The sequence below is a fragment of the Bos indicus genome, chromosome 2 (assembly GCF_029378745.1).
Source record: "Bos indicus isolate NIAB-ARS_2022 breed Sahiwal x Tharparkar chromosome 2, NIAB-ARS_B.indTharparkar_mat_pri_1.0, whole genome shotgun sequence".
Classification (NCBI taxonomy): Eukaryota; Metazoa; Chordata; class Mammalia; order Artiodactyla; family Bovidae; genus Bos; species Bos indicus.
This window is the reverse complement of record NC_091761.1, coordinates 127275179-127419002: the sequence shown is the minus strand read 5'-3', so window position 1 is coordinate 127419002 and position 143824 is coordinate 127275179. Positions and strand designations below refer to the sequence as shown.

Genomic DNA, 143824 nt, shown 5'->3' with positions numbered 1-143824 from the left:
TTCCATTATAGGTTATTACAAGATATTGAATGTAGTTCCCTGTGTCCTAGTAGGTCCTATTGTTTATCTATTTGTGTATAGTAGTTTGTATCTCTTAATCCCAAACTCCTAAATTATTCCTTCTCTCTTCCTTTCCCTTTTGCTAACCGTAAATTTGTTTTCTGTGAGCCTATTACTGTTTTGTGAAAGCGAAACTGAAAGAAAAAGTCACTCAGTGGTGTCCGATTCTTTGCAACCCCAAGGACCGTCCATGGAATTCTCCAGGCCAGAATACTGGAGTGGGTAGCCTGAACCTGGGTCTCCTGCATTGGAGGTGGATTCTTTACCAACTGAGCTATCAGGGAAGCCCATTTCTGTTTTGTAAATAAGTTCATTTGTATCATTTTTTTAAGGTTCCATATATAAGTGATATGATATGATATTTGTCTTTGCTTGACTTATTTCACTCAGTATGATAATCTCTAGGTCCATCCGTGTTTCTGCAAATGGCATGACTTCATTCTTTTTTACAGATGAGTAATATTCCATTGGGGCGGGTGTGTTTATGTGCTGTGCGCACACATACCACAACTTCTTATCCATTCAACTGTCGATGGACATTTAGGTTGCTCCCACATCTTGACTATTGTAAATAGTAAATAGCTGTATAAATAAATAGTGAATAGCTGTACCTAGGTAATTCACAGGGGTAGTATCATATAATAGTAAAATATCACTTTCAGAGAAAGAGCCAACAGTTATGGGTTCCAATAAAGGAATTCTTGGAACTTGACATTACTTCGAGGAAGTGCTTCATGTATCATGTGGCTTTATTTCTTTTTGTTTTAATATTTTTAAAATTTTTATTTGTGTATTAGCTGGGCTGGGTCTTCATTGCTGCATGGGCTTATCTCTAGTTGTGGCAAGTGGGGGCTACTCTGTAGTTGCAGTTTGTGGGCTTCTCATTGCGGTGCAGGCTTCAGTAGTTATGGTTCCCAGGCTCCAGAGCACAGGCTTAATAGTTGTGGCACATGGGCTTAGCTGCTCTGCAGCATGTGAGATCTTCCTCCCTGACCAGAGATCTAATCCATGTCTTCTGCATTGGCAGGTAGATTCTTTACTGCTGAGCCACCAGGGAAGCCACCTTGACAGTTTTAAAGTAAATAGAGTTGAGGGGTGGGGGTGTGGAAGGAGCTCCCTGGGGCCCTGGTGGTTAGGAGTCGAGACTTTCACTGCCATGGCCTGGGTTCATTTCCTCATGCGGAACTGAGATCCTGCCAGTCATGTGAAACAGCCAAAAAAAAAAAAAAGAAAGAAAAGAAATAAGTAAATAGAGCTGCTCTGGTATCTATCAATATGGTAGAAATTCTCTATTTAAGTTTACTTTAATTTTCATTCTTAAGTTAAAGGAATTATTGAAAGTAGCTTACTGGGCAACTTCTTGGAGCCTTATCATTGTTGACAGTCATCACAAGAATCTGGGAGTTGTGGGCTCTCTTACAGGGCAACTGGATTGTTAAAAGTGGGCCAATCTACCAATGTCCCTTATGATTACAAGTATCTCTACCAATAGGGTCAAAACATGGAGTAGGAATATACCTCTTGAAGTTGGGTCAGAATTGTTACCTTGAATTTATTTGCCTGATAGCCTTTTTCTATTCTACTGTTCTTTCAAAATGTTCAGCAAAATGTTGAAGCTCTGGGAGGGAAGTGACTTCCAATTCTAATTTATGTTCCTGTAACAAACCATGGAGCTCTGGGTGAAGCCTATTAACAAAATGGTCACACAAGGCAAAACTAGTCCCCAGATCTTTGAGACCAGAGTACTATCTGTGCGTGCTAAGTCACTTCAGTTGTGTCTGACTCTTTGTAACACTATGGACTGTGGCCCTCCAGGCTCCTCTGTCCAAGGGATTCTCCAGGCAAGAATACTAGAGCAGGTTACCATGCCCTCCTCCAGGGGATCTTCCCAACCCCAGGAACGAATTGAAATAGATAATCTTGTTTAGACTTCAGAGACAAAGCAGAGCAGGCCTCTGATCTTGTTTGTTAACCTTCCTGGACTGCCTGAAGTGGGTGCAACCCTTATAGCACCATAGATAAGACAGGGGATGAATCTTGAGATTATTGAGCCCCTAGAGGGGGTCTGGTAAACCAAGCCCCAGGCTTAACAACATTCCAAGTTTCACAGGACAAAACAAACAGCATTAACAAGAAACCAGAGCTGCAATTTGCTTACAAATTGATGATGATATCAGTTTATGTCCTGGGATTATAAGTGAGAACTCCAAACTGCAGTTTTTCAATCCTCACCCCAAGGAGTGCTGCCTAGCACCTTTTCCCAATTGGGATTCCAGATGTGCTGTCACGGGACTTCCCAGCACTGTTTAAGTCTGTATGTTGGTCAAAATCCTATTTGGCGATGTATCCTCTATTATTAGTTCTCTTTTCTTTTAATGTTAGTATATTGAAAGTAAACTAGATAATTCTCTAATAAGTATTAATGTTATCTATTTGTAGAGAAAGAGGGGCTTATTTTGTTAATAAATCCTTTGAACTTGACACGAAAGTGAAAACTTTCCGCAAAGCAGGGTCTTTTCAATATATTTCTTAATGCCAATTCTGAGCATTTCCGGGACTTAGTATCATGTTAACAAACTAGCTCAGCAGGTAAAGAATCCACCTGCAATGCAGGAGACCCTGGTTTGATTCCTTGGTCGGGAAGATACACTAGAGAAGGGATAGGCTGCCCACTTCGGTATTCTTGGACTTCCTTGGTGGCTCAGCTGGTAAAGAATCCACTTGCAATGCAGGAGACCTGGGTTCAATCCCTGGGTTGGGAAGATCTCCTGGAGATGGATCGGCTACCAAAAACGAGGATCATGGGATCCAGTCCCATCACTTTGAGAGAGTCAGTTCCTAGGCAGGTTGATAAGGAGTCTAGGGGTCCCCAAGGAGAGAGGGGTCTGGAATTCTCAAGGAGGAAGAAAGGACAAACTTTTTTTTCTTTCTCTACATTCCTTAGGATTATATAACAATAATGTATCCTGCCTAAGGATAGTCTTTGGATTAAACCTTCTATTATCTTAAAATTTAAATTATGGTAGTAGACCTGGTCTTTACAAGGATGTATCCTGCCTGAGAACAGTGTTATCTTGAAATGTAAATTATGGGAGTCGGTCTGATGAGGTCTTTACAACCTCCAGACATTCTTTGGATTATATAACTTCATTGTTAACACTAGCAAGCGGGTACTCTTTCTACCCCCATCTGATGCCTATGTCAGAAGCTTTTTCTATCTCCTTTATACTTTTATAAAACTTTATTACACAAAAGCTCTGAGCGATCAAGCCTCGTCTCTGGCCCCGATTGAATTCTTCTCCTCCGGGGGCCAAGAATCCCGGTGTCTTCGCGTGATTCAACAACAACCTTTCAACTTCATGACAAATAGATGTGGAAACAGTGAAAGACTATTTCCTTGGGCTCCAAAATCACTGCAGAAGGTGACCGCAGCCATGAAATTAAAAAATGCTTGCTCCTTGGAAGACAAACCTAGACAGCATGTTAAAAAGCAGAGACATTACTTTGCCAGCAAATGTCTGTATAGTCAAAGCTATGGTTTTTCCAGTAATCATGTATGGATGTGAGAGTTGGAGTATAAAGAAAGCTGACTTTCCAAAAATTGATGCTTTCCAACTGTGGTGTTGGAGAAGATTCTTGAGAGTCCCTTGGACTGTAAGATCAATCCAGTCAATCCTAAAGGAAATCAGTCCTGAATATTCATTGGAAGGACTGATGCTTAAGCTCCAATACTTTGGCCACCTGATGGGAAGAACTGACTCATTTGAAAAGACCCTGATGCTGGGAAGATTGAAGGAGGGAGAAGGGGACGACAGAGGATGAGATGGTTGGATGGCATCACTGACTCAATGGACATGAGTTTGAGTGAACTCCGGGAGTTGGTGATGGACAGGGAGGCCTGACAGTCCATGGGGTCTCAAAGAGTTGGACGCGACTGAGCGTCTGATCTGAACTGAATTGACGTGAACAGCGAGCCGGCCCGGGGTGGGGCGGGGGGGGCGGTAAGCAGAGACTCCGCGCGGTGGGCGTGGCTCTCTCCGGCCCTCCTCCAGCCGGTCCTCCACTTTACCCAAGCCCGGTTCTCTCTGCCCCGTCTCCGCATGCGCGACCGAGCCCTGGGGGCGGGGCTGCTCCATCCGGGTATCCGGCGGCCTGTGGGTGTTTTGTTTTCTTGGCTGGAACTTGGAGGGGTAGCGGGCTCCGGACTTACTGCACCGGCCAGGCTGGATTTAAAACTGTAAGTACCAGGCCCGAGTCGGGGGAAGGGAAGGGGCCGGCCGATTGAGGCCGGAACCGTCTGCCCGGCTGATGCTGCCTGGGTCGTTGCGTCCATCCTCTTGGGGAAGCTGCAGGCTCAAGCCAGCGCCTTGCTGGACCCTTTTTTCCTGCCTACTTACTGCTGACCTGTTTTCGGCCGGGGGCGGGAGAGGGCGACCACCTTCGCGCTCCGGACTGTGCCCTCCCCTGGACGTCGCAGGATCCCTGAAAATCGAAAATCACCATGCTCCTCCCCCCCGCCTCCGCTACTTCAGATCTGCGGAAGCTGACACCCGGGAAGGAGTTTAAGCCGGCTGGTCCCCTCGGCGAGGGACATGGCCGAGCTAGAAGAGCTAGATCTAGTTCCCACGTCTTCCCAGTCGCTGGCCACCCTCTACACCTCACATCCCCGGAATCTGGAGGGGCGGAGTTTGGGGTTGAGTGTGCGGGTCGTAAACCAAAGAAAAACGGAGGATTCGGGGTGGCGTCATCGGGGTAGATCGAAAGCAAAAGATACTGGATCCTCCTAAGGATCCTGTTCCTCCTAAGGAAGATTTTTTTTTTTAAGTTAATTTTCAAAATTAGACTTGTCCTCAAGTCCTATTAGCACAGCTTTTAATTTAATTTTTAAAAGGGAGTTTCCAACTGGATTCATTACTTTTGTAACAACCCCGGTTGCCAACTACAGAGTAGCTTCATAGAGGTTAAGATTCACTGTAGGAATTTGGATGTTTGCTTGCTTATTAACAATTTACACTTAAGGCAGGCTTTTTCATATTCTGAGACAGAGATAATATGGATATGTCTCACACCGGGTCTGTATAGCCCAGCTCAAAGGAATGTTTTGTGTAATTGTCTATGGCAATTATCCGTTGTAATTTAGCAGTGGATTCCTTTTTCTTCCTTTCGTTTCATCCTTCCTTTCGTGTGTGTGTGTGTGTGTGTGCGCGCGCGCGCACCCGCGCGTGCTTAGTCGCTCAGTCGTGTCTGACTCTGCTACTTTTTGGACTGTATCCCACCAGGCTCTTCTGTCCATGGGATTCTCCAGGCAAGAATACTGCAGTGGGTTGCCATGCCCTCCTCCTCCAGGGTATCTTCCCGACCCAGGGCTCCAACCCGCCCTCCTGTGGTCTCCCGCATTGCAGGCGGATTCTTTACCCTCTGATTCCTCGTGGAAGCCCCTCCTTCCTTTCCTGTCCTTTCTTTATTCCCTTTTTCCTTTTTGAATGGTCTGCGTTAATACTGACTTCAATTTCGTGCCTTTTTTTTTTTTTTTTGGCTGGAAAACATGTTAGAATCAGAGGTAGAGATTATTAAAATGAAACGGCTGTTCTTTACATAGAGGGCTTCCCTTATGATTCAGCTGGTAAAGATTCTGCCTGCAATGCGGGAGACTTGGGTTTGATCCCCTGGGTTGGGAAGATCCCCTGAGGAAGGGAAAGACTACCTACTCCAGGATTCTGGCCTGGAGAATTCCATGGACTGTATAGTCCATGGGGTTTCCAGGAGTCGGACACGACAGAGCGACTTTCACTTTCACTTTTACATAGAAATGAAGCCAAAAGAAAGGCTTGGAAAAAAACAATGAAGTGAAAGGACTTGATGTGAAGAAACATGTTATAGATAAAATGTGTAAATTGCTAAGAGAAATATTTTTCATCTGAGTCCATACTTTAACTCAGAATCAAAATTTTATCATTTGTCTCTTCACTGTGTTAATGTTCCTGGACTCTAAATATCTAAAGCACATAATAACTTAGTTTGGAATTAAAGTTAATAATCATTATAATTTTTTTCCAATATTTAGATACCCACTTTTGCTTAAAATCATCCTTTAAATTGAAAAAACAAAACCACAACAACTAAATGAGTCCACACTTTGTTTTCCAGAGTTTTGTGGAAATTCATCAAAACTTGAATCTCAAATATTCTGAAGTATATGTAGCAAATAAAGTATTTGTAACTTCATTTTTATTAAATTATTCCTAAACTGTTATTTTCTAGAAACATAAGTCAGATTTGAAGCAATTCACTAGAAGTACTATATTAAGTTAGTTTTATTTGTTTGTTTAAGTGACCTGAAAAAATGTCTGGATTTCTGGAAGGCTTGAGGTGCTCAGAGTGCATCGATTGGGGTGAAAAGCGCAATACTATTGCTTCCATTGCTGCCGGTGTTCTAGTAAGTGTCCTTGATCATTTGGGCCTTCCTTAATTTGATGTGTTTGTTTTTATGTGTTTTGAATTCTGTGTGATTTCTTTAAGTATGTACTATTTATTTTATCTTTGACCACTGAATTTTTAAAAATAAATGTTGATATTTTTATTTATGAGAGGATTTAGGTATTTCATTTAAAGAGTTGACATTATGGCTTAAAATTTGATATTATTTTTCTTTTACTGCATAAAACATAATATAGTGAGACAGTGTATTTTATGTATTTATTCACAACATGGATTATGCCTCTTCTTAATGAGTACATGAAGTTACCAAGAAGTGTTCAAGAAACAATCAGGTCAAAACCATTCAAAAGATATGACTGCATTTCTCCATAACTTAACTTTTCAGTCTCATTAGATAAATAAAGAGCTCATTAAAATATATTGTTTAGAAGTAATTTATAGAATAAAATTCTTATTTACAAATCCTTCAAGGCATGTGATTTTTTTTGTGTGCTTTAATGTTGACATATACTCTAGAGAGTGAATTTTAAGTAAACAAACAAAAATCTAAGTTTAAATACGGCTCTTTGCCTAGCCTCTTGACAGTTATAATCTATGAAAAATAATTGTCCTAAATTTTTCCAGAGTAATGTCGAGATATAAAACTACTATAGAAATTCTGCTCTTATATAAAAAAAAAGCTTTGAATTTTAGTCTCTGAAGAAAATATCTTGAGTATGTTGGGCTCAAAGGGTTTTAAAAAAAAAGGCAAAAGAATACTTGTGCTACCCAGTAAAAATGTCATTAATATAGATCTGTCTGTAACCTGATAAAAATAATTTGATTAACCTAAAATAGTTATTTATAAATAATTGCCTAAAGATGGCAGTTCCCAGAGCTAACTAGGTCAAGGTTGGAAGTGGGGATAGAGAAGGGGATTACTTTCCAAATCTGCTAAATTACATGTCAGAATTTGGTTAATATCATCTTATTGTAAGTGTCTGCTCAAGTGATAAAAAATATTTATGCAGTTTTAATGTCTTTTTTCATTTTATGTTTGCCCTTGATGATGTCCAGAGCCAAATTCAATTAAGATAAATTATCATTTTGTGTTTTAATTGAATTTAGCATCAGCCCTGAAACCGTCTGTAGACTGCACTATAGTTCATCAAAAGAGAAAGCAGTACTGCACGGCACATTTTTATTTCACAGCACCGAGAGACTAGCTAAAATTCTATCAATAATAATTATTCCCCATATTATTTTGAGTACTGTTTTTTTCATTTTCAATAATATCTTTCTGGAGGCTTTTATCATCAGCAACAGGCCACTCTTGTCAGTTCAAGTCTAAATGACTTTTTTCCTTTCTCCTGCCATGAAATATAATTTACTTCTAGTTCACAAAAATTAGATCACAGACTTTTTAAATGACAATATATTCACAAAAATTAGATCACAGACTTTTTAAATGACAATATAAAAGAATGATTGTAATCATCTTAGAAAAGAAGTTTGTGTTAATAAATAATAGCTGTGGGACTTTAGCGTATCTAATCTTTCATTAGATACTAAGCCAAGTGCTAATTATATACAAGAAACTGCTGGAACATTTAAGAAAATTTTGGACTTTATTAGAAGGGATCTCTTCACTCAGATTCTTCGCTTTTTAGCCAGTAAGATATGAAGTGACTGTCATTTCTCCTCCTGTGGTTTGTCTTAGTTTTTTACAGGCTGGTGGATTATCATAGATGCAGCTGTCATTTATCCCCGCATGGACGAATTCAACCATTCCTACCACGCGTGTGGTGTTATAGCAACCGTAGCCTTCTTAATGTAAGTATCATCGCTAGTGACACGACTTGCACAGATTGTCACAAGAGAAATATGTTTTACATATAGTTGAGTAGAGTTAAGATTTTTAAATATTACTGAATTAACATATGGGTTGCGGTTGAAACGTCAGATCATAGAGAAGGACTCAGGAAGAAAAAACAGCGGTCCTCTTTTCTGTTCTTCTTGTTTTAATATTTGCTTATTTGGCTGAGCTGGCTCTTTAGTTGCAGCATGGGAACTCTAGTTGCAGCATGTGGGATCTAGTTCCCTGACCAGGCATTGAACCCAGCCCCCTACCCCACCCCCAAATACACTGGGAGTGTAGGGGCTTAGCCAGTGAATCAGCAGGAAAGTCCCCAGAGCAGACTTCTAAAGAAAGCAAGGCTGTCTCAATTTACAGTGGTATTCTGTGAAGCTCAGTGAAAGACTTTTTATGTTTGGAACATGTGTCAGGGATTGACAGAGCAAGATTTTACTGCTTGCATCTCTTCATGCTGAGTATGTCTGATGTGTACAAACAGAAAACTAGATAGGACCAAGCTAAAGATCATTCCAATCTTAGCAAGATATAATTCTAAGAATTTCATTCTCAAATTTTGACAAGAATCAGAGTCGTCTAAAGGATTTGTTCAAATTCAGATTGCTGGGCCCTACACCCAGAATTTCTGCTTCAATAAACTTGGGGTAGAAGCAGGGAATTCTCATTTTAAAGCATGTCTAGCTGATGCTGATTCTGCTGGTCTGGGGACTATATCCAGTGCTTTACAGGATACTGATTGAGGAGCCTTGCCTATTGTTGTATGAACCCATTATTCAAGACTCCTGAAGACTAAAATTTGCAGAACTCTATGGTTAGATAGCTGGAGAAGGCAATGGCACCCCACTCCAGTACTCTTGCTTGGAAAATCCCATGGACGGAGGAGCCTGGTGGGCTGCAGTCCATGGGGTTGCTAAGAGTCGGACACGACTGAGCGACTTCACTTTCGCTTTTCACTTTCATGCATTGGAGAAGGAAATGGCTACCCACTCCAGTGTTCTTGCCTGGAGAATCCCAGGGACGGGGGAGCCTGGTGGGCTGCCGTCTGTGGGGTCGCACAGAGTTGGACACGACTGAAGCGACTTAGCAGCAGCATGGTTAGATAGCATCACCAACTCAATGGACATGAGTTTGAGCAAACTCCAGGAAATAGTGAAGGACAGGGAAGCCTGGCATGCTGCAGTCCATTGGGGTGGCAGAGAATTGGACCTGACTCAGCAACTCAACAACAGCTTATTGTACCTGGCAGTTTGATGTCATGGATAATTTCCTCAGAGTCAGAGACCCTGACCTCTTGGTTCGTTTTGTTCATACAGGATTAATGCCGTATCAAATGGACAAGTCCGAGGTGACAGTTACAGTGAAGGTTGCCTGGGTCAAACAGGTAAACAGATGCAAACAACATCGTACTGTACACTCTTAAAATAAGAATTATACATGGAAGGGCCACTTGTCTGACTTCTTCAGATCGGGTATAAGATGGACATGTGTCTCAGGAGAGGTTGTAGGTTCCAAGGCCTAAGGTAAAAGTCACATTTGGTCAATGGTTGCCAAATAGTTCAGAATACAAAGTTTTGAGTATATAACCCTGTCCAATAATAGTACTGTATAGATATAAATGTATACAGTGTATAGTAAAAAACAGTGTATAATAAAGAATGCATTATGCAAAGTGCAAAATAGACTTTCTAGTACTTGAAGCTTTACTATATAAATTATTTTCTTCCCTTTTTTGCCAACCTTACTTGATTGAATTAGCATTTTGCTACAGCTTAGATTCATAGTTTTTGGCATGTTTCAAAATACACCACATAAAATTAACTATTTTTAACTGTACAGTTCAGTAGTAGGTACATCCATTTTTATTGTGCAGCCAGTCTCCAGAACTCTTTTAATCTTGCAAAACTGAATAGGATAATAGAGTTGTAGTGCTAAGATTCCCCCAGGCCTGCCTTTCTGCCCTAAGGAACTCATGTGCCCTGGCCCCCATGGCCATGTGCCCCAGGTAGGCACAGTACAGGAAGTGTGTAGCACAGCTTCCTGTAGAGTCCAATTTAGTCAAAGATTTGAGGACACAGATACTTATTGAGCATTTTAAATGGTAAATTTATATCCATACAAAAATAAACCTGAATATAGGCAAGTTTCAGGTGACTTTTTTTGCCCCCGCCCTAATGAAATTAAAAGAACCGCAGTGGTCAATTCTGGTCTGTGTTTTCAGACTCCCTCTGGTTCACTCTCTGTTATCAATAGATGAACTTAAGTAGAAGCAATACAGATATCCTGATATACTGTGACCTTGGAAAATCTAAATGAAGAGATAAATGTTAGCACAGCTCTGAGGGTCCAGAGCTGGTTGTATTTGTGTATCATATCACATCTATAAGTAAGAGCTTATTATTTCAGAACTATTGTTTTATATCTTGGGTATGAAATCAGAAATTTACATATAACATTATTTGCTGTGTTTTATTGAGCAAGGCAGGGTTTTTATTAAAATGCATTTGTTCTAATTAAATAAACTCATCTCAGAATTCACTTTAGGCGAGCTAATGACTCTGTTCAGTCAGTCAGTTCAGTTGCTCAGTTGTGTCTGACTCTTTGCAACCACATGGACTGCAGCACCCCAGGCTTCCCTGTCCATCACCAACTCCCAGAGCTTACTCAAACTCATGTCCATCAAGTCGGTGGTACCATCCAACCATCTCATCCTCTGTCATCCCCTTCTCCCACCTTCAATCTTTCCCAGAATCAGGGTCTTTTCCGTGACTCAGTTCTTCGCATCAGGTGGCCAAAGTATTGGAGTTTCAGCTTCAGTATCAGTCCTTCCAATGAATATTTAGGACTGATTTCCTTTAGGATTGACTGATTTGAGCTCCTTGCAGTCCAAGGAGCTCTCATAAATCTTCTCCAACACCACAGTTCAAAAGCATCAGTTCTTTGGCGCTCAGCTTGCTTTATAGTCCAACTCTCACATCCATGCATGATTTCTGGAAAAACCATGGCTTTGACTAGATGGACCTTTGTGGGTAAAGCAACGTCTCTGTTTTTAATATGCTGTCTAGGTTGGTCATAGCTTTTCTTCCAAGGAGCAAGCGTCTTTTAATTTCATGGGCTGCAGTCACCATCTGCAGTGATTTTGGAGCCCAGGATATAAGGTCTGTCACTGTTCCCATTGTTTCCTCATCTATTTGCCATGAAGTGATGGGACCGGATGCCATAACTCTGTTTATTTTATAGTAAATCTTCATAAATATTATATAAATGTGATTTGTAAGTTGATTGTCTTTACCTGTTGCTGCTATGGCACCCCACTCCAGTACTCTTGCCTGGAAAATCCCGTGGACGGAGGAGCCTGGTGGGCTACAGTCCATGGGGTTGCTAAGAGTCAGACACGACTGAGCGACTTCACTTTCACTTTTCACTTTCATGCATTGGAGAAGGAAATGGTAACCCACTCCAGTGTTCTTGCCTGGAGAATCCCAGGGACGGCAGAGCCTGGTGGGCTGCCGTCTATGGGGTCGCACAGAGTTGGACACGACTGAAGTGACTTAGCAGCAGCAGCAGGCACTTAGAATGTAAAGACAAAAGTCAACAGGGAAACGGCCAGCGTCCACACTGACTGTCCTTAGCACAGTTCCCACTGTTCTTGCTTTAGACTCTGATGGCAGCTGCACGTGTTTTTCTCTCTGGGTTTTTGTCTTCTTTTGAAAAGCTAATTGAACCGAGTGCTGCCATGTAAGAAACAATTCTGGTAAAATACTGTTTCTCTTAAGGTGCTCGCATTTGGCTGTTCATTGGTTTCATGTTGGCCTTTGGCTCTCTGATTGCGTCCATGTGGATTCTTTTTGGAGGGTATGTTGCTAAAGGTAAGAGAAAACTCGGTTTACCTTCTACTTCAATGGCATTTTGAAATTCTGCATTAAAGTTGTTTTATTTTAGAATAAAGTTTTATTTGTATAGTTCAGCCAACTACTAGCGATGCATTTGTGCCCAGGAACCCCGCTCCCTAATCTAAATTTGTATTTGTTTTGTTTGTTTGCTATGTTTTTAGTATTCCTTTCTCCTGTATTTTTTCTTCTCATCTAGAGCCTGGAAGGAATGGGACACAGCTCCATACCTTGTTTCTGTTTGACTTTCAAAAACCTCAAAAGCAGAACACATATCTTGTCCAGCTATTTGGCAAGTCTTAACTTGCTGAATAATATGCAGGCAAAGCCTTAACATCCTAGAATTGAAATTTATTGAGCTCAGCCTCCTTGATAATATATCATCATCTTCTTATTAGATAAAAAAACGAATTAACACTTAATGCATATCTGCTATATAAGGCCAGTTTGAGACTAGCTAGGAAGAGACCTACTCTTAGGCCCCTGGTTGAATTTTTGCCTTGAGGGACCCCAGAAAAATATGAAATTCATTGAGTATTCTAGGTAAAATCGACTATGCTTATCATAGTAAAAAATAAAATATTAATAATTTGCCAAACCAGACCAGCAGAAATCTAATCTAGCTCATATTTTAACACTTCACTTTGTTGGATAAGATGTAATTTCTTAGATTAAAATAATTGGTTTCCTGGTTTTTTTTTATTCAAATTGTTTAAATCTTGCAGGTAGGAATGATAGGCAGTTTTAAATATTTATAGTTCTTTTATTTATGTAATTTATTATAAAACCATGTTACTAAAAATATAGAAAAGAAAGAGAAGAGAAACTAATAATCTTACTGCTCTTAAATATTTTGGTATATTTTCTTTGGTTTCTTTTGTTTCTTAAATAGTTTGTAATATAATTTTGAACCTAGCCTTTTGCCTATCATATGAAATTCCCTTGCTGCTACAAAATTTATCATCATCATATTTTAAAAACAAAAATGTTACTTTTTTATCATGTGAATTGCATAATTCTTATTCATTGTAGAAAACTGAGAATATAAAAGAGCTCAAAGAAGAAAGTAAAATTACTGATAATTCTTCTTTCCTAAATAACAACTATTAATACAGAGCCCCTTTTTGTAGAAATGTGTTCATCTCATAGACTTTGAAGTTATTTTCCTAAAGGCTTCTGAAGCCAAGTTATGCTTTGAGAATTATTAGCAGCAAATCTGTAATTTTATGAAGTGCCTTTATATAGAATCTTTATGAGTCATTCTAGTGGTAATGGTTATTTAATGTGGCTTTCTAGTACAGAGGGCCTATACAAACCAGCTATTATGGTAATCAGATTAATTTAAAACTCTTAGGAGGAAACGTTGCTATTCATCAAGCCTCGGTTTGTCAGTGAGTGATCATTGACAGCTCCAATAGTAAAAACTTAGGAGAATTTCAACTTCAGTCCAGGATAAAATCGAGACAAAATGGTCCTTTGGCAGTCTTTCCTATCTTAGTGGCTACTTTCTTCATCCAGGTGTTTAGGCCCAAAACGTGGGTGGTTAAGTCCTGTCAAAGATGACACCTCTTTGTCTTACATCCCACAGCCTAATCCATCCACAAATTCTGTTGATTCTGCTATTCAAGTATATCCTGAATATGAACACTTTCTATCTCTTGTGTTGCTCCCGCCCTGGTTCCATCATGAGAGTCTGTGGCCTGATTCCCTACAAGAGCTTGTTTGTGTCCCCTCCCCACTCTCACCCCGCTTCAGTCTACTGTCAGCACCGCAGCCAGAAGATCCTGCTGAAGTGTGTCAGCTCAAGTCACTTTTCTGCTCAAAACCTTGCAGTGATTTTTTGTCCTCTCACCCAGATTGAAAACCAGAGTCCTCAGCACGACTGTGAAGCTGTGCAGGATCTGCACCGCACCCACCCCCTGCGCCTCGTCCTTCTTTGACCTGTCTCCTGCTTCCCTCTCTTTGGCCCGTTGACTACTCCTCTGATGTACTGGGCGTGCTCCCAGCCCAGGGCTTTTGCGCTGCTGTTCTGCTGCTTCCGCTCGGCTCCTGCCTCACTTTCTTTGTGTCCTTACACCTTTCCATGCGTCACCTTCCCATGAGGTCTTTCTGGCCACCTGTGTATCATCATTCAGTACACTTCCAATACCTTTCCTGCTTTACTTTTTCTTCTTACTTATTCTCAACAGTGTTTAGCTCCACGAAGGCAAACATTTTGCCTGTTTTATTTACTGCATTATCCTCAGCATTCAGCAGCACTAGTACACAATATGTGCTCGGTATTTCTTAAATAAATGAAGGAAGCTACCGTTTATTAAACCAGAACTACACTCTCATATGTACTGTGTCATTTAATACCCACACCAATCATAGTTGCCAGAAAAGTCGATTTATGTTAGGCAGGAAAACTGATATTCACAGTTTATCAGAAACTGAATGTTTTGAGATCATGCACCTCTAACTGTTACAATTACTTTTATAGAAAAAGCCATAGTATACCCTGGGATTGCTGTATTTTTCCAAAATGCCTTCATCTTTTTTGGGTAAGTTTGTTTTGCATTCTTCATCCTATCTTTTTTTTTTCTTTTTTTTAAATAATACTTAGTTTTATGTCATTTACTGTATTTAGTTGCTTAATTTCCCCCTGTCTAATGCCTCTCCCTCATGTTATTGTCATAAAATATGAAGAATGAGACTGAAACAGATTTTTAATACGTGGGTTGGTTTACTGCCAACCTTGGAAACATACATTGATTTTTTTTTTAAATGCCACCACCTCCTCTTTAATGAAGAATTGTGATTCATGTAGATTTAGTTATCTAGCACTGACACTGTTCATTTAAAATTTATATCTCTAACAGTTGCTTTTAATGAAAGCCTGCTTAAAACCATCTCTCCTTAAAATTTTGTTTCTGGATGCATTTTATGGTTCTTTCTATCCTTGGTGTCACTAGAATTTGTGTGTGATATTTGAGGTGTAAAGCCTTGACCTTTTTTTATCCTTCTGATGTAGAGACAAATTAAAAGATTACTTAGACCCTAAAAACCTTAATATTTTTATCACTAATCTTTTCTAATGTTCATTCTTTTCTGGACATATAGGGCATGCCCTTTCCCCTTTCCCTAGCCTCCCTCTTCACCCACCTCCCAAAAAAACAACAGAAACTTCTCTTTATCCTATGTATCAGGAGTTCTTAATTCCCATTCCATGGTTAGGCTTCTAAAGATTGGGAACCACCAGACATGTCTGCGTTGCAAGACATTGGTTTTTCTGTTTATTTCTGGGAAGAAAGCCTATGGCTTTCATCAAATTTTCAAAAGTGTCCTAAATCCAGAAAAGGTTTTTTTAAAAAAAACAAAACTGCTGTATATTCTAGGACAGTCTATTCTAGGACTGTCCCTTCCCTTCCTTGTTCCTTCCCACCCACCTCCTAAAAGGAAATAGATAACTCCTGTCTACTTGAACCACTCAATGGAATGCTAATAGTTACCCTTTAACGATAGCCAGCAGTTGGTATTCACACTTTTTCCATTCCACCACAATGCATTTTTGCAATTTTATAAAGTCAATTTAGAAATAAGAAAAATGTGAATTTACATGTGGCAAGATATACAGCCTCTTTGGGTCATACCTTGCATCTTGAAACCAGTGGAGAAAACCCAAGAGTTTTTTTTTTTTCTAATGTTAAGCCATTGATTTTTGTGCAGAAAATAATAATGCCCAAAGTTCCTTGAGCACTTTTTATGTGCAAGGCACCATTCTTAGTGTGTTACACGTGTGCTCCCAATTGATTCCCAAAACTCTGAAGGTGGCTCCACTGTTACCATCATTTTATATGTGAGAAATAGGCACAGAAATCATGTTCCAGACCATGTGGCTAAAATTCAGACTATCTGACTCTGAAGTTCAGGCTCCAGGAGGATGGAATTTCAAATGAGTTTAATTAACATTTTCTCCTTTGTTGAGTCTTCAACCAGTTGCTTAATATTAGTTCTGTTTCCTTCCTGCCCTCCCCCCTCTTTTTTTTTAACGAATGTAACACTGTACTTGAAAAATAGGAAGTGAACCAACCTCACTCCCCAAGTTATGTAAATTTGGTAAATATGGGTAGATTTGTTATTTTATAGGGTGATGTATTATAGCATGTGTTTATTAGAGGGACAGTGTTGATGTTTAGAATTTGTTTTCCTTTCAAGCTATAATGCTAAGGCTTGAACGTCTTTAAAGAAGGACCAGACATCTGAGCTCAGTACTCCAGAATCTCCACAGGGTTAGAGGTGCTCGTGGGAATTCAGTGTCCCACAACTTCAGCCAACGGAAGGTAGCGTAACAGGGTCAGAGGCAGGGGTCAGAAAAGCTTCAGATGGAGTGATGGGGAGGGGACTTACCAAGAACCAGCCAGGGAAGGGCAAACAGCAGCCTTCTGTCTTATAATCATTATTTACTCTAGCAGAGGTGGAGGATAAAGTAAGTTCCACTTTGAGATGCTATTTCCGGCAGAGAAGTTCCTCTGTCAGAGCAGGGAGGAGGAGCCAGAGGATTAAGAGATTTGTGGGAAAATGTTATCTTTTCCAATGAGGGAAGAAACACATAAATTCATACAGTAGTTATCACATTTCACAAAACCTTAAAAACCAGTTGCTGGCTTGTCTCAAATTAGTTATAAAACATTATTTTTCTATGCAACAAGTTTGGTTAATTTCTCATGTATTGCTATTGTACTCATTAAATCCAAAACTAATTTGGTTTTGTGAAAATACTGTAAGCAAATAGAAGTTAAATCCAGCTAATAGACACTGTCGTCAGAATAGTTGTAGCAGATTGCCTACCATTTTTGATTTATAACAGAACAGTTCTTAGCAACAAACTTAGAAACTGTTGTTTCAGAAATCAGAAACAGAAATCAGTACCGAAGGTAACCATCTGACAACGCAAGAGGGACTGACTCTTGCCTAAGAAACTCTTAAGGTTGCAGATTGCATCTGGTGACTAGGGTTTCAAGTTAAGCCATGCTTCTTTTAAGCTCTCTGTGAAGTAGGGGCCCCTCATACCCAACTCTAGTTTTTCTTTTTTTGTAGCAGTAGTTTTGAAATTACCTGGAAGAACACAGATCAATCGCTTTTTGGAGGTTTATGAAATCCTTTATAAAGGAGAATTCCATGAGAGGGTATAGACGACTTCCTGGTCGCATTTTTTTTTTTTTTATCAAAAAACACTCAAGTGCTTCCCTTTATAAAGGCCTGTGAAACCTACTTTGTTTTGGCTGTGCTGAGCGGCTCACAGGATGTTAGTTCCCCAACCAGGGAGCAAACCCAGGCCCCCTGGAAGTGCAGAGTCCTAACCACTGGACCGCTAGGGAATTTCCTATGAAACGTTTTAAAATTGACCATTTTGACTGAGTGTGTATCTTTAAGTATACACTGGAAATTGGAAAACAGATGAGAAAACAGATGAAAACCAGCAGATGCCATTGTAGTGTCTACTTTTCATTTCTCCCTTGTCTTAGCCCCCCAGCATCCAAGCCCTGATGAGTTTGCTTCTGAACTGTCGTAACCCTCCTCTCTTTGTGTCCATTTCCTTCGTTAGGTTCAGTCATTCTCATCCTTTCATGGGCACTTCACACTCTTGACTGATACCTCTCTTGGGTCCGGTTTCCCTGTATCAGTGTTCTAAAACACTAGGAAATGGCAGCCCACTCCATTCTTGCCTGGGAAATTCCACGGTCAGAGGAGCCTGATGGGCTGCAGTCCGTGGTGTCACAAACAAGCCTGACCCCACTGAGTGACTAACACTTTGATAGAAGAGATTGCCCCTAGGGGCCATCCAGCAAAATTCAAAACAGTATTGTTTTGTTTTTTTGAGCTGACATTTAAAAATGAAGGTATTTTACCTAAAAATCTGAATTCTTGAAAAACTAGAGAATCTGCCGACCCTGGGTCCTGGTTCAGCAACAATCATCTGGAGCCGAAGTTGTTTCTTTTACCCGGAGATGCGTCTCTGCGTAGTCCCAGCTCCTGCATTGCCTGTGCCCAAGCTGCCTTTAGTAGATCGCAGACTAGTGCCCGCCCGCTTGACTCATCTGAGGCTCCTGAAGGCCCCTGTGGGCAGTTTGCCACTCTGGTCAGTTGGCTTGCTAAATCCTGGCCACTGCCATTTCTCATTCTCCTTGTCTCTTAAACTGTACTCTAGCCATACTGGACTCTCCGCTGCTCTAATACACCAGAGGTATTTATATCAAGGTATATATGAATTAGCCAAAAACTTTGTTCAGGTTTTTCCGTAAGATCATACAGGAAAACCCAAACGAATGTGTGTGTGTGTGTTCTTAGGCATCTGCCCTCTTAAATTGAAGCCTTAAAAAATAGCTATAGACACTTCCCAAAATAAAACCCAGAGTGTAGGCTCTGTGAGGGCATTTCCTGACACGTCCACCTCTGGGGCTTTGCCTGAGGTGGTCTTTTATTCCTCTTTGCCTTTTTTATTTTTCCTCTCTTTGCCTTTTGATCTACTGTTTCCTCCCCTAAAACATCTTCACGATCCCACCAGCTCCTGCTTCTCCCACCCTGCCATTCAAACTCCTGCTTATCCTTCCATGTTCTTCTAATATCACCACCTCTGTAAGTCCTTTCCTGACACATTCAGGCAAAATAAATCCCCATGCAGGACTTCCCCGTGGTCCAGTGGCTAAGACTGCGCTTGCAATGCGGAGTTCGACCTGGGTTCAATCCCTGGTCGGAGAACCAGATCCTAGATCCCACATCACACTAAAGACCTGGCACAGCCAAATAAATAAATATATAAAAAAATAAAGACATCCCCGTACGTTCTCTGCTCCCTTAACATGTGGTATATATGCCTCTCCCCACCCCTGACCCCCCTTACTTACCACATTGTGTCATCGAGAGCATAAGCAACTTGAAGGCCGGGCCTGTATCTTTACCTTTATAACCCTAGCTTCTCGCACTGCCATCTTGACTCAGAAAAGGCTTGTTAAAGGAAATAGATAATATCAGACATATAATGGTTACACACTAAACACTGGTTAACTTCTTAAGAGGGGTAGGAGAAGTTCAGGTTGCAGGATAGTTTGTGGTAAACAGCACAGCTGAGTACATCGGCAGAGCTTAATACCATAGAGCGATCAGTTTCTGTTCTGATACATCCTAGGGGTTTTTTCCATACAGCTCATCAGTTATTTTGTCGCTAGTTTCCCACAATTCTAAATCTCTCGTCGTCGTCTTTCCCCAAACTCAGCCAGTCATGTGATATTTCTTGTTCTTTTCACAGAGGACTCGTTTTTAAGTTTGGCCGCACTGAAGACTTATGGCAGTGAAAGCTTCTGATTCGTCACTGCCCAGCAGCCCTGCGTGGGTTTTGTTTTTGTTTGTTTTTTTTTTTTTACTACTCACTCCCAGTCTTTTGTAATGCCATTTTCTAAACTTCTTTCTCTCAACTTAAATTTGTATAATACTAAAATCACGAAAACTCTCTCTTTAAACAACAACCACAGCAAAATCTATTGTGATATACATTTGATTACATTTGATTAACTTGTAAAATGTTGAAGAAAAGTGTTTCACGTGAGAAATTTTTATTACATTTTATCATGTTTATAAAAATAAATCACAAAAGAAATCATGGAAACATCTTACATGAGTATTTGTCATATCTAAGGTCCAAAACTTCAGTTAAAATGTTCTGAAGATTTAATGTGTTTATTTAAATGTGGCCTGTTCTGTGTCAAATATCAGATGAACTATAAACAATGATGAAATATAAACACGTTCTTGTTTTTAAAAACCATTCAGTGGTCAGAATTCTTTCTCACTCTCCTTTGTGTTTGGTTTATTAATGCATGGTTTTGCCAAAAATTCTGTAACTATTTCAGTGTAAATAGTTACTGAGGGTCTCCCAAAGGGTGAGTGAATATGTTGAAAGGGAGAAGTCCCATAATCTGGCCACCAGTTTCCTTAGAAGTGTCCCTTCGTGCCACTGATTGTGGGGAAGGGCAGTGGCAATGACTCAGCTGTGACCCTGGGCTGGTGGGACGCTGACAGTCCCTGCACAGCCACCACGGAAGGAAAGAGGAAGCGGATAGGGACTTGCTCTTTACTCCCGTGACTGACTGTCTTGTTGGTTTGGTAATAAATTGAATTCCATTTCGTTGTATCTCTGCTGAACCACTAAGCTCAAAATAGACCAAGTGAAGTCAACTATAATGACACGTGTTCAGCTACTGGGAGCTCTCAGTCTGCTCCTCTTTGGAATTCTTTTATCCCCCAGGCTCCCCACTTAGACATAATGGGAATTTTTTTTCTTTAATGAGCTAGCTAACTATGTGGGTACATGTTCTTCAGAACTAAAGCTTGAAGTGTTCTGTCATATTAATAAAGCTTGCAACAATTAGCAGCTGTTCATTAACCACCAAATACCTCTCAGATGATTTAGATTGTGGTGCCCTTTCTATGCCAGCCACAGTTTTCTCCCAGTCTGTATGTTATGTTTTGTTTGTTTTTAGTTTTTGGTTACATGTGTGGCATGTGGGATCTTAGTTCCCTGAACAGGGATCGAACCTGCACCCGCCTACATTCGAAGCACTGAGTCTTAACCACTGGACCACCAGGGAAGTCCCTACTGTGTGTGTTTTGAATGTTGCCTGGTCATCAGCTACTCAAGGAAATGACTGTATCGCTGTCATCTCACTGTCAAACCACTGTTTTTTAGATCCACAGGTGTGAGAATTGGAGGAGATCTTAGGGATTGAAGTTTACCTTCTCTTTTTACAGATAAGGGAACCCATTTAAATGGCGATTTAAATGATATCCTCAGGGTCATAGGACTAGTTTTTAAATCTTGAGGCAGTCTGTCTCCACGTTGGATCACAAATGTCTTCCCTACAGTTAAATTCAGGATGTGCTCAGGGAATAAGAACTCCTTGTAAAACCACTGGAATAAAAGCATAATGTCAGCAAGGATTAAATCTGAGTCTTCAGTTTTTCCTTGTTTTATATCAGCTGCTCTGCTGATACAGGTGAGTTAGCTGTGTAGCTAAATACTTTATTAAGCACAAGAAAAAATCTAGGAATTGTCAATAAAATTGAACCAAAATCTTAATGTCTTCCCTCATAGTTCAATCAGTAAAGAATCTGCCTGCCTGCAATGCAGGAGAACTGGGTTCGATTCCTGGGTCAGGAAGATCCTCTGGAGAAAGAAATGGCAACTCACTCCAGTACTGTCGCCTGGAGAATCCCATGGATAGACAAGCCTGGCAGGCTACAGTCCATGGGATCACGAGAGTCAGACATGGCTGAGCAACTAACCCACCACCATCACGTGTCTGTACCCAAGACTATTCATAGCATCATCTTTCATGAAACTAAACAATTATTTAAAATCATTATAAGATTATTAAGTTTTTAGTCTTTTATTCTTAGTATCAAATCTATCTCTGACCTGTCTCATTGTACATAAGGAGACTTTGCTATAACAAGTGGTTGCACACACACACACACACACACACACACACACACACACGGTGAAAAGTTGTCTTGTTTTCAAACAGGCCTTGTTTCTCTTGGATGCTTTCCCTTAATATCCAACAGCCAAATGTGGAAACTGTAAAAGGAAAGTGAACATTTTATTACAGATGCACCCTTACACACTCAATATTGTACACATACTGATCCTGATTTGATCTTTTGAAACTTATGTTGCCCAAAATGTTACTTTATCACAAAGGCCTTATAACAAATAACCTTTATCACAAAGTTCTTTCAAAAAGTCTGAATTGGAAGACTTCTTGGGTAAATCTCATTTCATACAGCTCTTTACATGGATCATTCATGGTCACCTACCTGGCTTTTGTTTGAACACCTCCGGTGAAAGACAAGTCACCATGTGAAGTAGTTCCATAACATCTTATGGAAAAACCTGAATGAACTTAATTGGCCAACCCGATAGTGTCATCTGTCATCCAAGGATGAGATGGGTATCCTTGGGGTTGGTGAGTGTCCCACCCTAGGAAGTGCTGAGCATGATCTGGGCAATCAGTGAAGGAATGTCCTTTCTAACCTCTAGTAGTCTGCTTCTATGACCTACAATAAGGGCATTTTATAATGTTTAAGATGTCTTTTTGGGTAGTTTACAAAAAAAATCATTCCTGGATTTATCAGCTTGGGAAGTTCATATTCTTGCATTTCAAATGCAAGCTATAAGTATTATCCTGCTGAAAAAATGGTTCTACTCAGCTGTAAAAAAAAATAAAAAATCAGGAGGAGAAATAGCCATTCTCTAGTAGCTGATCAAAACACATAACACACATACACACATGTGTCTCTGGAGCCAGACAGACACCGATTCAGCTTCCTCCTGTACCATCTACTAGCTCTGTCATTTTGGACAAGTGACTCATCTTTAGATGGGAAGACTTATTCTTACGCAGAGTTTTTGTGAGGATAAAAATCAGATAATGTTGAAAAGCTTCCAGCACAGACTCGGAAACAGTAGGCTTGCAGTAAGCGATGGCTGTGAGACTTAACACATTCCATTGTGGTTGTCTGATGCTGGGAGGGATGGGGGCAGGAGGAGAAGGGGACGACAGAGGATGAGATGGTTGGATGGCATCACTGACTCGATGGATATGAATCTGCGTGAACTCCGGCAGTTGGTGATGGACAGGGAGGCCTGGTGTGCTGCGATTCACGGGGTTGCAAAGAGTCAGACGACTGAGCGACTGAACTGAACTGAAACCCCTAGTCATAAACTTTCATGATCACGTGGTGGCTTGCATTAGACAGAATGTAGTCACAGATATCATGACCTCATTTGACTTTCAGAACAACCCCCTGAGGTAGAACAAAGGTTACTGTTCTTTTTTTAACCAGTGAGAGAAGTCAAAGGTCTTGCCTACATCAGACCTTGCAGAGAAGTGACTAGAATCCAGGACTTACTGTACCAGGGACACACTCTATTTCACCTGCTCCCGCTGGGGCTGGTGTTAGATGGGGTTCCCCAGTTTCCCTTCATTTGTTCAGCAAGTATTTACTGCAGCTCAAATAATTGAGGTGGATATTTGTCCTATTTGTGGTATCTTCATGAGCAGAGTGCTTCATATATAACAGTTGCTCAATAAATACTTGTGGAATGAATGGATGGATTAAACCAGTTTCCTGAGTCCTTTCACTGGATTACCCTGCTTCTGCTAAAGGGACAAGAGCACTCTCAGGGGCCTGGGAGAGACTGGCTGTTGGGAGAAGCCAGTGGCTATAGAGAGAAGCTGATTCAAGATGAGGCAGATTATACACGACCACGTGGGTGATCCCAGGATAATTACACTTGGTAAAAGAAGCCAGACAAGAATACATGCCATGTGGTTCCACTTACGTAAAGTTAGAGAAAAGGTAAGCTAATCCATTTCATGGCAAATAGATGGGGAAACAGTGGAAACAGTGGCTGCAGCCGTGAAATTAAAAGACTCTTACTCCTTGGAAGGAAAGTTATGACCAACCTAGACAGCATATTAAAAAGCAGAGACATTACTTTGCCAACAAAGGTCCATCTAGTCAAGGCTATGGTTTTTCCAGTGATCATGTATGGATGTAAGAGTTGGACTATAAAGAAAGCTGAGCACAGAAGAATTGATGCTTTTGAACTGTAGTGTTGGAGAAGACTCTTGAGAGTCCCTTGGACTGCAAGGAGATCCACCCAGTCCATCCTAAAGGAGATCAGTCCTGTGTTCATTGGAAGGACTGACGTTGAAGCTGAGACTCCAATACTTTGGCCAACTGATGTGAAGAGCTGACTCATTGGAAAAGACCCTGATGCTGGGAAAGAATGAGGGCAGGAGGAGAAGGGGACGACAGGATGAGATGGTTGGATGGCATCACTGACTCAATGGACATGGGTTTGGGTGGACTCCAGGAGTTGGTGATGGACAGGGAGGCCTGGCGTCCTGTGGTTCATGGGGTTGCAAAGAGTCGGACACGACACGACTGAGTGACTGAACGGAACGGAACTGAACTGAAGCTAATCCATGGGACAGAAAGCAGTTCAGTAGTTGCCTGGGGATGCAACAGGATGGAGTTGGGAGGGAGCAGTTTCTAAGAGGCAGGATGAAATCTTTGATGGTGAATATGTTCTTTTCCTTCAAAACATTATTTATGTATTTGGCTGCATCAAGTCTTAATTGCGGCATGCAAGATTTTCATTGTGTATATGAGATCCTTCATTGCGGCGCACAGCTCTTAATTGTGGCACACAGCCTCTCTAGTTGTGGCAGGAGGGCTCAGTAGTTACAGCACATGGACTTAGTTGCCCGGGGACATGTGGGATCTTAGTTCCCTGACCAACAATTGAACCGGCACCCGCTGCATTGGAAGGTAGATTCTTAACTACTGGATCACTAGGGAAGTCCTGACACATATGTTCTTACCTTGGTGTGGTCATGGTGTGGTTTCAGGGGTGTATAAATATGTTTAAAGATATCAAATTATATACTTAATATGTGCAGTTTGTTGTCAAGTATACCTCCAGAAAGCTGTTTCAAGAGGAAGAGGAGCACAGAGATAAAGGAGAAGAAGAGGTGGGTTTTCTCTGTAGGTTCTCAGTTTGGCCCCTACAGACCTGAATACCAAGGTCCGCAATAAGGCTGCTTCTGTGTCCCCCTAGTGTTCGGTATCTTGGCCTGCTGGGTGAGAAGGCCAACCTCAGCATCAGTTGTGAGATTACCTAAGGCAACACACATCAGAGTACATTGTGAACTGCGAGTGCAGGTCAAAGGGTGGAAGGCAGTGGGGTCTCAGGGAACGAGCCCTGACCTTCTTCCCAGCCCTACAATGTCACCTAGACTGTCAGCGATTAGTCGAGCTGCATGTCTCTTGACTCACTGACCCCAGATCCCTGTACTACAAGCTTTCTCGTGTCCACTGGCTGTAATTTATCCCTCTCTTCCTCTCAGAAGTTAGACAGTCATGGCTCCGCTCCGAAGTCCAGCAAATGAGGGGACTGGACTTCCTGGCCCCTGTGGCCTCTGCCGTTTGCAGTGCGGGATTCTATCACCTGCCTCTCGAACTATTAGCCCACTTCAGTGACTCCAGATGGGGAGGAGACGTGGCCAGGGTCAGTTCCCACATCCCTGACCCTCAGTGACTTTGAGGCATCAGGGAGATGGGAGCATCTACTACCTCCCCACCCCCCACCAACACACACACACACACACACACACACACGCACACGCACACTCACACGTATTGTGGATTTGCTTCTCCTCCAGTGCTCCTTACTTCATTTTCATTTGTTAACGTACATACCCCAGGTATCTTTAAGTCCATTGACTCCAAACCTATGACATTAATAGGTTAAAAATCTTACCTTCCAGAAAGATTGGTCGTCAAAATAGTGAATCTTGTGAGTTGATTTCCATATGTTGAGGTTTAAGAGCAAACCTGTTTAAGTTCATAAATAAATGTTACACATTTAGAGGATTGCATTGTCTCAAAGTTAATCAGACTATCGTATCTCACCTATGATAACTCAACAGAAATCCTTTTATCTTCCACAACCTAGAGATAGACACACTGAAGCACTGTCCTTCCTGGATCAGTTTAATTAGTTCTACAGAGATCTTTTAAAAGGAACTGGTAAGAACAAATATATCCAAAGTATTTAGATTATACTGAGAGGTATATGATAGTCATGGATCTAACACGCTTCCCAAGACAGAGAAGAAGGACTCTGTTGGACAAAGCCCCACTTGAAAGCTGATTCATTTAAACACAAGAGCTACCATGGAGAGCAACTCAAACAGCCACCCTCGCAGGTTCATCCTCCCTGGTTCCAAGAAAGTCACAGTGACCTCAGCTCCAGATTCCACTGGTTAGGAAAGCAGGTAATAACATGTGCTTCTGTGCTTGTTCTTGTCAGCCGTCCCACCTCTGCCCAGAGAGCTAGGGCCCTGTGTATTCCCCCAGCTGCTCAAAGTGGAATTTCCAGGACATAAAGTCATGCTTACCTTTCATGTGAAGCAGGGAAACGCCATTGATAGACTTATCTGTGCATTTTTAATGATGATCCATCCCAGTATATTAAACAGTAAGATTAACAAGAGTAGGCGTGTGCTCATTCACACTTGCCTCTCACAGTGTGTGCCTTTAACTGATATTGGCATGGAGAGTGTAATCGACACACCTCATTTAGCTAGAATTACTCATAAATGAACCTCTGTTGCCTACATATATTTTTCAGGTAGTTGAGGCTTACTCATCACTGATGAAAATCCATCTAAAATATATTTTCTTGTCTTGTGAGACAACACTGAACACATTTAGACTTTTAAAAAAAAATTAGAGCTGCTGATAGGAATATCCAATTATCAAAGGCGCTGTATAACGTGGAGAAGGGCCACAGCTGCTGAAAGTTACTGGCCTGTTCTCTGGCAGCCCAAGCTTCTCATGTTCTTGTGTCTGGTTTTAAGAATTTATTTTCTCCTGCTAGGCTCTTTGTTCTTACTGCTAACTTCTAGCAGTGTGTCTCACCTCTGGAAACCTAACTCTAATCTGCTATTTTTAATCTGCCTGAACTGGGAAAACCTTTAACCATGCTTGATAAGATTCTTTTTATTTTCCCTCTCTCTCTCTTTCGGCTGTACCACACAGCATGTGAGATCCTACTTCCCTGACCAGGGATGGAACCTGTGCCCCTGGAGTGGAGGCACAGAGTCTTAACCATTGTACCACCAGGGAAGTCGCCAAGATTGTTTCTTACCTAAGTGCCTATGGGAGGGCTTCACAGAAAGGGGTCTCTTCATGGGTAAAATGCTTGATTTTAGGGGGTCAATTTAGTGCCATCCTGGCTTCTTGGAGGCCTCTTTCCCCTTATACTGTCCACATAAATTTTTTTTTAACTTGGGGAAATATTAGGGAATGTCTTTGTGGTACACAACACATGGAAGGCTGTCTTTCTTTTTCTTTTCTTGGCCAAGTGGCATGCAGGATCTTAGTTCCCCGACCAGGGATTGAACCTGCGACGCTGAAGTGGAAGGGCAGAGTCCTAACCACTGGGCCACCAGGGAAATCCTGTCCAGGTACTTTTCAATCACCAGTTTCCTCAAGTAGAAAGCAACATATAAGGATGAAAGCTCATTGTTCTTAACTCTTAAAGGAATAATAGGAGTGTCTTTATTCTCTTTCTTGATCTCAGTGAAGCATGGGAAGCCCTCTGAGTTGCTTTACAAGACAGCACAATTCAGTGTCACTTGGTCTACGCTGGTTGCAGTGGTGAATGGCATGAGCGCCCAGGTGTAGGACTGCCAAATAAGATGCAGGATGCTCAGTTAATTCTGAATTCTGAGTTGGCAGAATTCAGAATTCTGGCAAAATTCAAAAATCTGGCAACTCTCTTTAGGGTTGGACTGCCACCACCAATAGAATGTAAACTTACGGCAGGAGGCCTTGTTCTCATCTGCATTTAATCAGTTGTCTCAGACTCTGTTGAAAGCTGAGGCCAATTGGTACCTTAAAGCAATTCTAGCCAATCTCATTCTCGAAAATTCCAGAAAGCACTTTCGGGACTTTCCTGGTAGCCCAATGGTTAAGACTCTGTGCTTCCAATGCAGGGGATATGGCTTCAATCCCTGGTCAGGGAACCAAGATTCCGCATGCTATTGTTGTTCAGTCACCAAGTGGTGTCTGACTCTGTCACCCCTTGGACTGCAGTATGCCAGGCTTTCCTGTCCTTCACCATTTCCCGACGTTTGCTCAAACTCATGTCCATCGAGTCACTGACGCCATCCAACCATGCTGTGTGGCCCAGAAAAAGTACTATCATACATGTTTTAGAGCTGAAAGGATGCCAAATGATTAGTTACTATAATCCATCCACTTTATAGAAAGCCAGCCAATGCCTGGCTTTGAAAGAGTAAAGTGACATGGTCACACCATTCACCCAAGGTCACACCATTCTTTAGTGTCTGCTTTGGCTATTTTGTCTCTTATTTGGCGTTCACTCCATGCTTAGAGACACAATATGTGAGAGTCTAACCAAGAAAAGGTATTTACCTGTAGAATAACAGTGAACAATTCTGGACAGAAAGCATGTTTTCATCTTGTGTATAAGTAAGAGGCAAATTGCTGTCTCCCCAAGATTCTTTTGGGACTTCCCTGGTGGTCCAATGGCTAGGACTCTGCACTTCCAGTTTGATCCCTGGTCAGGCAACTAGATCCCACATGCCATGTGTGTTTTGGGGGCTTCCCTGGTGGCTCAGATAATAAAGAATCTGCCTGCAATGTGGGAGACCTGGGTTCGATCCCTGGGTCAGGAAGATCCCCTGGTGAAGGGAATGGCTACCCACTCCAGTATTCTTGCCTGGAGAAGTCCATGGACAGAGAAGCCTGGTAGGCTACAGTCCAGAGGGTCGCAAAGATTTGGACATGACTGAGCGACTTTCACACTCACACTTGCAAGATTCTTTGCTCTTCTGTCACATTGCAGAAGTAAAAACATACTTCAGTCCTCTGCCTACAGACCTCTAATGGCCTCTCATCCCAGAATGATCTGGCTCCTTGCTACCACTCTGTCTCCAACCCCTTCCCCTCTCCCCATCTCTCCAGCTACATCAGCTACACTGACATCCTGGCTATTCCCCAAACAAGCAAAGGATGCTCCTGCCTCAGTGCCTCTGGCCTTGCTGTCCCTTTTCATGGAAAGTTCTTCTCCCAAATAAATACACAGTATGTCTCCCTCCTTCTTTGCAGTCAAGTCCTTGCTTAAAGGTCAACTTCTTAGATAGGCCTTCCTTACCACCCTTCCTAAAGAGCACCCCACTCTCACCATGACTCTGCATTTCCCTACCCTGATTTATTTCTCAGCATAGTGCTTATCACCATCTGATGTACCGTATTTTTTTCTGTTTATGGTGAAAGCTCCTTCTCCACCTAGAGTATCAACTCGGTATGACCAGGGAATTTGGTTTGTTCACTGCTGTGTCCCTAGTACCTCGTCTATTTGCTGAACAAAATAGCAGTATAAGTGTTATCAGGGAATAAAAGGTAAGCTCTGTAAGCATCAGGGTTTCCTTAGTCTTCTGTACAAAATTCAGTGAAATCACCAGTCCTGGGCTCAAGAGGCTATAGTGTTCAGGTGACCTCTGAGGGCCTTCCCAATTCTGAAATTTTGTGATTCTGTGTTCATTTGTTTTTTTAAATCAAGATATGAGCCCTTCGCCTTATTTGGCTGGAGCTGAAGGGGTGGGTTCATGGGGAAGGAGATGGACACATACATGCCCAACCATGGGGCAGTTGCAATCTCGGCCCAGACCCTGTGCCCTGGACGATGGTGGAAGAAGTGTGGTCTCACACTGACCTGTCAAGAGGCCAGAGGCCACACCCATGACGATGGTGAAGGCCAGCGCCCCGAGGTCGATGAGTACCTTGTAGCCGAGCCTAGAAATGACAAAGCAGAGGTGGTCACATTGGGGCATCAGGCCGCAAAGACCACTGGGGATCAAAAGGACTATGTGCATCAGTACTGACGCTGCCAGCAAGGCCGCCAGGAGAGCAAATGTCCCTCCCCAGGAAGCCCCTTCCCATCACTCTCCTGACGCTGCCAGCAAGGCTGCCAGGAGAGCAAATGTCCCTCCCCAGGAAGCCCCTTCCCATCACTCTCCTGACGCTGTCAGCAAGGCTGCCAGGAGAGCAAATGTCCCTCCCCAGGAAGCCCCTTCCCATCACTCTCCTGCAAAGCTGCTCAGACACGTAGGAGGGATTTCAAGATCCTCTTTGGCTTAGTTTAGTTCGTGGATAATGAACTAGGCCATAAGTCAGAAAACCCAGTTCAAGTCCCAGTTCTGTCACTAGCTGTGTGACCCTGGGCACTTAACCTTGGAGTCCTGAGTTTCCTCATTAGGCAATTAAAGATAAAGGTTTTATGTCTCTCAGGGCAAGAAAAAGAAAGGTTTTATGTCTATAAGGGCAAGATAGGGTACAACTTGGCCAACAGACCCATCTCCCCTGCCCACCCCCCCTTGAACATACTTCCCTGTCTTCTCTCCTTCAAAGCAACCCCAAGGCTTCACTGTAAACTATTAAACGGTGGGGTGGGGAGGTAGGTGGGAGTGGGATTTGGGATGGTGGGACACATGTACACCCAGGGCTGATTCATGTCGATGTATGGCAAAAACCACCGCAATGTTGTAAAGTAATTAGCCTCTAATTAAAAAAACTAAATTAATAATAAATAAATAAGCTATTAAGCGGCCCTTGGAGGACATCTATGTGACCCTGTAGTAGGCAAAAATGTCTTAAACAGGACACATAAAAACTCAACATAGAGGGAACAATGATACATTGAACTATAATAAAATTAAGAACTTCTGTTCATCAAAAGACATCATTAAGAAAGTGAAAAATAACCCACAAAACTGGGGAAGCTATTTACAGTACATATATCTGACAAAAGACCAATATCCAGAATTTTTAAAGAATTCCTAGAAATCAGTGCTCGCTTCAGCAGCACATATACTAAAATTGGAACGATACAGAGAAGATTAGCATGGCCCCTGCGCAAGGATGACACGCAAATTCGTGAAGTGTTCCATATTTTTGCTTCCTGGTTCAGTACCCCAGGAAAAAAAAAATTCCTAGAAATCAATAAGAAAAAGTCAGAACATACAACAGAAAAGTAGGCAAAAGAAATTGAACAGACATTTCCAAAGAGGAGGTATTCAAATGCCAAAAAAAGTACTACGCTTAAGTAGTCATCAAGCAAATGAATATTAAAACAGTAAGTTTGATGTCTAAATTATATATTAGGTAAAGGAAGCTCTCAGTTTCTACTGTATAAACCCCAATAGAAAACTGAAAGTATCCACTGAAGCAGATTGTATGAAAACTGTACGATCCAACTCAACTTCTAGGCATACACTCAACAGAAGCGCATTTGTAGGTTCAAAAAAAAAGTGCTAGCACATTCATAACAACAATACTAGCTCCACACTAGGAACTACCCATTGCTCATCGACAATGGGTAAATTGTGCTGTGTTCATATAATGGAACTCTGTTCTATGTTTTCTTAAATGTTGTATTTGCCACTCATTTATTGCAGGGCCAAACTAAGTGTCAACATTGTTTACCTCGATCTCTCATAAGTCAACTTTCATTGCAAGCCCCCAACTGCAAGCTCTAACATTTGTGTTTTCACTTTCGGCCTATAGGGGACATCCCTGTGTCCCTCCCCTGCCACTCTAGTCCTAAAGACATAGTCTCTGCTGCCGTCTCTCTCTACTGCCTGGTCCCTGCATGTGATAAGCTTTCACGTGTCCCTGCATGGTATGTCCTGCCTCTCATTTCCAGGGCAATTGGAACACTGAAGTTTCCGTTCAATGACATTGACCTCTCCATGTTGTCATTCAGTTGCCTTTATCAATTAAGCCCAAGCACAAATCAATGTTATTCGCCAATGAAAATGAACAATCTACAGAGATAACGACATGGATGGATCTCACAACTTCAAAGTTGAGTGAAAGAAGCCAAGAAGAACACAAGAGCAGACCTCCTGTATGATTTTATGCATTCAAAGGACAAAAACAGGCAAGACTGATTGCTGCTCTTAGAAGTCAGGTTGGTGGTTGCCCTGGGACAGGACACAGAGTTCTGTGTGCTGGTTATTGGCTGTGTCAGAAGTCACTAAGTGGTATTCTTATGATATATTAAAATTTTTTTTTTGTTTATTTTGGCTGTGCTGGGGCTTTGGTGCTATGGCATGGGTTTTTCTCTAGTTGCAGTGAGTGGAGGCTACTCTCTGGTTGCAGTATGTGGGCTTCTCATAGCAGTGGCTTCTCTTTTTGCAGAGCGCAGGTCCTAGGGCGCTGGCTTAATAGCTGTGGAGCACAGGCTTAGTTGTTCTGTGCCATGTGGGATCTTTGCGGACCAGGGATGGAGCCTGTATCTCCTGCATTGACAGGTGGATTCTTTACCACGGGACCATCAGGGAAGCCAACCCTTATGATACTTGACTATTCTGGAAGTAGATTGTATTACAAGAAAAAAGTTTCTTAAAAAAGTAGTAAGTGTAGAATAAAATTGAAAAGCGAAAGTCACTAAGTCGTGTTGACTCTTTGCGACCCCATGGAATAGTCCATGGAATTCTTCAGGCCAGAATACTGGAGTGAGTAGCCATTCCCTTCTCCGGATGATCTTCCTGACCCAAGAATCGAACCAGGGTCTCCTGCATTGTACGTAGATTAAAGGCTAAACCCAAATCTGCTACTTACAACCCAAATTCCCTCTATCCTACTGCCATCTGAGAGTGGAAATGGATGAGGCAGAAATGGCTGTGTTAACATTCCCCACACAGGGTGGGCTCCTTGCGCCAGGGCCTCAGCCTCTACAGTTCACCATCTGAAAGTCCCTCCTTCACAAATGGGAGGAGCAGGTTAGGAAAGTGAACCAAGGGTCCCATAGCTACATAGCTTGGAATGGGTGTTTCTAGGGATTCAAACCAGGCAGCTCTGCCTACCCACAAAAGTGGCCAAATCTCCACATCGGCGGGCTCCCTTCTCAGATTTGGCCAGGTCTGCATTCCAGGGATACTATTATTTATCTATTTGTTTATGGCTGCGCTGGGTCTTCATTGCTGAGTGTGGGCTTTATCTAGTTGTGGCGAGCGGGGGCTACTCTCTGGTTGTGGTGTTCAGGCTTCTCATTGCAGTGGCTTCTCTTGTGGCAGAGCACAGGCTGTAGAGTGCAAGGCTTCAGCAGTTGCAGTTCCTGGGCTTAGGGCACAGGCTCAGTAGTTGTGGTGCTCGGGCTTAGTGACCACCCAGCATGCGGATTTTATCTCCTGCCTTGGCAGGCGGATTCTTTACCCCTGAACCACCAGGGAAGTCCCAGAGATTTGTTTTTAATATTTTTCTTTAAAGTGAAGTTGTTCAGTCCTGTCCGACTCTTTGCAACCCTACGGACTGTAGCCTACCAGGCTCCTCCGTTCATAGGATTTTCCAGGCAAGGGTACTGGAGTAGGTTGGCATTTCCTTCTCCAGGGGATCTTCCCAACCCAGGGATCGAACCTAGGTCTTCCACGTTGCAGGCAGATGCTTTACCATCTGAGCCACCAGGGAAGCCCATATATTTTTCTTTAAGTAAACTTAAAAAAAAATTTTAATAAATCTATTTAAAAGGAACTTTGTGTCACTAGCTTAAATGGAAGAGAAGTAGGAGGTAACCAAGACACAGTGAAAAAAAATACTGCTTTAATCTCCTTTAGATGCAGCAGCCGGGGCAAATCTCAGACTGAGGTTTCCTCTGCTGTTGTTGAAGTTGGAGGTCAGCGAGGGTGGGAAGAGTGTGGAGACAGCCCTAAGGGAAGCCTTTTTCCCTGATGTAATCAACCAATTGCGTGAGAACTGCAAAAGGGCGCCTGCACTGCGTGATCCGGTGCTTTTCAAGTGTGTCTTCACACCACTTAAAATCCCACAATTTGTGAAAAATGCTCCATCCAGCCTCCAGGCACAGCATCTGACTCATTTACACTCACTCACCTGAATAGGGAAATGGGCAAATACTGTTCGTGGAAAGAATGAAAAGTCATTCTTTGGAATGACGTGTCCGATAACACAGAGCTACTAAAGCAGCTGATCCACACTTCCTGGGAAGTGCTCTGACGACCAGCCCAGTCCTCTCGCCATCTCCATTACATCCAGATGCCCTTCTTACGGAGGCAGCAGCATCAGTAACTATCTTAAAGAAAGGGGCCGTGTGTTGAGTGTTTACTACCTGCCAAGCACTGTCCTGAGCCCTTTCTTGTAAGAAAGTGAAAGCGTCAGTTGCTCAGTGGTGTCTGACTCTTTGTGACGCCATGGACTGTAGCCCACCAGGCTCCTCTGTCCACGGGACTCTCCAGGCAAGAGTACTGGAGTGAGTTGCCATTTCCTCCTGGGATTGAACCCAAGTCTTCTACATTGTAGGCAGATTTTTTACTGTCTGAGCCACTAGCGGAGCCTTGAGCCCTTTCTTATATGTTGCTGAATCTTCGCAGCAGCCCTGGGATGTGCATCTTATCATCCTATTTTACAGATAGAAAACTGAGACTTTAGAGAGAGTTTGAATACCATGCCCAAAGTCACACAACTATTAAGTGTGACCCTGCTCTATTTGTCCCCGAAGCCTGTGCCCTTTACTTCCAGCAGACCAGAGGCCACCCCGAGAGAGGTCATTGCTGTCACTGTGCCCTTCCCTTTGCCAAGTTCCTGCAGACGAGAGAAGACTAATACTTGGTCCTCAGCTGTCTCATCCTGATGAGACTTGACTTGGAGACGGTGCTGGAGTCAGGCTCACGCAGCTCTCATCTCCTCTCAACTCCATGTTTGGGAGTATCCCTTTGATGGCTTGAAATCAGCCATGGTGAGAGTATTGGCACCAGAGTAATCAGTAAATGCTCTAAGTCAGGGCTTTGTTTCACCAGAAAGCCAGTTGTTAATCCCTTAGCAGCGGATTGGTTGTTTGTTTTGCTTTGTTTCTATTTTTTGCTATAGGGCAACACCTCTCGAACCTGAACTTGCAGGAGAAGCACATACAGGACTTGAGAAAACAGACTGCTGGGTCTAATTGTGTGGGTCTGGGGTCGGGGAGGATTTGCATTTTTAACAAGTCCCAGGAGATACTGTTGCTGTTGAGAACCACTGTTCTGGGAGAGCCAGAGAATCACAGAATTCGGGGGAGGGGAGGTCAAGTGATCCAGAAGTTCCAGGTCAGCAGCCCACAAGCAGAATTTGGTTCACACAGTGTTTCTAATGGGGGATTTCCCTGTAGCTGAGATGGTAAAGAATCTGCTTGCAATGCAAGAGACCCAGGTTGGATCCCTGGGTCGGGAAGATCCCCTGGAGAAGGAAATGGCAACCCACTCCAGTATCCTTGCCTGGAGAATTTCATGGACAGGGGAGCCCATGGGGTCGCAAAGAGTTGGACATAACTGAAGCGACTTAGCACGCATGTGTTTCTAATGATTTTGAATCTTTTGCCAATACTTGGGGAGTATGTGCATAACTCTGGATTTCTGCCTTCTCTTTAAAAGTCATTAGAGGGAGGAGGGTTCAGGATGGGGAACACATGTATACCTGTGGCAGATTCATTTTGATATTTGGCAAAACTAATACAATTATGTAAAGTTTAAAAATAAAATAAAATAAAAAAAAAGAAAAGTATCAGTATCTGACAATACTGATCCCGAGTCTCTGGATGGTTTAAGCTGCCAGGCACTGAAGAACAAATGCCCGTGGTTTCCTCCCCCTGCTGGTCTCATTTTTAACCTTACCTGCCATGGACGGAGGAGCCTGGTAGGCTGCAGTCCATGGGGTCGCAAAAGAGTCAGACATGACTGAGCGACTTCACTTTCACTTTTCACTTTCATGCATTGGAGAAGGAAATGGCAACCCACTCCAGTGTTTTTGCCTGGAGAATCCCAGGGACAGGGGAGCCTGGTGGGCTGCCGTCTATGGGGTTGCACAAAGTCGGACATGACTGAAGCGACTTAGCAGCAGTAGCAGCAGCAGCAGCAGCAGCAGCAGCCTGGTCCCTACAGGCATCTGAGTGTAGGACCCTGCTAGATCAACCCGTCGTTTTATAGAGGGGGACTCAGGGCCCGGGAGAGAGGAAAGAGATTGCCGACAGTCACACAGTTATTAAAACAGCAGCAGGAACACCTTTGGAGTCCGTTACTGAGATGCCTTGTTTCACATACACCATCCTCTCCTCATCCCCAAATGGGATCCTCCTCATCCCTAAGCAGCTCAAGGATGTATGTCTCATTTGCTCATAGATGATCCCTATAATCTGGGGCTATGGTTGTCTCTGTTGTTGGAATTATAAGGAACTAGCTCTCCATGATTTCTCTGAGATGCTTCCAAACACAATTTCTCATCACCCACCGCTGGTGCTCACCACCTCGACAGCCAGCTTCCAGCCATGTGACTTCAGACAGCTAACTCCCCCAAGGTATCATTTCTTAGGGAAAGCTAATAACACCTCACCAGGTAGTTGTGAGGATTAAATAAGATGGTACACCTAATGATTTTAGCTTAATGCCTAGTACTTAGAAAGCAGTCAATAAATAGTCCTGATTGTCATCAGTAATTTTATTGTTGTTATCACTGTATGGGTTCATCTGGAAAAATCTATTCCTGTATCATGCACAAGTCACTCTTTCATTATGTGTGAGCCACATTCAGAAGATAAGTTCAGAAGAAAAACCCAGAAAGCGAGAACAAGAAGATAACAACTTTCAGAAAGCTATGGTCAGAGTTCTGATCACTGCTGTCTATGAGTCTGAGTGAACTCCGGGAGTTGGTGATGGACAGGGAGGCCTGGCATGCTGTGATTCATGGAGTCGCAAAGAGTCGGACACGACTGAGCGACTGATCTGATCTGATCTGATCTGATTGCCTGGGGGGTGTGGGACCTGACTCTGGTCCAGGGACCCACATTCCCACCTCACAATTGAGACATTAACCACACACTTTTCCTCTCTGGGTCCTAGGGATGAGCAGTATTCAGCATTTTCCTACATGAACATATCACATATCAAATCCTTTTAACCACACAGTGCTTAGCATCCAACACCCCTATGCGAGGAAGTACTACCATTATCTTCATTTGCCATGGGGAGACAGAGGCTCAGAGAGGTTAGGTAGCATGGCCCAGGTCAAGACCTCATGGTTATTTCACCACCACCTAAATCACCAGGGGCCGAGAAATGGACTCAGTTGGTTTGGGCCTGACTGCCTCCTCTGTCTACATTTGGAGAGGCCTCAGGACTATCATGGAGAAGGCAATGGCACCCCACTCCAGTACTCTTGCCTGGAAAATGTCATGGATGGAGGAGCCTGGTAGGCTGCAGTCCATGGGGTTGCTAAGAGTCGGACACGACTGAGCGACTTCACTTTCAATTTCACTTTCATGCATTGGAGAAGGAAATGGCAACCCACTCCAGTGTTCTTGCCTAGAGAATCCCAGGGTCGGCGGAGCCTGGTGGGCTGCCGTCTATAGGATCGCACAGTCGGACATGACTGAAGCGGCTTAGCAGCAGCAGCAGCAGCAGCAGCAGGACTATCAGCTTTTCCTTTCACTTAAGCTAACTGCTTTAGAAAGAAGTGACCTGGACAGTCCATACAAGGTGGGGACTTATCTGGAATTTTGGAATAAATTGGCCAACAGATATTCACTGAAGCCTTCTGACTGCCTGGCCCTGAGTGTATGGCCCTCACCCCCAGCCAAGGACTCTGGGCACACTGCTTCCTGAGATGGATGGAGTGACAGGGGGCTGAGCCAAGTGACCCACGTGGACTTATCGACTCCCTGGGCCTGAAGCGCCATCAGCATGATGTTGACAATCCCTCCAAGCAGACCCGGCAAGCCGAAGGTGTAGTGCACGCCGTAGGTGTCGTGGAGTTGCACCTTTCGCTGGAGACACGCCTGGGGACAAACACCATCATCAGCAGAGCTACATGTGGGACTGCTACACCTTCCCCACCCTTTCCCAGACCCTTGGCATCCAGGGCATCTGGGGGATGGGCATTAGGGCTCAGCTAAATAAGTACTTCTCAGATTTGCGTGTGTACTCACAGCATCTGGGCAGCTCATCCAAATGCAGAGTTGGATTTAGTAGGTCTGGGGCCTGTGATTCTACATTTCTAACAAAGTCCCGGATGATACCAGTGCTGCTGGCCATGGTCCATACTGCTCACATTTGGGGCTGTGTTGGGGGAGCTCAGTTGGTAAAGAATCCTCCTGCAATGCAGGAGACCCCGGCTTGATTCCCAGGTCAGGAAGATCCCCTGGAGAAGGCGTAGGCTACCCACCCCAGTATTCTTGGGCTTCCCTTGTGGCTCAGCTGGTAAAGAATCTCCTGCAATGCCAGAGACCTAGGTTCGATCCCTGGATTAGAAAGATCCCGTGGAGAAGGGAATGGCTACCCACTCCAGTGTTCTGGCCTGGAGAATTCCACGGACTGTATAGTCCATGGGGTTGCAAAGAGTTGGACATGACTGAGCGACGTTCACTTTCACTTTCTTTCACTGAGGGGCCCTCCTGTGCATTATAGGAGGTTCAGCAGTATCCCTGGCCTATACCTTCTAGATGCCAGAAGCAGCCCTCTCCCAGGTATATCCACCAAAACTGTCTCCAGACATTGTCCATGTCCCCAGCGGTTGATTGAAACCCACTGGTCCAGGCCAAACCTAACTCCATCCAAGAGACTACTTGGCTGATTGAAAGGTAAGAAGCTGACCACTCCACCAGAGTCCCAGTCAGCACTCCTTCCATTTCATCACGTGGCCTCCCAGATGGCCGTGAGCCAACAGATGTGGAGGCCAATGCAAATTAAACAATATATCTGTTTATTTGGCTTCGTTGGGTCTGAGTTCCAGCACACAGGGTCTTCCACTGTGGCACACGGACACTAGTGGTGTGCAGGCTCAGTAGTGTGACACACACAGGCTTAGTTGCCCTGCAGTGTATGGAGTCTTAGTTCCCGGGCCTGAGATTGAACCCATGACCCGTGCATTGGAAGGTGGAATCTTAACCACTGGACCACCAGGAAAGGCCTCCAATGCAAATTTTATCAGGCTAGTTCCCTCCTCAGAATCCTCACTGTGTTCAGATTAACAATTCAGACTCTTCAGCTCCCCCAGGAGGTGTTCCTGAGCACCAGCCATCTCTCAAAGCTCTGGTGAGAGACACACTCCCTGATGAACTTGATGCTTCAGCCAAAAGAACATCTGTGTCTTGGTTGGGTCACATGCTCTTCTCACCACTGAGCCTTTGAACACACTATTCCTTCTGCCTGGAGGACATTTTCCACTTCTTTCCCTGGTGAATATTAGTTCCCTGTCAGTGCTTAGCTGAGACATCCTGTGCCCTGGGAAGCATTTCCTGACCCATCTCAGGCCAGCTTAGATGTGCTCTAGAGCCTGATGGGCTGCCGTCTATGGGGTCGCACAGAGTCGGACATGACTGAAGCGACTTAGCAGCAGCAGCAGCAGTTCTTAAACTGTGCTGTGTTTATTTATCCATTTTCTTCACTACACTACAGCTTGGGACACAGGATGTCTGTTAAATGTGTTGAGCAAATGAATGAAAAAAAAAATCAGTGAATCATCTTTGAATCCTTCCCCTGGTGATAGAATCAAGCAACTTGAGGCACAGAGAAAATGATGGACACTGAGCCTGATGATAACTCATGATACACGAGTTTTGGCCACACCTTATAGCTTGAGGGATCTTAGTTCCCCAACCAGGGACTGAACCGGGCACTTGGCAGTCAAAGTTTGGAGTCTGAACCACTGGACTTCTAGGAAATTCCTATGACACATGTTTGGCTGTGCACATCTTACTTTCATCAGAGGGCCTCAAAGTCAGAGGAGATAAAAGATGTGTGTTTCCACTTCAGAGATGAAAAGCAGACTGCTCCGTCTGTGGTCAGATTGAGCTGTTGGTAAATTCTTCCCTATTTGGGATTGAAACTGCCTCCCTGAATATCCATGGTTCATTCAAATTCAGCTTCTTGTGTCAACCAATAATCTATTCCCTCTTCTTCCATCAAGTCTTCAAACCTATGAAGATTTGTTGTTCTTAAATATTTCTCTTAGAAGTGTGTTGTAACAAATGGGCTCTGATGGAGCATTGTGATCTTATCTGTTGAATATTGAAGGAGGATAAATCCATCCACTCAGAAGACGAACTAAACAATCAGAAGTGAAGATGACCTGGATAATCAACCCAGCACCCCTCTTTTGGGTGCTGCCTTTCCCATATCCCTTCACATGGTTCATGGACAAAAGCCATATATGCATCATGTGCCTTGTCTCCCACCCCTGCCAAAGATGGGCACATTATCCAAGTTAGACCAATGAATCCCTTCTCCAAAGAACTTGCGGTTGGTACCAAGAAATTTCACATGGCTGCCTTCTTGAAGAGAAAGATGACACTCCACCATGTGGAATAGAAGAGGAAGGAAGAGTGAAAAGAGAACGGGTGTTCAGGAAAAGCAAAAAAGGAAGAGCAGGAACTTCTTGGGCTCCCCACAACACTCCCACCCCTGGTGCCAGTCATTCCTGGGCTCCCAGCAGCATTCCTATCCTTGGGTTCAGTGGTGTCCCAGTAGCCTTATAACAAATCCCCCTTATTCCTGAGCAAGCTTGAATTGGTTCTGTTACTTGCTCCCCAGATCTTAGCAAAAGCATCATCCAACTTGGACAGGTCCCTCACCCAAGCTCTGAAGCTAAATTGAGAAGCTGCCAACCAGTGCCTAAATTGAGAAGCTGCCAACCAGCGCCTAATGCAGTGCATAGCAATACGTGATGGCCCACCACGGTCTAGGGGCCTGGACCTTGGCGTAAGGCCAAAGCAGCAGGTATCAGTCGCCCAGCTCCTTACCTGCAGGTATCTGAATCCCCCGATGGAGATCATCCCAGCCACAGATCCCAGCACCATGGCAAGCCAAGGAGCATGGATCAGGTAAGAAGGGGCACCCACAGCCACACCTCCTGCCAGCACTGCCTTGTGGATGTGAGTCTGCAAAGGAATAGCTTGTGGGTGAATGAAGTAAGCTAGAGGACAGCATCTAAGTTACTTGGTAAGCTGATAGCAAGACAACACTATAACATCCTCCCTGCATCTCTGATCCTGAAACCAGCCCCTCCCCCCTGCTGAAACTTCATCAATGGTCTTATCTCACCCCATGTCTCCGGCTCAGGGAGCAGTCACCCTGATCGGGAGTCGTTTACCTTGAAAGCAGTTACTCAATATCCTAACCATGCTCACACTTAGTTGTTATGTATCCTTGGATGCTTAGCCACTCAGGGCTTTAACTTTGTCACCAGAAAAAGGGGGCTTTGATTGTAACTGTTGTTGTTTAGTTGCTGAGTCATGTCTGACTCTTTTGCTACCCCATCGACTATAGCCCCCAGGCTCCTCTGTCCATGTGATTTTCCAGGCAAGAAATACTAGAGTGGGTTGCCATTTCCTTCTCCAGGGGATCTTCCCAACTCAGGGATCGAACCCACATCTCTGGCATTGGCAGGCAGATTCTTTACCACTGAGACACCAGGGGAGCCCTTTGATTGTACCTACTGTTACGGCTATTGTAAGAATTAAGTGAATTAAGAATTATGTAAAACTCTGAGCCCAATGTTGACAAAGAACACGAGTAAATGCCCCCCAAAATAGAAGCCAATGAATGAATATGGCCTAGAAGACCCAAGTGTTGCCCAAGGGCCAGCCCTTCTCCTCACCATATTGATCTTCCCTTGAGGGTGAGCCAAGGCTGACATTAAGATGCCGGTCACTGTGCTAACCGCCAGGGCGTAGTAGGTGTTGAACACGGCCATGTTTCTTTCATCTGCAAGTTCCAGCAGAGCAGAGTTGAAACTCGGCCAGAATATCCACAAGAAGAGGGTGCCTGTGGACCAGAAAGGGTCAGTGGCCAGAACCAGTATTCCTGCTCCAAAGCCTCAGTCTCGGGGGACTTCAGACAGGAGGCTCCCGGACCTGGCCAGTCTCATCTCTGTTACTTTCTTGCTCACCAACTTTGGACAAGTCTGGTTTCCTCTCTGAATTCTTAAGTCGGCAGGGCCCAGCTAACATACTTTATGGGCAAGGAAAAGTAAGGCCCAGAGAGTTGAAATCACCAAAACCCAAGCCTCCTGACTCTAGCCTATGATGCTATGATGGCCACATGCTTATTTTTTTTAAATTAATGGAACTCTTCCACTTGGCCCCACGGCCTGGTGTTCAGTTGCCTGCTGGCAGTCTCACTGCCGATTTCCTTCCTCTAAGCCTCTCCCAGCCCTTAAGTTCATCACTTCTACCAAAACCCTTCAGATTAGACATTATTACTTCTCTCTTCCAGCTCCCATTCTTTCCTCCACTCCCAAGTCTGCCTTTTTTCATCCATCTAATTCTTATCTTTAAGTTAAGGACAAAAGGATTGGATAATCTAATCTTATTTATTTATTTTTAAATTTATTTTTGGTTGCATCAGGTCTTAGTTGGGGCATGTGGGATCTTGGTTAGCAACCAGCAATTGAACCCTCACCCCCTTGGATTGTAAGGCAGATTCTTAACCACTGGACCAGCAAGGCAGTTCCCGGATAACCTCATTTAAACTGAGATGTAACAAGTCTCTCCTCTCTTCTGGGTATCAATGAAGAGAGGTTCCCTAGAGGGGAATGCTTCCTTCAAAGATGTGAATTCATCAAACATTGCTTGAGGAAATGGGTCATTACAAAGGGGCTTCAGACACCCAGGGAAAGTTGGAAAAGCAGAGAGATTTTTCTGCAGAGCCCTTTTGGAGCCTCCTGCTCACCCCAGATCTGAGCCCACCCACATCACCTTGTCCTCACCCAGCATGGTGAACAAACTGGGGCTCGTTGCTGTCTGATCTTTGTCCTCTGATGCGCTGGGCAGAGGCTTCCGGAGGCAGCAGACCACAGTCAGCCCAAAATAGGCCGCAAACATGTGCATATACATCATGCTTACATGCATGTTCATCTGCAACAAAACCCAGTGGAAGCAGTGAGCATCAGCAGCCTCTGCTCCCAGGGAAATCCCTGCGTTCCATTTAGGAAGTTCTGCCTTCATTCAAGAGGCATGACTTGAAGTCAGGAAACTGACTCCACCCAGCAGTCCCCCTTTCCGAGGAGCCCCATGAGTTGCTGTGTATTTATTTATTCCTGGTAGTTTTCTGGTTGGCTTTATTTATTTAATTGGCTGTACCTTTCGGCTTGTGGGATCTTAGTTCCCTGACCAGGGACTGAACCCAGGCCACAGTAGTGAAAGAGCTGAGTCATAACCACTGGACTGCCAGGGAACTCCCCTCTGGTTGGCTTTGAATGCTTTGGGCCGAAGTCCACTTACCTGGGGAAAAAGCTACATGGACACGTACCCCACTGCTGCATTTTGGCAGAATTTCAACTCTTTGCATGGAGTATGAGTAACATAAACTTTGCAACATGAAGCTGCCAGAGATTTTATAATACCAAGCTAAAGTCTTCAGAAAATTCAAGCTATGTACTAATTTTGCTTTACAAATGTTAGGTAGATAGAATAGGAAAAAGGAGTCCAGAATGGTGGTGGCTAAAAGACAAAGAAGGGAAAAGCCCGTGAAAATAGAACAAAGGAGTGAGGACCTGAGGTTAAACAAACAGCCCTCCTGGCTAGCCCAATTTACATAGGGCAGGCTCAGAGGGAGGAGAAAAAAATATATAAAAGGAGGAGGAAGGGGGCTTCTCTTCTTCTCCTGCCTTTTGGGTTGACCTGCCCTCAAGGATTATTTTCCTTTGCTTTCTAAATAAAACTACACTGTAACATGGAGCTGTAACACTGGTCCGTCCGTCACTTCAAATTTTTGCTGTGGCAAGACTGAACCGAGGAAATTACACACTCCCCTGACACAAATATCAAATTTAGTAACCCTTCATAACTCAGTGGGCTACTGTTAAGTCCTGTCCACTGTGCCTTCAAAAAAATATCCAGATTTGGCAGAATTTTTACTGCCATGCCCCAGTGACCCCCACCTTGGTTTAAACCGACTTCAATACTTGCCCAAATTGTTGTGATAACCTTCTAACTGGTCTCCCTATTTCCACCCTTGTCCCCCAACTGGCTTCTCCATGTAGCAGCCAAAGCGATCCTGTTAAAATCTAACTCAGCTCATGGCACATTTCTGCTCTGAATCCCCCAATGGCACCTGTCTCCTTCAGTATCAAAGTAGGCATTCTTACTATGACCAACAGGATTCTGCGTGACCTGCTGTCCCACAACCCCTCTGACTTCCCCTCCTGCTCATTCCCTGGCTCTTCCTCAAAGCCACAGCCATGCTCTCATGTCAGCAGCACTTTGGATCACCTGTTCTACTGCCTGGAGTACAGAGTAGAGGGAGTGCTCTATTCTGGGTACAGGCAATAAGGGGATGTGTTGCCTGTTGAGAATTTAAAACAATAATAAAAGCAACTAAAAGTCCATCTCCTTTTTATTACAGCTGAAAATGAAAGTGTTACCCGCTCAGTCAAGTCCAGCTCTTTGTGACCCCATGGCCAGTAGCCCACCAGGCTCCTCTGTCCATGGAATTCTCCAGGCAAGAATACTGGAGTGGGTTGCCATTCGCTTCTCCAGGGGAACTTCCTGACCCGGGGATGGAACATGGATCTCCTGCATTGCAGGCTTATTATCATTATATACCAACAATTCTAAACAATGTAGCAGTGGACTTCTCTGGTCGTTCAGTGGTTAAGACTCCATGCTTTCACTGTAGGGAACACAGGTTAGATTCCTAGTCCCCCTTGCTAGGGAAGTTCCACATGGCATGATGCAGCCAAAAAAGAATAACAATAAAATAAAAAATTAAAAGGAATAGTGTCAGTAATAAGATCCTACTCTTGAAAGATGCAGACCACTCCCACAGCTCTGCCCTTGATCTGCCCCTGTCCTCAGATACCCACGTGACTTGCACACCTGCTGCCACCTGCTCTTTACTCAGAAATTATTTGCCCAATGAAGCCTTCCCTGGCCACTCTCTCTAACACCTTATCCCCTCTCCCAACTATTCCTATCTTCTTCCTTCATTGTGTTTTTTCCTCCATTGTACTTATCACTATCTATCCTGCTATAGAGCCCTGCTATAGAGCAGTCGGCAAAGAATCTGCCTGCATGCAATACAGGAGACATAAGAGATGTGGGTTCAGTCCTTGGGTTGGGGAGTTCCCCTGACCCAGGGAACTTGTAACCCACTCCATTATTCTTGCCTGGAGAATTCCATGGACAGAGGAGCCTGGCAGGCTACAGTCCATGGGGTCAAAAGAATTGGACATGACAGCGACTAATACTTTCACTTTCAACATGCTATCTCTTTTGCCTATTTTATTGATTATTGGCAGTCTTTCCCTCTGCCAATAAACAAGGAAGTTCCATGACAGTCACATTTTCCCACTGCCTGGTACAGAACAGGCTCAGAACAAATATTTGTGAAATGAATGAATGAAAAAGTAAGGAACACTTAGTCACATGTAAAAATGTAAGTCTGTGGAAGAGATCTTGCATTTTTAATCTCTTTGAGGTCTCCCAGGAATATAAAAACCACATATGGCAATTGTCAAATTGGAATTCTCATTTCTTGAGTTGTGTCCGAGCTGAAACAGCTCTGGTTTATGGCTCTGGTTTCCCCCGAGTCCTTCCACAAAAGAAGCCCAGGCTGAAATGAAGTTTTTAAGAAGACATGAACTCTCAAAATCAATGCTAAACCCTTCCCTGAACCAGCTAAACTAACACATTGCAGAGAAGAGAGGAGATGACTTTTACTTAATGTGGCTTTCTAAAACAACCACCATGAGGACCATAACAAAGCAGGAGAAGGCTTATAATGCGCTGCCTATGGTGAGGAACTGACCTCTTTCCTTGACAGCCGTGTTTTTATTGTGGGAACCCCCTTCCATAGCATTTGCTCAGTGTGTTTAAATGTTGAGCAGACACCACACTTTTGCAACCCCATTTTGGCCTGTCTCTAATTTTTTTTTTCATCACAGAAGCTTTATCAAATGGAGATGGAGCCCTCCCCTTCCACCTGCTCATTCCTTATCCCAGAGGTCCCTCTTCACATCACCAGGACTCACATCGAGGTAGCTTATGCTGACCAGCCTCGTGGCACTGAAGGCTGTCACCTCTATCAGCGTCATAATCACCAGCTGCAACAGGTTGACCTTCCCCAGGACGACACCCGCGGAGATCAGCACAGATGTAGCGATCATGGTGGCTCTCTGAATACTGGGGAGAATGGGCAAGACAGGGATGACAGAGAAGGAACAATGCCTCTAGTTCATTCATTCATTTATTCAACAAACACTTGTTGAGGACCTACTCTCTGCCTGACACTTTTCAAGAAATTGGGGACAGAACAGGAGAGCAAACACACAACATTTCTACTCTCATGGGGATGGATGCTGCCCGGTCTGGAATCTCTTTCATTCTCTTCTTCCATCAGGGTGGCAGCCACACGTTGAGAGATTGATCTGGACACACTCTTCCAAACTAAAGATGCGCTGAGGTTCTCATAGGAACATCTGACTGCTAGGATTCTGCCCTGGGCTTCTCTTCTGCCGTCATCACACACAGATGCTCAATAGAGGGCGCTCTTCACCTGCCATTCCTCCGGTGATGCAGGCACCGCTTTGGACAGGGAAGCCTGGCTGTGCTGCAGTCCATAGGGTCCCAGAGAGTTGGACACGACAGAGCGACTGAACTGAACTGAACTGAATCCTCATCTCTCCCTCTCCTTGTAGTGGAAAAAAGACTGGGTTTAGAAGAAGGACAAGTCTGGCTTCCAGTTCCAGCTTTTCTACTTTAGCTATTTAATCTCACTGAGCCTGTTTCTTCATCTGTAAAATAAGAATGATGGTAATACTTATCTCATGAAAGCGGGGTGAGGGATTAGAAGGAATGGTCATGCCCGTGTGTGGAGCACACCAGGACTGGCACAAAGAACTGCTGCTGCTGCTAAGTCGCTTCAGTCGTGTCCGACTCTGTGTGACCCCATAGACGGCAGCCCACCAGGCTCCCCCGTCTCTGGGATTCTCCAGGCAAGAACACTGGAGTGGGTTGCCATTTCCTTCTCCAATGCATGAAAGTGAAAAGTGAAAGTGAAGTAGCTCAGTCGTGTCCAACTCTTAGCGACCCCATGGACTGTGGCCCACCAGGCTCCTCCATCCATGGGATTTTCCAGGCAAGAGTACTGGAGTGGGGTGCCATTGCCTTCTCCGGGCACAAAGAACTAACTCAGTGTTATTACTGACTCTTTCCTTCCCTTGACAAGTGAGCAAGCTTAGTGTGGGGATTTGGAAGGAGAAAACAGCTTCTGTTTTCAGGGCACTTACGACTGGCCTGCAGAGACAAAGAGGACATCACGACCCTGTCAATTAAGACGATCTGTGATATCACGCAGCTTCCGAAGTGGCTCAATAGGTAAAGAACATGCCTGCAATGCAGGAGCTGCAGGAGACTCTCAGGTTCGATCCCTGGGTTGGGAAGATCCCCTGGAGAAGGGCATGGCAACCCACTCCAGTATTCTTGCCTGGAGAATCCCATGGACAGAGGAGCTTGGCAGGCTATAGTCCATGGAGTCGCAAAGAGTCAAGCATGGCATGTGATACCACGAGGCAAGAGGGGTTCATTGGAGGAAGAGAGCACTAGGAACTGGACTCATCAGGGAGGGCTTCCTGGGGGAGGTGGTACCAAAGTGGACAATCCATGGTGGTTAAGCCAACCCACCCTCCTCTGTGCACCTTGCTGAGACCACCTTTCCCCCTAGGAGTTGATGATGATGCTACCACCACTGCCACCATCATCACCATCATCGTCTGTTGAGCATTATGGGTAATAGTCTTGCAAGTACATCATCTCATTTAAATTTAAATCCTCCAGGTAATCCTCTGTAAAGCGATGGTGCTAGGTACCATCCAGTACATCCATTTAACAGGTCAGGACATTGAGACTAATCGAGGTGACTGTTTTGGTAATGGCCACACAGCTAGTTAATGACAAACACAAGGTTCAAGCCCACCCAGCCGGCCTGGATCCAAAGCCTGGGCTCTGAAGTTTGGACACAGCCTTCCCACTGTTTGCTGCCAAAGTAGTGTCCTGCTGAAGGCTCAAAGATTTTGGAAGAAAGGCCAGAGGAGGGCAAAGGGTATGGGGAAAACGTCTCAGAGGGACCAGGAATTATTGGAAATAATGGGTCACTCAGTGTTTCATTGTGGCTGACCATGTTATCTTCCTGGTGAACACTCATTTCATTCAGTTCAGTTCAGTCACTCGACCATGTCCGACTCTTCGCGACCCCGGGGACTACAGCACGCCAGGATTCTCTGTCCATCACCAACTCCCAGAGCTCATTTCATTGGCAAAGGACTAATTCAAGAGATTCTGTGCCAGTGGCAGGATTTCAGACCCCAGGGATGGGGGCGGTGTTGAGACAGTGAACTGCAGTGCTTAGGACAATCTCTCTCCAGGCTGCCAAGGCTGGAGTCCTGACTCAGCCACTTCCTGGCTGTGTGGCCTTGGGCAAATGCCTTAACCACACTGTTTCCATGTCCTCATCTGTAAATGTAGAGGCAAGGCCTTTGGAGCTGTTGGGAGGGCAAAGTGAGTCAAACACAGTCAGGAGCTAGTTATTGCTATGATAGGCCCTCAATGTACAGCATTAAAAACATCACATATATTAGGGTTCTTTTGCATTTTCATCTTTGTTCCAATAACCAATTACTAAGTCCTTACTGTGTGAGGAAAACAAAGGAGGAGAAGAGTGAATAAGACAGGCCCCTGTCCTGAAGGGACTGGTCATCGATGACTCAAGGCAGAACCGATTTAGAGTCAAGTCAGTCTGCACCGGTGGGTGAGGCCTCAGGACAGGGAGAGGGAGAGGGCCCGGCTGGGAGGCAGCCCTGGGCACCGCCCACCACCCCAGTCAGAGCAGGAAAGGTCAGAAAGGAGCCCATTGTTCAATTCTGTGAAGCCGGTCCCGTTGGGGGTCACTGCCAGGAGGATCCGAGCAGTCAGGGCGGGGCAGGGGTGTTCACTCAGGTGGTAAACGGCCTCTTCTTGTCTTTCCAGATTGAATCAAGAGCAAACAGATTCCTGCAGGCAGGACGTCAGAAGAAGGGGCAGACGGGAGATGCCTGGAGACTCAGGTGCGGGAGCCCAAAGGCTTGTGTGACTTGAGCCAAGGCTGCAGAAACCCTGCAGGACCACCCTGTCAGGCTCCCCCAGAACGCCCTTTGTCACTCCCCGGGTGCTTGCTGGGGTGGGGGTGGGGTTATAGATTCCCCCTGGGGATCAGCTCTAAAATGGTTTAAAAGAAAAAACGTGGAGGGGACTTCCCTGGCAGTCCAGGGGTTAAGACTCCACACTGCCAGTGAAGGCAGTGAGGGCTCCATCCCTGGCTGGGGAGCTAGGATCTTGTAGGCCAAAAATCATCGTGGCCAAAAAATGGGGAAAAAAATTTTTTTTTTAATAAAAGAAGCCCGAATTAAAAAAGAAAAAAAGGTGGAGAGTTATTTTCAGGGCCAATGGGGAGCTGGCTAGACTGTGTTTCTTATCATGGCCACTTTGCAGTGTGTGGGAAAGGCTACAGAATGAAAACTGAAGCCACTTCTACCACTTAGCTGTGTGACCCTAGGCAAGTGTCTTGTGAGCTCTGAGCATCTCATTCCTTGACGGTACACCACGTCAGACCCCTCCATGAGAGAGTTAAACAAATAATGTTTGTGAAGTGCCCAGCACAGAGCCTGGCTCATAGAGAGGTGTTTGACAGTAGTGCCCAGAGTTTTAGCAGGGTATCAGAGGGGAGGGTAGAATGGCCTTGTAAGGTGATGTGGTCCCCAGATACTTGAGATGGGATTTACCATCATGTGGGCAATAAAAAGTTTCAGAACTGGATAAAACCAAAAAACAATTAAAAACATTTTTTTTTACCTTGTTCCTCCTATTGACTGTGAATGACTTATTTCTGCAGATTTGTACAACTTTATGGATGTGTATATGTGCGTATATGGGCTTTCCAGGGGCTCAGTAGTAAAGAATCCGCCTGCCAATGCAGGAGACACACAAGATGTGGGTTCAGTTCCTGGGTCAGGGAAGATCCCCTGGAGGAGGAAATGGCAAACCATTCCAGTATTTGTGCCTGGAAAATCCCATGGACAGAGGAGCCTGGCTGGCTATAGTCTGTGGGGTCACAGGGCCATGACTGAGCATGTAGCACCGGGCGTATATGCACATATACACTCTCGTGTAACCACCACCCAGAATGCATAGAGAACGTTTTTGTTATTTAGTCGCTAGGTCGTGTCTGACTCCTTTGTGACCCCACAGACTGTAGCCCACCAGGCTCCTCTGTCCATGGGATTTTCCAGGCATGAATACTGGAGTGGGTTGCCATTTCCCTTCTCCAGGGGATCTTTCTGACCCAGGGATTGAAACTGCCTCTCCTGCATTGGTAGGCGGATTCTTTAACACTGAGCCACCAGGGAAGCCCAAGAGGATGTTTATTGCACCCCGTAAGTTTCTTTTGAGCCTTTTCCTAATCAAGAACCACCTCAGGTAACCATTATTCTGACATCTAGCAACACAGGTTAATTTTGCTAGTTCTTCTAAAGGCATCTAAATAGATCAAAGTTAATTTAAAGAAACTAAAGGCATGGCTATTTCTTGTCCACCAGCATTTGAAGACTGAAGGTACTTTCTTCTTTTCAAGAGACTACCTTTCTGAGTGTGAGATTTCTTTCTTTTTGTCTAATCTCTATTATTTTTTTCTTTGAACTAATATTCACTCTATAAGTTTTCAAAATCAATAAAAAAAGAAAGAAAGGATACAAGGAGGGCTGTAGATCTGGGTCTCTTGTGATGCCATAGAGGAGGGTTGTCATATTAAATAGAGGATGCCAGTTAAACATGAATTTTAGACAATGTATGACTTGTTAGTTTAAGTAAGTCCTGAATATTGCATGGCGTTGGCGCTAGAAAGAGACATCCTAGCACTTCTAGAATCTGCTCTCTTGAACCCCAGACCCCCAAGAACCCAGAAGTGATCCAGCAGCCATCTAGTTACCTGGACATATCGATGACCATCTTCCTAAGGGAGAGTTGGGTCAGGAAGCCATCCAGCAGGGCTGCCAGCTGCACCCCGAGGACCAGCAGAAAGAGATTGAAGGCTATGCTGCTCCAGCAATGTCTCCGCAAAGAAGTATTGAGGAAGCCGAAGCCAAAGGTTGCCATGATGAACACATCCTGGAATGCTGCTCAGGGTAAAGAGTCCAAGAAGGAGGAAGAGAAGCAGACAAGGTGGAGGGTTGTGTTAGAGTTTTATGGAACGGCAGCTGAAAGGGGCATTAAGGATCATTGAAGAGAGCTTGGTCAAGTTACTTCCCCTCTTTAAGCCTCAGTTTTCTTATCTGAATAGTGGGGATAACACATACAGGGTTGAGGGAAGGAATGACTGAGCTAACACAGAGCCTGGCCCACAGTGAGTGTTCAGCAAAGGTAGCAATTATTGTTATTACTAAACACAATAATATGAACGTGCGTGGGGAGTCAGGACCTGTCCTCGGCACATAGCTGACACTCAGTAAAGGTACTGACCTCTTGCTTTTTGAGAATCAGGTTTAACCTCCTGATCATGTGTAAGCGAAAATAAGGCCACATAATTTGGTGACTTAGCTCAGGTCATTCAGAAAAGAAGGGGCAGTAGTAGGTCTAGAGGTTCACAGGCAAGAACCAAATTATCCTTACAAAAAACAGCTCTCTCCTTTGACTCCTTCTGAAGGGGACCTGCGGGGCCATCGGAAAGCACCAGGACCACCTGCGTGATCCTCCCTTTCCCAGCCTCAGACTTTGTGCGGTGGCTGCCATGGCAGATGGGCGAGAGGGACTTAGCTGGTGTTCCGGAGGGGACCAGGAAGAGGAAAGGGCGGATGCTTTGAATCGGCTCCAACTTTGCAAAATGGGTAACGGTTTGGGCTCTGAAACTAGATAAGCTTGGGGTTCTATCAGGGCTCTGGCACTATCCAGCTGTGTGGTTTAATCTAGCTATTTAACATCTCTGAGCTTCAATAATCGCCTACACTTACTAAATGTTTGCCAAATGCCAACGCTGTTTAAACCACTTCACGTTAACTATCTCATTTAGTTCTCACAAGCGTCCTTCACTGCGGGTGCTGTTATTATCACCATTTTGCAGATGTGAAAACTGAGGCATAGAGGAGTTATCATTTGCTCCAGCCAATAGAGTTGGGATTTCAGCCTAGAGAGTCTGCTCTAGAGCCTGTGCCTTGAGTTACCACACTATCTGCCCTCTTGGTTTTCTCTTCTGTTAAGTGGCAAAAATAATTATACCTCCCTCATCAGGTTGCCAGAATCAAATGGTATAATACACGTAATTGCTCCAGAATAGTAAAGACTATTTTATCAACAAACACCAACTAAGTTCACATGTGTGCAAATGCCTGGAGAGAAGTCTTAAAGGAATTCCGCCCCCTGCTCCCCGCCCCCACGGAGATTATCTCTGGGTTTAGAAGAGTTCTATTTTTTAAAAAAATTTTAGCGTTAAAATTGTCTACAACTGTTATGAAGAGAGTAAGTAATTTTTTCTTAAAAAAAGCCTGTGCTTTGAGGTCAGACAATTCTGTCTGACCCCAACTCTATCATTCTCTATTAGGTTAAATCATATTAAATTGCCAATATCTGACCATTTGACCTATGAGAATGGCAATTTGTATGTTTCAGCTTCTTAGCTGCATGGCCTTTGGGTTGCTTACTCTCCTCATCAGCTAAATAAGGGCAATTATCCCCGCTCAGAGGGTACTGGGAAATCCAAAGGAAGTAATGTTTTGTTCAAGAGCTTGGCACTGTCCCTGGCACATGGAGAAAGCTCAGTAAATAGCGGCTATTCACCATCAGCACCATCATCACCTTCACAGCAGTAAGAAGTCACCTGGTCTCCAGCCTTGGGTCTGATAGCAACAAGGAAATTCTTCTTTCCAGAGCTCTCCAAAGCCTCTTCAACTTACATTGAAATTTACTTCCATTGAAAAATACAGGTAGCTAGGGTCTTGCACACAGGACTTGGGTGGATAATAATCCCAGGTCAACCTGATTACAGGGGACCCAGGCATCTCCATGGGATCTGGGGACTTGTGGAGTGGGCGAGAAGTGGACCATCAAGAGGATCTGACTTCTTGCACCTTCTCTGACATAAGGGAGAGGGAAGGGAGGCAATGTTTCAGTCTCCTGCTCACATCCCCTTAGGAATGGCGGTGGAATGGGCACATTTTGTATAGGGGCTCCTCTTGGGACTGCTGGAATTCCTCCAGGAGCTGAGCAGGAAACTACGTAATGAAGGTCATAGTGTATATTGGGGAGTAGTGAGGCCTGTGGCCAATTGGAGACATCACACTCCACTTTAGGTATGCAAATTCTGTTTAAAAAATTAATTAACTTATTTTAACTGGAGGCTAATTACTTTACAATATTGTGGTGGTTTTTGCCATACATTGACATGAGTCAGCCATGGGTGTACATGTGTCCCCCATCCCGAACCCCTTCCCACCTCCATCCCCATCCCATCCCATCCTTCTGGGGTGTCCCAGTGTACCAGCTCTGAGTGCCCTGTTTCTAGATATGCAAATTTAATATTTCCTTAAAAACTGCTGTTAAAAAAAACAACAGTTCCCCCATTTTGCAGAAATGCTATATGCAAAGGGTCCAGACTTACTGAAGATTCCATGAGTAGGGGAACCCTTCCATTTTCCTCTCATTCTACAGAAGGGATCCAGAGACAGCTTGTGACTTCCTCAAGAGCACACAGCATGTCTGCAGCAGAGCCAAGCTCTGGGCTCTGGAGCAGTGCCCTCCCCTCAGTGCTCGGCTGTCTCTTGCTCTTGATTGCCCACACCTCACTAAGGGACCTAAGGCAAGTCCCATGCCTTCTTTGAGCCTCAGTTTCCCTATCTGTAGCTCATGGGAGTTAGACTTGATACTCTCTAGGGACCTCACCGCTCTGGTGTATTCAGGGGGCAGCATGTGGGAAGGGCAGGGAACCAGGATTAGGTCAGAGGTGGGGCTCTGAAGAGGGCTTCCCTGGTGGTTCAGATGGTAAAGTGCCTGTGTGCAAGGCAGGAGACCCGGGTTCAATCCCTGGATTGGGAAGATCCCCTGGAGAAGGAAATGGCAGCCCACTCCAGTACTCTTGCCTGGAAAATCGCATGGATGGAGGAGCCTGGTATGGTAGGCTGCGGTCCATGGGGCTCTGAAGATAAAAAGTCAGAGGCTCTTGGCTGGGGGCTTTATCAGGCACAGCTGCCATGCCTGCTGCAAGTACAGAGCTCAGAACTCTCCTCCTACGACCCCACACTGTCCCTGGGGGGCGGGTGGGCTTGGGCTTGTACTTCAGCCAGGGGGATAAAATGAGGGTGGCAGTTTCTTGGAGCTGTTGACAAAGCTATTCACCCCAAACTGGTCAGTAAATCACGTTTGCGTTCAGAGTCCCTCTACTCTCACCCCCTGCATCCTCCCACTTCCTCTCCCAGCCTCGCAGGGCTCTGGTCCACCCCCGCTCCTCCCATGTCTCACAACTGTATCCCAGCTTCAACGCTGGGTCCCAGCTCAGGGCATCGTCCCCACTGGTATCAGCCTCCACCTCTCAGAGCCTGTGCTGTGCCCTGCATGAGCTGCTGGTCTGATAAGATAATGGACCTAAGGTGTCCAGGGCTGATAAGGAGAGGATCGCTCCAGGGGCTTTACACACGATCTAAGGTGGGCCTTCCAGAGAAGTTTATGCAAGTCCCTCAACTTGGAGCCAGTCTAACCTGGGAGTCCTGTAGGGCAATAATCAACATCATTGTAACAGCGGGCACATATACCATGCCCTCCACAAACTAGGCACTCTTCCAAGTGCCAGCCAGCCTTAGACCATGACAAGCCCATGCAGGAGGTACCTTTGATTATCCCCATTCTACAGCTGGGGAAAGGGAGGCAAAGAGAGCTGCTGGAATTAGCTCAGGTCACACAGCTAGCAAATGGTGCTGGCAGACCTGAATCCTGGCTCTGGGTTTAATCACTATACCTTCCTGCCTCCCCTCCATCCTTCACTCTCCTTAGTGTCAAATTTGAGTGTGGGCCTCTGAGTCTGGCTGTCAGAGTTCAGAGCCTGGTTCAACCTCCGTGTCCCCCGCTTCCTAGTCTGTAAAGTGGTCTGAAATAATGGCACCTGCTCAGAGGTTTGCTGTTAGTAGTGAGTTCCTTGGCTCCTGTGAATCGCTTAGCCTAGCACTGGTGCATGGTAAATGTTAGGGACTATAAATTATCTTGGACTTGCCACTTGTTAGCTGTGTCTTTGGACAAGACTGTTCCCACTCCTTCAGCCTGGCTGCCCCTGGGAGTCTCCACCGTTCCCCACACACCCTTCCACCTCCCTCTGACCTGCAGACACTTCATCAGCCCCGAAGCCAGGCCTGGCTTCTGTTCCTCGGACTCTGGGCTGGACCTCCACAGTCTGCTCCCCACCACCGACTTCGCACGGTACCTCTGCAGCCTTGGTCTGGAACCATCCATGGAGCCTCATGCTTCCTTCCCCTCCCCCACAATCTCCCACCCTACCCTTACCCCTACAGCAGTCTGGGAAAAGAAAAAGAGGTTTCCCAATCAACAGGGCCATGAAGGCTAAGATGTGGGCTCCTCAGGTGGCACAGTGGTAAAGAATCCGCCCGCCAATGCAGGAGACACAAGAGATGCTGGTTCCATCCCTGGGCCAGGAAGATCCCCTGGAGGAGGAAATGGCAACCCATTCCAGTATTCTTGCCTGAAAAATCCCACGGACAGAGGAGCTTGGCAGGCTACAGTTCATGGGGTCGCAAAGAATCAGACACGACTGAAGCATGTACAGTGTACATTGAGTGCCGATGACGTCAGTACACGTCATTGGCAAAGCCCTTCTTGTCTTTTAATAGCTCTCCTTCCTGCTTCTAAGGAGTATGGGGGTAACTGGGTGGTAGCCACAGTGCAGGGCCCAGGATGGTCCCCCAGTCTGGCAGCATTCAAGCAGGCTCTATGTGACAAATGGTCACAGTAATGGGCCCCAATGAGTCATGCCTTCCAGTATAGACCCCTCCCACCTGAGCTAAGCTTTGTGACTGGCTTTGGCTAATGGGACATCACCAAACACAATACAAGCAGAGGGTTGAAAAGCGCCTGTGCAGTGGGTCTTGCCCTCTCTTACTGCTGTAATTCCTCTGCTGCCATGTGAAAATCTGAGCTAGTTTGCTGGAACCACATGGGCTAAGCGTCCAGCCAGCATCACCCGACAAACATGCAAATGAGGCTATCAGAGACTGTCCGCCCCAGTCAAAGCTCCAAGCTGGAGATGTACGGTATGTGCATGGATGCTTAGCTGCTCAGTCGTGTCTTACTCTATGTGACCCCATGGGCCTGCCAGGCTTCTCTGTCCATGGAATTCTCCAGGCAAGAATACTGGAATGGGTTGCCATTGCCTTCTCTAGGGGGTCTTCCCGACCCAGGGATCGAACCCCAGCCTCCCGCATTGAAGGTGGAGTCTTTCACTGGCTGAGCTACCAGGGAAGCCCCGGAGATGCATGGTGACCCTAGGTGAAATTGACAGACCTGTGTAACCACAGTACAGCTGAAATTGCTGAACCACAGAATCATGATCCAGAGCAAATTAGATGATTACTATTTTGAGCCACTAAGGTTGGGGGTGGTTTGTCATGCAGCAAGAGATAATGGATACAATTGCTTTCCCCTGGCATCTCACTGGCACCTCAATCCCAAGCCCAGAATGAACATATCATTGTTCATTTATCCCACAATCTGCCCCTCCACTTGTGCCTCCCATCTCAGAAATGGGCACCTCCATCTGCCAATCACACATCTGAAGCCATCCTTGACTCCTCTCTCGTTTTCTCCAAGAACAGCCAATTTTGTCTCCTAAATAACTCTTGAATCTGACTCTTTGCTTCTCCTTTACCGCCCCTGCCCATTTGACCTCATCACAGGTCAACCAGGCCAGTGGTCATCAGAGTAGGGTTCACACCCCTCAGAAAATTCTCTAGACAATCCGTAGGGGCTGCCAGAAGAAGAGATATTAGCACTGCTATTTCTACTCATTTTTTCTAAAACATTTAAGAAATTAAAGTTTATTCATAATAAAAAGCTAATACTTTTTTTTTTTTTTTTTTTTGGCAGTGCTTTTTGGCACGTGGGATCTTAGTTTCTTGACCAGGTATCCAACCCAAGCCCGCTGCATTGGAAACATGGAGTCTTAACCACTGGACTGCAAGGGAAGTTCAAAGCTAATACTCTATCAGTTTTCCTATGTGTTCATTTTTTCAAGCGTTTCAACAACTTAGTAAGTACTATCGTCGTGTGCCAGAGGCAGAGAGAGATTGAGTGATTTGCCCAAGGTCTCACAGCTAAGAAGAGGAAGTGAAGCAGAGATGTGAATCAGCCTAGCTCCAGCAGTCCTCAAACTTCTGTGTGTTTGAGTCAATTAGGGCTTGGTAAAACATAGATTGCTGGGCCCCACCCTTGAGTTTTGGATCAGTAGGTATGGATGGGGGCCCAGGTATTTCTTAGGGGATGCTGAGGTGGCTGGTCTGGGGACCACATTTAAGGACCACTGATCTAGGCTCTTCTCCCCCTAAAGGCACTTGGTCAGTTTTGCAACTCTGCAAGCATTTAATGTTCAGATGAATCCAGGAGCCTCCTCTGACTTGCTTAGGATCTCAGCTCAGTACCCTAGCTTTGGAAGGTGTCCTGAGGGAATATTAGGCCCCTGAATGGGGGGGTGACATGTATTTCTCCATATTCATCTTGTTGCGACTAATGACAGGGTTTTGTTTTGCTTAACTGACAGCTTTATTATGGGAAATTTTAAGCATACACAAAAACAGAGTGAGGAGCATGGTGAACATCACGTACCCATTCCCGGCTTTGATGACTGTCACATGGGGTCAGGCTTGTTTTTAATTATCCTTCTCCCCTTGTTTTCTTCCTTTCTTCTTTTCTTGTGTTAGTTTCACGTGTGCAGCAAAGTGATTCAGTTGCACACATACATACATCCATTCTTTTTTCAGATTCTTTTCCCATAGAGATTAACACAGACTATTGAGTAGAGTTCCCTGTGCTAAACCAGTAGGTCTTGTGGATTATCTATTTTATATGTAGTTGTGTGTTAATCCCATTCAATCTCGTTTTTATTATCCTTCTCCACCTGTTTCCTTCCTTAGCCTTTCTTTTTTCTTCCCCTCCTTCTCCTTCTCCATCTCCTTCTTCCCCCTCCCCCCTCCGCCTTCCCCCTCTTCCTTCCCTACCTCTTTCTCCTTTTTCTTCTTCTTTTTGGCATGAAACAGATCCCAGACATTGTTCTATTTCCAGGATGCCTCTCTAACAAATAGGGCTCATTATTTGTTAAATTGTTAAACCTACTTCTAAATAGGTTTAAAACCACCCACTATGCTATTATCACACCTAACAAAACTCACAATAATGCCTGTGTGTTACATAATACTCACATTTTATTCAGATTTCCAGGTTGTCTCAAAATTGTCTTTTTTTAGAGTTGGCTGGTTTAAATGACTTATTATAGTTTACGTGGACTGGATTAGATTAAGTAGATTGACAGATTGCTATCTAGTTTTAACTCAACTAACCTTCACAAACTCGGAGAAGCGGATGGCACCCCACTCCAGTACTCTTGCCTGAAAAATCCCATGGACAGAGGAGCCTGGTAGGCTGCAGTCCATGGGGTCGCTAAGAGTCAGACACGACTGAGCGACTTCACTTTCACTTTTCACTTTCACGCATTGGAGAAGGAAATGGCAACCCACTCCAGTGTTCTTGCCTGGAGAATCCCAGGGACGGGGGAGCCTGGTGGGCTGCCGTCTATGGGGTCGCACAGAGTCCGACACGACCGAAGCGACTTAGCAGCAGTAGCAGTAGCAGCAGCAACCTTCACAAAATGGACTAACAGCTCAAACAACTGCCAAAAACCACAGATTGAAGGCAAAAGAATAATGTCAGGCAAGCGCGGAAACAGGGTAGAAGGAAACTTCTTGTGCACGCTGTCCGTCAGTCACATTCAGAGTTAAAGAAAAAACCCCATCTAATCACATCTGACAAGAAGTCAAGCGAGATAATTTGAAATTATCTAGAAGACCCTGAGGAATCAGTTGCCATCCACTATCATTCACGGTAACAATGGACCCTGCCTGGAGTGACTGACACCATCACAATCAGTCATTTGAAAATATTTTCTATTTCCTTTTTTCTTTCCAATTTTCTAATTTAAGTACATCTATGATAATGTGCAAAATGTATTACTGCAGCAGGATTTAAATAGAACATAGAAATACGGGGCATGCTTGAAAAATTTGAAGCCCCTCAGTCCATACAACACTACAGTCCCCACACTGGCTTCCACCTCAAGTCAGGCCCCTTCCCCATCCCCATGCCAGTCCTGGAATGGCTTTCTCCATAACCAAACCCAAACTGATCACACTCCTGCTTCCTAATAGATCAAGAGAATGAAGGGCAGCCTGCTTACTCAAGGGAATGGGTCCACCCACTGCTTCCCTCTTTACGCTTCGACAGCACTATAGGGTTAAACTCCAGCCTGGTCCAGTCTGATGAACACAATGGTTCCTGCTGTGCTCGAGACCCTCCCTTTTCATATGAGCCTCTGAGGCCCAGCTGGGTAGTCACTTCCCTCCAGAGGCCTTTCCTGGCACCCCCGTCTCCCCGCCTGGGTTGTGGGCCCTCCTCTGTGCTGCCATAGGGCGTGAGCTTCTAAGGACACTTATGTCTATGTTAGCAGCACAGCCTAGGGGTAAAGAAACTGGATCCAAACTACAAAGTTGAAATATTGGCTCCTATGCCTACTGATTATATGACAAGAGACTCAACCTGACTGTAAAATGGGGCTGTGAAGCATCATGGTTAAGTGCACGGAAATTCAAACTAGGCTGCTTAAGTTTATCTTTTCCCCTTAATTTAGTTTTATTGAATCTATTTGATTTTTTAATTTTTATTTTATACTGGAGCATAGTTGATTAACAATATTGTGTTCATTTCAGATGTACAGCAAAGCAATTAAATTATACATATACGTGGGTCCATTCCTTTTAAAATTCTTTTCCCATTTAGGTTACTGTAGAAAACTGAGCAGAATTCCCTGTGCAGGTCTTTGTTGCTTTTCTATTTTAAATATAAGGCTGTGCTGTGCTGTGCTTGGTCGCTTAGTCGTGGCCGACTCTGCGACCCCATGGACTGTAAGCCCGCCAGGCTCCTCTGTCCATAGGAATTCTCCAGGCAAGAATACTGGAGTGAGTTGCCATGCCCTCTTCCAGGGGATCTTCCCAACCCAGGGATCGAACCCAGGTCTCCCACCTTGCAGTCGGATTCTTTTCTGTCTAAGCACCAGAGAAGCCCAAATATAAGGCTGCTGCTGCTGCTAAGTTGCCTCAGTCGTGTCCGACTCTGTGCGACCCCATAGACGGCAGCCCAACCAGGCTCCCCCATCCCTGGGATTCTCCAGGCAAGAACACTGGAGTCAGTTGCTATTTCCTTCTCCAATGCATGAAAGTGAAAAGTGAAAGTGAAGTCACTCAGTCGTTTCTGACTCTTAGCAACCCCATGGTCTGCAGCCTACCAGGGTCCTCCATCCATGGGATTTTCCAGGCAAGAGTACTGGAGTGGGTTGCCATTGCCTTCTCCGAAATATAAGGCTACTTAACTTTAAACCAAGGACTTCCCTGATGGCTCAGTGGTAAAGAATCTGCTTGCCAATCCAGGAGATTCAAGTTCAATCCCTGGGTCTGGAAGATCCCTTGGAGAAGGAAATGGCAACCTAGTCAATATTCTTGCCTGGGAAATCTCATGGACAGAGGAGCTTGATGGGCTACAGTCCAAGGGGTTGCAAAAAAGTGAGACACGACTTAGCAACTGAACAACAACAGCAAAATTTAAAACTGCTCTGCTATTGCTAGCTGAAGTCTTGGGCAAATCGCTCCATGTCCAAGTGCCTAATCTCCTCCTATGAAAAATGGAGATCATAATAGTACCTGTCTCTAAAGAATCTGCCTGCCAATGCAGGAGACATGGTTCGATTCCTGATCTGAGAAGATCCTACATGCCTTGGAACCCCTGCACCACAACTACTGAGCCTGTGCTCTAGAGCCTGGGAACCACAGCTACTGAAGCCAGAGCACCCTAGAGCCTGCGCTCCACCAGAGAAGCCACTGCAGCAAGAAACCCAAGCACCGAAACTAGAGAGTAGCCCCCACTTGCCGCACCTAGAGAAAAGTCTTCGCAGCAGCAAAGACCCAGCACAGCCGAAAGTAAATAAATAAAATTATTATTTTTTTAAAATGGTACCTATCTCATAGGGTGACACTGAGGATTCAGTGTAAAGCATTTAAAATAGTGTCTGGTGTGTGCATGAATGCTTAGTCGCTCAGTCCTGTCTGACTCTTTGCGACCCTGTGGACTGTAACCCACCAGGCTCCTCTGTTCATGGGATTGTCCAGGAGAGAATACTGGAGTGCCTGGTACATAGTAAGTAATCAGTAAATACCAGCTCTGATTAGCATGTGTCTGGATCCCATATGGTTTGTAATAGATTGAGCAAATGAATGAATGAATGGATTGAATTACATTGTACCCGATTGAAAAGAATTACAGTAAGTTGAATGAAAATTGTGCCCAGGCCTTGCTTGTTCGGCACTGAGTGCCCTCTCTGGGCTAGCTCATGAAGCAGTGTAGGGACTTCCCTCCCCAAGTCATCTCCTTGTCCTTCTTTCTACCACTGAGGGCCCAGGGATGCCTTCCCTTTGCTTCTAGTCAACTAGCTAACATCACTTAGAAACAAGCAAGCACTCAGCCGGGCTCATGTTTCTGCTTGGTCTCAGGGACCTCACTCAAGGAGGTCCTTCCATTATCATAAACAACATCTTGACTCTCTGAGGTACTTGAAAACTCCTCTCAACTTTTTTATAAAAGCAGAAGCCACACCACTGTGGATGTCTATCTTGTTAAGAGTCATTCTCATCACAGTCTATGAGTATTTTTAGCTGCATATATATAAAATAACAACCATCCTACATTCCCTTCAGCCAGAGCTTACGCCTGAGGATCTGCAGGCAGAAAGAAGACTTCCCAGCCCCTAAGTAAGAAGGAAGCTTCCAAAAGGAAGGTGGTACAAAAATGAGAAAAAGAGACCAAAAAAAAGGAAACAAAATCCCTCAAACCCAACAACACCATGAAATTCCTTGCTGTTAAGGAAAGAGAAGAGGGGGCAGCGGAGGCAGAGAATTGTGAAGACCCTTTGGCAAAGGGAAATCTAGGAACAGAGAAAAGGAGGCTCCTCCCTCTGCCCTGACAAAACAAGGAAGACTTCATGGAAGAGGTGATGGTCACACTGGTCCTAAAGAAGAGACGGCATGTTTGGCTGGGTCTTTGTGCAAAAGATCGAAGAGGATGAGGGAACCCCTTTCTTCAGAGACTTTGTGGAAAGGAGGCCCTATGCCCCCGGAGGACCTCCTCTTCCCTGCACCAGCTGTTTGCCTCTGTGACCACCTCCCCTCTGGACACTCACCTCGGTAGTCCCTCAAGAGCTTCTTCTGTTCATCTACAGAAGCTGAATAGGAGGTGAAAAAGAAGAAGATGACAATGAAAATCACCTCCAGTGTTATGGCACACAGGGGCAGCCAGACCCGCACAGACTTTTGGTACTTAGAGCCCATCCTGTGTCCGTCTCTGTGCAGCGTTTCCACCAGCACCGGGCATTACCCTTAGCCCCACACCCACTAAGGGGAGGGACAGGAGAGACACCCGGGTAAGGCCTTATCTCAGGCTGCAAGGCTGGTCCTGCCAACATATCTGTGGAGTTAACACAGGAGCAGAGAGACAGTGACAGGGAGGAGGAAAATGCATTTTTTCTAACGTTAATTAATTCATTCAATCATTTATTGATTTGACAAGTAGTTGCTACATTCCTACCACAGGGCAGGCACTGTGTCCAGTTGAAAAGAGGGCATTCATTCACTCGACCCTCAAACACGAGAATTTTTTTCACTTACCTTTACCGCATCTTGCAAGAAAGGCAGAGAATAGGTCAACACCCTTATGTCACAAATGGGGAAACGGATGCTTAGATGGAGCTTTGGATTGGCAAAATTTCTCCTTAAAACCTTACCACAGGTCAGAGAGGGCACCCAGTGGGCTCTTAAAAATGATATAGCAAATGAATGAATGAATGAAAGCAAAGAACAATATTAAGTCCTGGGAGGACCTAGGATAACGAACTCCTCAGAGCCACACCGTTGAAATTAGTTTTATCTGAATCTGTATTTAAACACAGAATCTGACCTGTTTCTCAATCTTTCAAGGGCAGGTGTGACAATTGAAAGGAGGAGGTGATCCAGCTCTAGGAAAGCCCTGGTGGGAGTCCCGCTCTAGCCCGAGGCTAAAGTTGTCCCCCACTCTGGTCACCTGCTCACAGAGCAGCCCAGGACTTGCCTAGGGCATGAACACTGCGGTGTGTTTGACGATAGTCACCAGCCTCAGTATCCCCACCCCACAATGGAGGACTGTCCCCTGGAATAGGATTTAAGGTGCCTGGGATCTAGTTCTGCCCCTGCAGCTAACTGTTCCTATGGCCACATCCATTTGCTTAGCAGGAGATCTGAGATATAGAGAAAGGGAGAGAAGGAGGACTCAACATTTTTACTTCTACACTGGCCCCAGTCACTGGCCACTGTGTGTAGACTGAATTTATGAGGGCCCAGAGACTAAAACCTGGCTAGGAGTAGCAGGGAGGCAGATTGTAGCTGAACATGAGTGGATATTTTATTGACCATTCATGGGGTAGTGAGCATCCTGTCACTAGGGGAATGCAAGCAGAAGCTGATGGTTAGTTGTCAGAGATGTCTTGTGAATGATTCATATGTGGATTATGGGAGATGTTAATCACCTGGTAGAATCTTGTCTCTTTTGTTTTTAGATGAAACTAAACCCAGAAGGTCATACCCAAGGTCACACAGTCATTGACATTAGTCATTTCTTGCTCAGCGCAGCTTTATTTACAAAAAAGAAAACGTTGAGAATAACCTGAACGTACAGTAGCAGGGGACAGGTTAAGTAAACTACAGGACACATAATCTGCCACCAATATAATCGTTCTGAACATGCAGAAAAATCCAGAAGAAAATGCTTTTAAGGTTTATCAAAAATGGCACACGGGATATATTATTTGGTAAAGGACATTACAGAACAGTGTGCATGTTCCCACTTTTGTGAACTAATAATAACACTGTATGTAAACACATGCATTGGGAAAAAAAATTGGCTACAAACCACTCCTGGTTACTTTTGGTTTAGGTATCTCGGGGAGCTAAAATTTAGTACACTAGGCGCTGTTCTAGACACTTTACATGTATGAACTCAGTTAAGGAGCCTGTGAGATGGGACTGTCAGCCTTTCTACAACAAGCTAAGGCACAGCAATATCAAGTGACTTGCCCAAGGTTATGGGGTTAGTGAGTATTAGAGCTAGGATTTCAACTTGGGCAGTCTATCTTGAGCACCTGGGTGTTTAACCACCTAACTTTAGCCCAGATAACTCCCACGTCGTCTTCTACTTCTGAAAGACTAGCAACAAAGGATTCCAAGCCTTCTGCTATCTCAACAGTAAATAAGGCAGTAAGTACCGGTTTCTAGAGCTCAGCCCTCATGGTCAGTCTCGGTTTTGATTTCTGGCCTTTTTCTGGCCATCGGTACTTCTTTTTTGTTCTTTTTTGTTTTTCTTTTAACTTTAAATTTTGTTTTGGGGTATAGCTGATTAATGATGTTGTGGTAGTTTCAGATGAACAGCAAGGGACTCAGCCATATATATACATGTATCCATTCTCCCCAAAACTTCCCTATCTGGGCTGCCACATAACATTGAGCAGAGTTCCATGTGCTATACAGTAGGTCCTTGTTGCTTATCTATTTTAAATATAGCAGGGTGTACATGTCCATCCCAAACTCCCTAACTATCCCTTTCCCTGATCCTCCCCAACTACCCCAGCAACTGTAAGACTGTTTCTAAGTCTGTGAGTCTCTTCCTGTTTTGTAAGTTCATTTGTATACTTTCTTTCTAGATTCCACATGTAAGGGATGTCACACGATATTTCTCCCTCCTTTTCGGACTTACTTCACTCAGGATGACAGTCTCTAGGTCCATGCATGTTGCTGCAAATGTCATCATTTCATTTTTAACGGCTGAGTAATATCCCGTTGTATATATGTACCATATCTTCTTTACCCATTCCTCTGGCGATGGACGTTTAGGTTGCTTCCATGTCTTTGGTCATGGAAGTTTCCTTAACAGGGGACTCCCCTGTGAGGGGGATAAGTGAATGTGACCCTTGTTGGCCTGGGTCCTGTACCAGCAGTTTGTGAACCAGGCAGCTGTACCTACCTACCCAGGGGCACCAAATGTCAGGCAGATGAACACTAGAGATTTCCAGGCGCTGCCAGCCCCTGGGCTTGGAGCCCATGACGGTTGTGTTTACATGCTGGCAAACTCAGTAATGACGGTAGCTGGTTCCCACAGGGGCATCCTAAAGCCCTGTGTGTCCTGATCCTGCCCAGTGAAGGACAGACCACTTGACAAGAGGGCCAAGCTCCTGAATGAACAGAAAGGCTTTCTTTAATAAAAGGGAACTGACCCCACAGGTGGCCTCTCCCAAAAGATTGGTCAAAAGGGGAGTTTTCTCTCTACCTCTCTGACTCTTGCAAAAGACCCCTGTTTTCTGACGACAGTTCCAGATAGTCTGACTCCAAATCTTCAAGGCAGGGTCCCTGGGAAAGCACATGGGATCTAGAGCAGAAATGTCATAAGCCAAATGTTAATTGTCAACTCTAGGTGGGAGGTGAATGGCTTTTCACTGTACCTTTCTTTCAACTTTTTAGGTTTATGTTTGAAATCTTTCATAACAAAATGTTGGAGGAAAATGTTCTGTGTGTACCTGCTGTTCCCCGTGTCCAAAGCACCCCTCCCCTCAGGCATCTACATGCTCCTGCCCTCACCAACTCAGATCCAAACGACACGAGCCCAGGGACTTCTGACTGTTGTATCCTCAGCACCTGGTGTTTAGTCCATAGCAGGTGCTCAAGAAATACCTGTCGACTGAATAACAGCTGCCGATTCTGGAACGCCAAGCACTGGACCCAGCATTTTACAGACATTATTTCATTTACTCTTTCCCTCAAACCTGTGAGTACAGGCATCACCACTCCCATTTGACAGATGAGAAAACTGCTGCTCAGAGAAGTGATGCAAGCACCCAAAGTCACACAGCTAGTAAACAGCAGAGTCGGAACCCAACCCACATCCATCCAATGCCACGGCTTGTGCCCTTAACTGCTTTGCAATTCTGTCGTCCATTAACTAAACCACTTACAGTCTCAATTTCCTTATGAGTCAAATAAGATGAGCTGCTTTGCTTTCCTCACAGAGTTATTATAAATGTGAGACTACATAAGCATGCTTGGCAACCTGTGTTTTGGAAATGAACGTGGGCAAGTGGTGCCATGACTGTGGCCTCCTGGTCTGAGTGACCAGACTTCCTACGGGTATGATGAATCAAATCAGACAGACTATGCCTGGTCCTTGGAAGAAAAACTATGACCAACCTAGACAGCATATTAAAAAGCAGAGACATTACTTTGCCAACAAAGGTCCATCTAGTCAAAGCTATGGTTTTTCCAGTAGTCTTGTATGAATGTGAGAGCTGGATTATAAAGAAAGCTGAGCGCAGAAGAACTGATGCTTTTGAACTATGGTGTTGGAGAAGACTCTTGAGACTCCCTTGGACTGCAAGGAGATCCAACCAGTCTATCCTAAAGGAGATCAGTCCTAGGTGTTCATCAGAAGGACTGATGTTGAAGCTGAAACTCCAATACTTTGGCCACCTGATGTGAAGAGCTGACTTATTTGAAAAGACCCTGATGCTGGGAAAGATTGAGGGCAGGAGGAGAAGGGGACAACAGAGGATGAGATGGTTGGATGGCATCACCGACTCAATGGACATGAGTTGAGTAGGCTCCAGGAACTGGTAATGGCCAGGGAGGCCTGGAGTGCTGCAGTCCATGGGGTCGCAAAGAGTCAGACATGACTGAGCAGCTGAGCTGAACTGTAGCTTTCACATGTGATTGTCCATTTTCTGTAGAAACTCTATGAGAACATTTACCATGTCCTCCTCATCTGAGTTAAATATTGGAAAACTCAGTCCTGGGCAGGGACCAAGGAGGTAGGTAGGCGCCCCTCATCTTCTCTCTGGAATCCTGTCCACACCAAAGGTGTGATTCTGAGCTGGGCATGCTTAGTTAGAGTGTGGCTAAGTCAATCATTTATCTATTTAACAAACATGAGCTTTGGAGTCAGGCAACCTGGGTTCAAATCCTAGCTCTGCAAATTATTAGCTCGGTCACCTTGGGTAAGATGATCAATATCTCTGAGTCTGTTTCCTTATCTGTAAAGTGGAGAAAATCAGTATCCATCTCATAGGCTGGTTGTAAAGATTAAATGAGGTAGGACACATAAAGTGTCACATATGTAGAGAACTTACCATAAATGTTAGAAATGATTATTATTGCATAAGCTTGACATGTTTACCTTAGAAAACCTCAAAAATGCAGAGGTCTGTAAGACTTACATAGAGCACCCATGATTTCATCATCTCTCCAAACCATCTCTACTTCTTTTTGTATATAATCTTTCAGATTTTTTTCTATTCATGTGAATTTATGCCTTGTTTTTTTCCCTACAAAAAATGAGATTATATAGCACATGTTTAGTAACTTGGCTTTTTTTCATGAACAGTATACCATAAGCAGTTTCCAAACTAGGAAAAATCTTTCTACAACACTATTATGATGGATAAATGTCCAGGCTCAGACACTAGACTACCTGGATTTGAATCCTGCTCTATCACTTACCGTGTGACCTTAGGCGAATGACTTAGCTTCTCTGTGCCACAGTTTTCTCATCTGTAATATAGCACCAGTAGTAATCTCTTGGGCTCCCCAGGTGGTGCTAGTGGTAAAGAACTCGCCTGCCAATGCAGGAGACATGGGTTCAGTTCCTGGGCTCAGAAGATCCCCTGAAGGCAGGCATGGCAACCCACTCCAGTATTCTTGCTTGGAAAATCCCATGGAATGAGGAGCCTGGCAGGCTACAGTCTATAGGGTCGCAGAGAGTCAGACACAACTGAAGTGACTTAGCACGCGTGCACAGTAATCTCCTCCTTATAGGGTTGCTGTGAGGATTAGATCAAAAGGCATAGGATGCTTAGAGGAGTATCCGCACAAAATAAGTGTTACATATCATCATTCTCCAGGGCACACTGACTTCCATGGTAAGGCTATGTGATCATTTGTTTGACCAGGCCCCTCTGTGGGATATCTGGGTTATTTATAAAACTGTTTCTGTTCTAAACACTACTATAAATATCCTTCATTAACAGGGTTCTCTGGGGGATGCAGACAAATGTATAAGAAATGGCCATCCAAAGTCTGGATTTTCCTGTGACTCCCATGAGACAGGAACAAAGCTCAAGGCAGGTGGGCCAGCCTTGCCTGGTGGGCTTGAGGGGATAAAAGCTGCTGAAAAGGTGGGCATGTAATTTCCTTGGATGTGAAAGAGCACGTGATGATCTCCTCTAGGCTATTCTGAGCTCAGTTGAAACTTCTGCGCCAATTCCAACCCCTTGGCCATCTGAAAGTCCCAAGAGAAGAGGAGGAACAGCCCTGAATTCCTGTCTGGCACTCAGTCTTTGGAATGAGAGCAAATTATTTCTCTTTTCTGTCTTACTCATCTGTTAAATGGCCACTGCTGATCTCCCCTGCTTCCTGATTGGTGGAGGAAGTGTGGGGAGCTGGGGAGCTCTGTATTAGGCAGGAGGTCTGCCTCATCTCAGGCCAATTTTGTGTGCTGAGGATTCTAAAAGGTCCTTTCAGTTTGAAAGGCTGGAACTCAGGCAAAGCCAAAGGGGTTTTGGCTAAGGTGGGCCAGGAAAATACAGAGTCCAGCTGGGGCAGGAGGAGTGAGAGGAAGGGAATGGAGAAGGGAAGACTTACAGTGGTATGTCCTTGGTCTCTTGGCAAGAAGGCCTTTCCCATCATTCCACTCCAGCCAATCATTAGATCAACTACCCTTAACATCAGAGTTATTTACAGGCACCAGAGGACATGCCTAGAGCATCAAGGCTCCATACATCTTAGCTTATGACTCAAGCCAAATTCCTTTACCATAGCAACTGCATGATCTTGTTTTCTCTGATGCTGTTTTCTCATCTGCAAAATGGAACTAATATGTTCTGCTTCTAAACATAGGGCTTGAAGTGATTCTAAGAGGTAATCTTGGCACAGAGTGGACAGGTCACTCAACTCAGGACACCAGCAAGTTGATATCTCAAGTGGGACTGGAACCCAGACCTCCAGATTGCTTCTTCTTGGGCCATCACCCTGGGATTCTCTCTGCCCTTCCTCTGCTCCCATGAAGCCCAACAACTAACAGTAACTCCCAGCCACTCTATACTTCTCCACAGCATGGAATGCCCTTGTCAGGAACCTGGTTGATGGGAGGCTAGCCAGAGAGCTTTAGAAAGCTGGTAAGTGACCCCAGTGCCTCTCTCATCTTTTTTATGGACTATTGACCCATCCATTCTACAGTGTGCCATGGCACTGTCCTAGACAACAGGGACTCAGTGGGGAGTAGGAAAGACCAAAGATATGGCCTCTAACCTTGCAGAGTTGACTGTCTTAGTTGCTGGCCCAGGTAATCTGGGAACTTGCAGTCATGGAGAAGAGGGCTATTCCAGTTGGCAGACCCCATGGAGTCTGAAGCCATGATCTCACCATGTACCTATGCCTCCAGTAATATTGATTTAGGTATCCTTCTCCATGAACCAACCTGTATGCTTTTCCATGAATCAACCTGCCTTGGCAACCAACCTTGGAAACTTGGCAACAGAAGTCTTTTTCTGTTGCTTCAAGCAGAGCATTAGGTTCAGATGCTTTCACAATGATAGGTAGCCTTGGTGAAACTTTGTTTGTTATCCTTGGCTGCCCAGCGACACTTTATCAACAGGCTGGAGTAGAGGTGAAGGATGAAAAACAGATATACTGTTAACAGAAATGATTTGCAGTAACCTACTGCATGTCTGGCCCTGAGAGTTCATCATCTGGTAACAACCTTCAAATAAACCTGAGTGAAAACTCAGGCTCTGAGACATTTAGTAACTTGCCAAAACTAGTAAGTGGCCAAGCTGGAATTCAATCCTGGTCTGAAAAAGCAGATACTCTTACAATTTTTCTAAATGCATCTCTATAGGGTATGAATCCAGTCCCCAAAAAGCTTTTCATCCAGGTGAATGGACAAGTCTCATCCAAGAAACCACAAATTAGGAACAGTACTGCTGGAGATGCTCTCTGTAGAAGCAAAGGCATGGAAGAGGGAAGACATAGTTGTCCTAGTGGATTTGAGGACAGTGAATAGATTAAGGCTTGGCTGGCCTGGGGAGGCCTGGAAAAGAGGGGTGGGCCCCCCTTGTGACCAGCTTTGGATGCCATAATAAACAGAATGGGTCTTGTCTTCCAGGCACTGGGTAATCTTTGTAAATATTTCTGACAGTATAAAGTAACAGCAGCAGTTGAGGATGATGCATTTGGGATAAATTACAAGTTCCTCCTTGGGGTGGGTTTTTATTTAAGGGAATGATCACAGGGCCGGGAGATGTCCACGCATCCCAGGACAAAACAAGATGGCATCTACTTTCCTGTAAGTTTTTTAGATGTGTTGTAAGACCGTCTGACTGGAGAAGGCAATGGCACCCCACTCCAGTACTCTTGCCTGGAAAATCCCATGGATGGAGGAGCCTGGTAGGCTGCAGTCCATGGGGTCGCTAAGAGTCGGACACGACTGAGTGACTTCACTTTCACTTTTCACTTTCATGCATTGGAGAAGGAAATGGCAACCCATTCCAGTGATCTTGCCTGGAGAATCCCAGGGACGGGGGAGCCTGGTGGGCTGCCATCTCTGTGGTCGCACAGAGTCGGAAACGACTGAAGCGACTTAGCAGCAGCAGCAGCAACACCATCTAACAGTCCCTCGGTTGGTGAACAGTTAAGTTGGTACAGTCACTTGATAGATTTTGCAACCATCAGAAATATTTAGGAAGGATGAATTCATTATAACATGTAAAAATGCTTATGTCAAAGAACAGAACTACAAAACTGAAAGTCTTAATAATAATAAAAACAACAGTAATAGTAGTAATATATCATCCAGGGGGAGGAAACTGGAAAGAAAGGGAAAAACACAGAATGCTAACAGTAGTTCTGTTAAGGTGATGAGATCCATGGATGTCTTTCCCACCCCCCGCCCTCAGCAACTTCCCTACGTTTCCCCAGTTTTTCTTTACTGATGTGCATTCCTCTTTTTGACATCTATTCTTTTCTTTTCTCTTAAAAAAAAAACAAAAAACTTTGTCTTTTCTAACTGCTATTTTGCCATACCTATGCTGCAGGGGAGCAATGAAGAGTAAAAGAACAAACAGATGTAGAGCACCCAGCGCGGTGCTTCGCGCAGAATTGAGCGCTCTAGGAATGTTAGGTGAGAAGGGTCGCTGACCCGGCTTCCCCGCGGTACCAGAACCCTGCCCGGGGGCATAGACGTCGACGCTTGCCAGGTCCAGCTAGCGCGGTTACCAAAAAAGCTGCAGCCGCCGCAGCCAAAGTGAGCCCTGCGGACGTGGAGCCCGGGCCGCACCGCCCCACACACACCCACTTCAGCAGCCTCGCGCGACGGCGCGCGTACCACGGCCCCGCCCCCTGTGACGCGCCTCCAGGAGGCGGGACCACGGAGGCCCCGCCCCGCGCCTCCTCCGATTGGCCGCCGCGCTGTCACCACCACGTCGCGGGAAGCTGGCAGGGTGTGTGCGTGTGCCTCTGTGTGTGTGTGTGTGTGTGTGTGTGTGCGCGCGCGCGGTTTGCTTTGTCATTCGTATCCCCGTCGCTCGCAGACGCGGCCGGCTTGGCCGAGCACTCCAGGATCCTCAGGAAGGGCCCCCGGCGCCTCCCGGACGAGGAGGATGCGGCCAGCTCCTTACATAAGGATGCGGCGGACCGGAGTTTCAGTTCAGCGCAAAAACGCACATGCCGCAAACCCAGGCCTCGCGATTTCATAGGGCACTAGGGATAGCTTAACAATGAAAAAAAGCACTGCATGCTCTAATATGAATTCTCATACAGTGAAATGCAACCCAACAATAAAGAAATGCACCTTCGTAACAAGGCAGAATATAGGATGTTATATTTATAGGGCCTATTTATAAGCCTCTATTTAAATCGTTTCTGATAGGCTCGGACGCAGGCCCAGACACCTTCATGATTGGTGCACTCTTCTGTCCTTCAAAGAGGTAGGTGCTAGAGTCCGTTTTGCCTCAGAGGGCCCCGGGATTGGCCGGCAGCAGCGTAGCGGCGCCTGCGATTGGTCCGAGAGGCCGTCCGTCGGAGCGGTGGAGGCGGGGTAGGCGGCTGGCTGGTGCTGGGGCGGGCGGGCCCCGGAATTGTCATTTCTTTGTTTCCGAAGGCGGAGGAAGCTCTGAGCGCCCCCCTCCCTCCTCCCCGTCCCACCCCCTCCCCCCCGGGTGCTGGCTCCATGTCTGTGTGACCGGCCCCAGGGGTAGAGTCCAGGCCCGACGCGGGGCGGGCCGGCGGCGGCGGCGGCTGAGGTGAGAGACGGCGGCGGCGGCGCGGGCACCCGGCCCCCCAGCGGGAGGATGAAGCGGCGGAACGCCGACTGCAGTAAGCTCCGCCGCCCCCTAAAGCGGAACCGGATCACCGAGGGCATCTACGGCAGGTGAGTGGCGGAGCCCCCCGCCTCCGCCGGCGCGGGCCCCGCGGGCCCCCCGGCCGGCTCCGGAGGGGCCGGGCCCCGTTATGTAACCCCGACTAGGCCGCACGCCCGCGCCGGGGGCTCCTCGGAGGAGCGCTGCCCAGAAGGGAGGGGGCCCCGGGGGTCCGCCCCGGGGAGCGCGGGGCGTGGCGAGGGCCGCCGGCCCGGCTTCGAGGGCGCGGCGGGCGCGGGCTGAGGGAGCCGCCACGCCGCCGTTGGGAGCGTCCGGGCCCCGCCGGGGGGGAGGGGCGGCGACCCCTTCCCCGCCGGTGCCCGCCGGGCCCTCGGGGCCGCTCCCGGGGTCCACGGGCCGCCTCTGTCTCCCCGCCCCTCAGTCCCCTCTGGCTCGGGAGTCGCCGGCCCGGGCTGGGAGGCGCGTGGACCATATGCCCCGGTGACGAGGAAGGCTGACAAAGTTGGGAGCAGACAGGGGCTCCCCCGCGGTCCCTCGGCTGACCGGGCAGGTGGTCACGTTGCCCCCTCTCGCCTTTTACTTCTCTTACGGGATCTCAAACTTGACACCGACTGCTGAAGCTCATACCCACCCCCCAAATCATGCGCTGTGGCCCCGCTCCAGACTCAGGCGAGATGACCCTTTTCTCAGCCGCATTATTTTGACAATTCTAAGCAGATAGTTTTCTTCGAACCCGTTAAAAGGGATTTTTTTCTCCAAACTCACGGTTTTTTTGTTTGTTTGTTTTGTTTTTAATCCTCCCCAAAGCAAAGCCGTGTCCCTTTAAATAGAAATTGAATTCAATACCGAGGGATAGGACAACAGGTTCACGGGGCAACTAAGGGACCATCCCAGCTTCCCTCAGCAGCGTTTGTGTTCGACTGTTATTTTCTGGTTCTCACTGTGTTAATTCTAAATGGTACTTGCTTTGATAAAGAAATGATTTTAGAGGAGAAGTGGTTAGTTTACAAAGGAGAATTCTCAGGATGTGCATATAAGCTAAATTGAGTCCTGGCGGTGTTTTACAGTTTAGCTCTTTTAGCTGTGGAACTTAGAGAAATATGTGAGGTAACTGATGACACCCAAGTTGCCTGAGCATAGCTGGACACCTTGTTTATGCTACTGTTTACACATTTAGAAAGATTGCTTTTCACAAGCAGCTGACTGATGTAAACATTGGATGTTTTCTTTATTTCAAGCTTAAAAGCAGTTAAGTCAGTTAAAGTAAGAAGTTGTTGGATATATTCTTATGTAAGGAGCCACAGATCATAGAAGGAGTTCATACATTCAACAAATACCTGCACTGTGGACCAGCCCCTGTTCTGGCTAGTAAGAGTATAGCAGTAAGTCAAGCAGGCCAAAAATCCATGCTGAGTCAATCAAACCTGACCAATTAAGCAAAAGCTGTAAAAGCAAAAAAAACATTTTTCCTGCAAATTTAATGGATGAGGGAAAGTTCTCTTCAAGTTACACACACTATAATTTTTGAATAAGGGAAGGGTTTTCCCCCTGCCTATTGAAAATGATTTGAACAATTTAATATTAATGGTGACACAATAGAGAAAGCATATTAAACAGAGTTGGTAAACCAAGGACAACCCTGCTATTTGAATGGCTAACGTAAATGCACCTGTTTATAGTCAGAAGATTGAGAATTCCATATTGTTTCCATGTTTTCTGTTGTATTTCAGCTTCTTTTGTATTTGAACATACATGGGCAGTTTAGTATATGCTCCATAGTTACCACTTAGTGTGCATCAGTGTGAAGATGTGAATTTATTGTTTAATGAAGTTCTATTATTTTACTAATGAACTTTTGAAATTTGAATTTTCTTACCCTAAAGGTTAATAGTAAATACTCTATACAACTGTTCAGAGTTTCATCTGTAAGATTGTGAAAAACCAATAGTGTTTCAGCTCTCAAATCTGTTTAAGCTTCTCTTTGATACTCTTTAAGTCAAATGTTAATAAAAGACCTACATATATTTCTGTCTTTTCTCTCAGAGCACCATATATCAAGTGAGTGGTTCAATTTACTTATCTGTTTCTTAGTTTATATTATTATATTATGGAATATTATGATCTGAAGAACAAGATCATAGTGTTAAGGTTTTTTGCAGTTTTGTTTTCAAAGGAGATTTAGAAAATTTCCAGTTATTTCTGAAGCAGACAGAATGAGTGAACTAGTTATGAGTTGTGGTGTTTGAGGATTTGTGAGTATCAGATTTCTGTTCATCGCATTTACGTCTACACTAAATTGTTTGTAACACCATCTATTGCCCATTTTGTTTCTCAACGTCTGGCCAATTTTGGTCTCATTAAATAGAGAGCTTTGTTTTTTTCTGAGGCTCTGTTGACAGTTCTGATAACCACTATCTACTGTTTCATAGCGTAACCTTTCATGGACTTAATATTTGCATGTTCTCAGTCTGCACAGCTCTGAGCTTGGGCTAACAAGGAGGGAGCTGTGGTGAAGAGAGCACTGGACTGAGAGTGTCAGGAGACCTAGGTTCAGACTTGAGTGTCCCAGCTCTGCCGTTTGGGACAGACAAGACAGCCACAGCTTTGAGCCTTAGTTCTCTCACCTGTCAAGTGAGTTTTGAGGACTAAAAGGAGATAATGTCCAGTTTGTGAAATTCTGTATGAATTCTAGCATCTTAATACAAAATTATTTATTTAGCATGTTGTTGTTATCACAGTTTACCATATTTGGTTTATTTTTTAAAGGAGTCAGGAAAGACCATAAAATTTGTTACAACTATCAACAAAAGTTGAGTAGTCAAAACAAGGGATCAGTTGCTGCTTGGTCTTGCTGAGGAAAAAAAAAAAATCCCTGTTGCTGAGATGCTTTTAATCATGGGCTGCAATCCAGCAACTGTGACGGAGGTGATTGTCAAATGATACCATTATTATCAGTATGGCTGTGGTAGAATTCTGTTTCGGGGCAAGGTAGATGGAAAATGAATTTTTAACATTATGTTAATGTTACCTGCATTTATGTATATACCCATCATTTGAAAACTGAAATGTATTAGAAATATGTTATTTCAGTCAAGTTAATAATCAAAAATAAGAGAAAGGAAATAGGAATGGTGATCATTTTCTTTTACATCATTATGAGCTAAAACTTCAGTGCCATTTTGAAAAAATCTGAGCCCGCACAGAACCTGACAGAGAATAGGAATTCAGTGCTTAATGTTGAGCAAGTGAATTAGTAAATAAATCCATATAAGCCAATCCGTTCCACTCATTTAAGAACCGTCATTGTTTAAGTAATTATGGAGGATGCAGGATAAGATATGATTTCTTGTCTTCAAGGAGTTTACAGTCTAGGAGACCATAATAATTCCCTCTTAAATTTGTATAGTGATTTTGAGGTTCCAGAGAACTTTGAGTTCTGTCCAAGTAGAAATATTTTAGTTGAATTAAATTTTCGCTTGCTGGTTTACCTGATGCATTAACAGACTTACTTTGCCCTGTGCTATTTTACGATGAAGTAGGCAGTCACCACTAAGTGAGGAAATACATATACTCAAATGAAATTGATGTGAAAGTACTTTGGAAATTATGAAAAAAGTTTTTAATAAGAGAAAGTAAAATGAATAAGTCTACTTAACTATAATATTTCAGAAGCCCTTGGCTTTTAGGGCAGTGACTCTCTCCCTGTATCTGCCTTCACACATGCACCAGACACTCCCCAAAGTAATATCTAATTACTCCATGCAGTGATTCTTCAGGTGCGATGGGGTTGGAGTGCTATGTAGTTTTTAAAAGCCTTAAGGGAATTCTATGTGGTTCCACACCTTTCATCTTGCCGGGTTCCCCACCCCCTCTGAGAATTACTGACTTTATAATAGGAAGATGAGAAGACAAGCTTTGGTGAGTAGGAGACAGAGGCAGAAACATTTATGTTTAAAGTCTCCGCAGTTAAAATCATTGCTTACCCAAGTAAGTATAATAAGAATTTTAAGTAAGGCATGCGTGTGTTTTAAGCTTCCGTAAATTATTTTATATCTCAAACTGGTAGTTGAAGGAAGCACCCCTTCACTTGTGGATTTATGGATACTTCCTGTCATGGTGTGCTGAGTTCTGCTTGTAATATGTTGCCTGCAGGTTAAGCAGTGTAATACTGTACCTGACTTTTACATTTTAGGACTGGGGACTTCCCTGATATGTACCATAACTTTTCCCATCTTTATTTCAGAGGAGAATTTTCTGGCCTTTGACTTTCTGTAAATGGTCAAACTTTATATATTTCTCAGCTTCCTAATTTCCTTTTTCAGACCCTTGTCTGAATAATCTCATCTCCAGAGATTTCACTTCACTGCTTTTCCTACCATCTTAATGATGTTTCCTAAGCCTGGTTTTAGACTTCTTTGGGCCATGCTTATTAAAGCCACTCCAGGCTGGCCTGACCCTTGGCTGCCTTAATTGTACATGTGTTCTGCAACTGAAACCCCAGATACCAGTGTTGCAACCTCACAGCCTAAAAGCATTTTGATCATCTTGTAAACCTTAACTTCAGTGGTGCTGGACTTGACAGAAAAGTGATAAACGCAGTATTGTTTTAGAGGGATATTGGGAAAAGGGGTAAATACAATGGAAAATTTAGGAATTGAAATGTTTTCACTAACCTTTCTAGTGAGGTGTTTAGCTTAACTCTTATATTTGTAGTTTCTGTGAAATACATTTAAACAAATCTTCCACACTGGAATTCTGTACTTTATTTTTGCTAGTAGTGTACTACCTTAAAAAAATAAAGTACTTTCCTCCAGCTTTCATTTATGATTCTTCTTGTCTGAGTGTTCTTGACAGTTTAGTTTCATTAGATGTTTTGAAAATTACTTTAAGTTGCTGCTATCAGTTGAGGTGGGGAAGGGAGTGAACATGATCTATTTCAGTATTTCAGATTATTTGCTTAAAAGCATCCTGTTTTATTAATGATACTTTCCTTTTTCTTCATATTAGTTTCTCATGGCTTTTCTTGAACCTCACTGATTTGGAGATTGATTTTAATAGTTATCTCAATAGCTTATTATTTTCACTTTCTTGTTATATACCTGTATACTGTGGACCCAATCCATGTTCTGTAAGCACTTCTATTTCCAGAGTCTTTTTCTTTGGCCATTTCTCCCAGGTTTCCCAGATACTAACCCTTTGGGGTTTTATGTGGCTATATGTGTGTTTTGTTCTGTCATTTTCTAGGCTACCATCCAGATGATAGACTTAAGGGGCTATAACAAGATAGAACATATATCTTGTGGAGTCTGGAGGATCAGATAGAAATTTTATAAACTTAGTTGAAACCTCAAAGTGAAATACTATAATTTGGGTTACTTTTCTTGATGAAATTTAGTGTGCCCTTCAAATATAGCTATTACTTTATTCTCTAGGCTTCCCAGATTTGGGTGTAATTATTTTACTTGGATCATTTTCAAGAAATAGGTCCAGAAGAAAAAATAAATTTCTTCTCAACAAGCTGCATAAGTAGAATGGTACATACCAACAGGAGAAACACATACCCTCTGCTGCCCTTTTTTTTCCCATCATGGATTTCTTCAAATACCTGAGGAGTAACTATTTCCTCAAGGTCTCTCACCTTCAGGAAATGCATTCTGGTAATGGAAACTTTTTTTAAAAAAGGTAATCAACTATTAGAGTATATTCTTTGAGGCTTTCTGTCTTTACTTTGACATTTAGTTTAACTGACATCAAATTGGCCTCAGCTCATCAGCCTTCTTAAGGTGCCTGTCATCCCGACTTTGAAGCCCCTTCATAGCATTGGCTTTCCTTCCTTTGTATTTTTACCTCTGCCATCCTTAAGAGCCATGTGCTGACATTGACTCACAGGGTTATAACGTCAGAAGTCATTTATCCCTCACCCCATCCTCCTCTGTTGCCATTTCTGTTTTGGAAGTTTTGCATTTAGTGGCTTGAAATGGTGCGCCCAGTCCACTTTAGGTGTATCCATAGGAATCACTGATTCATTAAGGCTGTTGGGATCTGCTTCCTACCCAGAGCAGGGGAGTTGGCTAGAAGTAATCACACTCTTGTTTAAAATTATATTATTACTTTGCTCATCTTCAAAACACTTTTAAAACCCAAATAAGCTACTCTGTACTAAAGTCAGTACTCTGCCTATCTCTTAGTGAGGTCCCTTGAGCTCTGGAGAGGATGGGGACCGTTTTCTTGGTCAAACAAAAACCCCTATCTCAGATGATAGAAATACTAAGGTTGGAGTCTTCTAGATGTAATAAGTATTATTTTCTTGTCTTTTTCTAGGCTTGACAAACTATACCTCGTGGTTCATTGTGTTTCTGGCTTTTTTAAAAAATGAGTCGTCTTTTTCTTTTTAAATTACATCTTTCTCTATTACAGTGACCATTCTGTGAGTATGACTATTATTGGAGAGCAGTCTTGAATTGTCCCATCTTTTGTGCCATGGCTATTTCTGTAAAGAGTCTTTGACTTTAGCATCTTTTTCTGCTTTTAAAACTTAATAGTGTTTACAAATTAAGTTTATTGATTCATAGTTTGTGAATTAAGGTACTGAGGATTTATTCTTTTGTAAAGTGTTTTAGCTTATTTTTTTAAAGCTTGGCTCTCCTGGAAAATTAAAGAATTATGTAACTTGAATATATACATACAGAGGGATATAAAGAAGGGCAATAATATTTATTGTGCATGTAAGAAGATGGGGAAGTCCAATGTGATAGTTAAGCATAAGGGCTTTAACATCATATGAACTTGGGTTCAAGTAATGTCCCTGACACTGGTTATGTGATTTAAAGCAGGCAAATGACTGCTTTAACCCTCAGTTTTCTCATCTGTAAAATGAGGATACTAAATAATATTGTCCACTTAGGATTGTTATAAGGATAATTGACCTAAGTCATGTAAAATACTTAACATAGTATCTGACACAGGCATGGTTGCTTGAAAAGTTGATTTCTTTTATACTGTTGTTACTATAATTTTATTTTCATTCTGTTACTTAGTTCCAGGAAAGATACTAGTTTCACAGATGAGAAAACTGAGATTGCAGGAGGTTTCAGTACTTGATAGAGGCCTCTATCTGTCTAACCCTGAAGTCTGTGCTCTCTTACTTACTGTGCTACTTCATCCTTTCTGGATGGTGTTCACATGCAGTAACATAGCAGAGTTTGGTCCTCTCAGACTCTACTACATGTAGAACAGGTGTCCTTATCTTCATGTTTCAGGTGAAGCAGCAGCTACCAGGAGGGTCCTGTGCAAGGACATTGATCTTTTTTCCTTCTCAAAATGAGAATCTCTTTTCTATTAAACAATCCAGTATGGGTGTGACAACAATGCAAAATGTGATCCTGGACTGAATCCTGACCTGGATCCTGGACTTGATCAATGGGTCTGTCTGTTGCTATAAAGGACATTAGAGAGATAATTACTGAAATTAGAATAATGTCTATAGGTCAAGTAATAGTACTAAATCAGTGTTGATTTCCTGATTTTGATAATTGTGCTGTGGTTTATAAGAAAATATTCTTGTTTTTAAAAAAATAATGAAGGGGACATGTCTACAAATTATTTTCAGATGGTTCAGGGGAAAATGTACACATATATAGGGAGAGAGTGATGACAGAAACTTGATAAAATGTTTCATCATTTGTGAAATCTGAGTGGAAAGATATAAGGGAATTCTTTGTAGTATTTAGGCAACTTTTCTATAAATCTAAAACTTTCAAAATGAAGAGTTGAGAAAAATAACACATGCTTGTTAGAGAAACTAAAGCAGTATGACAATGTGTAAGTCTAATGTAAAAAACCTTAGTTCTCCTGTTCTGGAATGAGCACTGTGATATAATTTATAAGTATGGTTTCTTCTTCGATCCATATAGATAAACAAGTATTTCTTAATAGAAATAGAGTTCTGTCTTATATACAAGTTTCTTGGTTTTCCTCCACAGTTAATCCTACCCATTGTTTTATACATGGAAATTTATCTATCTTTGAGTAGCAACACAACAGTGCATGTAGAACTCACTCTGTTTTCTCTGGTCTCCCTGCTTCCACTCCCGTGCTCTTTCAGCAGTGCCCTGCAGCCTGTTCTGTGTTCCTCAGGTTTCTTTTCTATTGAATGGCAATAACAGCCCTGCTTATGTGATAGTTGTAGGGATAAAAATGAGATAATTTTAATATGAAAGCTTTTGGAAGAGTTACACAGTGAAAGTGGAAGTCGCTCAGTCGTGTCCAACTCTGCGACCCCATGGACTATACAGTCCATGAAATTCTCTAGGCCAGAATACCAGAGTGGGTAGCCTTTCCCTTCTCTAGGGGATCTTCCCAACCCAGGGACTGAACCCAGGTCTCCCGCACTGCAGATGGATTCTTTACCAGCTGAGCCACCAGAGAAGCCCAAGAATACTGGAGTGGGTGGCCTATCCCTTCTCCAGCAAATCTTCCCAACCCAGGAATCAGACCAGGGTCCCCTGCATTGTAGGCGGATTCTTTTTCAACTGAGCATAAGGGCAATGTAAATGTTAAGTGTGATTAGGTAGATGATCTTTACTGTTGAAGATATGAAGCATAATACTTGATTCACTTATGAAATAAATCTCTGATGTTTATGCAATGTTAGCACAGGTTTTAGGGCCTCTGGCTTGTCTTCTTTCTCCTAATGTCTTCACCCATTTTCATCCCAAACCCTTAGCGTCCACACTATTGAAAGTGTTTTTGAAGCAGAAATTCTAAAACTTTAAACTTTCCAGTTGTGTTAGGTTAGAGTACCTGGCATTAAAGAAGGGAATAGCAGAGGATGAGATGGTTGGATAGCATCACCGACTCAATGGACATGATTTTGAACAAACTCTGAGAGATAGTGGAGTATGGTGGAGCCTGGCGTGTTACCAGGGGGTGGCAAGGAGTCGGACACAACTTGGTGACTGAACTACAACAAACCTGTCTTTGATATCTTGAGTCATAAAGTACTTTAGAAAAATGCTATACAAACAATTCTTGAAAGCTTTTTTCAGTGATTTACATTCTAGAGTTTTTTCTTTTTAAATTGGATGTATTTCATCCTGTTAAGATTTGTCATTCCAATCTATGTGTGTGTGTGTGTGTGTGTGTGTGATTGACTTCAGCATGGTTTTCTTTGCAGCCTGCAGGAGGCCCAGAATAGAAAAGAAAAATACAGAACAGCTTAGGTCTTCTCAGGCTGCTCTCCTTTTTTGGATTTAATACAAGTATTGGTTGCAGAACACAGCAGTGATTCTAGTCTTGATGCTCATGCACGACTTTCTGTAGACCACCATTCCTCAAATATTTTCTCTCAGGACTTCTTTACACTCTTAAAAGTGATTGAGAGTCCAAAGAGCTTTTGTTTATATGGGTTATATCTAAAATTTTTGCTGGATTAGAAATTAAGACAAGAATTTTGAAATACTAGTTCATATAAAAATAGTGATGATAAATCCATGAGAAGAGTGTTATGCTTTTACATTTTTACAGATTTATTTAATATTAGGCTTAATAGAAGATAACTTTGAGGGCCCTCACAGTAGTCAGAACCAGTGTCAGGTAGGCTAAATGGAGTGATGATCTGGCACCCAGAGCAAAGCTGATAAGATGCCTCTTTTCCTTACGGAAAAACTGGTGAGAACAGATTCGGAGCAGGCGCGTGGTCATCCTTCAGGAAGAAGCTGTGTTTGTCATCTTCATTGTTGTTGCTGTGTTCAGACCCCTTCCGAGTCACCTGTGCATCATCTCTCCCTCTCCCTTTATTGTAAGTGTGTGCTTTGATAAAAGCCCTACTCTTGGTCCTAAACACTCTTATGCATGGCAGGTCATTCATTCAAATATTTAAGTTTCTCTGGTGTGCAAGGTTCTGTGCTGGGCATTGAGAATAAAGCAGGGAACAAAATGGGCCTCCATTGTTCTCATGGACTTTGCATTTAAAGAGTCATACAAAATGTTATTTAACTATAATATGATTCTTATCGTACAGGAAACTCTGAGTGTATAATGGGGTACTAGTCTTTACTGTTGGGTCAAGGAGGCCTTTTTTGAATAAATATTCATGCTGCATGCTGAAGGATGAGTAGTAGTGGAAATGTTTCATTTAGTTTAAGTTGTATTTCTTTAAGGATCTTATCTGTGACTGAGAAAGAAATGTAGAAAAATTGACCCTGAACAGTTTGAATGTTCCCAGTTGAGGGATGGACAGCTAACAGTTTGGAGATAAGTACTGATTATCTGAGAAGATTGTTGTCTTCTTTCTGAGACATTGTGGAATTCAGTGGAAGTTCTTTGGCTATGAGACGTTTATACAGAAGCTAGTAGTCTTCTCAAATTTTAATGTATGCACACTAGAGTTTAAAGAGTCTGGGCATCTGATTAAAACATAAGCTTAGACTGAATAAGGGGTGGGCCCAGAAGTACTGCTTTTCTGAAAAGCTCATACTTGATGCTGATGCTGCTGGTTCACGGACCACACTTTAGCAAGACTACAATTACATATAATAAGACTTTTAGCAGGATACTAGCTGAACAAGAGGCTGGGCAAATATTCTAGAGGTAATGTCCAATAGGAAGAAGTATTTGGTAACAGTAGAAGACAAAGCAGTTTGGTTCAAGAAGTATCATGCTGCATAGTGAAAGGCAAAAGGGATTCACTGTTGCTATTACAGAGAGGACAGGAAAGCTTGGCATTGCAGTAGATGATTACTAGCACAACCAGAGGGGCTTCCCTGGTGGCTCAGATGGTAAAGACTCCGCCTGCAGTGCAGGAGATCTGAGTTCCATCCCTGGGTTGGGAAGATCCCCTGGAGAAGGGAACGGCTACCCACTCCTGTATTCTGGCCTGGAGAATTCCATGAACAGAAGAGCCTGGTGGGCCACAGTCCATAGGGTCACAAAGAGTTGGACATGACTGACTTTCACTTCACTTTTCACTTTTAGCCCAGCCAGAGAAATATTTCACAGACTCATTTCTGTGGTGAGGACCAAGTGAACTAAATGGCCATTAGTCTGCCTAGGGAAAAGGTCAGGTACTGAGGATTTATGGCCACCCTATGGTAATTAATTGTGTGACTTCAGACAATGATCTAAGTGACAAGCTGCAAGAGATTCTAGAGAGAAAGTGCACTTTTAGTTGGGAAAAAAAAAAGAATGTTCAGTACTACCTCTCATTAATCATACGGGATTAATCCATAGATGGACTATTTCTAAATAGATTCAATTTTAAAAAATGGTTGTAAGTGGCAAGGGGAGAAAAACGAATCTTATGGTTAATATCTACTGTGAAAAGGTCACCAATAGTAAACCTAATATTTGCATATCTCTTCTGTATTTCACTGGCACCTAGAGTAGAAGTTATCAGACTATCAAAAGATATTATTGGTCTGCCCTTATTTCAGGATATTATTATGGAAAATATCTTTTTGTTGCAATTATGCTTTAAATTTTTGTTCAAGATAGTTTACAGTAATTAGTAAATTTGTTTGGATTGGAGAATTAAGGTAACAAGTTAGCCATAAGTCATATTATGAACTATTAAATCATGAAAAAATATGATTAAGTATAGCATATTTTTTCATGATTTAATAGAAATATTTTGGAATGTTATAATAATGGTTTAAAACTCTAAAATTTTCTCCCCCATAGAATGTCATCTCTTAGTCAGATTTTCTACACTGATGAGCAGTAGTTTTAAATTTCTTTTAACTTTTGTACCTGTACCTGTAGAAGGTTAATAGGCATAAATTACTGATATAGAAGGCTCAGTGAATACTGAATCAGGCAACTATCTTGAATATTCTAAAACTCTATTAGATTGAAGTGAATCTATAAAGTTTGAAACTACTCCTAGAGTAAAATCAACTGTTAAGATTGCCTCTTGATTTTAGAGGTAGGCCCACCTAGAAGGGGGAGCCTGAGGAAAGCTGAAGGTATAGCACATGTTTGTGAAAGATCAAGTTTCCTTTAATGTGTATACTTCTAAATGTGACTCCATAAGATATGAGTGTCAGGGAACATCAGAGTTACGAAAGCAGTTGTTTGAAAAGAAATGAAATAGATCAAAAGGAACCCCTTTGAGTTACAGAATTGAAAATGAGTAGTCACTACAACAAAGATAATCATTTTCTAATGCCTTATAGGTTTAAATGATTGAGTTATTAAAAAGTATTCAACAGGTTGCCATTCTTAAGATTTGTTGTTGTTTAGTTGCTAAGTCATGTCTGACTCTTTGTAACCCTGTGGACTATATGGCCTGCCAGGTTCTTCTGTCCATGGAATTTTCCAGGCAAGAATACTGGAGTGGTAGCCATTTACTTCTCCATGATGCTGTCTAAACAGTGAAATGGAATGTTGCCAGCAAGACTAGGCTCCTGCCATGCTTGGGAGCATTTGGGGCAGAGAGTAGTTGGTAGAACTCTTACCTTCTCCACTTGGGGAGTAGTGACAACTAGCCTAAGGAAGTGCCCACCATGTCTTATTCAGCTACAAGGAAAAAGCCACTTAGTTTTAAAGCCAAACTTGGAAATCTAGTTTCAGACTAAATCTGTGCTCCTGAATGCCTGCATGACTCAGTTATTCCTTCTAACAAACTATCCCTTGCTCTTCACTGGATCAGCAGTGGGTTTAATGAATGAGAATGAGAGCTCTGTTCTCATCTGGCTAACGTAACTCCAGTGAAATGAAAGTAAAAGTTGGACTTGAGATTCAAACCTGTGTTCTAGTTTGCCTTGGGTTCCTTGATTCTACAGCAAACCTCTTCATCAGAACTTACTGTCATGCCTAAAGAAGTTCTACCAAGAATCAGTATTAGAAATTGACTCTAGTTGCAAATTATGTATCCTCATGATACTATAACCCAGGGGTCGAACCCACGTCTCCCATATTGCAGGCAGACTCTTTCCTGTCTTAGCCACCAGGGAACCCCACTATATAACATTAAGGGTCATTTGTGTCTGTTTCTGACATTCTTTACCTGTGTGGCTTTACAGGGCATGGAAAGAATCCTCTATGCTGGATCCTGCTTTATTGATTTTACCCCCAAGAATATAAGTCTTTTTGTACCTTATTTTAATATATTTTAAAATTATTTATTAGAAGTCTTGATTTATTGTTCATGGTGTATATTCAAACAGCTGATTTAATCACAGCAGTATTGAAATGTTTCTGTTGCAGAACACCATGCAAAGCTATAGCCCAAGTCAAACTGAATTTAGGCATTTCCGACCTGAATATCTTGGAAAATCTTTTTTTTAAATACCTATATTTAACCTGCTCTAGAACTGACCAGACTAAAGACCTTAGACTTAAAGACCTTAGAGACTTATTAATAGGCATAGTTTGAAAGCTTCATTATCTTTAATACAACTAATGAATTCGAAGAATGGGATTTTAGATTATATGGAAAGTGTTTTTTTTTTAATCCAGGCCCTTACTTTGCTTTGCGATTCTACAGTGGTTAGATAGGTGTTCTGACTGGCTTATCAAAGTGTGTTCCTACTTCACAAAAGTCCAAAGGGAAGTGGGACACATCAGTATCTCACCTAGGGCAGTGCTGGGATCCTTCACGGTTTTTCCTTTAGTGTACATTTTGATACCCTCATGGCCTTTAGAAGTGATTGGCATCTGCTTCCTAAGTTAATGTCTGTCTGTTTGGGGAAGTTATTTGGTTTTTGTTCGGTTAATGCAGATAGAGAGAGGCAAGAGGAGAAAGAGGGGGGAAAATACAGAATTCTTCAAGCATGTAGGGATGCGCATCAAGAATTTCAAAGACTTCAAACAGATGCAGAGGGGTGGGGAAACAGCAAATTTGAAGCTGCTCAACCATGACATTTCTTCTAATGACGAACAGCTTGAAAGCTGTAATTTTGAGAGTGTTGCAGTATTTTGAAGTCAGACACTTAGCACATTTTAAAATAGTTGTGAAATTTAAATGGGCTTTTTCCATCTTAAATGGAATTAAGCATTTTGGGTCATCATCTTATTTTGATAGTTGTGGGTCTCAGAATGAACACCAGAGCTTTTAAAATTTACATGGGCCAGGGCAGCATCTCTTTTTGTCTTTTATCTCCATTGTTTTCATAGTATAGGAAGATATTTTTTCTCTTTTAAATAAAGTAGTGCATTTTCATTTTCTAGTTCTTCACCGATGACCTTGAATTCTTTATTTTTATATTTTGCAGTACATTTTTATACCTGAAGTTCCTGGTGGTGTGGGCACTTGTCCTCCTGGCAGATTTTGTCCTGGAATTCAGATTTGAGTACCTGTGGCCATTTTGGCTTTTCATCAGAAGCGTTTATGATTCCTTCAGATACCAGGGACTGGTATGTTTATTAATACATGTTTTTCAAGTATAAAGGATTTAATTACCCTTCTAAGAAAGTCTTCAATAACTGCTAGTGAAACTGTTTAAAGTAGATTTTATGAGCAACACTTAGGTGACTGTATTGAGCTAATAGGGTCTGTGGGCTGAAACTGCCCTTTCAGGCCACTTTGTCTAAATCCACTGATCAGATCATTATACTCCCTCCTCCTCGCCCATTCCAGTGAAAAGAAGGGGAGGGAGGCAGGCTTTCAGGAGGGAGAGGCAGAGTAGCAGGGGAAGCAGTAATTACCTGCCCAGCTCTACTCTGAAGTACCTCTGAAGCCTCTGGCTTAGGGATTGGGTTAGAGTTAGAACAGTGGTTCTCCAACTTTTTGTGCTCAAGACACTTTACACTCTTAACAGCTATTGAAGACTCCAGAAGGCTTTTATTTGTGTGGGTTACATTTATCCATATTTACTATATTAGAAATTAAGTCTAGGAAAAATTTTGATTCTTATTTAATTTAAAAATTTAAAATTTTATTTAAAATAAAACTTAAAATGAAAATTTAATACTTAAATTACTTAAAATAGCTGTAATAAACCCATTACATGTTAATACACATTAAAACTTAAAATGAAAGCCTAACTGTGGTGTTGGAGAAGACTCTTGAGAGTCCCTTGACCTGCAAGGAGATCCAACCAGTCCATTCTGAAGGAGATCAGCCCTGGGATTTCTTTGGAGGGAATGATGCTAAAGCTGAAACTCCAGTACTTTGGCCACCTCATGTGAAGAGTTGACTCATTGGAAAAGACTCTGATGCTGGGAGGGATTGGGGCCAGGAGGAGAAGGGGACGGCAGAGTATGAGATGGCTGGATGGCATCACTGACTCGATGAACATGAGTCTGAGTAAACTCCGGGAGATGGTGATGGACAGGGAGGCCTGGCGTGCTTCAATTCATGGGGTCACAAAGAGTCGGACACGACTGAGCGACTGAACTTAACTGAACTGAACTGAACTGTATTTTCCAAAACAAAAAAGAAATTAAAAGATTGACTACATTTTTGAAAACCTCTCTAATGTCTGGCTTAATAGAAGACAGCTGATTTTCATATCCACTTCTAAACTCAGTTATTACCAATATCATGTATCATGTAATCAATGATTTTAGTCAATGAGTATCAATGTCATGTATTCTAGAAGATACCACCATACTCCTGAGTAAATGAGTGTTAAAGAGATAATGCCTTAGCATTATTATGAAATTATTTTACTTGGAAGACTTCTGAAAGGATCTCAGAAATCCCCAGGGATCCCCAGACCATGTTTTGAGAACTGCTGGATTAGAGCAAGGGCACAGGCCTGGACTTGCTCCCTTGATTGACCTGTAGTTGTGTTGTGTTCCAGAGTCACATCTTAAACCTGTAACTCTTCTACCCAGGCCTGGTACTCTGGTCAGAGCAGATCCATGCCTTGAAAAGATGGTTTCGGGCTGTGTCCTGTTAACAGTAGATAATGATGCGTCCAGAGGAAGCTGCACTGTTGGACATCCATGCTCTTCTTAACCACGGTTGTGTTTCATCTGTGCTCCAACAGCCTGTCCTTTAAGAATGAGGCTATTTAGTAATGTTTTGTGAGGAAAGAAGAGAATTTTCTGTGTTAAATTCTGTTTCTTTTAGGTAACCCACCTGTGGAGTCTAAATAAACTCATTGTGAATCAACCTCAATTTGTTCTGGTCCAATTCTTCATGATTTGAGGCCATAAATGGGATTATTCTTCAATGCTGAATTAACCACATCTTTTTATATGAGTGATTTTAAATATTTAAAATTTTCTATTGTAACTTGCTCTGTAGTTATTGCATAGCAGCTTCAGAGATTTTGTTCAACATGGTTTTAATAGTCTCTGTTTGAAATGAACAAGTTCTAATATGTGCTTTTTATTTTGTCTTTCCCTTTAGGCCTTCTCAGTATTTTTTGTTTGTGTAGCATTCACGTCAAATATAATATGTCTGCTATTTATACCCATTCAATGGCTTTTTTTTGCTGCTAGTACATATGTGTGGGTTCAATACGTATGGCACACAGGTAAGTCTTAATGGTTTCTTAGATGGATCGAAATCTTAGATTCAAACTTCTAAAATGTGATTTCCTTGAATAAATTATTTAGAATTGAGTTTAATGTGGACATTAAAGATCCCTTTTCATAATAGATTATAATATACCTTTAAAGTGTATTTCTTTTTTATTAAAAGTTTAAGCCTTAATGATTTGATATTTTGATTGTAGGCATTTCAATTACCAACTCTCATTATGAAGTATCCATATTTTTTTAAAAATTGAAGCAATTATTATTTAGGTAGACTTGAAGACAGCCATGTGCCAAACAAGAAAAATGTTCCTGCAGCTTCAGCATTGAAAGGAATGTCAGAAGTCATTTAGTTGAACCCTTACTTAGTATAAGAATCCCCACAGCATTGCTGGTACATGGTGTTTTAATCTCTGATTGAAAATCTACAGTGACAAGAAACTTACTAGTGTTGTTTTGGGGCAATTGGAATAGAAAATTCTTTCTCGTACTGAGCCAAATTTTCCTTCTTACCCTTTTGACCCAGGATATCTTGACTGTCTTGGGGTGCACTGATCACTTCGAGTTGGTAAAGTGCTTTCTCCAGAAAAATATATGGGAATATAGGGAATACATTTTTTTTTCAGTTTCAGCAGGCTTACAGACCATCCCTCTAATCCAAACATTAGACCCTTGTGTTAGAGCCACACTGAATAGGTGTCCTGTTCCATCCATGTTAACATTTCTTTAGACTAAAACACACTGTCATATCCTCTTGTGTTCTTTTCTGTAGACAAAGCGTCTCTGATTCCATCAGCTTTTCCTTGTATGTTATTTTAAGCACTTTCACCATTTTGGTCTCCCTAGTTCTTAGTGGCTCTCTAAACCACAATGTACATTTCAGGTGTGTTCTGGCTTGAGTGGAACTACATAGTCACCTCCCTTCTTAGAGCTATTCTTATGCTATTACAAACTAAGATGAGATGAAATGTTTTAATAACTCCAGTCCACTACAAAGCCTGTGCATAGGACACATGGGGATGTGAGGACTGGCTCACAGACATGTGGGGATGTCGCACTTGTCTGCAAAAGCTGCATGAAACTTGATTCCTAGGCCCAGCTGTAACCTGTAGCATTTTGACCACTGAAAGAGCACCAACTAGTAAAAGCTCTCTGGAGCAGCATTCATCCTCTTCTCTAAATGCTAGAAGGATGATGTTGTCCCATGTTAGGAGACACAATTCAGCTGTATTTTTAAAGTATCTGCTGTGAGCATGGTTTTCTCCGTCTTTAGCACTCCCTCATACCTGACTGAATTTATAAGCTAGCGTGCTTCTTCCTAGTCTGCTTTCCTCTAGTTAAAGTGATTTTTCTAAATACCGGGTTTTACTTGTATTTTCTTGTCCTGGGCCTCAGTTTCGAGTGAGTTGCCATTTACACTTATTCTCTCTAGGTCTCAGCTTCTTTTCTGTCATATGAGGGTGGAGTGATCTAGATAATAATTAAGGGAACCTTCCAGCTCAAATAATCTGTGACTCTGATGAACTATAATGATTTTCTAAGTTGCTTTAATAGTGTCTTATTAGTTGAGAAAAAGCTACTCATGTAACTATTATTAGAACCTATTGGAATTCAGTGGGTGGCCCGCAAGGCAGCAGTGAAGCTAATATAATAAATGATATTGGTCTCTCTTTAGCTCTAGGCTCAGAAATGCATGTTGGAATACCTAAGTTATGAAGCGCATTTTAATTCGGAGTGGTTAGCAAGCAAACAGAACAAACCCTGTGTTCTTATTAGGCCCAGTAAATATGAGTGCAGTTTTTATAGGTTGGGATTAATTTCTCTTTCGTTGTTAAAATTTAACATTTTAAAAAAGAATGTTAGGAATGGTTGATGAAACTATGTATTGCCACAAGAGCATGAAAATATTACATCATTAATTTTTTCCTTGTTGTTAAGAGGGAGAAAACAGGATGTAAAACTGTATGTACAACATAACTATTAAACTAGTTTAGAAATATTTTCAGTGTGGTTTTATTTATTTAGATGTAGAAATATGAATAATTTGTCCACATTTTTCTATTTTTCCTGTAATATGCTTATTTTGTTTATGATAACTTCAGAAATTAATATAGAAATTAGATATTTACAGAATGTAAATTTTTTTAAATGTATTTTGAAATGAATTTGAAAATGGATAATTCTAAGGATTGACTTTTGTCTTCCTACCTTGCAAAAATACCCTTTGTTTGGTTTATTAAATCTATAAGAATGGTTGAAACCGTTAGCTGTTTTCACAGGACTTTGCTTGTCTTCTCATCTTATGGACTAGGTCTGTGGGGACTTGAATTCTCCTTGGAAGCAGATTCAGTATTGTGTCTGTGAATTTGGACACAGTTTATATAAACTCTGGGCCTCACTTTACTCTTCCATAAAATGAGGAAGTTGGACTAAGTGGAACTAATCTTTGGGACTAATTTTTCTGTAATTTTTCTTCTGTTTCATCCAATGCAAAGAGTCTTAGAAAAAAGCCATCTAGTTCTTCAGGTCACTGAGTTTTCCCTCCATTTGTCTCTTCTGTAACTGGCTTGCTGTATACACTTTCAAAGGGGATCTTTCCAGAGTTACAGATCTCATGTCTTTTGTTCCATCTTCATAAAATACCCACTACTAGTCGTGTCCTGACACAGGTGGACCCAGCCTATGGACTTTGATTGTAAAACCCAGTGAGAATTATCTGATTATTTGAGTCTTGTTTATTCTATTACAAATTGCTTTTTCCTCTGTTGAAAATTGTTTTTAATTACAAAAGGAATATGAGCCTGTAGTTAAGAAAAAAGCTTTTTTGAATAATACTTGAATGTCAGAAACATTTCTTAGTGCTGTAATTCATTCTTTAAAAATTGTTTTTTTACATATCATTCTGTGGTAATACAGGTCTTCATCCTTTTGAAAAGCTGCATCATATTTCATTATATAGATTTATTATAATTCAGCAGTTCCTATTGATAGGCATTTAAGTTAATTCTAAATTCTAGTTTTTGCTATTGCAAATAATACATTGAATATTCTTATACATTTATCCCAGGGCTCTTTTATATGTCTATAGAGTAGATTCCTGGAATTGGAATTTCTGGGTCAAAGGTATAAGTATTTTTCATTATACTGCCAAATTGGCTTATAAGAAAGTTACCCCAATTTATATTCTTGCTAAGAATGAGAGGGAAGCCGTTCACACATCTTCCCTGTACTGTTACCCATCTTTAAAATTTTGGCTTTATCTGATAGGTTAAAATAATCGAGTCTCATTTAAAAATTTTTATCCCCCTAATCAGTAGGGAAGTTGACATGTTTTCACATGTTTTTTAACTGTCTGTAACTGAGTTACTGAGTGCACACACACACACTTTTTTTTCTTTTATAACTTCCAAATTTTTTTCTTCAGTTGCCTTTTTTATTGATTTGTAGGAGGTCTTTGTATGCTAGGGCTATGATTTCTTTGTTTTACGTATGTTGTAAATATTTTCTGCCAGAATACTAGTTTTTATTTTTGTCTATGATTCCATAGCATATTTTGTCATATGAAAGCTTTCAATTTGGATCAAATTGCGTTTTAATTAGTTTCAAAGTCTTAAATGAAAGTTACTGTAGTTGAACCAGTCTCCCAAACAACCCATCTGTTATATTAGTTAATGTTTCATTGATGCTTGTCTCTCTGCTGCTTTCCCACAGAAAGGGGAGTGTGTTTGCCCACAGTATCCCTCTGGATACTCTTTGTTTATATTGAAGCAGCAATTAGATTTAAAGATCTCAAAAATTTTCATGTAGACCTTTGTCGCCCATTTGCTGCTCACTGGTGAGTATTATGTATATTCTTAATCTGTAATCCAGTTCAGTGTTTTCAATGTCGAATGGTAAATTTAATTGTAAAGTTTTTCTTAGAGATACTATATGAATTCAGAAGACAACGTAACATGGTGTGGTAAAGAACATGAGCCCTCTAAGTAGGGAGATGAGTGTTGGAATCCCAGCTGTGGCCCCACAGCTTTGTGCTTTGGACTTGTCACTCTCTCTCAGCCTTAGTTCTCTTACCTGTGTATTGGGAAGCTGTCTCATGGGGTGTCATGGGAAGGATGAAATGAGGGGATATATGTGAAGTGTTTAATTAGGTCCATGTACATAGGTGTCTGATACTTGTTATCTGTTTTTATTGTACTCAGATAATGATTCCAAAAAGCCTTGATGAAATATATGACTATTTCATGGAGCTTAAATGATTTTAAAATTTCCTTTGCATGTTTACAAAAGCAAGTTAATGTTATTAATAATTTTTAAGGACTATTATTTTTAACCTTAAACCATGAAACATTTTTTTAAAATAATCTTGATTTTTGTTTATATCTATTGTAGAAATCACCACTTAATGTACGTATCTTTTAAATATACCAATTTTTGCTAATATTTATGGCAGAAACCAAAACAAATAGGAATCAACAACCAAAAAATAGTTACCAATATGTTTAAAATCTTCACAAAAAAGTGAATTAAATAGACTTGGTCAATACACTTGTCACTATAAATTTGTGGTGTGATCACATTTAGACCAATTATAATTGATAAATTATGTTTTAATGTTAATGAGACTTCCCTGGTGGCCGTAAAGAATCCTCTTGCAATGCAGGAGATGCAGGAGACGCAGGTTCGATCCCTGGGTTGGGAAGAGCCCCTGGAGAAGAAAATAACAACCCACTCCAGTATTCTTGCTTAGGAAATCCCATGGACAGAGGAGCCTGGCAGGCTACATAGTCTGTGGGGTCTCAAGAGAGTCAGACATGACTTAGCAACTAAATAACAGCATTAATGAAGCTTAAGAAAAGTTTTGACAATGTTTTCAGAGGCTTTGAAACTATATTAGACTGATGGCTTGAATGAAAATATTTCAACTTTTTGTCCCAGAGATTAGAGTTGTAAGTACAGCTGGTTTAATTTGTTGGTGCAAACCAAACGTTGGCTCTGAAAATATCAGATACTTGGTTAAATGATTCTTAATTTATGTTTGATAGAGTGTTTATGAACTAATTTTCCAGGAATAGCTAGTGACAGACATTTCTCAGGCAGCAAGAAGATGAGTCACCTGAATTTGACCCTGCCTTCTAGTATTGAAAACCAAATGATGTGTTTAACGCTTGCAATGTTTACTTATGATCACTCATAAAATCTCTACCTTTTTAGTTCTTAAAAACATACAGATCCCTAAGTCCTAACCATGCATGAGGCAGGTTCCATGTTAATCAAAGACTTTAGCCACTGTATCCAACTGTCCCTGTGGTAACTTCTTGAGTGTATTTGAAGATTGCCAGGGCCTAATGGGCAGCTTCTTATGGTCCAACGGTCCTGCTGTTCCACAGGGGTTTGTTCTGCGTGCTAGCTGCCTGATTTCCACAACAGACATATTTACATGTGTTTACTGAATGCTCAGCTATTATCATCATCTATAATGAGGAATCAGTCATAGGGTCCTCATGTGCTGGATGCATGTGTTGCTTGTTTTCTTAACTTACATTTACTGGCAGAATTGTCTTCTTTCTAGTATTGGATACCCTGTGGTGACTTTGGGCTTTGGCTTCAAAAGTTATGTAAGCTACAAAATGCGGTTGAGGAAGCAAAAAGAAGTGCAAAAAGAGAACGAATTTTACATGCAGCTTCTTCAACAAGCCCTCCCTCCAGAGCAACAGATGCTACAGAAGCAAGAAAAAGAGGCCGAGGAAGGTAGGTCTTTACTCTAAAGCTGTTGGCTCAGTAGGTTAGTTATTAGTTTGTTTGTCAGTAGTATTTTTTCAGAAAAGTTGCTAGGGCTTTGGGAAGTTACCATGGCTTTTAGTGTTTTCTGGTGTTCCTTTTTAGGACTGTTGCTTTACTTCGTCATGAAATATAGAATATGTATGATGTTTTCTGCCTAGTGTCTTAAGACCATGTGCTTTTAAATATGTTTATTTTTAAAATTTATTTCATTTCCTTTTACAGTTTATTTTCTATTTTAATATTTATTTGTTATGAAGATTTTAAAATATTTATTCTCAGTGACAATAGTATATGTAACTATGTGCATTTGTAATTGTAGCAAGCCGAGTATAAGCCAGATAGAGATGTAAACACAGAATTGTTTTACAAATCAGAATTCTTCTGAATAGAGCAAACATGGCTAGGTCTTATTTTAAATGGTTTGTATAATGCAATATGGATCTTAGAATGACCTTTTTCTAATACAGCCTCTTTAATAAATATGTAACCAATTCAATAAGTGAACAGACAGCAGTACCAGTTTTCTTTGGTTTTTGTTTTTAGTTGATACATGACAAAATCTTGTTCTCTGGTGTGGTGCAAAATTATCTCTTCAAGTGCGCTTTGTCGAGTTTGAATATGTAGACCTATACAGAAAATTCATTGTAAAGTGGCCTAGTAAATGATAACAGACTTCTTATTACTTTAACGATAGAAGCAAGACAAAGGATAGGTGCCCTGTATGCTAACATCACACCTGTTTGTTTCATTTAATCTATCTTTTCAGTAAAGTTATTAACTTTGTTTAATCCAAGCATTTTTTAAATGTGACCTTTAAGATTATGATCTGCCTATGTCCTGTCACCCCAGTGATAGACAAGTTTGATTTGACTGATAAATGAGGTATGACTTAGTTGTAAAATCCTCATATTCTTTTCAAGGTCAGAACTTTAATGACGTGGTGTTTTGAAATGATGATGATTTTCTAAATGTGCAGCTTATCAAATTTATTTGGCTTTGCTTCTTGAAGTTAGCACAGTGTGGTGTGGTTCTTGCTTCTGAATCGGTTGGCAGCTCAATGCAGTGCGCTTCTAAGTGTAGATGACACCATTTGTTGAATCCATCCATTTTGGTTTTTTACAACTAAATATTCCAGTGTGGGTTTTTTTTTTGCTTGTTGGTTTGTTTTTGGTATTGTAGCAGCCAAAGGATTACCTGATATGGATTCCTCAATCCTCATACACCACAACGGAGGTATCCCAGCCAACAAAAAACTCTCTACAACTTTGCCAGAGATAGAATACCGAGAAAAAGGGAAGGAAAAAGACAAAGATGCCAAAAAACACAACCTTGGAATAAATAACAACAATATTCTACAACCTGTAGACTCTAAAATACAAGAAATTGAGTATATGGAAAACCATATCAACAGTAAAAGATTAAATAATGATCTTGTGGGAAGTACAGAAAATCTCTTGAAAGAGGACTCCTGCACTGCTTCCTCAAAAAACTACAAAAATGCCAGTGGTGTGGTGAACTCCTCACCTCGAAGTCACAGCGCCACAAACGGGAGCATCCCTTCCTCATCTAGTAAAAACGAGAAGAAGCAGAAATGCACTAGCAAGAGCCCAAGTGCACACAAGGACTTAATGGAAAACTGTATTCCTAATAACCAGCTAAGCAAACCAGACGCACTGGTAAGGTAAGTGTGTGTGTGCTGTGTCCTTGCCTACACTTCCCACAAACTTGACTTGGGTCTTGAGAAGCGTATTTCTGAGTAGGCCTGTAGGCGTTGTTTGTGATCAGATTCTGTGACAGTTAACTCTGTGGTGTTGGACATTTAGTGTTTCTTTCCCACGGGTCTGTTGGTCACCCACACCATCCAGAAGCACTGACTAAAGCTCTTTCCAGTGTGTTCAGTGTGAGGTGATAGTGGTTACTTCCCATATTTGACAAATTTACACATAACTTGATTCTTCTCGTGGTTTCGAGAGGCGTATCTTTAGTCTTTTTTCAATTTGCATATCCAAAGATCGTGTGGCATAGACACGAAAAGAATTTTGTGGCCTGTTCATGCAAATCTTTGTCAGGTACAAAAAATAATCTTCTTTCTAAAAATTCCATAGGTCAATGCAGTTAATCCTTGAATAACACGTGTTTGAACTGCGTGTGGGACCACTTATACGTGTTTTTCATTAGTAAATGCGGCAGTACTACATAGCCCCTAGTTGGTTGAGTTTGTGGATGTGGAGGAACCATGGATATGGAGGGCCACCTATAAATTACACTGGGCTTAGTCTGCATATTGTTCAAGGGTCAACTGTTCAGTGTTAGATTCAGATTTTAATTAGAAATGTTCCTTTTCCCATGTTTAAGTTAAAGATGAACATTGTTGTATTACCTTGATAGGCTCAGACTTAATTTTGCTGTGTTTTATATATTTTATAAAATACATATACATTCCTTTTACTTCATCAGTCAGTCAGTTCAGTTGCTCAGTTGTGTCCTGCTCTTTGCGACCCCATGGACTGCAGCAAGCCAGGCTTTCCTGTCCATCACCAACTCCCGGAGCTTGCTCAAACTCATGTCCATCGAGTCGGTGATGCCATCCAACCACCTCATCCTCTGCCATCTCCTTCTCCTCCTGCCCTCAGTCTTTCCCAGCATCAGGGTCTTTTCTAATAAGTCATTTTTTTGCATCAGGTGGCCAGAGTATTGAAGCTTCAGCATCAGTCCTTCCAATGAATATTCAGGACTGATTCCTTTAGTATTGACTGGTTTGATCCCCTTGCAGTCCAAGGGACTCTCAAGAGTCTTGTACTTCATATCTTTCAATTTGGAAACTGAGATCTGAACTGGAGCTTTTTTATTTTTTTTTCTCTCTTTATTATTTTTTAAAATTGGAGTGTAATTGATTTATAGTGTTGTGTTAGGTTCTGGTGTACAGCAAAGTGATTTAGTTATACATATATCTCTACATTCTTTTTCATATTCTTTTCCATTATGGTTTATTATAGGGTATTGAATATAGTCCTCTGTGCTATACAGTAAAACTTTGTTGTTTATCTATTTATATGTAGTAGTTGGTGTCTGCTAATCCCAAACTCCTAATTTATCCCCTTACCCCCTTTCCTCTTTGATTACTGTAAGTTTGTTTTCTGTGTCTATGTGTCTTTTTCTGTTTTGCAAATACATTCATTTTGCCATATTTTAGATTCCACATATAAATGAAATCATACGGTATTTGTCTTTCTCTGACTTCCTTCACTTAGTATAATAATCTCTATATCCATCCATATTATTGTAAATGGCATTATTTCATAGACCTTTCAAAAATACATAGCTCAAGAGGGCCGCTGTGACTCCCTCTCTCCACTAAGTTATCTCATGTTCCTGTTTGGCTTGTTTCAGAGCAGACAATTTATGAGGGAAAGTTTCTAGTATTATAAATTATATGAATTAGATTAATAATTTGTTTTAGTTCTCTGATTGACAGCTAGATAAAGGGAAGTACAGGTGGATTCTACTCCTTAAGGCTCTAGAGGTTTCATAACCCTTGGCCACTATTGGAAACATACCATGCTGCTGCTGTTACCAGGCTGACATTCACATGTGTTTTTTTTGACATTCTACCCCATCGTGCCCTGCGGAGAAAACACTCAGCAGACAGCTGTCTTTCATTTGCTCAGGGGAAAAAGACCAATTAGTTGACCTTCTATATCAAAGTGAATATCTCACAAATTTATTATATGCTATAAATGAAACATCTGCCACCAGCTTTTTAACATCCTCTCTCCTGCACAATTTTAATAATAGCAGTCAAGTCAAAACAATTTTCCTCTGTTGGGTGTTACAGAGAGAGCAATCAAGGCTCAGTTCTGTGATACCATCTCACTTGGGCCCCACTTGTCATGTCGGTTATCTCTACTACCTCATCTGCCTTTAATAAAGAATTTCAAGGACTCAGATGGCCTGTTTTCTAGTCGTGGGTCCAGTGCTCCTGAGCCCGCGCCTGGGGGATATACCTCTCCCTGTGGTCACTGATGTGTATTCTGATGTGCCTTGATCTGAAGGGCTCCAGAGTATAACTTTGTTTTAGGGAATCAGTTCAGTTCAGTCGCTCAGTTGTGTCCGACTCTTTGCGACCCCATGAATCACAGCACACCAGGCCTCCCTGTCCATCACCAACTCCCGGAGCTCACTCAAACTCATGTTCATCAAGTCGGTGATGCCTTCCAGCCATCTTCTCCTCTGTCGTCCCTTTCTCCTCCTGCCCCCAATCCCTCCGAGCATACCTGCTGTCAAATACATAAATATAAAATATTAAATAGTTTCATAAGCTTCCATGGGATTATTTTCAACTTTTCATGTAATAGTATAAAAAATAGATGATGTAAATATCCAACAGTAGGGGAGAAACTTAAATATTTATAGTCCATCTATTTGATGGATTTTTAATACATTAAAAATCATATTTTGAGACAGTTAATAATACAGGATAGTGCTTATAATATAATATTTCATGAAGAAAGTAGAGAGGAATCTTACTGAAAGCATTTTGTTTTTCTGATTTGACGGGAAAGGAGCCAAAACGATAATAGTAGTTATTTCTCCTTGATAGTATTGGGTCTTTTAGTTTTTATTTCATCTTTCATGCATTTTCAAGTTTTTCTGTGATAACAGTGAAAGTTTATGAAAGGAAAATATATCTTCCTTGACTTCATATATGTTTTGATGAATATTAAGACTCTAACAGATCCAAACCTGACATATTTGAGGTGTTAGCCAGAGAGTGGATTTGTTATCTTCAGATGGAAAAGGCTGGGCTTGAAGTCTCTTCAACAGTTTGTACATGAGTTCTTCGCTCTTGCAGGTACATCCAGGGCTGTGTACAGGTCCAGGCTGGCTAGAGGGATAAGACTGATTGCCCCTTTAATAAATTTTTAAAAAATCACTTGAAAACCAGTCTTGTATTATTAGTAAATGCAACACATTCCACATAGCTGTGTGTGTCTCAATATCATGGTTGAAAACTGCTATATTTGAGGAACCAATTCATTGACTTTGCAGGGGGGAATTCATTAATATACCACTTTGAAAGAGAAGTCTTAAAGATTGGTATGACTGTCAGAGTAAGATCTGATGGTCGTTCCCTGTGAAGGAGCAAGCAGTCCTTCGGGTCTTTTCATTGTCTCTCCAAACTCCAAGGATGTTCTCTAGTGTGCGTATACCATAGACTGACAAATGACTGCACACAGGCCAAAGGTGGCCCACTGCCTGTTTTTGTAAAGTAAGTTTTATTGAAACGTAGCCACATTCATCCATTCATGTAGTGTCTGTGGCTGGTTTATGGTGGCAGAGTTGAGTAGTTGTGACAGAAACTCTTTTGCCTACAAAGCCAAAGATGTTCCTGCTGCTGCTGCTGCTAAGTCGCTTTAGTCATGTCTGACTTCTGTGCGACCCCATAGACGGCAGCCCACCAGGCTCCACCGTCCCTGGGATTTTCCAGGCAAGAACACGAGAGGGTTGCCATTTCCTTCTCCAGTGCATGAAAGTGAAGTCGCTCAGTCGTGTCCGACTCTTAGCAACCCCATGGACTGCAGCCCACCAGGCTCCTCTGTCCATGGGATTTCCTAGCCAGCAACTAAAAAGGATGCTGGTAGATTGCTAAGGTTGGGGAAGGTGAGGAACTTGGTAGTAAGCGTTGCTTGTAGGCCACTTTCCAGGAAAAGTTTGAAAACTTGCTAAAGCATCTTTTGGTTTGAGAAATAAGTATCTTACAAAATGACCCAATTTCTGCCAGCTTGATTTCTGAATTCTTTACCCAAGTTATTTAGAAACAGACTTATAATGTTGGTAGCCAAAAATATTTTTAATTTTGACATGGAAAAAATTCTATATATAAACAAAAAAGCAATGAGGAAGATCACTTATTTTAACTAAGTACTGGGTTAAAAGGAATCATGTAAATTAGACTGAGGTTTGCTCAATTTTTTCTCCAGTGGTCAGTTTTTAAATATTTTAAGTGTGCAAAAAATTATAGAAAATTTAGGTGGAAAAAAGGAGATATATGACAAAATCACTTAAATTTTTCTTGTATTTTCATCAACTGAATTTATATAGATGTGGCCATAGCATTTGTATAGTTTTTTTGTCCTGATTTTTCACCTAAATTATATTGAAATCATTTTCCCAACTTAGCCTCACCTGGTTTTCACTTGATATGGCATATTCCATGGCAGTTCTGTGTGATCATTCAGTGATCTGTCTGAGGTCTAGTAGGTCAGGGTGTAACACCTGAGCTGCTTTCCTGTAGCTTCAGGGCCCGCAAGCAGAAGAGCCAGCACTTCTGTTTGTACTTGGCACAGTGCTTCCTCTCAAACACAGCCCAAGACTGTGGGGTTTCTTGTTTGGAATTTGTTACTTGTTTCAGTTTCTTGGTTAAGGGAGAGAATTTAAAACTGGGTACAAAACGTAAAGTAATCCATATTCTGTAGAAATGTTGAAGTAGAAGTCTCTTCTTTGTTTTATTTCCATCCCACTTTTTCTTTCTTTGTTTTTGTGTTCAAGACAGATTAATCTTTCTTGTTTCTCATGCTTACCCTTAGTAAGATATCAACTCTTTAATGTAGTTGAATAATGTTTAGTGTGAAGAGTCATAAAGGAAAAATATCCACACTTTGCCTAGAAGAGATGTATTTAATGAAACTGAGTAGAATTTAGAATGTTGCAGAGATATTTAGACCAGCCTCCCCAGCCCTGTCATTTCATCAGGGAAGTAAACAAGCCCTGGAAGATTAAATGACTAGTCCTAGTAACCAGCTGGAGGGACAGTTACAAGGACCAGAACCAAAGTTTCTTGACTTCTGCCTTTGCTGTTAATAACCTGCTTTATTGTTCTGGTTTTTTTTTTGTTTTTTGTTTTACAAATTCTTGTGTTTTTGTTTGTTTCAAATATATATACATCTAAAGTTGGCACAAGGATTGGCACTGGGGCTAAATTTTGTGCTCTTTTGGCTAAAATCTATAGAAGAAATGCTTAGAATTTTAGAATTTGTTTAATTTTCCTTTCTTCTAGAGAGATGCTGTTTTAAGAGTTTTAAAAATTCTTGCTTTTGCCAAAGACACAGGGGTGTATTTATTTCTGAACAGGAGGTGGCCATCCATTGGTACCCCTGAAAATTTATAGGATCTCTAAGAATGCAGCTCTCATTAGGACTCCATGGGAGTTAGTCTAGTTCAGACACCCTAGAGCCCCCTAGCAGGGAATTTGCTCTTTAGGAATAAACCTGGGATAGGCCTACGTTGACAGAGCAGACCCGAGAGCCTCAAATTGGAGAACTTAAGATAGGGGATGTAAACATCAACCCTGGGGCAAGGCCACTGGTGACTGCTTGAAAAGTCTGAGGCATGGGCATGGCCATCGTGGTAAGTTCTGAGGGCAGAGGGGGGGGTAGCTTTTCTTCAGGGGAAAATGGAAATCTGGGGAATGCTGTAATTTATTGAATAGTTAACTCTTTTTTTTTTTTCTTCTCTAAATTCATTTGGCTGTTTCAGGCACACCAAAATGTTATAACTTACTTTGTTCATACAGTTCTGCATAGTTGGAGACTTAAGAGCCTTGGGGGAAAGGTAGAGAACGTTTATTAGGACTTTTCCAGTAATCACTAAGCAAGTATGGTAGCCCTGCCTCAGCAAAGGTTGGCAGGGGCGGGGGAGGGTAGGGGTTCAAAGGGGTAGAGAAGCTCTCTAAGAAATTCTAACCTATTCACTGACATAGGGGAGTGTTTAATTTACATTCATACCCAGGAACTAACTTATATTACCACTTCTGGGTCTTAGGGAAATATTTTGGGAGCATATAGATTGATGACAACATAGTTGATAAATAGGCTTTATAATGTTCTGGTCCATCAGTGAATATATTGATTAGTATTGTGTTTTAGTAGGCTGTGATATGAGTATTTGTGACTCATCTCTTTCTAATTTAAGCTGGTGGGTGAGCAGAATGTCACTGGCCTTCATTCCACTTTCTAGCCACTATAAATCTTATGTTTATGTTTTGTGATTTTGTGTTTTTCTTATGAGGGACAAAGATAGCAAAAGCTAAGAACAGCCAACTTTCTTCCTTGATGGGACTTAGCTGGTGGCACAGATGGCCCAGGTGGTTTGACTAAGCAGTTCTCAGTCTTTGTACTTCTGAACTTAATCTTGTCTCCACATACCAGTGTTTTAAATTGTTGTGTAAACTCTGCCTTATAGAAGACTCCTTAGTGTGGTTTTGCTGTTTGGGGACAAATAACAGACAATTTACACTACTTCCAATTTTTCATTTCCCCACATTTTAAGATGTGCGTGTGCACGCTCAGTTGTGTCCAACTTTGCAAGTCCATGGAATGCAGCCTGCCAAGCAAGAATACTGGAGCAGGTTGCCATTTCCTTCTCCAGGGGATCTTCTGACCCAGGGATGGAATCCATATCTCCTGAGTCTCCTGCATCGGCAGGCGATTCTTTACCACTAGGCCACCTGGGAAGCCCCATTTTAAGACATCTACAGACAATTTAAAGTTAGATATCCACTGAAAGGAAAGGGTCATATTTTTAGATACTGATTTTTAATTATCAGCGGATTCAGTATGATTTTGGTGTGAGTAGCTGTAAAGAAAGAGCATAATAAAGAGAGAATCCAAGAAGCCTCTGTTTTGTCATCTTAGAGATTGTAGGCACAAAGCGAGGATAGAATCCAAAGCTGAGACCCAACTCTGGGGAGGAAACAAGACAGTGCAGTCAGTTCCAGAGGTAGAGCCTTTGTGCATTCACTGGGGTAAGTACCTGGGGAAGGTGGCCTTATATGGACTTTTCCAGCCTTATCTCAAGTCCCTAAAGAGTCCTACGTGGGGGATCACAATAGTTAAAGTGGGGAATGTTACAGAGGATTCTCTTGAAAGGTGGAAAAGTGAAAGTCACTCAGTTGTGTCCTACTCTTTGCGACCCCATGGACTATACAGTCCATGGAATTCATCAGGCCCAGAATACTGGAGTGGGTAGCCTTTCCCTTCTCCTGGGGATCTTCCCAACCCAGGGATCAAACCAGGTCTCCTGCATTGCAGGCGGATTCTTTACCAGCTGAGCCACAAGGGAAGCCCTGAAAGGTGGAAACGTATCTTAAAAAGAATGTAATGGAAAGACCTCAAGATGGATTGTTAAAGGGGAGGAAGTAGAAAAACTGATCAGATAGTATGACCCCATTACAAAATATGGGTAAGTATTCTTTTCATACGCAGAAGATTATTTGAAATAGTTTATACCAAATGGTCAGTTATAGTTGAGTATAGTAGATGTTTACTTTCTACATTGTCTGTTTCTACATACTTTGAATTTTTACACAGGCTTATTATGCACATAATAGAATGTAAGCTCAATGAGATTAAAAGATGCTTACTCCTTGGAAGGAAAGTTATGACCAACCTAGACAGCATATTCGGAGAAGGCGATGGCAGCCCACTCCAGTACTCTTGCCTGGAAAATCCCATGGACGGAGGAGCTTGGTAGGCTGCAGTCCATGGGGTCGCAAAGAGTCAGACACGATGGAGTGACTTCACTTTTCACTTCGTGCATTGGAGAAGGAAATGGCAACCCACTCCAGTGTTCTTGCCTGGACAATCCCAGGGGCGGCGGAGCCTGGTGGGCTGCCGTCTATGGGGTCGCACAGAGTCGGACACGACTGAAGTGATTTAGCAGCAGCAGCAGACAGCATATTAAAAAGCAGAGATATTACTTTGTCAACAAAGGTCCGTCTAGTCAAGGCTGTGGTTTTTCCAGTAGTCATGTATGGATGTGAGAGTTGGACTATAAAGAAAGCTGAGCGCAGAAGAATTGATCCTTTTGAACTGTGATGTTGGAGAAGACTCTTGAGAGTCCCTTGGACTGCAGGGAGATCCACCCAGTCCATCCTAAAGGATATCAGTCCTGGGTGTTCATTGGAAGGACTGATGTTGAAGCTGAAGCTCCAATACTTTAGCCACCTGATGCGAAGAGCTGACTAATTTGCAAAGACACTGATACTGGGAAAGATTGAGGGCAGGAGGAGAAGGGGACGACAGAGGATGAGATGGTTGGATGGCATCACTGACTCAACAGACATGAATTTGGGTGAACTCCAGGAGTTGGTGATGGACAGGGAGGCCTGGTGTCCTGCAGTTCATGGAGTCGCAAAGAGTTGGACACGACTGAGCAACTGAACTGAACTGAAGCTCAATGAGGCCAGGGACCACCTTTGCTCTTGTCTTCCCCTTTTTTCTTTTGCCACAATATATGGTGATTGGCACATGGTAGATGCTCAATAAATACTTACTGAACAAATGTTACCTTTGTCCAGGAAAAATAATAGGTAGGCGGCCGAGAGAAGAAAGACGGGCCTCAGTAATTGCAGTGCGGTGCCGCTGCCGTGTAATTCAAAGGCTTTTGAAGTTGGGAAACCTCAGTGTTACATTAGACCAAGCCAAGGACCTTCTATCACACTGTTAGTTGTTCTTGAGTAAGTTGTTACTGACTTTATTTCTAAAAAATAAAAAGAGTTTCCACTCTTAAGCCCCCTTCCTTGCTGTGCAAGAGATTCAGGAATTTCTGGAAGTTACAAGGGCAAGGGAAGGAACTCCAAGGGACAGCTGTTGAAAAAGCCATTTTTTCTGGCAGTGGGATGGTTATGCTGCAGGGCCAGGGAATCTAGGCACAAACCACATGTCAGCCAAGAACGCAGAGAAAATCTGTTTGCATTGCCTTATTCCTCTTTCCTGGTGGCTCTTGCCTTCTCTCTTCCTGCTTAGTCCTAGCCATTCTCTTTGTCTTTGTGGTAGCTAGAGAGAGAGAACTCAGATCCCACGTTTCAGTTCCAGAACCGTCCCTCCAAGGAAATCCCCTTGGTTAGAAAATGTGTTGACTGCCCTGTATATCATCTCAGGTGCCAGAGAGAAAGTGGTACATTGGCTTGTTTTCTTCTGAATACATTTCATTTGAATATATTTTGCTCTGTGTCAGGAATAGTTTGTGAAAGAAAATCTGATCTTGGGAGACAGTGATTGGGGCTTTGGACTTCACCCTGGCTACTTGCCGTCCGTCCGTGTGCCCCCTGTCGCCTGCACTGACAACCCGTGCTGCACGTGACGTGCCTAACACTATCCCTGTGAGTGGTGGCTGCCAAAGCAGGCCTTTCCATTTCTGCAGGTGCATTTGATCATTTATTCGTAGCAGTATCATATCCAGCCTCGAGGTAAAATTAGTAAAATAAGTGACATTTCAGAAAGAAGATTTTATCTAGACACTTAGAGGTTCTAGTTAGATTAGATTAGATATCTTGTATGTAGCTATTTAGTAGCTATTACTAAATTCTTTGGAAATGATAAAGTGGAAAAAAATAAGTAATGGAGTGTATTTCTATTAATATTTAGTAAGTTTAGTGTCTCTGTGGAAACACGTTTCTGATTTATATTAGTCTAGCATTGTTTCTGAGCCAACGTGTTGTCAGACCTGATTGTTTTCATTTTCTGCCTTGCTCGTAGTATTTAAGGCACGTAGGGGTTTTACTTGGTTAGCTTTGTTTATTATGTTAATTCATAATATAGTTTGAATTTGTTTTAATCATTGCAGTGATTTAAAACTATAATATTCTGGGATATAAATGTAGTCATAGAAGCATGATAATTTTAGACTTAGGCAGGCCTATTTTACAGCTTGAAAACCACTCACCACTTTAGAAGCTAGGCATTAATGAATTTAAGCCAGTGGTTTACTTAGTGTCTCCATATCCAGGTGATCAAAGGAAATAATTATCTGTGTTGCATAGATAAATTATGAAATAACATGTAAATTATTTGATAGGGTGAGTCCACATTAGAAACACTTTTATGTTGAGTACTGAGATTTTATTCCAACAATAGGAATTTCTGATTAGACAATTAGAAAGTTTGCTCCCTAGAATTCAGAAGGAACTGCTATAAAATTTTGTGTTAAATTCTGAGTCAGTATGCTCCATCGGCACATAATGAATTAAGATTACCAGCTAAGGATTAGGGGTGGATTCCCTGAAGGGGAGGAACTCCAACGAAAAGGAACTGTGGTCTTTAAATGTTACTCACGTTCTCATTTAGAAACTAGCTATTTGAATACTTTGACAGCCAGTGTGAGTATACTTCAGTCTGTGCAAATCTCTCGGGGATCTCTGAAACCTTTTTGCTAGCTAGCTGGGCCTCTCAGAATTAAAACAAGTTTTAGTTTCTTTTTTGTGAGAAGAATGACAGCTCCCTACTCTCAGGTCTCTTTCTCCTTTCTTGGTAGAGTGTTGAAACAGATTTGAAATAGAAATACAGTACAGCAAACTGAGAAGGGCCCTTGTCCTTCCTCTCCCCTGACTCTAGAGATGGTAGAGCAGACTTAGACACATACAGGAATGGGGCAGGGCATAGGCATGAGCTGGGGGCCAGGGTTGGCATCATTCATAATCAGTACTATACGTGGCATCTGGGAGTTTGAAAGCACATGCCCTTCCAGACAGGACAGCCAGTTGTTGCTCTGCAGGATTGTAGGCTCAATGTTGCTAAATCTTCTGATATTTAGAAGAGATGCCAAAAACAGATATCTTTATGTGAAATGTCACAGTTAAGTATTTTTTTTACTTCATGTAGAAGAAGGTCAAACAAAACATGTTTATGGGCCAGATTGGTTCACCGGTTTATAACCTGTGCACCTGACCCTTCCTGTGATTCTTGTATTTTGTTCATCCCCTCCTGACCGCATCAATCAAGACTGGACTTCTGTAGAAAGGACTTTTAATTAGGGACTGTCTGGCAATCCCATGAGCTGATCTGCCATGTATTAATGGGGCTTTTTGCCTTCTCCTATCCTTGAGTTCCTTGTGCTCCTGGAAAACATACACCTGTTGACAGCACCCCTCCAGAGTCAAAAGACTGCTCCCTTTTTTGTTGCAGTCCTCAACACCTGACCATGAGGCTTTCCAACCACTTAGCAGGAAAGGGAGCAATCTCGCGATAAGAAGTGTAGTTTGAGTCTCTCTGCAAGTCGCTCAGTCATATCTGACTCTTTGTGACCCCATGGACTATACAGTCCATGGAATTCTCTAGGCCAGAATACTGGAATGGGTAGCCTTGCCCTTCTCCAGGGGGTCTTCCCAACCCAGGGATTGAACCAGGTCTCCCACATTGCGGGTGGATTCTTTACCAGCTGAGCCGTAAAGGAGGCCCAAAAATACTGGAGTGGGAAGCCTATCCCTTCTCCAGGGGATCTTCCTGACCCAGGAATCAAACCAGGGTCTCCTGCATTGCAGACAGATTCTTTACCAACTGAGCTATCAGAGGTGTTCCTCAAATGATACAATATAGAGGCCTCCTATGCCTAAGGATGGTGACTTCTTCCACATCAGGGTGTTTTTCTGCCATATTCTTGGAGCAGACACCAAAACAGGGGACATGAGACTGGTTATTCACAGATTTCACAGACCAGCTGGATTTGAATCTCGACTTAGACTGTTGCTTTGATAGGGACTGATGGGTGGGAAGTAATAGTTGATGTAGATTTAGGAACTGAGGCGTTTTCTACTTCAGAAAGTTAAGTTCCCCTTTTTTGGAGTGACCTAAAAAGTTTAAGAAGTAAAAGAGTTGGGTTTTTCCTAAGGCTTTCACATTATTCTGAAACTGGCCTGTGATGTGGGCAAATCTGAGAGTAACAGTGAATGTTGAAAAACCATGCAGAGCAAATAAACAGCCTCCTCTTAAAAAAAAAAAAAAAAAACCCAAAACTTTTCTCCCAATCAGAAAATAATAATTAAAATATTAAAAATAAGTTACAAATGTTGATTACTTCCAACTTTGAAAGTAGAGATGGCCGCTGTCTTACATACACATTCTCTCAGTCTTTTTTCTTTTGCATACATACTTCTTTTCACAAAACGGAGCTCATATACTATGTATACTGTTTTATAATTATGTTTTCCCACTGATTCTGTCATGAGTATTCTCCCATGTCATTGAATATTCTTCCTCAGTGGTTTTTTAATAGTTGCGTGTCAGTCAGACACATGAATGTACAATTTATTTAGCCAATTTTCTGTTGAATATTTATTTAGCCAATTTATTTAGTCCATTTTCTGTTGAATACTAATTTTTTTTCTTAGTATAAATACTATTGCAACAAACACACTCTTACACAAATCTTTGTGTGTATCTCCAGCCTGGGAATGGGATGCTGTATCAGCAGATACGAACATTTTGAAGACTTTTGATACAAACTGTCATATCTGACCATATCCTTTAAGGACCTCATTAAAAATACTAGTTCATGGCACCCCTAGTTTTATGCTTGAGGGGCTTCAAGAATTCACTTTCCCATTTCCCTGAGTGGCCAGTGAAATCCTTTAGATTTCCTTTCCTGTCTCTTTTTGTTCTTTAATGAAAAGGACAGCTTAGGGAGCAGAGACCTAAGGTATTCTAATACGGTTTCACCTAGCAGTCAGGTCATCAGGTTATTACTTATTTTTGATACTTGTGCCTGGTAAGCAATTGTAGTAATCACAGTGAAACCTGAGGCAGCTTCATTTCCTTATTTCCAAAGTTGTGGTTCATTGGATATACTAAAACAGCTTCACTTGTTCAGTGTAGGCCTCATTTAAGTTGAGAGACATTCGTGTCTTTATGTGAATGACCCATGCTGCCTATCCTATCAGGGTGAATGACCTGGAGAGGGGGGAAAGGAAGGAGTTGGTGGAGAGGGCAAACAGTATTTCTTCTGGGGACAGAGCTTTGATTTATGAGCTCAGTTTCCTGCAGAGACAGCTGTGTGGTCCCCAAACAAGTCTTGTCTTGTATGATGAATGTATGCTGGGGATCTCCTAATGGAATTAGGTACTTCCCGAGATGAACCAGTTGCTCTTCACTCGTTCTTTTCATGTGCACCTGCCTTCCTGATAAGCAAATGCCCCTTTTACCCCTGTCTTCATCAGCCACTGTTTAAACTAAAAATCTGGCATCCTGCTCCAGATAGGTTGTTTCCAGAGCCTCTATAACATGACACTGACCCTGTTCTGTTCTAAGCACTGAGGAGATGCACACAGAGTGAGGGTTAGAGGCGTGGTCTTGGAAAGACTGAAAGAAACTTTAGAAACACACTTCCAGCTTCTAATTGTAGAGTGCTGTCAGTCCCTGGCTTCAGAGAATTCATACGCTTTTTAGAAATAAGATAACATGCACAGGAAACGATTAAAAACCCAAACAAGTTTAAACAGAGCACAGGGCAGTGGTTTAGTGCCAAGTGAGAGACAGCAACAGTAAGAGTTTTCAGATTTCCGAAGGATAGAGAACATTGGGCCCTTAGAAGTCAGCACCTCATCCTGGAGAGTTTTGTGGGTTTATTTTGAATTTATTAAAATTTATTTAATTTTTTATTGAAGGATAACTGCTTTTTAGAGTTTTGTCGTTTTCTGTCAAACCTCAGCATGAGTCAGCCATAGGTATACATATATCCCCTCCCTTTTGAACCTCCCCGCCCCCCATCTCACTCCCCATCCCACCCCTGTAGGTTGATACAGAGCCCCTGTTTGAGTTTCCTGAGCCATACAGCAAATTCCCTTTGGCTGTCTATTTTACATATGGTAGTGTAAGTTTCCATGTTACTCTTTCCATGCATCTCACCCTCACTTCCCCTCTCCCCATGTCCATAAGTCTGTTCTCTGTTTCTCCATTAGATCAGATCAGATCAGATCAGTTGCTCAGTCGTGTCCGACTCTTTGCAACCCCATGAATCGCAGCACACCAGGCCTCCCTGTCCATCACCAACTCCCGGAGTTCACTGAGACTCCATTGCTGCCCTGTAAATAAATTCTTCAGAACCATTCTTCTAGATTCCATATATATGTGTTAGAATATGATATTTATCTTTCTCTTTCTGACTTACTTCACTCTGTATAATAGGTTCTAAGTTCATCCACCTCATTACAACTGACTCAAATGTGTTCCTTTTTATGGCTGAGTAATATTCTATTGTGTATATGTACCACAGCTTCTTTATCCATTCATCTATCAATGGACATCTAAGTTGCTTCCACATTCTAGCTATTGTAAATAGTGCTGCAATGAACAATGGAATACATGTGTTTCTTTCAATTTTGGTTTCCTCAGGGTATATGCCTAGGAGTGGGATTGTTGGGCCATATGGTGGTTTTACTCCTAGTTTTTTAAGGAATCTCCATACCGTATTCCATAGTGGCTGTATCAATTTACATTCCCACAAACAGTGCAAAAGCGTTCCCTTTTCTCCACACCCTTCTCTAGCATTTATTGTTTGTAGACTTTTTGATGATGGCCATTCTGACCAGCATGAGGTGGTATCTCATTATAGTTTTGATTTGCATTTCTCTAATAATGAGTAATATTGAGCATCTTTTCATGTGTTTGTTAGCCATCTGTAGGTCTTCTTTGGAGAAATGTCTGTTTAGGTCTTTTCCCTACTTTTTGATTGGGGTGTTTGTTTTTCTGGTATTCAGTTGTATGAACTGCTTGTGTATTTTGAAAATTAATCCTTTGTCAGTTGTTTTATTTGCTATTATTTTCTCCCATTCTGAGGGCTGTGTTTTCACCTTGCTTACTTTTGTTTTTGTTTCCATTACTCCTGGAGGTGGGTCATAGAGAATCTTGTTTTGATTTATGTCATTGAGTGTTCTGCCTGTTTTCCTCTAAGACTTTTATAGTTTATGGTCTTATATTTAGGTCCTTAATCCATTTTGAGTTTATCTTTGTGTGTGTGGTGTTAGGAAGTGTTCTAATTTCATTCTTTTACATGTAGCTATCCAGTTTTCCCAGCACCATTTATTGAAGAGGCTGTCTTTGCCCCATTGTATGTATATTCTTGCCTCCTTTGTCAAAAATAAGGTACCCATAGGTGCATGGGTTTCTTTCTGGGCTTTCTATCTTGTTCATTGATCTGTGTTTCTGTTTCGTGCCAGTACCATACTCTCTTGATGACTGTAGCTTTGTAGTGTAATCTGAAGTCAGGAAGGTTGATTCCTCCAGCTCCATTCTTTCTCAAGACTGCTTTGGCTATTTGGGGTCTTTTGTGTTTCCATATGAACTGTGAAATTTTTTGTTCTAGTTCTGTGAAAAATGCCATTGGTACTTTGTACGGATCACATTGACTCTATAGATTGCATTTTGTATTTTCACAATATTGATTCTTCCTACTCAGGAACATGGAATCTCTCTCCATCTGTTTATGTCGTCTTTGATTTCTTTCATTAGTGTCTTATAATTTTCTGTGTACAGTTCTTTTGTCTCCTTTAGTTAAGTTCAGTTCAGTTTCTCAGTCATGTCTGACTTTGTGACCCCATGGACTGAAGCACTCCAGGCCTCCCTGTCCATCACCAACTCCCGGAGTTCACTCAGACTCACGTCCATCGAGTCAGTGATGCCATCCAGCCATCTCATCCTCTGTCATCCCCTTCTCCTCCTGCCCCCAATCCCTCCCAGTATCAGAGTCTTTTCCAATGAGTCAACTCTTCGCATGAGGTGGCCAAAGTATTGGAGCTTTAGCTTCAGCATCAGTCCTTCCAATGAACACCCAGGACTGATCTCCTTTAGGATGGACTGGTTGGATCTCCTTGTAGTCCAAGGGACTCTCAAGAGTCTTCTCCAACACCACAGTTCAAAAACATCAATTCTTTGGTGCTCAGCTTTCTTTATAGTCCAACTCTCACATCCATACATGACTACTGGATAAACCATAGCCTTGACTAGACGGACCTTTGTTGGCATAATAATGTCTCTACTTTTTAATATGCTGTCTAGGTTGATTGTAACTTTGCTTCCAAGGAGTAAGTGTCTTTTAATTTCATGGCTGCAGTCACCATCTGCAGTGATTTTGGAGCCCCCCAAAATAAAGTCTGACACTGTTTCCACTGTTTCCCCATCTATTTGCCATGAAGTGATGGGACTGGATGCCATGATCTTAGTTTTCTGAACGTTGAGCTTTAAGCCAACTTTTTCACTCTCCTCATTCACTTTCTTGGAGAAGTCAATGGCACCCCACTCCAGTACACTTGCCTGGAGAATCCCATGAATGGAGGAGCCTGGTAGGCTGCAGTCCCTGGGGTTGCTAAGAGTCAGACATGGCTGAGCGACTTCACTTTCCCTTTTCATTTTCATGCATTGGAGGAGGAAATGGCAACCCACTCCAGTATTCTTGCCTGGAGAATCCCAGGGACGGAGGAGCCTGGTGGGCTGCTGTCTATGGGGTCGCACAGAGTTGGCCACGACTGAAACGACTTAGCAGCAGCAGCAGCAGCATTCACTTTCATCAAGAGGCTGTTTAGTTCTTCACTTTCTGCCATAAGGGTGGTGTCATTTGTCTCCTTGGGTAAGTTTATTCCTAGATATTTAATTCTTTTTGTTGCAATGGTGAATGGGATTGATTCCTTAATTTCTCTTTCTGATATTTTATTGTTAGTATATATAAATGCAAATGATTTCTGTTTATTGATTTTGTATCCTGCAACTTCGCTAAATTCACTGCTTAGCTCTAGTAATTTTCTGATACTATCTTTAAGGTTTTCTATGTACAGTATCATGTCATCTGCAAACAATGAGAGCTTTACTTCTTCTCTTCCAATCTGGATTCCTTTTATTTCTTTTTCTTCTCTGATTGCTGTAGCTAGGACTTCCAGAACTATGTTGAATAATAGTGGTGAAAGTGGACACCCTTGTCTTGTTCCTGATCTTAGGGGGAATGCTTTCAGTTTTTAGCCATTGAGAATAATGTTTGCTGTAGGCTTATCATATATGGCCTTTACTATGTTGAGATAAGTTCCTTCTATGCCCATGTTTTGAAGAGTTTTAATCATAAATGGGTGCTGAATTGTGTCACAGACTTTTTCTGCATCTATTGAGATTATTATATGGTTTTTATTTTTCAGTTTGTTAATATGGTGTATCACATTGATTGATTTGCATGTATTGAAGAATCCTTGCATCCCTGGAATAAACCCAGCTTGATCGTGGTGTATGAGCTTTTTGATGTGTTGACGAATTCTATTTGCTAAAATTTTTTTGAGGATTTTTGCATCTATGTTCATCAGTAATATTGGTCTGTAGTTTTCTTTTTTGTGTTGTCTTTGGTTTTGGTATCAGGGTAATGGTGGCCTCATAGAATGAGTGTGGAAGTGTTCCTTCCTCTGCAATTTTTTGAAAGAGTTTTAGAAGGATAGGCATTAGCTCTTCTCTAAATGTTTGATAGAATTCTCCTGTGAAGCCATCTGGTCCTGGGCTTTTGTTTTTGGGGAGATTTTTGATCACAGTTTCAATTTCAATGCTTGTAATTGGGTTGTTCATAATTTTTATTTCTTCTTGGTTCAATCATGGAAGATTGAATTTTTCTGAGAATCTGTCCATTTCTTCCAGGTTACCCATTTTATTGCTGTATATTTGTTAATAATAGTCTGTTATAATCCTTTATATTTCTGCATTGTCTATTGTAACCTCTCCTTTTTCATTTCTCATTTTGTTGATTTGATTCTTCTCTTTTCTTTTCTTGATGAGTCTAGCTAAAGGTTTGTCGATTTTGTTTACCGTCTCAAAAAACCAGCTTTTAGTTTTAGTAATCTTTACTGTTGTTTTTTTTCATTTATTTCTGCTCAGAACTTTATGATTCTTTTCTTCTGCTAATTTTGGGGTTTTTTTGTTCTTCTTTTTCCAGTTGTTTTAGGTATAAAGTTAGGTTGTCTGTTTGATATTTTTCTTGTTTCTTAAGGTAGGATTGTATTGCTATAAACTTCCCTCTTAGGACTGCTTTTGCTGCATCCCATAGGTTTTGAGTTGTCATGTTTTCATTGTCATTTGTTTCTAGAAATTTCTTGATTTCCCTTTTGATTTTTTTCAGTAACCTTTAGTTAGTTATTTACTACTAGTTATTATTAGTAGTAATATTAATTATACCAATCAATTATAATATTGATGTTATTAATATTATAATTAATTATATTAATTAATGTTAATATATTATTAATAATATAACCAATAGTATAAATATTAACAATTATTACTATAATAATAACTAAAATTACTGGTTATTACTTACATAGTAAGTAACCTGTTAGCTATATAGAAATGTGTTGTTTACTGTCCATGTGTTTGTGTTTCTTACAGTTTTTTTCTTGTAATTGATATCTAATCTCATAGCATTGTGTTTGGAGAAGACGCTTGATACAATTTTAATTTTCTTATATTTACTGAGATTTGATTTGTGACCCAAGATGTGGTCTATACTAGAGAATGAACACTTGAGAAGAAGGTGTATTCCTCTGCATTGGATGGAATGTCCTGAAGATATCAATGAGATCCATCTCATCTGATGTATCATTTAAGACTTGTGTTTCTTATTAATTTTCTGTTTTGATGATCTGTCCATTGGTGTGAGTGGGGTGTTAAAGCCTCCTCCTCTTATTGTGTTACTGTCAATTTCTCCTTTTATGCCTGTTAGTGTTTGTCTTATGTATTGAGGTGTTCCCGTGTTGGGTGCATAGATATTTACAATTGTTATGTCTTCCTCTTGGATTTATCTCTTGATCATTATGTAGTGTCCTTCCTTGTCTCTTGTAGTATTCTTTAAGGTCTGTTTTGTCTGATACGAAGATTGCTGCTCCAGCTTTCTTTTGCTTCCCATTTGCATGGAATATATTTTCCCATCTTCTCACTTTCAGTCTATATGTGTCTTGAGGTCTGTAGTGGGTTTCTTGTAGACAGCATATATATGGGCCTTGTTTTTGTATCCATTCAGCCAGTCTGTGTCTTCTGGTTGGAGCATTTAATCCATTTACATTTAAAGTAATTGTTGATGTATATGTTTCTATTGCCATTTTTGTTTTTATTGTTTAACTGGGCCTTGAATGAGTGAGGTTTGAAAATTAGAGGCCTTTCCTCCAGGAGGGATGGTATAATTAAAGACGAGATGTCTGGAAACGAGTGAATTGTTTTGGCTGGTATGATGGGTGTGTGTAAAAAAACTCATCTTTCAGTCACTTGGCTGTATAATTTGGAGATGAGCTTTGAAGCCCCTTTTCTTACAGAGCGAGCAGCATTGTAAATTCTGTGTTTTCTTGCAGGGCTTACAGCATCTCTGTCAGAGCTTCTTAGAATTCAGAGATAACCATCAGAGCCAAGGCTCCTTGTCTTCCTGATGGCCTCATGGGGTCGTTCTGGCGTACATACAGGTTGTTTTCTGGAATGGGTGTGGAGTGTGACTCAGAGTATGTGGGGAACCTAGTCCTTCCCAGGTGAAGTGCTGGCTAAGAAAAGTCTCCCTCTTTTTTGCAGAACTTGCTTCCCAGGTGGTGCTAGTGGTAAAGAACCCGCCTGCTAATGCAGGAGACATGAGACTCAGGTTCGATCCCTGAGTCAGGAAGATTCCCTGGAGGAAGGCATGGCAACCCACTCCAGTATTCTTGCCTGGAGAATCCCATGGACAGAGGAGCCTGGTGGGCTACAGCTCACGGGGTTGCAAAAAGTCGGACACAAGTGAAGTGACTTAGCACATACGCACACTTCCTGGAGAAATTTATTGCCCCAGAGTGTTAAAGTTCTTGTGTATTCTCAATCAGGCCTCATAACACCTCAGGCTTTATTAAAATGTGAAGGTACTGGCTGTACACATTGGAGACTTTTATACTTTCAGTGAAGTCAGTACTGTGGCTGTAATTCAAGTGATTCACCAAAGATGAGGATTACAAACATTTAGACATAAATATCTTAGTTGTGTCGGACTCTCCAAGACCCCGTGGACTGCAGCCTACTAGGCTCCCCCGTCCATGGGATTTTCCAGGCAAGAGTACTGGAGTGGGTTGCCATTGCCTTCTCCAAAGAATACTGGAGTGGGTTGCCATTCCCTTCTCCAGGAGATCTTCCTGACCCAGGGATTGAACCCAGGTCTTCCACATTGTAGGCAGACGCTTTACTGTCTGAGCCACCAGGGAAGTCAGATATCTCCCTACCTTTTCATATACTTAAAAACAATACTTCTTTCAACTGAAAGCTGACACATGAATACTGTACTTTGTTTTACCAGCAAGTGTGCTTCAAGATACTCACAGATATTTTTTCTACCTAGCTTGCCTTGAAAGACTGAGGTTTGAGCTTCATACTTATTGGTAGGCTAGGAAATTACCCCTTATTAAACTGTAAAATCTCCCCTTAAAATTAAATAATTGTTAACCATTTACATTATAACTTACCTCAGTTGAGTGGGCTAAGGGAGAAGAGGAGCTAGAGGTGAGGTTTGGAGTGTCAGTTTTGCCCTTAAGTCAGCTGGGCCGGTAAGTGGAAGGGCTGTGAGTTAGGTGGTGTGCTGAAGTTCAGAGGTAGCTTCACAAGTTTAGAAGTTGAGTTTGAATTTATGAATAAACTGGCTCGGAAAGGTGCCTGGACCTCATAAGTGATGTTGTGAGTTGGTCAGACCCCTGGCTCGTCCCACGGGGCCCAAGTGGATGTATTTATTGGACACATAGACTCCAGCTTTGCCATGTGCCCTGTCTCTATCCCAAGTGGCAGCACTCTGGGGCAGCCTTTGTAGGGATGACTGGTGCCACAGGAGTTGGGCAAGGAGGGAGTGCATTTATTCGCTGCCTAAGCCCTTTCCAAAGTGTGGTTAAGATCTGTGTGATCCTTTATTTCTCTTTTTTGGATGAGTTTGTAGCTCTGCTGGAGGAAAAGTTCTCTTTTATCCCTTAATCTTGTGCTGCGTAGGGAGGAAAATAGGAATTAGCTCTGATAAATGGGTTTAAGCTTGGAGATGAATGTTTTTGCCTCGTTTCTTTTTTTTAAAAACATTTATCTATCTTTGGCTGCCCTGGGTCTTCGCTGCTGCGTGCGGGCTTTCTCTAGCTGCGGCAAGTGGGGGATGCTCTCTGGTTGGGCGCCCTCACCGCGGTGGCTGCTTCTGCTGAGCTCAGGCTCTAGAGTGTGGGCTTCCGCAGTTGTGGCTCAGGGGCTGCAGAGCGTGCATCCTCCTTTCTTTTGACTCCTATTTACTGAAATTAGTTTTAAGGTTTATAAACTATTACTTCTGTCTCATTTTCTTCCTGACCACTTGCTTCAAATTTAGGTTGCAGCTATTGACATTTTAATACAATCCGATGAATACATTTGAAGATTTTGCATTAACCTCTTAATACCATTTAATTAGTACTTCTTGGTGCTTCTCACCAGTAAATTATATATCTGCATTTTACCTAGTAAGTACTGATCTTCAACACAAAAGGGTTAAATATACCATTATAACAGGTAGTTATCTTTCTAATAAATGCCCCTGGCATTTGACTGGCTCAATTCAGTTCAATTTACTAATGCACATAATTCTTTAAAAACTCATGTTTACATTTTTTGCAGGGATTGAGGTATATTTTTAAAAGTAGGATTGTACAGTACATCTGTGCAATGTAATATTATGCAGCAGTTGTTTGTGAAAAGTTTCTAATAGTGTGGAAAGGTGCTTAAGATAAACTATGCACGTGGTACTCTGTCAGCAATATTAATATTTATGTGTGTTAAGAAAGAGAAAAGAGAGACATGCAGACATGAAGTAAACCAGATACAAATAGTGGTTCTGTCTGGATGAAAGAATTATGAGTTATTTACATTTTTATTCTTTTCTGTTGTATGCAGTTTTTTACTTTGATTGGGTATCACTTTTCCAATAAAAACATAAATCCAGTAAAGGATTATAAATCATTTTACCACCTACCTCAGTAAAGATTTAAAATATAGTGAATATTCAACATTAAATTAATGCTTTCTGCAGAGAGAGAATGAAAAATTTCCCCTCATAAATTTAAAATTACTGAGAATTTACCATTTAGCACATTAAGTTATCTTACATGTTGTTATAGTTTCCTGTAGAGCAGTGTTTCTTAAACTGGGGAATGCTGGTGTTAAGTAACAGATTTGGAAAACAGTCATTCATAGTTTTACAGAACTAATGGCAGCAGTTACGAAAATCCTGAAGCATTTTAATTCTATACCTTGTGAGCTTAAGTTATTTAATTTTTGAAAATAAGTCTTTTATTGAAGTATAACACACATCCACAAAAATGCACAAATCTTAATTATACAGCTTATGAATTTTCACAAAGTAAACACACCCTTGTAACCATGTCACTTTATCTCTTATGTTGTACTGCTATATGTCTTTGACAAAATTTTCATAGCTCTCCACACAGAAGATATTGTTTAGCGTTCTGTGATCTCCAGAAGTTACACTCTTGATATTTCTGCTTGTTTTGCTCTCATAACTTCACTAACTCCCTTGTTTTTTACATTTTTCAAGGAACTCTGAAAGTTTCATTCAGAATATTGTTATTCTTAGTTCATGGTGGGAAAGTTTGGCTTTTGTAGATTAAAAAATGCAAAAAAGTAATAACTTCAAAATTATCGACATCTGACATTTACGTTAGAGGCTTCCCAGGTGGCACAGTGGCAAGGAATATTCCTGCCAGTGAAGGAGACACAAGAGACATGGGTTTGATCCCTGGGTCAGGAAGATCCTGTGCAGGAGGAAATGGCAACCTACTCCAGTGTTCTTGTCTGGAAAACTGCATGAATAGATGAGCCTGGCGGTCTATAGTCTGTGGGGTCTCGGAGAGTCAGACAGAACTGAGAGCACACGTGCGCACACACACACACACACAGAGCCTTTGTGTATTTAATCTTTCTCTTGTTCCCAACTGCGGCACATGCTTTGCCCCAGTAACAGGTTGTGTGGAACTTGATTCCTGGGCCCTACATATGGTACAGCTTAGGTTGCTGATCTGAAGGAGCAGATCAGCAGCCAGTGGTAAGTGTGTCAGGCCTAGAAATCCTAGACCAAGTTGAGAGGAACTTTAGAGATCATTTTGCCTCAGATGGAGAAACTGAGTCCTGAAAGGTTACATGCCTTGGTCAGGGTCACAGAGTTGGCACCATAGCTGAGTCTAGAATCCTGATCCTCTATCCCATTTCTAAACCATGCTAAGTCCCTAGTCTCTTCTTAAAGCTCATCCTTTTTTGACTAAAAATGTACTCCTCAGGCAGTGAAACTGACTTCTCAAAAAGATAAATTAGCTAACACGTTTTTCACCCAGACTTCTTAATGGAGATAACCTGACGGCGTCGACCTGTTTTGGAAAATATCCCTTGGGTTACTTTGGGTGAACGAGGGATGGTGTGGGGATGGTATAAATGCCAGTTGGTGATTGTTTAGAGCCGTTTTGGGAGTACATTCAACTGGAATAACCCTGGTAATAGGGAAAGTGTGGCGTGATGTCCGTTCGTGACCCTTCCCTGGGGACCGAGCTGTGTCAGGAGACCCGGCAGTGCCTCTGGAACACGGGGTCTCTAGTCTGTGCTCTTTCGGCTCCTGCACCTGGAAATAACAATAGATGTTGCATGACTTTTTGATTTTGAGGTTTAGTTTCAGGTGGCTGAAGGGAAAAAAGTAAATAAAGCCGCTCTTTGGTTTTGTAAGGAATACCCGGCCACAGTGTATGCATTTAGTAAGTGTTGATCGCAGTGATTGATGAGCCCTGGGGATTTAATGTTTCATGAAACATATCTGTAAGGCCCTAGGCTGTGGAGCGGGCAGTTCTAAGGAGCAATCACCATTACCCTCCAAAAATCTTGGTTCTGTTGCTATGTTGGATTAGTGAAATGCACAGGAATCTTGTCAGAGCAAACTGACATCTGCCTACCTGTAAGTTTGTAGGAACAGGTGTCTTCTGAATCTCTCCTGGCAGTCATCCTTGGCCTGACCTTCAGTGCCGGTCTCCACAGTCCAATCTCCAACCCCCTTCTATTCTTTCTCCCTCTATTACCAGAGTAGGTCCCTTCCTCAGAGGCCAGACTGATTGCCCTGTCCCTATATCTGTGGCTAGTGGTGCTTTTGAGAGTGTTTCCCCTTATTTAGAATGCCTCATCCTCCCCTTCTGCTTCTCCAAATCCTGCCCAACCTTTGAGGCCCAGCTCATTTCCCATCTTCTCTGCTCGGAACTCCTGTGGCACTTCTCCCCACGCCGTGCTATGGCTGATGGAGCCACAGTTTGGCCGGCGGGAGAAGAGAGTGGACTGTGGAGCTAGGTTGCCTGTGTGACCTTAGGCTGAAGACTTTTCTGAATCTAGGTTTCTTCATCTTTAAAAATGGACTAATAACCTGCCAAGGTTATTCAGCTTACCTCATAGTTGGACAGATTAAATGAATCCGTGCCGTTAAAATCTACAGGATAGCATCTGACACATACATTCTCATGAGATACTAGTCATTCCTTTTAGCATGCATTTAACTGTGACCTCCCTGTGTTATGGTCTAATCATTTCAGATGTCTGTTTATTGGCCTCTAGTGAACTCAGAAAGTCCTCTCATGAAGAAAGGGGCTTGACATGTACTTCTTGTCGACCCTGTTGAGTCCTGCACGTGCACATAATAGTTCCCCGGTGCATGTCACTTGGAGTGAAACTGTGACTGTTTTAAAGAAATAGAGGAAATAGGAGTGAAGAATTGAAAAGATAAGCTTCATTTCACAGATGGAGTTTTCTTATGATTCGTAGATCATGTAATTTGTTCCTTTTTTCATTGTTGTTGAGTCTAATGAGCTCTTCTGTCACAGTCACCGCAAGTGTGAGCATCATTTAGCAAGGATGATAGCAGTTTCAGGAGCTTGTCTCAGACGCTTGTCTTCTTGGCCCATGGTGGGAGGGAATCTCAGAGAGTAGATTCTGACCTGTCAGGATGTCTCAAAGCAGATGGGTCCTGAGCTGGTTGCTATGAGCATATCTCCTGTGCTGAGGAGCATGGGGAATTCACCAGTGGGGAGGGGACCTTCCCCTTCAGCCACCCTCCCTCTGCCTCCCCCTCCTCCTTTGTTAGCAGCTCAGATACAAGTCACCATCTTCACCTGTCGGTGTTCACAAATGTTTGAGGAGAAGCAAAAGTTACCTTCTGGTGGGAAGGCATGGGGACCCAGGCAGAAGCACTCATTCAAAGGCTGATTGCGGACGGGAGTTGCAGTGATGGCGGGATGCTCCGCCGTCCAGCCAGCCCTCAAGGACTTCAGCCAGGGTCTCCCGCAGAGCCCCAGGGGTGCCCCTTCAGTGATGAAGATGCTGCTCTTTTCCTTCTCCTAGGCTGGAACAAGACATTAAAAAGTTAAAGGCCGACCTGCAGGCCAGCAGGCAAGTGGAGCAGGAGCTCCGGAGTCAGATCAGCTCTCTCTCAAGCACCGAGCGAGGGATCCGCTCAGAAATGGGCCAGCTCCGGCAGGAGAACGAGCTGCTGCAGAACAAGTACGTGCGCCTTGTGGGCCTTCGGCAGGGAGCCTAGCAGCCTCGCATCACTTTTGTTTTCAGGGATTGGAGCACAAGGTTCATGATGACAAAGAATCTAGCAGAGGGGTTTTTTAAAATAAAATGTTAAAAGTATTTAGCATGAGATATTCAGTGTGTTACAAAATCTATAAAAACATTTAATGTTAACAAAACAGTTTATTTTCTTTTTTTTAATTTTTTAAAAATTAATTTATTTTAATTAGAGGCTAATTACTTTACAATATTGTATTGGTTTTGCTATACATCAACATGAATCCGCCACGGGTGTACACGTGTTCCCAATCCTGAACCCCCCTCCCAACAAAACAGTTTAATAATACTATTTGTCTTCTCTCATTTAATAACTTCTGCTCTTAGTTTAAAATAGTCATTGAGCTTTTGTGACAATTTGAGTAAAATTGACCAGAAGTATTTCTGCCACAATTTGAAGCTCTTACTCCTTTGAGTGAAAGTTTCCGGAGGATTAGACTCTCTGTACTTTGATTTCTGGAACTAAAAGTGGCAGTGAACTTTGATTTTATTTGAAGAGGCAGACCAAAAGCCTGCTTTTCTTTTATGCTTTCCATTAATTCATTCTGGAATTATTTCTTGACTCAATGTGGGTCTATCTTTTTTTTTTTTTTTAATCTCTAAGCATTGGGTGTCTGGGCTAGTGATTGCTGTTGAAGGTGCTGAGCTGTCTGGGCTTTCCCTTGAAAGAGGATTCCTTCCTCATTTTCAGGGAATGTAACTCAAAAGCTAAAGCATTATAGACAAATAGCCTTTCCATTGTTTCATGTATGTGTGTGATGGCTCTAGCGTTGTTGATATAGTGAGAAAAACTCACCTTATATTGATATATAAAGCGAGGAGGAGGAGTAGCAAGGCAGAGAATGTGGCTGAAATTTCTATCTGAAATTAAGCATCCTGTGCTTCTAACTACGAGTTCTATTTTGGGATACTGGGAGAAAACGCCTCCCAGCTGGGAAGGAAGGGCTGCAGTGGGCTGTGGCATATTGTGTTCATGCAAGGAAAGACCTGCCCCTCCCACCCTTCCCTCCGCTTCAGTGGGGCTGCTTCCATCTGCTCTTCCTGGATCTCAGACTGAAGTTCTACGAGGCAGTAGAATTAGTTCTCCAGTTATCTTTTCCTCTCTTAGAGACCTGTTTTATCCTGTTTTCTGGATTACCTTCTGTAGATCACTTGCAGAAGTGAAGTGAAAGTTGGTCAGTCGTGTCCAACTCGTTGTGACTCCATGAACTGTATCCATGGAATTCTCCAGGCCGGAATACTGAAATAGATACTCGTTCCCTCCTCCAGGGTATCTTCCCAACCCAGGTCTCCTGCATTGCAGGTGAATTCTTTACCATCTGAGCCACCAGAAAAGCCCCGTAAAGCAGAGGCTAGGTCCAATTCTGTATTTTGTAAAGTAGCTTGTTTATTTGTTTTTAGGAATTGTTAAATAATAATGATTGTATTTTCCCTGGGCCCTCTGGGAGTTGACATCTGTGATCTGCTATTCAAATCTCCTGTTTGGCTTTAAAATGATAAAGAGAAGCCATGTCTTTCCAGGGTTTTTGGTGAACACTTCTAATTGTAAAACTGTATGACAATCATTTCCATATAGATTACATAATGCTGTGCAAATGAAGCAGAAAGATAAGCAGAATATCAGCCAGTTGGAGAAAAAGCTAAAAGCTGAGCAGGAAGCCCGAAGTTTTGTAGAAAAGCAGTTAATGGAGGAGAAAAAAAGGAAGAAGTTAGAAGAAGCTACTGCTGCCCGGGCTGTCGCATTTGCTGCTGCATCAAGGTAGGTCCATGCCACCTGTATGGCTTTCCTTGGACTGAGAATGGGAATTTGATGCCTTGGGCAGGTCTGGAAATAGACAATCATGCACGGATGGATTGCTGTTAAGTACTGTTATGTTAACTGGTTTAAACTCCGTCTGTGCAGGCTCAAGCTCTCGTGACCACTTCATCCCTCATGACCTCTGTAAAGCAGGATGAGGGAATTACTGTGCCTTCCACACCTGGAAGGCAAAATGCTGCTCAAAAAGGGGTTCCAGTCACTTTCTGTAAGACTGATATTACTACATACTTTGAGAGAGCCGATCTGGACTTTTGTTCCCTTGCAGAACTGTCATTACTAAGTTGTGTGTTTCTGGAGTTTTTATCTTAAAATGCAAGAAAGATAAAATCTCATTTCCCCAGACACTGTGTCCTGACTGCTCATGCCTTTTTGGACATCAGCAAACTTAAATGACCTTAAAAAAGATGGGGAAAGACTTAAGAGCCTCTTTTTCTCCCTCTCTGTCTCTCTTTAGCTTCTACTTCACTTTTTCACTTTTTCTTCATTTTTTCGACTGGTGAAGTTCTTCTGCATGGTGAGGGTCAGTTATGGGTTTACAGATGCAGCATGAGGGTAAATTATTATTTATTTCATTTAAATTTCTATCCCCAAATTTGTGTCTATGTGATATAGTTCTACTTTTTTCTCTTTTGTATTTGGCACGTTTCTAGCCTTCTTTTCAGTTCTGGCATTTGTAGAATCCTTGGTAAACCATCATTTCATCTTTTAGAAGTATCAGTGGGATGGAGAAGTCTTTCTCCTGTGTGATCCTGCCTTACCCCAGCAGACTCTGGACTGCAGCTGGCTGAGCTGACTTGGCCCATCAGGATCTTTACAAATTCATAAGACCCTTTACTGACTTGCCTAGGATGTGATGAGTTTTGTTTGTCCATCATTTAAAGATTTGTAAACATTTCTGAGCACTTGCATTGCAGGAGATTTTCCTGAACAGTTGTCTGGTGTGGCTCGTGCTCTCCTTAATTCATCTAACAGTTACTGTTTTTTTAAAAAATCCCTGAGGTGGATATGCCATTTTCTTAACGATATTGTTCAGTGGCTCTTACGCCTGAGAATCAGTATGTTGGTTTCAGTCTCTACCCTTAATCTCTTCTGCTTTCAGTTAAGCTTATTGCCTTTGCTCTTTTACCCTTGGATGGTTCTTGTTTGCCATCATTCATGTAGTAAAGTGAAAGTAGCTCAGTCGAGTCTGACTCTTTGCAACCCCGTGGACTATACAGTCCATGGGATTCTCCAGGCCAGAACACTGAAGTGGGTAGCCTTTCCCTTCTCCAGGGGATCTTCCCAACCCAGGGGTCGAACCCAGGTCTCCAGCATTGCAGGCGGATTCTTTACCAGTTGAGCCAATAGGGAAGCCCTCATTCATGTAGAGGCTGTTTTTATTCTTAAATAAATCTCAAACCTTGAAGAGTCTCTCTGGACCTTCCTTTTTGTGGGCAAAGGATACCTACTCCACCGGGCCTAAATGGCTCATCAGCTTTGAACTTGCTATTATCATCATCTTTTTAAGTTTTTCCTTATTATAACCCTGAGAAGCAACTCTAATGCTGCTTCCTTCTCTTTCTATTTACTTCAAGCTTGTCAAAATATCATGCCTAAAGAAAGGTGATGTTTGCAATGCGTATAGCCCGTCAAAAGTGAAAATGTTCCTAGCTCACTGCCCTCTGCTGGAGACAGAAGACATCTGGTTCTGTCTTGCTCAGCTTGTGTGCAGTGTTCCAGGTCATGTTGCCTGATGGGAAGCTTGGTGGATTGGCAAAGTGGAAAAACCTCAGTTCTCAGCCAGTTCTATGACCGACAAGTTGGCAACCTTGGGACTATGTTCGCTTTTTCAGGATTATATTATATCTAAATAGCTTCAGTTTTCTTCTCTGGAAAACGGAATAATAAACCCAACTCCAGTACAGGAGGCAGTATGGGTAAAAGTACTAGCTTGGCATCTGGCTCATCTAAGACTCCCAGTTAGTAATCATTTTAGATCACTTTTGAAATTATAAAAGTACAGAGAGAATGAGCAGACTGAGCCAAAAGCTGAAATCTGATTCTGTGAGTACAAGAAAAATATTGGTCCTGAAATATGATTAAACCTGTACTTGTTTGAATTCTTTTTCCTTTCTCTTCTTTTTAAAGGGGAGAGTGCACCGAAACCTTACGGAATCGGATCAGAGAATTAGAAGCAGAGGGCAAGAAGCTCACAATGGACATGAAGGTTAAAGAAGACCAGATCAGAGAATTAGAGCTGAAAGTTCAGGTAAGGGAGGACAGCCAACTTCATTGCACTTGAATTCCTCTTCTCTGTTAGATTTGTGCTCTGTGCTGCCATGAGGAGATAGCCCCTACTAATACAAGCCAAACCCCATCGCGTTTGAAAATCTCCATATGACCAAAAGAAGCTCTCATCTTGTCAAGCTCATTCAAGCTATATTTAATTTAACTGGATTCTAAGACAAGCCAGAAATATTGATCCCTGACATGTTTTATACCAGAATTTGGTTCACCAGAGATTCATTTCACTTTTTCAGGTTACAGGCCAAATTAGTGTGCTATGGAACTGATATACCTCTTCTTAGCCCTAACTCTGTATCGATTGCCAGGGAATTGACCATTCTGGGTGGCTCTGAGCCTCACAGATGGCCACTTGAGGCATGGAGTGGAGGAAAACTGCATGTGCATGGAGTAGGAAACTGCCGGTTCTTTGGACAGTGCCAGTTTGGGGATTGTGTATACCTTGACAAAGTATTTGATGTTGGGTCTTGAAAGGGACATTTAAAACTAATGTCTTAAGTTGTAAAGTTACAGTAATTTGAGTTATAGGGGACTCATAAAAAACCAGTGGCAGATAGAATAGATGACCCAGAATCAAAGCCTAAAGTGTAGGGAAGGTGGATCAGAAATGGATGAAACAGCAAGGGTTAATCAGTGAGGGCTGTGGGACAGCTGGACAACGGGAAAAAGAAAATCGACACTCATCTGATAGCACAGAAAAAGAAATGCCAGTTCAGTTCAGCTCAGTCGCTCAGTCGTGTCCAACTCTTTGCGACCCCATGAATCACAGCACGCCAGGCCTCCCTGTCCATCACCAACTCCCGGAGTTCACTCAGACTCACGTCCATCGAGTCAGTGATGCCATCCAGCCATCTCATCCTCTGTCGTCCCCTTCTCCTCCTGCCCCCAATCCCTCCCAGCATCAGAGTCTTTTCCAATGAGTCAACTCTTCGCATGAGGTGGCCGAAGTACTGGAGTTTCAGCTTTAACATCATTCCTTCCAAAGAACACCCAAGACTGATATCCTTTAGAATGGACTGGATGGATCTCCTTGCAGTCCAAGGGACTCTCAAGAGTCTTCTCCAGCACCACAGTTCAAAAGCATCAATTCTTCTGTGCTCAGCTTTCTTCACAGTCCAACTCTCACATCCGTACATGACCATTGGAAAAACCATAGCCTTGACTAGACGGACCTTTGTTGGCAAAGTAATGTCTCTGCTTTTCAGTATGCTATCTAGGTTGGTCATAACTTTTCTTCCAAGGAGTAAGTATCTTTTAATTTCATGGCTGCAGTCACCATCTGCAACACTCATCTCATACGCTAGTAAAGTAATGCTCAAAATTCTCCAAGCCAGGCTTCAGCAATACGTGAACCGTGAACTTCCTGATGTTCAAGCTGGTTTTAGAAAAGGCAGAGGAACCAGACAGAGATCAAATTGCCAACATCCGCTGGATCATGGAAAAAGCAAGACAGTTCCAGAAAAACATCTATTTCTGCTTTATTGACTATGCCAAAGCCTTTGACTGTGTGGATCACAATCAACTGTGGAAAATTCTGAAAGAGATGGTAATACCAGACCACCTGACCTGCCTCTTGAGAAACCTATATGCAGGTCAGGAAGCAACAGTTAGAACTGGACATGGAACAACAGACTGGTTCCAAATAGGGAAAGGAGTACGTCAAGGCTATATATTGTCACCCTGCTTATTTAACTTATATGCAGAGTAGAAACGCTGGGCTGGAAGAAGCACAAGCTGGAATCAAGATTGCCGGGAGAAATATCAGTACCTCAGATATGCAGATGAAACCACCCTTATGGCAGAAAGTGAAGAGGAACTAAAAAGCCTCTTGATGAAAGTGAAAGTGGAGAGTGAAAAAGTTGGCTTAAAGCTCAACATTCAGAAAATGAAGATCATGGCATCTGGTCCCATTACTTCATGGGAAATATATGGGAAACAGTGGAAATGCCAGAGAAAGAGTCAGAATTCCACAGGAAAAGAAACTCATTTTGTTTTAAATCGCTAAGTGGAAAAATAAAAGGAAAAAAATCACCTGGGACAGATACAGATATTGCAACAAATGTTATAAATAAGGGATTAATATTCTCAATATGTAAATAGCTCATAAATATTGCTAATAAAAGCTCAAATATACAGAAGATAGGCAAAGGATATGAATAAATAATTCACAAAAAATACAAATGACTGATAACAGTGTAAGAATATGTCCTTATCACCAAAGACAGATTAAAATTGAGTATCATTTATAGTCTGTGAAATTAGCAAACAATTTTTAAACAGTGATAACAGCCTGGGTAAGGGTGCAATGAAATAGGCCTTATATGTTGCTGGTGGAAGGATAATATTCTGGAAAGACCATGTATTTTCTAAAAATATTTTTCTCAGATTCCAGCCTAAGGTAAATATTTTAAAATCTCACCAGTGATTCATACACAAAGATGTACATCACAGTGGTATATATTAATAAATGCAAAAAAATTGAAAATAATCTTAATAGTGGAAATTTAATAAATTATGGTACATATACATTTAGGTCCATACCATTTCTGTCCTTTATTGTTCCCATCTTTGCATGAAATGTTCCCTTGGTATCTCTAATTTTCTTGAAGAGATCTCTAGTCTTTGCCATTCTATTATTTTCCTCTATTTCTTTGCATTGGTCACTGAGGAAGTCTTTCTTATCTCTCCTTGCTGTTCTTTGAAACTCTGCATTCAGATGAGTATATCTTTCCTTTTCTCCTTTGCCTTTCACTTTGCTTCGTTTCTCAGCTATGTGTAAGACCTCCTCAGACAACCATTTTGCCTTTTTGCATTTCTTTTTCTTGGGGATGGTCTTGATCACTGCCTCCTATACAATGTCACGAACCTCCATCCATAATTCTTAAGGTACTCTGTCTATCAAATGTAATCCCTTGAATCTGTTTGTCACTTCCACTGTATAGTCGTTCAGTCCGAATATTGCAATAAGGAGTTCATGATCTGAGCCACAGTCAGCTCCTGGTTTTGTTTTTGCTGACTGTAGAGCTTCTCCATCTTTGCCTGCAAAGAATATAATCAATCTGATTTTGGTATTGGCCATCTGGTGATGTCCATGTGCAGAGTCGTCTCTTGTGTTGTTGAAAGAGGATGTTTGCTATGACCAGTGATTTCTCTTAGTAAAACTCTGTTAGTCTTTGCCCTGCTTAATTTTATACTCCAAGGCCAAACTTGCCTGTTACTCCAGGTATTTTGTAACTTGCTACTTTTGTATTCCAGTCCCCTGTGATGAAAAGGACATCATTTTTTGATGTTAGTTTTAGAAGGTCTTGTAGGTCTTCATAGAACCATTCAACTTCAGCTTCTTCAGCATTAGTGGTTGGGGCATAGACTTGGATTACTGTGATATTGAATGGTTTGCCTTAGAAATGAACAGAGATCATTCTGTCATTTTTGAGATTGCACCTAAATACTGCATTTCAGACTCTTTTGTTGACTATGAGGGCTACTCCATTTCTTCTAACGGGTTCTTGCCCAGAGTAGTAGATATAATGGTCATCTGAGTTAAATTCGCCCATTCCGGTCCATTTTAGTTCACTGATTCCTAAAAATGTCATTGTTCACTCTTGCCTCCTCTTTCACTACTTCCAATTTACCTTGATTCATAGACGTAACATTCCAGGTTCCCATGCAATATTGTTCTTTACAGCATCTGACTTTACTTCTATCACCAGTCACATCCACAACTGGACATTGTTTTTGCTTTGGCTCTGTCTCTTCATTCTTTTTGGAGTTATTTCTCCACTCTTCTCCAGTAGCATGTTGGACACCTACGTACCTGGGGAGTTCATCTTTCAGTGTCGTATCTTTTTGCCTTCTCATACTGTTCATGGGGTTCTCAAGGCAAGAATATTGAAGTGGTTTGCCATTCCCTTCTCCAGTGGACCACGTTTGGTCAGAACTTTCCACCATGACCTGTTCATCTTGGGTGGCCCTACATGACATGGCTCATAGTTTCATTGAGTTAGACAAGGCTGTGGTCCATGTGGTCAGTTTGGTTAGTTTTCTGTGATTGTGGTTTCCATTCTGTCTGCCCTTTGATGGATAAGGATTAGAGGCTTATGGAAGCTTCCTGACAGGAGAGACTGACTGGTTGGGGGTTGGTGGGAAGGGGGGAAGCTGGGTCTTGTTCTGAAGAGTGGGACCATGGTCAGTAAATCTTTAATCCGATTTTTCTGTCGATGGGCGGGGCTGTGTTCCCTCCCTGTTGTTTGGCCTGAGGCCAAACTATGGTAAGGGTAATGGTGGCTTCCTTCAAAAGGACGTGTGCAGGCACTGTTGTATTCAGTGCCCTGACCCTGCAGCAGGCCACTGTCGACCCACACCTCGCCAGAGACTCCTGGACACTCACAGGCAAGTCTCAGTTGTTTGTGGATCACAACAAACTGTGGAAAATTCTTAAAGAGATGGGAATACCAGATCTCCTTACCTGTCTCCTGAGAAATCTGTATGCAGGTCAAGAAGCAACAGTTAGAACCGGACATTGAACAACGGACTGGTTCCAAATTGGGAAAGGAGTACGCCAAGGCTGTATATTGTCACATCTTGCGAAATGCTGGGCTGGGTAAAGCATAAGCTGGAATCAGGATTGCTTGGAGAAATATCAATAACCTCAGATATGCAGATGACACAACCCTTATGGCAGAAAGCATAGAGGAACTGAAGAGCCTTTTGATTGAAAGAGGAGAATGAAAAAGCTGCCTTAAAACTCAACATTCAAAAAACGAAGATCGTGGCATCTGGTCCCATCACTTCATGGCAAATAGATGGGAAAACAATGGAAACAGTGACAGACTTTATTTTCTTGGGCTCCAAAATCACTGCATGTGGTGACTACAGCCATCCTTGGAAGAAAAGCTATGATCAACCTAGACAGCATATTCAAAAGCAGAGGACCTTTGCCAACAAAGGTCCATCTAGTCAGAGCTATGGTTTTTCCAGTAATCATGTATGGATATGAGAGTTGGACCATAAAGAAAGCTGAGAGCCAAAGAATTGATGCTTGTGAACTGTGGTGTTGGAGAATACTCGTGAGAGTCCCTTGGACTACAAGGAGATCCAACCAATCCATCCTAAAGGAAATCAGTCCTGAATATTCATTGGAAGGACTGATGCTGAAGCTGAAGCTCCAATACTTTGGCCACCTGATACGAAGAACTAACTCACTGGAAAAGACCATGATGCTGGGAAACATTGAAGGCAGGAGAAGAAGGGGATGACAGAGTATGAGATGGTTGGATGGTATCACTGTCTCGATGAGTTTGAGCAAGCTCCGGGAGTTGGTGATGGACAGGGAAGCCTGGTATGCTGCAGTCCATGGGGTTGCAAAGAGTTGGACATGACTGAGCAGCTGAACTGAACTGATACATTTAGGAATATTATATATTCAATAAAAATTGTATTTTTGAAGAAGTGTAGATTATATAAGTTTTTAGAAAATTGTACATTTAGTGTGATTTCAATTATGCTAAAAGATACATAGGCTTAAAAAAGACTAGAAGAAGATATATCAAATTTTTTGCAGCATTGGGATTTTGGGTGATTTTTATTTTCTTTGGACTTTTAAGTATTTTTTAATTCACTATATTTTCAGTTTCTCTTAAAATGAAAATATCAAAATATCAGTGTATATGTGTGTGTGTGTGCGTGCGTCTGTTTTAAGTGGGTTTGTTTTGGAATATGCCCTATCAAAATAATTTAAGATTTTTACAGTTTTTAGTTTTAAGTTGAGAGTAGAGTTTTGGCTAATTTAACTAGAGCATTATAGCACCATTTGCAACTGGCAACAGGGTCTTTGTGGTTCTGAGTAAGGATTTTAAGAAAGTGTTTTATTTGGAGACGGAGTCCACTGTTACCTCGAAATAACCCAACGCAGTCACTGTCTGTATGTGCAAATCACTGTATATAAATACATTTTGCACTCCCTCTAAAGGGTAAGGTCTAAACCTGTGAAGCAGCAGAGTTCTATGTTCTAGGGGCCAGGTCAGTAATGGTGGGATTTTATTTGTGATTTCAAATTTGTAGGCATCAATGCCAAAACTGTGTTGTAACATTGCTGCTTTGATGATGTTGATAGGAGCTTCGGAAGTATAAGGAAAATGAGAAGGATACTGAGGTGTTAATGTCAGCCCTCTCGGCCATGCAAGATAAAACGCAGCACCTGGAGAACAGCCTGAGTGCAGAGACAAGAATCAAGCTGGACCTGTTTTCCGCACTGGGGGACGCAAAGCGGCAGCTCGAGATTGCCCAAGGTAGGCGAGCAGCGGGCCCAGGTCAGGGATGCCCGGGGGCACAGAGAGCAGCTTCCTTAGAGCTCTAACCAAAGGCATTTGCACTCGCCCTTCAAGTGGTCTGATAAGTGCCCATCATGAACGTGGGAATCATCACATTAATTCATTTTGCAGACGAATTTTGAGATGAGAACATGTCCAGCAGGGCACACAGGGAAAAGTATGTGTTTCTGTGCTCAAGGAGCTCAGAGTGTTACAGAAGTATGTAGAGAACTGCAGAGTCACCAAAAGGTGCCAGTGGAACAGGGTGTGTGGGTTCCCTGGGAACATCGGCAGATACTCAGCCGGTCTGGAGAGTTAGAGAGGGCCATTTCTCAGGGGAGCTGATGTCTGACCTGGGTCTTGAGTGATGAGAAGGGGTTAGCCCCAGTGAAGAAGCGGTGTAGTGAGCAGGAGGGGAAGAGAGGCGTCTAAACAGAAGAAACAGCTTGAGCGAGGTGGCTGCTGGCTCTGTTTGACTGGAGCAAAGGTTGCAGATGAGGGCATGGAAGGAGGAGGAGGGTCTGGAGGGCAGGCTGATCCTCAGCAGAAGTTACTGAGACTCGCTGTGTACCACACACTGTGAGCATCCCCTAGGGGACCGACAGTGACGGGCAGACATGTAACATGGAAGGGTGCGGTGAAGGAAAGAAAGCAGTGGCAAGGGAGCCTGTGCTGGGGTGGAGGGGCGCTGCCAGTTTGACGTGGAGGACATGGAAGAGCCTTTGAGTAGGTAGCGTTTGAGCAGGGACTGGGAGAAGAGAGAGAGGGAGTAGGTGAGTGTCTAGAGGGAACTTGCGTCATGGCCAGTGGGGCTGCAGCCTGAGTGATGGGGAGAGTTTTTAGGATCAAAAGTAGCAGGAGCCACATTCTGCCAAGCTTCGCTGCCTATGGAAAGAACTTTATTCTGAATGCCATGGGAAGCTTTGGAAGGCTTCGGAATAGAGACCTGCCATGACCTAATGAAAAGAAATTTAGATTTTGTTCAAGAAGTTGGTAAGCCACAAATAGATGACTGAAGAAAAATTTTTTCAAGCAGTTGACTTAGTAGAAGGAAAAGAATATCTCAACAGGTACTTGCAGAGCATTCACACTAGGTCTATGCAAACCATTTTACTAGAAGGTGAAAGGGAGACAAGATAAACAAGACATACTCTAGTTGAGGTTCCACTCAGGTAGTGGCACTCAGACTTTTTGGTCTTAGGGACCTCTTTACACTCTTGACACATTATTGACCAGGGGATTTTTGCAGGAACTAATGCCTGTGGTGTTAATATGTCTCTGGTCAATAGAGTGTTAAAACTGAGTGTCCCAGGGAGGTGTATTTCAAGTGTGTTTCTACATTCAGTATGTTGTGCTTTCATTTGCCATGTTGCTTCTGGAAGACTTTCACTTAGTTTCATGAGGGAACGCACGTGAAGAAGGCAGATAATGTCTTAGTACTAGGGCTAGGGTAGGGTGGATGCTGTGAGAAATGCCGCACCAGGGAAAGCCACACCTAAGGCCTGCCACCACACGGTAGAGGCAGGCGCCTTGAAAGGCCGGAGGAGAGGTCAAGGCAGCTTCCTACGGGAGGGGCCGTTGAATGGACTTTGAAGGGTGAATTCTTTTTTTTTTCATACGTCAAATTTTTTATCTTGTGTTGGGGTATAGCCAGTTAATACCAGTAGTCATATATGGATGTGAGAGTTGGACTATAAAGAAAGCTGAGCACTGAAGAATTGATGCTTTTGAATTGTGGTGTTGGAGAAGACTCTTGAGAGTCCCTTGGACTGCAAGGAGATCAAATCAGTCCATTCTAAAGGAGACCAATCCTGGGTGTTCATTGGAAGGACTGATGTTGAAGCTGAAACTGCAATATTTTGGCCACCTGATGCGAAGAGCTGACTCATTTGAAGAGACCCTGATACTGGGAAAGATGGGGGCAGGAGGAGAAGGGGACAACAGAAGATGAGATGGTTGGATGGCATCACCAACACAGTGGACATGGATTTGAGTGGACTCCAGGAGTTGGCGATGGACAGGGAGGCCTGGCGTGCTGTGGTTCATGGGGTCGCAGAGAGAGCGACTGAACTGAACTAAATGTGGTGGTTTCAGGTGAACAGCGCAGGGACGCAGCCATACAGACACATGTATCCATTCTCCCCCAAACCCTTCTCCCATCCGGGCTGCCACATAAAATTGAGTAGAGCTCCATGTGCTATACAGTAGGTCCTCCTTGTTGGTTATCCATTTTGAATATAGCAGTGGGTACATGACCTCAAAGGGTGAATTCTGAAGGCAGAGAATGGCAGGGAAGACCATTGTTATCTGAGGGAACAGTGTAAGCAAAGGAAAGAAAGTGCTAAGTGCTGAGAACGTCCAGGGGAGCAGTCCAGTGACCCTTAGCTGGGGGATGTGGAAGAAGAGAGTGGATTAGGGGGACCGTGAATGAAACAATACTAGAGGATGTAACTCCTGGGTTTTCAGGAGAGAGGGTGACGTGTTCCAGCAGTGCTGCTAAAACCTTGGAAGAAGAGCGGAACAGATTTAAGGAATGAGAAGAAAAAGTGAGTTTGGTGTGGGATGCTTTGATCTCGAGTTGCCTCCCAAACACTGAGCTGAAGGTCTTCATCAGTCAGTGGGAATTTGGGGCCTACACCCAGAGAGAGGGCCAGAGACCCTGGGGCTGGTGGGATACCCCGTGAAAGGTCAGTGAAGCCATAGGCGTGGCTTGGGATGGCAGCGACAGAGCAGGAAGAGAAGAGGGTTGAGAATCAGGCCTATGAATCTGCGGACTCAAGGAAAGACATTTAAAAAGAAGCTTCCTGGGAATCCTGCTTTAGAGCCAGACTTCTGAGCACACACTGTATTTTTCTGCCTGGCTGGCTCAGCTCCCTGAGAAGTGGCCACCCTCTCTCTGCCTCCTCCTGTTTGCTTGGATTTGCAGACTCGAAAGAGGTTACCTCCTGGAGAGAAGCAGCACCTGGTCTCATTGTAGCCGAGGGGAGCTTGGCTTCTCAGCACGGATTATACTTCCTTGTTGGCCCAGAAATTCCTGCAAAGCCACAGAGAAGCAGAGAGAACTGTCTTTTCCAAAGCTCTGGGAATGTTTGTACGTTACTGATTAAAGAAACCAAGCTTAAATCTGCATGGAAAAGAAGATACAGTGGCTCGTGTATCAGATGCCACTATTTTATTTTATTCATCTGAGGCTTTCTTTGTTCAAAGAGAAGGAGGGTATTTGATGCTTACTGGAAGCTGAGGGGACGTGAAGGAAGCCGGGGGGAGCAGTTCCTTTCTGCGGCTCTTTGCCTCTGCCTTCCCCACTACTTCTCTCTTCTGTCATGCTCGGAATATTCTAATAGGAACCCAACTTTGTAATTTAAATCAAACCCCTTGTTGCCTTTCTCCTGCTTTCTCTATCATTTGATTCATCCTGGTTCCAAAATGGCTTTCATCTCTACTATATCATTGTTTAAAATCTGCCACCAGGCTCTCTTAGATTTCAAATACATTACCATCTTCTGTAGGACTCAAAATGAGTGCAACTCAAATGCAACCTCTTACTTTTTTCAGCATTTAAATTTCAAAAGGGCTCCTCCTAAGTGTTCTTCCCCTGGTGGACCAGGGAGCATCAAAGCATGGTGGAGATCACGTGGGCTTTGGAACCAAGTGGTCCTGGGTTTAAATCCTGCTCAGCCATTGATAACTGAATGACTTTGGTAGGATATATACCTTGCAGGGTCTCAGCTTTGCACTGAGCCAGACACTAAGGTTTTGGCAAAGACGAAAAAGGGGGGACAGTCTTGGCCCTCACAGAGCTCGTGGGCCAGGGGAGAGATATGGGGCACTGCTGCTGCTGCTGCTGCTGTTGTTGCTGCTAAGTCGCTTCAGTCGTGTCCGACTCTGTGCGACCCCAGAGACGGCAGCCCACCAGGCTCCCCTGTCCCTGGGATTCTCCAGGCAAGAACACTGGAGTGGGTTGCCATTTCCTTCTCCAATGCATGAAAGTAAAAAGTGAAAGTGAAGTCGCTCAGTCGTGTCTGACTCTTCGAGACCCCATGGACTGCAGCCCACCAGGCTCCTCTGTCCATGGGATTCTCCAGGCAAGAGTACTGGAGTGGGGTGCCATTGCCTTCTCCGATGGGGCACTAACCATCACCCATTTCAACACTCATAGGAGACAGAATGCAGACTCTGGAGCCAGACTGCATTGTGTTCAATCCCAGCTCTGTCACTCCACCTCTCTGTGCTCCGGTTTCCTCATCTATAAAATGGATGATGATGATAATTCCCACCTTAGAGAGTTGCTTTGATAAGTAAATGAATTCGTCTGTGTAAGCACTCAGGACAGTGTCTGGCACATATGTGTTAGCCATAGTGATTATTAGCATTATTACAAAGAAGAAAGTGACAGAAAGGGAAGTTTAGGGTGTGTTGAGAATCAAGGAGTTGGGGACTAGGGGGTAGGGTCTGATTTAGATGGAAGGAGCAGGGACAGCTTTGTGATGCAGTAGAAACAGAAACCTCCTGAGTTAACAACACAGAGCACAGGAGAAGCACAGGAAGAGAAGCGGCCGTGCAGCAGGCGGGAGCTGGTTGCATTGCTTGCCCTGATTCAGAGATGCTCCGTCCTCCCCAAGCAGTGTTTCAGCTCGAGAGGCAGAGCCGTAAGTCGAGAGCAGCTGCTGAGCTCAGCACATGGCTCCTGGTGCACAAGCTCTGTGCTTCATTACACCTGCCTAGACACAGTTGCTTTCCCCTCACACACCATGGCCCATGGGCCATGTCTGGCCTGCCAGCTTTTCTTGTACCACTGGTGGGCTGCGAACAGTTTTTACATTTTAGTATGGTCTTGAAAAAAATGACAAGAACAGTATGTGGTTCACAGTTTTTAAAATATTTCCTGGCCCATTACAGGAAAAGTGTCTCCCCTTGCAAACCATCAAAGCTGGAGTTGAACCCACTTGGGATTGATGGGCCCAAAAGGGCACTGTGTTGGGTGAGCCCTTCCTTCCCACTAATGGCGGGTCTTTGATCTTCCAGGACAAATTCTTCAGAAAGACCAGGAAATCAAGGACCTAAAACAGAAGATAGCTGAAGTCATGGCCGTCATGCCCAGCATAACGTACAGTGCTGCCGCCAGCCCCCTGAGCCCCGTGTCCCCCCACTACTCTTCCAAATTTGTGGAGACCAGCCCCTCTGGACTCGATCCCAATGCCTCTGTTTACCAGCCCCTGAAGAAATGAAGGCCAGCAGTGTGTTTTGTTCAGCCATTTGGTTATCAGAAGGCATCACAAAGGAGCGTCTCTGGCAGTCAAGATAAAACAAAAAAGTTGATACTGTATTTTGTGGGACTGTATATGTTGTCGTTTTTAAAAAGGGGGGAAAGATAACATCCAAGTCTGATTAGAACTGCCCATCGGTTTTTCTTGTAAATTTTTAGAAGACCTCACAGAACTTTGCAGTTTATTTTTCTCGGCCAATACATTAAAACCATTCTTGGATTTCAAGTAGCCAATTTTGCCTTTTATGTATTCTTACAGTTTCCTCTTGAAGAAAAAGAAAAAAAAGCAGAGGTTTTGCTTCTCAGCCCTTTATCTTTGTTTTGTTCTTAAGTCAGCAAGCAAAATCTGCTCATTGGGTTCACATGGGATGATAATGAAAATTTTAGTTTTTGGTGTGAAAAGGTTCAGTAACCTAACACAGCTTTGATCCCATAGCTGTATTGAAGATATTACAGAAAATAAAAATTGATGACCCCTCCAAGGACCAAACAAATTCAGGGAGTGCCATTTCAGCCGAGGGGAGAGACTCAGGCGATGAGGCTGTGAGAGTGTCACGGGGTTTGTGTCTCAGACGCGTGTGTCCCCATCGGTGTGTCCACCCTGGCGACCAGCTAGCAGCAGCCTGTCCACAGTGCCTTGGGAAAAGACATTCAAGAGGAAACTGGGTTTTAAACAATTTCCCCCTTTGCCATCATCTGTCTTCTCTCTCTATCAAGCTCACCACGGATCCTGCTGTGAAACTGGTGGGTAGCTGGGCTGTTTGTTGCCACCACAGACACCTTCTGTTTCCTTTCGTAGAAAGCACCACCCTGTTCTGAACTGGCCTCCAGGCAGGCACCCTGGGCGCGGGAGCAGGGTGGTGGTTGTGTTCGAGAGACTGCAATGCCGGCTAATAAAAGCTGCAGTTCTAGGTTTTGTTTTTGTTTTAACTTCCTTTACCTGTGCTTTCCAGTCTTCGTCATCTTCTGTTTGACGATTTAAAAAAAACTTGACAATTCCTCAGCTCTTGTGCCAAGGAGGGTTTTTTTTTTTTTCTTTAGGAGTTTAAAACTCAAAATTCTGCACAAAGATTTCAGTTTCAAGTGTGTATTATACATTGGTAGAAAAGTGTTTGCACTGGCAACCTTTGGAAGTGTTTTAAGAATCAGGGTGGGGGTGGAGGGAGGGTCTGGGAGAGGGAGGGGCAAAGCAAAAGTGTATTTGAAAACTAGGAAAATTCAGAAACCAAACAGATTGGCTTGGCTTCCTTGCCATGGATTCTGGAAGGACATAGTTCTACAATTTCCTGTTAATTGGCATGTACGTCTCATTTAAAGCAAATTAAGTAGGACAAGCAAGTCAGCAAAAAATAGAAGTATTAAAAAGAATCATCCTTTTAATCACAGATCTTATTTTGGGATTAAAAACTTCTAGCTTTAGCCAGGTGTGCATGTTGCTGCCATTTTGCATTTTTGAATCATCTTGTGTAATTGTCACCATGAAAGTGTTACTTGGAATTGTCATAGATTTTTTTCATCTTTGTGCAAAAACATGGAAAATTGTTACTGACTTTGTGTTGAGGTTTCCCCCATTTTGCTGCCTTTTTGGGACACTACTTTGGTTAAATACTTGGTCTTGGCTGCATTCTTATTTTTTTTTCCTGTGGGGTTCAAAAGAATAAACACTTTCTTACAGATAAAAACTAGTTTTCTGCCTTTTTAACTTTTCAGGAGGGCACACAAGGTAGATTGTTCTGAATGAGCCTTAGATTTTCACTCTCCTGCCCTCGGTTCCACGCCCTGACAGTGGGGCTCAGGTGCAGGACATGGGATGAGCCCACCCCAGCTCTCAGGCGGTTTTCCTTCTGGTCTTACTTAGGATGCATCCATTCTTACCCCTCACCCTCCCTCTTCCTTCCCTCCTCCTCCCTCCCAGCCTTTTCCTTTCTCCATGGCATTAGAAACAAAGTTGACTTGTTTTCTGGTACAAAAAGCAAGTTAGGGGTGGAGTCGGAAGGTAGTTGGTGAGAAATATCTAAGAGCAAATTCCATTTTCCACAGTCTTGTCGGGCCTCTCTGTGGCCAGTACCCTATCGGGTTTCCCTTCTGCTGCGTGTCCTGAGCTGATTTCCAGGGTAACCATGTCTGTAGTCCTGCCTTGTTTCTAGGGGCTTTGCCTGTTTTCATCCTCTGAGTAGCCAGCTGCCTGCCCCTCTGGGCCGCTCTTTTCCTCTCTTGGCCATTGTTACAATTGACCTTGGCTCCAGTTTTGGAAAATTCTGCTCTGGGCACCTCAGCCCTGGCCCTATGGCTGGACAGCCTTCCTGAGTCTCGGCCACCTAGGCTGCTGCAAACATACCACACTTAACTCTGGGAGCTGGGCTCCCCAGGGGAGACCCCTCCGCTTGGCTTTTGCCTTCACCCTCCCTCAAGGAATGTGTCTGCCCAGAGCCTCTCACTGTTGTGTTCTTTCCCACCAAGGAGATCCCCAGTTGTTGTCTTTGTTATTCTAGGGCCATCATGAAATGGTTCTGTGATAGTACAGTATCATTTATTGCAGGCCAGAAAATAATGTTTGCCATTCCGGATGATGATTTACAGAAAAAGCAGCCTGCATGCCTTTTGATTGGCTGATAACTTCTCTTTATTGACGACTCCCAACATTACATCAGGAAATAGCTGTTGTGTGCCCATTCCCTCTCTGATCATCTTTCCAAGACCCCCTACAAAATGAGAATAAACAGTTCCTCATGGCTCCCAGCCTAAAAGGAAGGGGATAGTCCTTTCTCCTGCCATCCCAGTTGCCCAGGCTCACATGCCTGTTTCCACAGGGCTGTGGCAAGCCACCTGGAAGGCTGAACATTTTTAACAGCTGCTCTCAGATTGCTTCCTGCAAAATTCACATCATCCCAGAGGAAGACAAAACAGGAAACTGGAAACCCACCCCAGAGCCAGTTCAAGGAAGGCCAAAACTAGTCAACTGTGGCCTGCAGCAACTAGACCTGTTTAGGTTAAAGGCCCTTGAGCCCCATAAACACCGGGTTTTCTGTGACTCAGTGGTGTTTCGTGCTGAGCTGGCTTCACAGGCCTGCAGCATTGCCCTCTCTGAAGGCCCTAGTCTGCTCTGGGCTGGGCAGAGCCCTCTAGATGGGGAGGGCAGTCTGCTCTCGGCTTGCCGCCAGCACAACCTCTCGGGTGGGTGCTGTTTCCTTGCCTTTAAGAAGGTCGACTAAACGGCAGCAGCGTTGCTCCTGACTGCCCAGCCGCCCAGGAGGAGACACTGTGGGAATCAGGAGGAAGAGCGCTCCGTGCACTGGCCAGGGCCTCCGACGAGCTCCGGAGCTGGAGCTGCCGCAGGGTGTGGCCGTTTGGCCGGCCTGGCTGGGAGTCGGCATCCTGGGCCGACTGGGCATGCTGGGGACTCTGTCCCCACAGCCTGACTCCCAAGGGAGCTCCTTAGCACGTGGCTTGCACCCGGGAGCTCTTCTCCAGGCCTCTGGTTAAACCCGCACTTGAACAATGTCTCCGGGTGATTCCGTTGCTTATGAATTGTTAAGATGCCCTGCCTTAGCCGGTTTTCCCAACCCGAAGCCTCAACACTGTCCCTCTTCTAGTTCATCTTTGAAAATTCAGAATGAGAACTTAATCAATGAGGGGCAAGCTGGAGAGGAAGAACCCAAAGTGTAACACCTTTCGCTTATTTCGTGTATTACCTTTCCCCGCTCTTCATTAGAATGCAAACTCTGTGAGGACCCCTGTAACCCCAGCACCTAGAACAGTGAGTGCCACATAGCGGGTGCTCGATGAATCCTTACTGAATGAATAAAGCTAACTATTAGATGAGACATGTACCCTGAAATATGATGTCTTAACTAACTCAGAACATCTCCGGAATAGTATTTTCTGTTAGAATGACAGTATAAACAACTGTTTCTAGGAGAGGGGAAAATTTGAAGTGGCATATTTACCGTGACTTCTTCCATCTGCCTGCCTCTGGTTTTTGCTGAAACCTTGTTTTTCTTGTCACATTTTCTCTACAAACTCCTGCTTGAATTTTCCAGGTGCCAAGATTTCCTTAACTGCTGGATCCCCTGCAAACAGTCACTTCTCTGTCAGGAAAGCCTTGCTGCAGGGAACCTACTGGGGGCTTAGGTGTTTTTTACCCAGATAGAATTTCCCCAGGTGCCGGTTCAGCGGCATCTTGAGTCAACGTGGGGCTTTTTCATTTTGCCAGTAATCGAATTATGAAGCATTTCTTCCTGGAAGGTATCTGGTTAAAGATTGATCCATCTGCCAAAGGGGACCACACTTCCTGGTCTCCTCCTTCCTTGGGCTTACCTCGTCTCTGCTTTATTCCTACCTCAATGTGTCTTTTCATTCCTCTGCTGAAGTTTAAGTCTTGCCCTCAGGAAGGGCTTGCTAGAGAGTTCTGGAATCATCCTGCCCTTATACCTCTGATCTCTGTCCTAAGAATCCCAGGTTTAGCGTCATACAACATGGTGTGGTCTTTTGAGCTGTGTCCAAGAAGCCAGGATGGGTTTACTCTGGGCAGTGATCCATTCCGCCCCTTCCCCAGCTCTGCAGCCTCCAGACACCTGAGGGCCGAGAGGGAGGTGGGGCTGAGGAGATGTGTTAACCCAGCACCAGCACCTTCGGCACGGTCATTGCCTTTTGCCTCAGAGCCTGGGCCGTTTCAACACAGTATCTGGTACCAGGCCTGAGGTTATTTAGAACCGTAGTTCTCAAACTTGGAAGTTTCATCATAAGTGCCTAAATGGCTTGTTAAAACACAGATTGCTGGGCCCCACCCTCAAGAGTTTCTATGCAGAAGAACTGAGGTTTAGGGCCTGAAAATTTGTGTTTGTAACAGGTTCCCAGGTGATCCTGGGTCCCAAGACCCCACTTTGAGAACCACTGACTTGAGAGCAGCAAGGGCGGGCGCTGGAGCCCAGCCCTGTGACGCCATCCCTCCAGCTGCCACCAGGGGGCACATGCGAGCCTAGCGAGAGGGCTTCTTTGCCCTCCAGAGCCAGTGCCATCGGACAGCAGAAGTTCTGCCCTAAAGATTTCTTTCTAAATCTAATTTTTATTATGTATCAAGAAGAAGAAATATTGATCTAAAGAGCAGGGGATGTTCTCCAAGTCTGTCTCTGACAAGCATCAATGGTCTGAGGGGCCAGCTTTTAAGGTGTTGCGTGTCCAGGCTTTCAAGAAACGGAACTCCGTTTCCATAGGAAAAGACTTCCGGGGGCCCCCGCTCCCCCAGCACACTGACATAGGGACTCTCTTTCAGAATGTTCTGAATCACTGCCTATTCAGAACCTAAGAGGCACTTAAGATTATAAGTGAATTTCATTTTCGTCTTTATGTGTGTGTGTTAAGTTGCTTCATTCTTGTCCGACTCTTTGCGACCCATGGACCATAGCCTGCCAGGCTCCTCTGTCCATGGGATTTCCCAGGCAAGAATACTGGAGTGGGTAGCCATTCCCTTCTCCAGGGGAATCTTCCTAATCCAGGGATCGAGCCCACATCTCTTATGTCTCCTGCCCTGGCAGAGAGGGGGTTCTTTACCACGGTCCTGCCTGGGAAGCCCTTTCTTCTTTGTATCTCACTCTATATATTCCCAATTTTCCACAATAAACCTACTATTACTTTTATAATAAAATGTTTTTTAAAACATACTTTCATTGGAATTAAAAGCCAAAACAACAACTCAACATTTGAGAATTGAGAGATTTCACACTATCCAGATTTTTGTTTGTTTTTTTTCGAAAATCTGCAGATCTGGCGTTCCTCTCCAGGCACTGCAGCTTCTGGTGGCAGGGGGTGGTGGGAAGCAGGCCTCAAGAGTCAGTCCCTCACTT

At 42.9% G+C, this 143824-nt stretch overlaps 3 protein-coding genes and 1 non-coding gene across 5 annotated transcripts; 3 read left to right on the top strand and 1 right to left on the bottom strand.

The window, feature by feature from the left end:
* Nucleotides 1-4139: 4139 nt before the first annotated feature.
* TMEM50A (transmembrane protein 50A) lies at nt 4140-20041 on the top strand. The gene is made up of 7 exons (XM_019981101.2): nt 4140-4297; nt 6392-6496; nt 8198-8310; nt 9664-9731; nt 12124-12216; nt 14720-14780; nt 19526-20041. The coding sequence occupies exons 2-7, from the start codon at nt 6404-6406 to the stop codon at nt 19569-19571; spliced, it is 474 nt and encodes a 157-aa protein (XP_019836660.1). The 5' UTR covers nt 4140-4297; nt 6392-6403; the 3' UTR covers nt 19572-20041.
* A 1624-nt stretch (nt 20042-21665) lies between these two features.
* On the bottom strand, nt 21666-62574 carry LOC109573713 (RH-like protein IC). The gene is made up of 10 exons (XM_019981089.2): nt 62427-62574; nt 50874-51060; nt 45889-46039; nt 42625-42772; nt 41515-41681; nt 40658-40795; nt 37563-37696; nt 29594-29673; nt 25607-25680; nt 21666-21853 (listed from the first exon to the last, which is right to left on the bottom strand). The coding sequence occupies exons 1-10, from the start codon at nt 62572-62574 to the stop codon at nt 21827-21829; spliced, it is 1254 nt and encodes a 417-aa protein (XP_019836648.2). The 3' UTR covers nt 21666-21826.
* LOC139179311 (U6 spliceosomal RNA) lies at nt 30727-30833 on the top strand. Its single transcript, XR_011563664.1, has one exon. It is a non-coding gene; the product is annotated as a U6 spliceosomal RNA (small nuclear RNA).
* Nucleotides 62575-72490: 9916 nt separating the features above from the next.
* MACO1 (macoilin 1) lies at nt 72491-138892 on the top strand. 2 transcript variants are annotated; one of them, XM_019981077.2, is made up of 11 exons: nt 72494-72739; nt 86903-87044; nt 88990-89116; nt 92829-92952; nt 94687-94865; nt 96078-96579; nt 122075-122233; nt 123882-124064; nt 126252-126372; nt 132520-132694; nt 137741-138892. In XM_019981077.2, exons 1-11 carry the CDS (start codon nt 72660-72662, stop codon nt 137941-137943), a joined length of 1995 nt encoding a protein of 664 aa, XP_019836636.1. In that variant the 5' UTR covers nt 72494-72659; the 3' UTR covers nt 137944-138892. The 2 variants fall into 2 exon arrangements, with proteins under 2 accessions (XP_070632404.1, XP_019836636.1); XM_070776303.1 differs by lacking the exon at nt 122075-122233 and having other exon boundaries at nt 72491-72739.
* Nucleotides 138893-143824: the final 4932 nt, after the last annotated feature.

Bases quoted from the DNA above. Each gene is read 5' to 3' on its own strand.
- TMEM50A (XM_019981101.2), top strand. From the start codon at position 6,404: ATGTCTGGATTTCTGGAAGGCTTGAGGTGCTCAGAGTGCATCGATTGG. The intron at 6,497-8,197 runs GTAAGTGTCCTT...GGTTTGTCTTAG, and splicing joins CCATTGCTGCCGGTGTTCTA to TTTTTTACAGGCTGGTGGAT. The intron at 8,311-9,663 runs GTAAGTATCATC...TTGTTCATACAG, and splicing joins GCAACCGTAGCCTTCTTAAT to GATTAATGCCGTATCAAATG.
- LOC109573713 (XM_019981089.2), bottom strand. From the start codon at position 62,574: ATGGGCTCTAAGTACCAAAAGTCTGTGCGGGTCTGGCTGCCCCTGTGT. The intron at 29,674-37,562 runs GTGGGTCACTTG...TGTCATTTCTAG, and splicing joins CAGGGAGTCGATAAGTCCAC to GCTCGGCTACAAGGTACTCA. The intron at 25,681-29,593 runs GTCAGTGTGAGA...GAACTTAAACAG, and splicing joins GGCCTCTGGCCTCTTGACAG to GTTTGCTCTTAAACCTCAAC.
- MACO1 (XM_019981077.2), top strand. From the start codon at position 72,660: ATGAAGCGGCGGAACGCCGACTGCAGTAAGCTCCGCCGCCCCCTAAAG. The intron at 94,866-96,077 runs GTAGGTCTTTAC...TTGGTATTGTAG, and splicing joins AGAAAAAGAGGCCGAGGAAG to CAGCCAAAGGATTACCTGAT. The intron at 126,373-132,519 runs GTAAGGGAGGAC...TGATGTTGATAG, and splicing joins AATTAGAGCTGAAAGTTCAG to GAGCTTCGGAAGTATAAGGA.